Here is a 144,179-nt window from a genome sequence, read left to right as displayed (position 1 = left end):
GAATTCACAGCAGAAATCAAGACTCACCAAACCAGCAACAGTCACTTAAACTTACCTTTCCTCTCCATTCTAAAGATGGGTTTGAACTTCAGCAGGTTATCTTGGCTATGTCTACATGCCTAAATGCTTGGAGCTGCTGCTGTATTATTGGCTGACTTGCATTATCTAACAGTAGAACACCTAATAAAGTGGTTGGTGAGTGCAAATAACAACATAATGGCAATTATTAAGCTGATAGTATTACAGTTTAAAGTTCACAGTAGGCACACTATAACCTCTGTGCCAGTAAATCCAGGCGTGAGTACTTTACTGTGATTAAAGAGTGAAAAATGTGCAGTAAATTACAGTGGGCCTGGGGAGATAAACACAATAGCGAAAAGAAAAACAGCATTTCAGAAAACACGAGAGCATTTTCCCTTTACAGTAAGTGTTGGGAAGTCCCTGGTTTTACCAAGGATGTAGTTTCTGAACTGCTCCCAGAACTGTTTCTGACTCATTTTAAGCTTGTTTAAAAGGATTAAACACAAAACTGGAATCACAAGAGAATATTTCAACAAACAGAAATGTCTACATGTGCCCCAATACACACTGTAGGAGTAACATCTGACCTCCACCTCCTGTTTGATCTTATCATAGTCAGTTTTGCTAAAAGATTTGACTGGAAACACAGAAGAATGATGTTGGAAACAGGTTGGTGGAAAATGACTGTGTGGAAAGTTTTCGGTGGAGGTGGAAGAATGTCTGCCCACATCTGCCGTTAGGTCTGATAACTACGGCATGACTTGTCAAAGTCACTCTCGTCCACCCGCCGTAACCTTTACATTATTTTTCAGAGACTGTGCGCTGCCACGTTTGAACAGTGCGACCTTGTCTTAAGCAGAATTGAAGTCATTGTTGGGAGATCATGATGAAGTGCATGGAAACGAATCAGAGACCTCCACTGTGATGAGCTATTATCACTCTCGCCACTCACCCTATTTCATTTCTACCTTGTCACTGACCTTCCTTGAACAATGAATCCTGCTGACTTAAAGGTTTCTCTGTCCTCTCTGCATGGGTGATGGACACCCCACCTGTCCTCTTTCACCCACCACAACAGCACTGAGGCAAGTGTCTCTGTCGCGGTGTGGAGACCTACACCACCGCCAATAAGGACCGTCACTGGCACTGTATTCCTCCTCTCTTCCGGAAATTGACTGCAGGCTTTTCAATTATTCACACTGTTGAATAATGTCGGTCTCCGTCTTTATCTGAGCTTATCCTGACTAGTGATCCTTATCTGAAGGTTGAGTAATGGCAGAGTCAATGGGAGGTGGCAGGATTTCAATAGGAAGTCTTTGTCATTGTTCTTGGATGTTTAAGCTGAATAACACTACAATTTAGGGCAAGAGTAGAGATGAGACGCTGGATAATGTGCTATCATGTAATGAGCTAAACAGGCAGGGTGACATTGAGACTTCCACACATCTAAACATGTGTGTGCGAGGCAGCTCAAGTCCCATAAATGGCTGAAATCATCACTGTTTGCAGTGATCCTATCTTAACCACTTCGACCCCAACCGTCAGCGTACCCGCCCTCGATGACCTCAGTAGCTCACATGAAGATTGGTTGATGACCGAGTGATGATAATGACCGACACCTTTTTTCATTCCTTGGCTCATGTGACAACTCACATGATTAACAATGGACCACCTCCAAAGGGGCGTGGCTTCTCATCTGTAGAGACCTCTCATCGTAGAGCTGTTTCAGTTGTAGACACAAATGTAACACTGACTACCTCTCTGCCTGAGCCTTTGTACCTTAAACATTGTTTCCGGTTTGTGTCACATTTTTCACAGTTTCAATGTCTTTTAATGATCTTCCGTGCAAGCTACAGGTGACAGTGGTAATCTGCTGGTAACCAAAGCAACTGCAAGTTTGTAAACACAGCAGTGAATACCTCTGTGCAACTAATATCAGATAATGATTGGCACCAATCTCCAGCAACCACTCACCGACCAGTTGGGCAAAAACATTTTTCTCTAGCAACCTGTAGTTGCCTAATGGTTGCTTGCTGGGCCTGTGTGACTTTTGGTATTGGGTTAAAATCTCGACCCATGTTTTGATGGATTGTTTACCCGGGCAAATTTTGCTTTTGGCTTCTCCCTTTAGACATCACCACTGCAGGTCATCTACCTCCATCTCACCTTATCCCAAGCACCTTCCTCTGTCACACCATCACTTCATCCATTCATATTCTCTGTTGTCTTCCTCATTTTCTTTTCCCCGGCACCTCTGTCTTCAACATCCTTTGTCCAGTATATCCACCATCCCTCCTCTGTAACCCTTACCAGTCATACTCACTACATTTAAGTCCCTTTTCTATCAGTACCTACTCAGATCAACTTAACGCCACGACCTAACTCAGATCGACTGGGTTTCTATTAGAACCCCGTACTTGTCGTCATAGCAACATGTCTGCACCTCCTGTGACATAATTAATTAACGCTAAAGCAAAGGTGGATGTTGAGGCAACCAACCAAAGGGCTTTAAATTCCATTCTCCCCCCCTCTTCACGCTTGCCTTTCCTTCTCTCTTATTGCCTCCAAATATGTCTTCACCCTCTCCTACTGTCTTCAGTCAACAGTAGCATAGTTTCCAAAACATAATCAAATCAAATCAGATTGAAAAAATAAATATTGGGAGATCTAAACCTGATCTGAAAATATCTCAGTCGGATCCAGATATCCTTCTGCATCCAGGGACTCAGTAAATGCTTTGCATGGAGAAACTTTTCAGCCCTGGGGAAAATAATCGCAGACTGCTCTTTTTATATATTATTTATTATAATTATTTTGACATATGAAGGCCACAAGAATGTTTTAAATGAGTTTTCAGATCCAAGAAAATATACATATATGCTATGTACAAAGTAGCTTTCCTTTAAAACTGTGGTTAGTTGCACCTAAATTTACATGTGCATTTTGAAAAGTGCAAAAGTGATCAAGAAATACATTTTTGGGATTATTTTAGGTGGCAGATCATTGATAAAATCACAATATTATTGTTTACATCAGTGCAGGTGCTCAACGAAGGTCTGAAAGTCATTTTTATAAGTGTGTCAGTGAAAGTGTAGGTCTCACTTTCACATAAAGGAGACCTACGTGACTCCGGAGGGATGTGAAAATTCAGTGATTTATAAAGATTTTGAAGGCACATTATCAACTACAAATGAGAGTCATTCTTCAATATGACAAGACAAGAAAGTACTCGTTCTACCTTTCGCCCTATTCCAAAGGAACGTTGACAAAAAAGTGCAATGCCCGTGTCTCATAAAAGACAGCACATTCCCGAGCTGTCATCACACCACAAGCACAGACAAACATAAACAAATCATTATGCTGCGGGGACGGATGCATGAGCGCGCACAATCGAGAGCAAAATCGAATATATTATCCCTACAAAACTTCCATTGTCTGCATGCATATTTTCAAACAAGTCCGTCATGGAAAGCAGTTTTCTTCTCTCATCCCGAGAAGATTAAATCACAGATAAAATTAAAATGTAAACACATTTAATTAAGCTACAGCTATAATAAATAATCTTTGAGTAAGGGAGGGGATGGCAATCAGGCAACAGTGACTCGCCCAAATGGGTGACATGACTCATCGCACAATAATTTAATTTTGAACGGGCATTTATGAGGACAAAAACAATCGAAGACTGAAAGACTTCCCAGAAGCTGGAGCTGGCCTCCATTAGCAGATTCTGCTCTTTGATAGTGGCATTGCCCTGAGGCAGAGAGGGAAGCAGTGAGCCTCGTGACTAATATCTGACAACGATCTGTTCTCTATAAAGACTACACAATGTGCCGTCATTAGTCATGTTGCATGAGCCATATGTTTAGCTCGCTGACAATAATGGCAACAATCAGAATGAACTGGAGAAGCTGTGGAGGGTATCACTCTGACTAGAACAGATGTTGCAGTGCATCTGCAGTTTGTATCTTTTCCTCCTTTAAAAATGATCAAACCTTTAGTTTTTGACTTGAAACTTGAATTCCATGCTCATTCAGGATATTTGACATTAATCTAAAAAGACTCACATGTAGAGTATAAGAAATGCAACATTGAAGGCTTTGCAAAAGATTCAGAATTTTCCCTTACATACGAGGAGCTGATCACAAAGCCTTGTGACTCCACCTATAAAAAGCAAAAGGCGGTTTTGGCCGCTGTCCCCGTAAAAATCATCTTTCTTATGAAAGCGTTCCAGTCTGCTGCTACATTTGGATCACTCCCTGGAGAAAACATCAACATCAGTGTCAAACTGACCTGACTTTATGACAAGGATCACTAGTGATGAGAGCAGGGTCTCTGGCTTTTATCCTGAGAGCCAATAGTAGACTAGAGGAGTCCACAGTGTCTAAGCCTGATGGCGGTGGATCGGGTCAGGGCCATGGCCACGAGGATACTCAGTGAGCTTTTTTAAACACTGCCATGGCTGTGATTTTATCCCCCAGGGTCAGACTGTCAATGCCAAGCTCTACTGTAGCGTCCTAAGAGAAAGCGTTGTGGCCGCAAACGACTTGAACTGTGCCCCTCACAACACTTTGAAAAGACACAAACACGACTTTCGCTCACAACCAACCCTACATGCCACATTTGTCTGCTTCAAGTTCAGCGATCTCCATTTTCTGATCTAATTCAAACAGATGTGAGTGCAAGCGTTCAGAGCGGGACTTTCACAGAGTAGCAGTGCTGGAAGTGTTGCAGCGGTGCCCCAAGAGACAAACTTGAGGAGTGATTTGCCAATTTTTAATCAGACACAGTGTTTGCTTTTTTATAGGGTGTTGAACTTTTTGATTCCACTGCTCGTTTGTCTCACATAAAAGTGCAAATCTGGAGGGCAAGCTGGAGCCGGAAATATTTCAACTAGTCTCTATTTGTTCTTTAGAGTGGACATATTCTACTTTTCCTCATTTTCAGTCGAAAAATAAAAAATGCAGCATTGACAATGAGCATAAAAGCCACCCTTTAACCCTTTACAGCCGATCGGAGCGGGCACGCTCTGTTTTGCGTAACTATTTTTAAATCCCGGTAGCTCTGCAACCAAGTAAGCTAGCGCAATAATATTTTTTGCATATGAAACTGGAGGAGTTGTACTTACATCTTATGCCATCAGCTTGTCCTAGGTCACAGTTTCCTTCCACATATAGCTTTGTAAAAACTGCATAAAAATCACTTGCAGCAACAAAAACATGATATTCCAGAAACACGCTTCGCCGATCCATCAGCTGTTTGTAACACTTCCTACGTCCATCAGCGCGAACTATCACATGACCGCATGACCTGCCCGAAACCGGAAGTGACGTCATTTTGCGGAAATGTAGTTTTTTACGATCGGGGCCTTATGAGCTTGTGTTTTACTTGTTATGTGTTTTAAAAAGTTATGTTTGACTTTATGACTTTCTGTGTCGTTTCTGGGATGCTTAAGACTCATATTGCACTGCTAGAAATAGTTTATTTTGATGCATATGCTGTTATTTTGCAAATTTGCACTATAATATTTATTTTCGTTTTTCCTGCAGTATATAAAAATTGGTGTATTTCAAAAATAAAACTATGAAGACACTCAAAATAAATTTCCTGTGGTGGGAAACTAGTTTGTGTAACTTTTTTGTATTTACAGTTTTGAGGGATAAGCCTCTTAAATTTCTCTAACTAGAAATATATGTTAAAAAAAAAAAACGATTTTCAATTTTTTTGTAGTTTATTGCACTTTTTTGCAATTTATGTAATTACTATGCACCTAATGCAGACATATTATTAAAGTTTGGGCTATAATGGTTGTATTGATGTATAGCAACTTGAAATGCTCCCAAAAATGGCTCCACAGCATGTAAAAATATAATATAAGCTCTGGCGAACTTGGTTCTATGGTAGGTCTTAAAGGGTTAAACATCATCTTCAATGTTTATTAACATAGAAACACCAGAATTTCCCATAATCATTATTTCATAAAACTGTGTTTTTGGTTACTGTGGGGAAAAACGAGCCTGGGGCATTAATCAAAGACAGCAGATTAAATAGCTTAGAATTTTCTAAACAAAACACAGCACTGTAGCCACAGCATTTATCCTGAAATTAAATTGAATCCATCCATCTTTTCCTACTCTGGAGTTCAGGGGCACCAGGGATCACTCATACCAGCTAACTCCTGTAGGTCTTCACAGGAATGCCAGGCCAAGAGATGTAATACATGTCCAGTGTGTCCTGGGTTTACTCCAAGGCTTCCTCCGAGTTGGACACGCACAAAAGGCCTCATACGCCAGAATCACCCCCAAGCCGAGCCAGTTCAACTTAGGTTAAGTGCTAGCTTTCTAGGTAACTTATAGATCCAACCTACATTTTTCCTGTTTATTTTAGGAAATCTTTGACTTTTTCGAAGACTTCTTTCAAGTTTCTTTCTTTCAAGTTAACTATGGGAAACTACTTTCCTACAAATAAGCAGGTGTGTGACTTTCTTTCCTACTAAATCCGTAGTGGTTAATGTCCATGTGGTTCTGACATAGTAAGACATAGTAAATGTTTAATTTTTGTATCATCAAAAAGAAAATGCCTAATGAGGAGGTTTTAATGCAAGACTGTTTTTGAATGTGTTTGGGAGGTACCTCATATCAGAGCCAGTGATTTCCTGTTTGCTTTCTGTGCTCTTCCTGTTTTCTGTCTTCTGTCCAAAACCAGCTGATGGAGATTGCTGCCCTTGCCTGAGGATGGTTCTGCTGGAGGTTTCTAATATTGCAGGGTCTTTATATTAAATCATGAAACTCCTTGACAACAACAACTGTTGCAAGCTGGTGCTGTTTTTCTATGTGATTAAACACAACACAACTTTTAGTTTATTTATAATCTGTTTAATGTCAACAGTTTCAACCTCACAAGGATTTTATTTACAGAAAAAAAGAGACAGAACACTGAACTTTTCCTGTGAAAGTCTACCAGAGGGGCTTTGTGATTAGCACTAAACATCAAAACAGCGTGTTTTTACCCGTGTAGGAAAATAAACATCAACATTGTCTCGGAGCATATCTCAGAACCAAGATCTGAGGATGCAGCATTAAAAAGTGAAGGGGAAATTTGAATGATGGAGGTAAAAACTAATCGGGGCAGATGTAACTTTCCCTGAGGAAAATGCCTCCCGTCTTCCCATCATCCCTCACCATGCACAGATGAATGTTTCCGAGGCTGCTGGTTGGAACACACCATGCTATCTGTTTTGATCATCAGATTTCTGACAGCACTACTGATTGTAGATCACATACCATGTTTGCAGCCTCACTACCTCCTCCGCTGCCTCGACTCTTGATTTGCCTCGCTTGCAGATTTTTCCTCCATATGCAGCACTTTGTTGGATGGCATGCATCGCCTGATGAATGGGGGGGAAGACCTTTGGCCCCTGCAGCAGTGTTTGAATACGAGTGGAAGCAATGAAAGTCGAGTGAAGCTGCAGGCTATAACTGGTATGCAATCATTCACCGCTGACATCAAATACACCCCCCTGGAACAAAAGAGGGTAAAAAATTGTTGCCTTACAAAAAAATAATAAATGTGTTAATTATCAAAATTCAAACAAAATTATCTGCATTGTCAGTGTTCACTTGATAATTAAAAAAAACACAAACATGACAAAATAAAAATAAATACAGTTGCTCGCCTCATGTTGCCAGTTTTTGCACCGAGGCTATAAAAATCAATCTGGGCCTGTTTTCTCTTTGCATTGTTCCAAGCTAGGAACACTTTGCCAGATTCACTCAACCTGAACAATTAGAGCTGACCCGTAGTCAGTCGTAGCAGAGCATTATACTGGTGGTTTGGCCCCGTGCTTCAGCCTGGCTTTGGCACAGCGGGTAAAAACGAGAGAGTGCTGGTACTGCCCGGCTTTCCATCACCTCAGCTTGTTACAGCACACAGAATCACCCATATGGAATCCATATGCATGGCCGGCATTACTCTCAATGGGTTTATGCTGGTCATGGCCAGGTTGTCATACTTCAGAGGCAAAGAGGCTTTGATGGAGCAGCTTTTGGCTTAACAGCACAGCCGCCGGGAATCCGTCAGACAAACCCTTTCCTGGAACATCTGAGGTATGTTCAGAGCTTCAAGCTGTGATCTTGGAGGCATTGTGTTTCTTTTATGTTCTTGGCTTTGAGAGGAAATCTCCCCGCACACTAAAGGCCAAAGATAACTGCCTAAAGTTTTTTTTTATTTTGGAGGTTGTTGAGATGTTTTGGTCTTTAAGTTTTGATCTTACAAGCATTTTTGTAGTTTTTTTTCCCATTCTTGTAGTTTTTCTCTTTGTCTCTGCATGGCTTTTTCTGTTTTTTCATGTCTCTGTTTTAGTCACTTTACTTTCACGTTTCAGATGTTTTTGTCTGTTCACCTACACTGAGAGTGACTGTGGTTGAATAGTCAATTTTGCTTAGGACAGTTCCTAACTGAGTGACGTCACCCAGAACTTTCTTTGTGGACAAAATAAAGGACAAATCAAATCCTCTAAATACTTTGGAAAGGTGCTTCACTATTTCCTGTCTTTCTTCCAGTTAAGAAAACTGGAACACCCTTTACAAGTAAATTAGTTAATGACATCCCACAATTCAAAGAACCAAAAAAAAAAAAACACTCAACATAACTGACAAACGACACAGATCATCTTGTAAGTTACTGCTGCTTTTTTCATCTCATAACTATCTTATTTTCAGCAATCTCCACATTAACATTACACAGCTTTATTAAAGATCTTTTTTAATGGAGTTGTTCCCCTGGTGAAGCACTCTGTGACAGTTTTTATGCTCTGTAAATAAAGATAATTGGCTATAATTAAATAAAAAAATATATAAGTAAACCGAAGGCTGTAGTGTAGCTCACTTTGCACTGACTATGTTCTGATTTGGGGCATTGATGTATTGCCAGCTTTTGGGATTATCATAAAATTATTCAATTCCGAAGTCCTTCATAAATCCAGGAGTTAAAGTGAAGTCGTTTCTTAAACGTCATTTTTTCAGCGGGAACAAAACTACAAGCGGACAACACTCGCTTTGTTCCTGGGAAATAAGTTGCGTTATTCTTTGGGTTTTTCACATTTATACCACCTGCATAAAACAAGCCAGGGAAAGCACTTGGGGTGAAATATCTAAAATGACACCATTAAGTAGCCTCATGGTTCCTTGAACAGCTCTTCTCCTTATTCTCTCTCTCAACTAGTCTATATTATATTATATATATATATATATATATATATATATATATATATATATATATATATATATATATATATATATATATATATATAATTTTTTTTTTTTTTTTTTTTTTTTTTTTTACATTTCTTCCATTTAGGAAAAATAGAAGTGTCAAGAAAAAGAAATAGGAGCTCTTTTTTTCTTTCTTCACAGCATTTTTTGTTTTTCTATTGTTAGTCCTCCACTGGACTTTCTTTCTTTCTTTCTTTCTTTCTTTCTTTCTTTCTTTCTTTCTTTCTTTCTTTCTTTCTTTATTTCACACACATGGTTCAACAGTGTTTCATTTCCTACATTCAAATCCTCTTTCTCATTAATATAACACTGCACCCATGGGTGAAAAGGAGCAGGAAGAAGAATTAATTCTTATTACCACTTCCTGCCCCCTATCTGCAATCTAATTATTCTTACAAGAGGGCACCAACAACCCAAAAATACCCTCTAACATGTATCAATATGTAACAATGCAAAACTAAACAACAAATCAGTATGATCAACAATATACAGCACTACTACATGGCAATGAAAATTATTCCTTCCACATTTAGCCCAAATTACTTTCATGTTCTTCATATTGATTTATCCTTTTAAGTATGTAACACATTTTAAAACGGTGCATATTTGTACAACTCTTGAGATTATTTTGAAGAGAATTCCATATTCTTATACCTTTAACTGTCGGACACATTGGCCTTTGTGTGGTCTTAGCAAACTGATGCTTAAAGTCAAACTTCCTTCTACTGTGCCCACTTCCTGAACACAATACAAACAAACTTTGTAACTTAAGAGGTAATGCATTACTTCTTGCCTTGAACATGAATAATAATGTCTGTAATTTCACTAAGTCTTCAAATTTCAACAATTTCGATTTTATAAACAGATTATTTGTATGTTCTCTGTATTTAACATTATGAACCATTCGTACCACTTTCTTCTGTAACAAGTATAAAGGATTTATATTAGTCGCATATGTATTCCCCCACACTTCAGCACAATAACTGAGATAGGAGAAAATTAGTGAGAAATATAAAATACGCATTGCCTTATAATCTAGTATATCTCTGACATTACCCAAAATATAAATATTTTTAACCATCTTTTTTCTAACATGTTTAATATTAGATTTCCATGTTAATTTATCATCCAATACTACCCCAAAAAAACGGAGTTCAGTAACTCTCTCAATCGGAATTCCATCAATGGACAGAGTTACTTCATCCTCTGTTACCCGATTTCCAAAAATCATAAATTTTGTTTTTGTCAAGTTCAAAGATAATTTGTTTACATCAAACCATTTTTTTTAGTTTTTCCATTTCAGAAACCATTAATTCAGCCAATTCTTTCAATTTTTCCCCAGCACAATAAAAAATTGTATCATCTGCAAAGAAAATGAAATTTAACATTTTGGACACATCATAAATATTATTTATATATTTGTTGCGCATGCTTCCTGCTTCCCTTTAAGTAATCACCAGCTTAAAACTACAGCTCGCTTTTTGGTTCATTTTGCTCCACAGTCCTGTGTTTGTTTCCTCAATCTGACTGTAATGCAAAGTGCAGTGTGTGTATTGCACTTTGCTATATTGTACATTTGGGGCCTTACAAATAGCGTTTATGTTGGTGTGATGCTCCTCCGTGGCCATTAGTTTTGCATGGAAAAACCACTCTGCTTTCCACACCGCAGTCTCGTTGCCCTTATAACTCTTCAAAAGAGTTCATGCGCAGCAGAATGGGCTAATTGGGTGGAAATGTGTTGACATTTCACCAACACGTCTCTCCAGTCCTACGGCAGTATGAGATGTATCCAATCAATTATTCAGATGATCTAAGCATGAAGAAGACAAGTATGCACCCGGGCTCTGCTGGACATCCACTGGCCCCCGCTTCAAAAACTAATGGTTCATTTAGAGAACGTCTGCTGCACCAGCCTGGTATGCTGCATGAAAACTCTCTCACCTGGAACATGGAGTTTAAACTCAGTAACTGCTCTCTTTCCATCTGGCCTGCTGCCTGTAGTTCACTGTTAATCCTGATCTCTTTATGTTGACATACTTGTCACGTTAGCTTCGCAGTACAGTTGAGACTAAGGCTAAAAATATCTTTGTATTACCATGGCACATGTGCATCTGTAGGTGGGGGTATAGTTGTTTACAAAATGTAATTAATAGAGGACGTCCAATTGGAGTAACAGGTAAATACAGGAAAAGCTTATCAGGATCTCGAGTACAAAAGAAATATGTGTAACTACTCCTCAAACTTCCTGTTTGCCAAATTCAAAGCAGAAAGACGATGGAGCCACAAGGCCATCACACAGTCTAGGAAGGACATGCATGCTGGCTGTTAAGCTTTATAGTGCTGTGTTGTATTCCAGCTCTAAAAGGTAACATTGTTGTTTGCAGGTATACGTGCAACCACAAGCATGTGTGCTTGAATATCTGGAATGCCTTGCCATCATGAGGGAAATTGATTTTATGCTGCACTTTTAGCTAATAAATGTTGAACAAGAGTTACTTTCAGTGCAATATAAGAATGAAAACAGACTTAAGAATCAACACTGATCCATACAGAGACTGTCAGAGCTTTGAAAATTGATCTTTTGAATGTTTTGCAAAAATGGAGCATGTCAGCACTGCTAAAACACAAGCTAATGCATAGCATAATGACTAAATCAATTATATCTTACTTATCTGCAGTATTACTGATCAATATACACTGGTTTTTACTGCCAAAAAAGTAGTAATAAAGATCAACAAAAAGGCAACGGGTTTTTACATTTGTGGCAGGAAGCCTGTAGTCTGAGGCATACAGCATAAAGCTACACTGTAGCCTAGCTCACAGATTTAACATAATGCTATTAATCATTACAATGTAAAAGACTTTGGCGCAGACGGTACATATCAGTCCTATTGTGGGGATCAAGAGAAAGGGTTTTAAAACTATCAATATCAACGAGCAGAACAAGGTTGGTTGTAGCAATGCCAAATGTGGTATGAGCCAGATGTGGCCCAGAAATCATTAACTGGACTTGACATGGGTTTGGCCCAAATTCCACAACACACCTGACATTCAGCCTGTATAATACGGACCTTCAGCGTCAGTCGCAGCCAAATGAGACCCAAGCAAAACTGATTGTGCACATTTGTGCCAGAGAGTGATTGAGGTCTGTGTACGCTGAAAGGATGCTCACACAGGAACAAAATGCAACTCTTTTAAAAGCTCTTCAGCTCCTCATTGTCTTTTCAGTTAAATACTGCATGTCTGTCCTTTTTAACGCTCCTGTCTAAAAGGCTTCTTCTTGTAGGCACGATCTAAAACATGACTGGCCAAGATTTCAACTTTCCCCGTGCTTCTGAGTGGGATTCACACCTCGCCTGAATGAGGAAGCTTGTTTAGTATTTTTTTAGTCCTGGTCCTGCACTGGTGTCTGTCAGCTTAACAATTTGCAGAGAGAGGGACTGTGGAAACTCAGCCTGTTCAGAGGCTATGGAGTCCTCCAAAAAGCCAGCAGCACATAGCCCGATGGCGACGATACTTGCTGTAGGTAAGGTGTTGATTTTTGTTTTTAAATTGTTTTTAACCAGATAAATTCTTTATTAGCTCTGACTTCTATCCTTTCCATCAAAGTAATAAAGCTAAAGGATCAGCAGCAGCACAAACATAAACATGAACAGCCCACATTACCAGGTCTTCCGCATATTTTTGACACTGCCCTCTGGTAACAGTTCACAGCTAAAACATGTAGATGTCCATCTGTAAAGCTCCGTATAGAGCCAGTGGATGCAGGGTGGGTCCAGAAAGGAGCTTTTTTGGAATTCCCCTTTTCACATTAGGTTAGCTGGTGATTCTTAAGTGTAAGTCAACGTGAGTGTGAGTTGTTGTGTGTGTCTGTGTCTGTGTATTAGCCCTGAGATGGACAAGGTATACAGGGAGTCCTTCGCCCAGTGACAGCAGGACAAGCAGTGGATGGATGGATGGACAAACGGACCTTTAAGCCTAGATGGTACAAAGGACCCTAGTATGGAGGTAAGAGTTAGCATCCCAGGCTAAACCTACTGGTCCCTGGCCTTCATGTCTTAAAATACTGATTCTGGTTCTCTTTAGTTTATTTTTGGCCACAAGATGTGTTACTGCAGTAGTCTAATGGGCCTTTTGGAAGTGTAACAGCACTACTTGTGCACACCAGATGGGCAAAAATTCATTCATCATCAACTTTTGACAAGGTTCATTTGCTAATTGAAAACTGTAAAGTTTCACAGCTGCATCACAGCTTTGTCTTGAGACAGCAGTGGCATTATTATTTGTTTTGGGTTTTGTTTTTTTTCCAAATGTGTATTTGCATAGTTCTAAGTTCTCTTAGATGTAGCTATTTAGCTTTTATATTTTATGTATTTTACTTACTGAACTGTCAACACTGTTTGTAAACACGGTTACAGTTCTTTCCACCAACAGGGGGATAATGATGCTGCTGCAGATGTGTGTTTTTGCACCCGATGCTCATATTTATAGCTTGTTAGATATCATGTAAACACGGCAACAAAGATTAAAGAAAATTCTTTTTTTTTCAACCACTGACTCCACTGCATAAATCTGCAAGATGACCTGGATGGTGGAGCCCTTCGTGCCTCTCAGAAGCATTTTCAGCACCTAAAAGTACCTCAGATTTCAAAGGCTGATATGAGTCCCAGATTTCTGCTCACATTTCTCTTTGAGCAGCAGTTGCACGCCACCACATCGCCACTCTGTCCCACATCTGTTCCTGTCCCTTCCTGTTTTACAGCACACTGTCCTTGGATAGCCTGATAGGTTCTTAAAGTCCAATTTATCATTGTTATGCATTTCTGCGAACAGCCTCCAGCAATTATTCAAATGAGGACGGCGAAGAACAGACTCCTCGTGTGGGTTCAGACTCACTCTGATGGAGTCAGTGGAGAAACCGAATCTGATCCTCTTAAAAAGTGATTGTTTCCAAATGTAACTGCGATTAAAAGGAAATACTGTATATTTGTGCATGTGTGTGTGTGTTAGGTGGAGAAGGGGTGGGGGTGCTGCTCATGGTGTGGTCATAAACAGGATGCAGTGTGGCTGGGGGAACGGAGGAGGGGAATTGGGCTGATGGTGACGTTCATTACACGCACTGGTGCACACGCATAACCCTGGCTGAGACACACAGCCATCATTCACACACACACACACACACACACACACACACACACACACACACACACACACACACACACACACACACACGAATACAAACTGGCCACACACACACACACATTACAGATATTCCTGCAGGCAGACACGACAAACTTCCTGTCACACTCACCTCACAGAGACAAACAGGAATTCAACCCTGCCTTACCTTCTTTCTTTCATGGAACTGCAAATGTGCAGCTTCATCCATTCCTTTTCTTCTCTGACCCTCTCCTTCTTCAGAAACAGTCACATGAGTCCTGAGGTAAAACATCAGTCAAAATTAATGATTTCTCTTGGACCCCCCCCCAAAAAAAAAAAAAAAATGCTGTGAGTGCAATTATTTAATTTGCAGTGAGCAGCTTGTAAAAACAAAAGTTTTGTGAAAAGCACACCAGACCTGTATGACTCCTTCTTTGGTTTTACAGAGCGAGTGGGCCCGTTGGGTTTCTCTTAGACATTAAATGCTCCAAAAACAAGTAAAAGTAATGCAATTAATGGACTCAGCTACTGTGACTTCAGGGTCTTTATCTGAAAACTCTACGTCCAGATAAACAGCAATTTTGGGATTTCCATACCATTGACAGAATATTATAATATCAAAAACACCAAGAATAGATCTCAAAAACAGCTGTTAAGTTAAAAAAATGAAATACAAAAACTGGATTGCAGCGCCAACAATAAAAGAAAAACATGTCTCAAAAGTTAAGAAAGAAAGAAAGAAAGACTCTAATATATATATATATACTGGAGAAGAAAAAAAGAAAGAGTTTTTGAGTTTTAGATTCTGGTGAATCACTGTTGAGTTCCTGTTTTGATTTCATTCTTTTATAATCACGTTAAGCTTCAGTTCTTCTGATATCCTTCATCTCAGCTTCCTGTTTGGATTTCACTGTTTTTGTGTTTTGCTTTCTGTGTTGATTTTACTATTCTAGTCTCTCGTCTTTGCTCCCTCTGTCCCATTTATGAGTAGGTGCCTGAGAACTTGTTCAGTCGTCTGAGTGTTAGTTGAATTTTGGTTGTTTTCTGTTTTATTTTTGGAGTTGTCTTTTTCATCTTTTGGTTTTACCTCTTACTTTGAGATAATTGTCTTCACCTGAGTTAACTGTTTCCACCTGCTGACCCTCAGGTGTGTTTTGTCGTCTGTGTGCATAAATCTCTCTGCTGTCTGTTCTGCTTCTCCGTTTGTGTTACTTTTTACTCCTCGTGCTGTGTTGATCTTCCGTGTGTCTGAGCTGGATTCAGTTTTATGTTGGACTGTGTTCACTGTGCAGTTTCAGCCAGATAGAGGAGACACCTTTTGTACTTCACTTCTTTACGTAACTCCAGAAACATCAAATCAATTCTAAAACAAATGACCAGCCAGTGCTGAATGTTCTCACTCTTCCTGGTTCTCATACAAACTGATGCATTTTGAACAATTTAAAGTCTGTTGATTGATTTCTTAATGCCTGCTAAAAGACCACTGCAGCCATCTAACAGAGAGGACATAAAAGCATGAATGACCATTTGAGTCTTGGTAAAACTCAGTATTGATCGTGTCCTGGCAATATTCCTCAGATGATAGTAGCAGAGCTGGACAACCTTGTTTATGTGTTTTTCTGAAAAGTGAAGCTCATATCAAATAGCCCACGCAGCTTCCTGACAATTGATTTAACATTAACTGACAGCGGACCAAGGGAGGGCTGGATGATAGGATGGAGTTTATTGTAACTAATGATATGTGGTCGAAAGGAGAAACATCTCCCCCCAGTTTTTCCACTCAGCTGCAGATAAATTTCTTAGTTTAATCTGAGTTTATTTTAGAAAAAATCAGCAAACATTTTTTTAATATAAAACTATTTATAAAATGGGTTTTGTTAACGTGTCCGCTCTTTGCATGTGACATTAGCTTTTGACTCACTAAAAGCCTGTTTAGTTGTGGGAAAGTGTTTGGTTTGAATTATAGTATGCTGCTACACATTAACCCTGCACAGTGGAAAAAACAAAGCTTTCCAGCATGTTTAAATAGAGCATCTGGCCCATTCCAGTACTGCCTTATTCCCAATGTCGCTAACTAATATTAATAAAACTGCAGTTTTTCAAGAAAAATGTACTCTATGCAATGTAAAGAACTGCAACAATGTGTCCTTTACTAAAGATAAACAGCTAATTGTTTGATGTTTTATACATTTTAAACAATTCAGATTGTGCTATGGAAATCTAAGTGGGCTATTTATTAAGGATTTTCTGGTGGTTTGTATCATTTTTGTGACCATGGTGCATACTCATCAGCTCAGTATTATTAAAGTCCTTAAGGGGACTTCAACATTTTAAACAAAGATCTTTTTATTTGAAAGCTGGTCAAACCAGACTGCTGTGATCATTAAGATAATCTATCTCATACACGCCTGGAGCTCGCTGCCTTCTTGAATCTATTGACCGTGGAAGGGGCCGGGAATTTTGTTGGTTTCCATCACTGCTCTGCTCCAACCCATTACAACAGATTCAGGTCAAGGAACATGACAAATGATTGGCTGTGTTTTGGTGACCCTCCAGGCCAATCAGCGCAGCACATGTGGATGAAATTGCAGGGCAGATAATGTTGCTGGCAGACTAATCATTAATTACTGCCCTTCTATCAATATCTAATTATACTGGCTGTCTGGCTGTGCAGTAAGGAAGATGAACTTCATACTGGAAGTCTGTATTGGCAATATAGCCAGCAATCTGTGATGCTGTCTGTCTGAAAGCAGCTGTTACCCAGCCAGGTCATCACTGCCCAGAGCTCTGCCGGATTTCATTTTAGCTGTTTAATCACAGACTATTTTACTCTTGGGATGCCAAGTGAATGCAATTAATTTCCATTAACCACCTTGCAGGACAGATAAAAAAAAGCAGCGGTGATGGATTGAGAAATGCCGCTTTAAAACACGCCCTTTCGCTCACAGCTCGTGTGTGTGTGTGTGTGTGTGTGTGTGTGTTGGGTTGGCTCCTGTTCATTTTCACCCTATATTTGTAACAGCATGACAAGTTTGAACTGGGAAAAAAGATTTTCGCACGGATGCTATCCTGCCATACGCTGCAAAAGATAGCAGCCAGAGTTTAATAAAAACAAGATGCTCTTTTAATATACTGCTTAGAAGATCATCCAAGTCAGAAAATAAAGCAAAGATTCCTGCTGAAAGAGGCCCATAGACTGGATTTTATGAATATTTAGGTCACACTTCCCTTTAGAAGAAACCTAAGAATATCTTTTGACTAGTAAGTAACCAAACTGTGTACATTATGTTGGGGATCTAACCACAAAAATGCACAAAAAACTATATAAAACCATTTTTTTTGGTTGCCAGTGGACACAAGATGCATAAGTAACCCTCTTTTATATATTTATAGATATTTTCCACACCGCCATATCAATCACTGATGTTCTCTGCTTCAGCTGCCCTGAAGTTGAGAATTTTTTCAACTCAGTACTTCTCTCTTCATATCACTGTTATTTTGCCTGTCATCAGTACATGGAGCTGCGTTTCACTGAGATTGCATGGTCTCTTGTAGCTATATCACTGAGAGTCTCTTTCAAACAGCAACCTCTGGAACTAAAAATAAAGCCACCGTGGACGTGCCACAATTCAGTGATAGTTTGCCTCTTCATAACAGCTGTGACAGCTGGTTTATTATTGTTCATTTTCATCCATTTGGACACTTGTAAGGTTAGGGGCTTGGAGACTTTAATTGGTGGGTGTGCCCGCACAGGCAGCTGTAGCTGATTGATAGCTGTCTGCTAAGTCTCACCTCCACCAACTGGAGTCATTAAACTGGAACCCTCCAATCATGTTTGTGGTTTTGGAAAATTTTGGAAAATTTTTAAAAGAAGAACCTGAAGAATAATATGATGTGGTGAGTGGTGTAGGCTGACAATGAAGACTTTAGTTTTCAGAAGTTCTAGTTTGTTTGTTTTTATTAGTCTTAGTTCTAATAGGCAATCAGGCGACACGGCTTTAATCAAAATGCTGACATTGAGGACTCAAACCAAAACCAAAGTCTGTTGCTGTTACAGTCTGTTGACTTTCTAAACCTAACCAGATACTGCAAGAAAAATATCTAAGTTCAAAACAGCTTAGAAACAGAACATGCTGACAAACGTCTGAGTTGCTCCACAGCTGCCGATCCACCATCCAAAGGCAGACTTTGACACTCTTTATCTCTCCTTGTATACAATACTGCAGCTGCACAGACAACAAAGGACACCCTGTGCATATCTCTGCAATGCCAGCAGCATCGCACAGAACTGTACTTCACACACTCAGATGACACTGCGCTGTATTGTTTTTCACAGAGAACAGATGAACAGAATCAACTTTTGGAGATTTACTTACCTGGATGATTGAGAATGCATCAAGACCTAATAAATCTAGATCCCCAGACTTTTTAAACAATATAATATTGTTAAATAACAAACTGAAAATATTCCTATAGATTTTTTGAGGGGGTGGAATTTAGGATGCGAAAGGTATCGATTTAAGATCTGGAAATTTGGAAAGAAAATGAAACCCCCTCTCACAAATGGTGCCATAAAGTCTTGAGGAGTTATAGCAGTGATAAACCTTAGCTATTTATTTTTATCAAAATAGATGTTTATGTGGTGTATAATTTCTCAGAAATACAGTTCTTTGTATATTACATCAATAAAAACCGTTGAGAAGAAAGGTACTGCCAGATGAAAGTTTGGACCTGCAACAAAAACACCATTAAGGTTTTAATCAGCGTGCAGTGGGCAGAGACACAGTGCATTAACTGAGCTACGTAGCACAGAGCAGGCCAGTTATTTTGGCAGTTAGATCATTGTTTCATTAATGTGTTTTCCTCAAGAGGACAGTGCAGCTGTCCTTGAGTAAAGCACTTAAATGCTATTGCTTCAATAAGCACTCGGCTACTGAGCATTCAAACAAGGGAAAAGACTACAGATGGACGGCCCTGCTGTTGTGCTATACACGAGAGTCGGGTTAAAGAACGAGAGCAGGATTTAATAATGTGCAATATATTTAAATCCAGATTTTATGAGTGAGCAAACGTGGTTAAACCTCATAGTTTCCACCAGAGATTGTCTGAATAAAATAAGCTTGAATAAATAAAAACATGCAGGGTGCCGCTTAACTGTTAGTACAAACAAACACCAGATTCTCACAATATGGTGTTATGGTATAGAGTCAAATTAAACTAGCTGGCGAAACTATGTTAATCTTATCAAAAGAATATGGTCTTCACAACATGACATGCTGACAACAGGTTGGAAAATACAGCAGTAGTAGGGTCAGCCTAAGACAATGCAAAGTTTCTCATTTTCTGTTGTTTTTTTTATTATTATTATTAATGCATTTAATCTAAATGTTTTTTTAAAAAGCATGAATAGGGCCTCTATAGATAATTTTCTCCTTTATGACGACTGTACAACAGTCATTTGTCATATATTTCACCTCTTTAAATGTTTTGAACAACAGCAGACTAAGTTGACACTAGTGCCTTCGTTAAGTGAATAATTTTGTGGGCTTGATTTCCTTTGATGCATTTTTAGTTCAGCTATCTGACTTAAAGATTAGTGAATTTCTTTTTATATATTTATTTAAAAAAAAATACTAGACAAACCCAAGGCTTAAGATGCCAAACCCAAGGCTTAAAAAGGCGACAAACTACTGAATGTGTCAAGGTGGCTGTGTCTATCCTTTATATCAGTGACCTTGCATCGGGGGAAACGAGGCAATCGATGCTTACCCTTTAAAATCTGTGGATCTGCAATTTTAGGTGGTTGTGCTTTTATATGAATGTATTATCGTGTTGGTTTTTGATCACCATTTTTATGGATATGTCAGGGCAGGAACTCAGAGCTTTTAAGATTATGCAGAATTCGTGTTGGCAAAGCCTAAAAAGATGCATTGTCCTCAGCACTAATATAAATTATGATTCAGTTTTGGTGGCATCACAGATGACTCGTTACACGACCAATTCAACGACCACATTGGGCATTTTGCATCTAAAACAGCACTCTTGTCCTCTGAAGCTTCTCCTGTTGCCTGTTGGTAAATTACTGCCATCTTGTGGCTGCAGTTGGATCTTGTCTCTGGAAGCAGGTTTAACTCTGCTGTTCAACTGGGATCTTCAGTTTCGAATTTGTTAACAAAGTCTGGATTTGCACAAGCTGAGAGGCCAGCACCTTTTCCTGATTCGTTGGACATGTGCAGTGCAGGTAAACCTCTCATACATGAGACTGACAGAAGACCAGCGTACAATACAAGCTGCTTTTGGCTCTGCATTCATTCAACTTCTTCAGCTCTTTAGCATTGAAATCTAGAGAGGAGGACATCCATTTCCACAGTTTTCAATTTAATAAAATAAAAAATCTTCCACATCATTTGTCTGCTAATTCAAGTTAGTTGAACTGTATTTATTTATACAGCGCCAAATCATAACAACAATCGTCTCAAGGTGCATTACTGTATATTGTAAGGCAAAGACCAGACCCTACAATAATGCAGAGAGAACCCCGACAACTTCTGCCAAAAAGTGTGTGAGTAGCCAGCAGCACCATGTGAATCAGATCTAGTTGTCACATTTTTGTTGCCTTCCTTTCCTGCAGATTTTAAAGTATGGCTTCAGTAAGCCAATGAGATTCTTTCACGAACAACTTGTGAGTGATAATCAGCGTTGCTGGCTGTCAGCAGGAGTTACTTCAAAATTATTAACAAGACCAGAACAAGTTGAGGAGTACTTATTTTTTTTAAGAAAATTCTTTTAATTTATTTCTTTGTTCAGACACTCCTTATTATGCTTTCACACCAAATTATTCTCTCTCCTGTGTTCACTTGGCTTTAGATCTTTTAGGGAGGCTCAGCCTTACTGAACCAATAGTAAGGTGCTTGGTTACGAGATACGTCTTTCTGTCTTGGTTAGCTGCACGTATAATGTATGGATGTAACACATATAACTGCCGATTTACATACTAGTAAAATAATAGAATTTCATTTACTAAAACTGAAGCAATTAGCGTCTCACAATGAACCATAATATGTGTCAGATGATTTGATCTGTCAGTCACAGTAGTCATATCCCTTTAAGCCTTAACAGTATCTAAATAGCTGAGTTATTTAAAAAATAAACACAGATGCTTTTAAATGCTGTAAAGTCATCAAGTTTCAAGTAGGTTTTCATTAACGTTTAACAATTGGAGATGTTTTTTATTTATTTATTAAACCACTTTGTGGCTGTAAACAAGTTATGAAGACAAAGCTAGCATATTATCAATTTTTAAATGAATAATGTTGTTATAAAGCAATTTCTCGTTTGCACATCCAGCAGTTGTTGTGTAGCGATAGTGTAAATACCAGCATTCTAACACATATTGGTCTCACCAATATTTGCTGTTTAAGAGATCTAAAGAACAGGACCTGAGGAGGTCAGAGGGGTGACGGTGGAATAACCTACAGGTTTATGAATCAGGTGACCCGATCATGCGTTCAGTCTTCTTTGTCTTCTTTGTGTTTTGCTTTTTCTTTTTTAGTCATTTTGTTTTGCTTGTACTTTCTCTGGCTGGGTTATGTTCATGCTACAAAATGCCACCTTACAGCAGTAACCCTACCAGCTGAAAAATGACAAGTTGGGAGATACGCAGCTACATGCTGTGTAGTGCGTCACACATCGCTGCCAAAGGACACCTTGTGTGTCGGTGTGACACTCCACCAACTTTGAAGAAAAAAATGCATAATTTTACACCTCAGGGAGGAGGACAGGCTGAATATTGACTCTTCTTTTAGCTCTGTTTCTGCAGAACATCTGATGCTATAGCTGCTAAATCTCCCATTACGTTCACCATGGAGTTGCTTTTGCTGTCTTTCTGCTATTTGGTGCTGAGCTGGCAACGTAGACTTGATTTATCATTTCATTTATCTTTCTTTTTTTTTTTTGCTGAAAGGAGCTACTTTTCTTAGTGCAGTGACCAGTACAGTAAACTCACAGTATAGTGGGTTAAATCTTGCAATAAAGTTGAATAAATCCTGGACGCAGCTCAAAAACTTTCAAATTCTCATAATAATTAAACAGTGCATGGATTAACTCATATGATGTTGCTGTTATTATAAAACATATTTTAAAAGCAAATAAACTATGGCTAAGGTTAAGGTTAGAGGAAGATAATGATTCAGAATCAGAATCAGAATCAGAATACTTTATTGATCCCTGGGGGAAATTATTTTTTGTTACAGTGCTCCATTTTAAACCAACATTAAGACAAGACAGACAATACGCTAACTAAGAATAGTACAATATATACATACATATATATATATACATACATACATACATACATAAGTCACTCATAAATAAATAGTTGGAAAAGAAACATGTGTAGTTGTAGCAGCAAACAGTGTGTTAAGTGGATGCGTTGTACAGGGAGATGGCCACAGGCAGGAATGATTTCCTGTGTCGTTCAGTGGTGCTTTTCGGTAATCTCAGTCTCTCACTGAACGTGCTCCTGTGACTGACCAGCATGTCATGGAGTGGGTGGGAGGTGTTATCCAACATTGTCTTTATCTTGGACAGCATCCGCCTCTCCGACACCACCTTGAGGGAGTCCAGCTCCATCCCCACAACATTGCTGGCCTTACGGATTAGTTTATTAAGTCTGTTGGCATCTGCGACCCTCAGCCTGCTCCCCCAGCATGCAACAGCATAGAGGATCGCACTGGCCACAACAGACTCATAGAAAATCCTCAGCATTTTCTGGCAGATGTTGAAGGACCTCAGTCGCCTCAAAAAATAGAGACGACTCTGGCCCTTCCTGTAAAGTGCTGTGGTGTTTTTAGCCCAGTCCAGTTTATTGTCAATGTGTACTCCAAGGTATTTATAGTCCTCCACAATGTCAACACTGACCCCCTGGATTGAAACAGGGGTCAAGTGTTTCCTGGTCTTCCTGAAGTCCACGATCAGTTCCTTGGTCTTTGCCACGTTGAGCTGCAGATGATTCTGCTCACACCACGTGACAAAGGAGTCGACCACAGCCCGGTACTCTGTCTCATCATCCCTGCTGATGCATCCAACCACCGCAGAGTCATCAGAAAACTTCTGAAGATGCAGGTCTCTGTGCAGTGGCTGAAGTCTGTGGTGTAGAGGGTGAAGAGGAAGGGGGAGAGGACAGTCCCCTGTGGTGCCCCTGTGTTGCTAATCACCTTGTCAGACACACACTGTGGGAGACGTACATATTGTGGTCTTCCTGTCAGGTAATCAACAATCCAGGACACCAGAGAAGCATCCACCTGCATCGCTGCTAACTTATCACCCAGGAGGGTCGGCCTGATGGTGTTGAAAGCACTGGAAAAGTCAAAAAACATGACCCTCACAGTGCTCGCCGGCTGGTCCAGATGGGTGTAGACACGATTGAGCAGGTAGATGATGGCGTCCTCTGTTCCGAGACGAGGCTGATAAGTGAACTGAAGGGGATCCAGGTGTGGTCTTACTATGGGTCGCAGCTGGTCCAGGATGAGCCTTTCCAGGGTCTTCATGATGTGGGAGGTCAGTGCCACGGGCCTGTAATCCTGGGGGCCACTGGGACGAGGCGTCTTTGGTACAGGGACGAGGCATGATGTCTTCCACATCACCGGGACCCTCTGCAGACTCAGACTCAGCATAAACAGTTTATGAAAGACTCCACACAGCTGGGGGGCACAGGTCTTGAGGACAAGGGGACTCACTCCGTCTGGTCCAGCAGACTTGCCTGAGTGAAGTCTCCTCATTTGCATCTCAACCTGGTATTGAGTGAAGGTGATGGGTGGGGGAGGGGTGTCAGGAATCTCACAGGAGGCAACATGTGAAGAGAGAGGCTGGCACAGTGGTGTGGCTCTGGATTCCAGGCTGACTGCAGGTGAGGTTGTGGGGGTGGGAGCAGACACTGTGGTGTCGAATCTATTGAAAATTACAACTAAAACGATAAAAAGTCAAATGCTAATTTGATGTCTGTGACAAGACAGCAGCTATTCGGCTGAAGGTTGAAGTAACTACGTAAAGGGCACACCACTTCCTGTGTTGGCCAATATGGAAATGATTCCCAGGACACTTGGGCTGAAAATGTCAGAAAGGGAAAAACGCCCAAAGTGGCAGCAGTTTAATGTGGAAGTTTTGACCAATCAGCAGTAAGGAGCCAGAAGTTTCCGGCTTGTTGGAACATTTTCGCCCTTCAAAGCTGTCCTCTTACATGTGATTCAAAAACATTTGAATTTGCGTGCTTTTGAAATGTGTAGCTTTAATCCCACAAACATCTGATGCAAAATCATTGCACAACTAAATGTTCAACAGATGTTTCAAAAAAAAAAAAACATTCCCAAAATACCGCTGGTAAATTTATTATAGCGCTTGGTTCATTTGACCTCTATAATGTGGAAGGGCATCATTATTTAATGTATGTTTGCTGATATAGAGACAGGGTATCTGTGAATTTAATTCTACTAAAATTTCTCCACTTTCTTACTTGCCAGTAATCAATGCTGCTGATTTTTTTTTTTTTTTTTTTTTTTGTCCGAGTATCAAAATGGCAGAATGTGAAGGAGGGAAATTGAGAGCTGTAGCTGCAGGCGACTGAGCAGAGGATTAAGGTTCATTCTATTCCACTCGCTGTATAGAGAAAAATGTGAGAAATGAGAATCAGCAGAGCGGCGTTTCCTTGTCTGCAGGATTATCTCAGCCGGCCGTGTTGTATGAGGCACTCAGACGTGGTGTTCCTCGTTCTTCCTGCAGACACTTGACCTTAGGGGAAAAGACACACTTGACACCTCAAAATCCATGTCTTTGTCAGTCACACTACCAATCTGAAAGGAATTAAAGCAGCTCCGTATATATGACACATCTCTGTCTCATGAATTCTGGCTCCAGTGAGGATTGCCAGTTTGTGAGCAAATCACTGTAATTAGTGCCTGTGGGATGTAAATATAATAAGTCTTTTCTCAGCAGAGCACCAATGCCTCACTCAATTTAAGGTACAGTTTACCTTAAATAAATGCAGCCATCATAACTAGATTTTTTTCATTTTTAATCACACAATTTGCCAGCAGTCATTGAAAACTTCACGTTTCATGACCTGTTTTTAATATTTGCTGCCGTGATTATGTGTTATAATAACATTTTATTCCAAGAGGAGCAGAAAAACAATTTGAAATAAATTAAAACTTTTATCCGTGTTGGACCGAGTTATACACGTCACGTTTATCAGGGCAGAGATAATCACTGCATGAATTCAAGTTCACTGCATGTTGTTTTCACAAATCAGACTTGCGTTCTACATTATTGTACCGCACAATATTTATGAGCCTTGCATTTGCATCATTACGTAAAAGTCTCATGTAAATAAGAATATCATCTGTGTTACGCAATAATAATAATCGCTCTTGGGCTTCACTTGCCAGTGGAAAGAAATTACCTCAGCAGTAAGATCAGTCCTCAAGATAACATTTTAATGTTTATACAATGCAATTTTATTCTTAAATAAACTGTAAAAGCAGACGGGCTTGCTCACATGTATTGTTAAGAAAAACACTCAAAGCATGAGATGTGTAAGTACAAAATTTCCAGCATGATTCTGCAGCCAAAATCAGCATCTGTGCCTTTCCTTTCAGCAGCCACGATCTCAGACTGAACTCCAACCAGCATTAGCCTGCAGTCATTTCCGATGTTCAGATTTTCCTCTTGCAAGATAAGAGGGGAATGAGACGAGGCAATTTTATTTCCAAAGCGTGTTTCCTACACAGAGGTAGGTTCAAGGTACAGAGAAAAGAAAACAGAAAAGCTAAATCTGTAGTATGAAAAAAGGATAAAAGAATGAAAATTAATTAAAATTGTCAGGAATGCAAAATGTTACCTTAAAACCTTCTAAGTTAGTTAAAGGCATTTGAGAGATGTCTGGCTATAAAGGTGGACTTAAACTCCAGGGCATAGTAGCAACACATGTTTCAGAATAATTCATATATCTGTGTTATATTTTGTAATATATAATTTCTCATTTAAATTACAGTAAGCAGCATGTACAGTAGCTGTTATTTCCCAGTTTAGTTTCTGTAATCTACAAAATCTGTCAAACTGTAAATAGTAAAAACTATTATCCCCGTCAGCTGTACAGAATAGGACGTTTCTGTTTTTGTTTTATTGCCATATGCGTTCTGTTTGCCAATCAGAGACCAGCTATTTATTTTTCTTTGACCATTTATTCAATTTAGTGTCTTGGAGGAAGCTGGAGCAGTTTTCCCCAGGCGTGAGGAGGGTACACCCTGGAGAGGTCTCAGTCTGTGTGGCACACACCGGTTACCAGATTGTCTTGTTACTTTCTGCAATCAAACAGTCAAGCGATTTCTACAAATATTGTTTTTCCTTAACTGCCATCATTTCCCTGTAGTTCCTCTCGTGTATGACATTTTACCTGGTTTATAGATCATGCTTTGTTGCCCCTTAATGAAAGTGTTTGCTAACTGAACGCCTGTCATAGACCTCATTATGTTAAAGATTCTAATAAAAATAATTTATCTATTGATGCAGCTTCTCTGTGGTACCTTATCATGCCATATTCTGCCACTAGAGAGCTTCACTTTTAGATTTGTGAGTCCAAGAGTCTCCAAATTAAAGGCAAAGCTTCCAGGTCTCAGACACCCTCCCTAACTTTAAGATTAGATTTTAAACTTTCCTTTCAATAAATCTTATATTTAGAGCTGGATCATTCCTAACTATAGCATCCCTTAATTATACTGCTATAGCCTCATAGTGCTGGGGGACTTCCGATGATGCACTGAGCATTTCTTATCTGCTCGCCTCCTTTTTTTCACTCAACTAACAAATGCCATTATCTTTGTCTTATCTCTGCTATAGTTAAGATTAGGTCCCTGTCTCCCTTTGCTTCCCCCCACCCTCCCCCCTGTGTCTCATGTCAGATGGCTGCCCCTCCCGGAGCCTAGTTCTGCATAAGGTCTCTTCCTGTTAAAAGTGAGTTCTTCCTTCCCACCTTTGACAAGTGTTGCCAACAAGGGATTGTCTGATTGTTCAGAGTTTCACTCTAATATTGTAGGTATTGTATTACTTCGCAGTATAAAGCACCCTAGGATGACTGTTTTTGTGAATTGTTGTCACATAAATGAAATTCTATGGGCTCAAATTGTGGTCATAAATATTTTGTACTTGTAAATTAAATGCATAGTTGTGAACTGAGTTTTCAGGACCTGAAGCTCAGTAAAGCGCCCCACCGACAGCCAAACCCATCTGTTCTCTGACTGGATTGTGAAATTTGTGATTGACATTACATTGACCAGTCAGCTGAAGGAAGAAAAATTTGGTTAAAATTCGTACTTGTAAGTTGAAACTCACACACAGTCAGGGAACTTGAGCGCAGAGTTTTGCACATAACAAAAGAAAATTGTAACTTGTGTAAAAACATTTTTTTTTATCAAACACACAAATTCTCATCTATAGATGCACAAACATAAAATTTTCAGACATTTTGGTTTACAAGGTTACAAAACTTAGTTCTCAGCTACACTTTTGATTTACAAGTACAAAACATTTATGACCACAATTTGAGCCCCGTAAAATTCTATTTAATTTAGCCGAACTGAACTGACTTGCTCCCTCCAATTGCAAGGAGTGCATGTTTTAATACCATAAAGATGAACACTTGTTCTCAGTACCAAAAACACTAGAAACTCCGCATACTGTATATTAACAACAATCAAAGTGTAAACCCAGCATCTCTCACTGCTAAATTAATATTTTTAACTGCAAACATTCCGTTTGAGTCTTTGTTTTCGACAGCAGGAAAATGTTTAATGATCAGAGCGACTGCCCACCCCCAGGTTGCTACGATATGTTGCGTTTCTTTACATTTACTCTACACCAAATGATGGAGTTTTATATAAAATGATTTTGGTCAGATGCTGAATTTTGGTTGGATTCAAGCGACAGAGCAAGACTCAAGTCTGGTTTAATTGAAAACAAATGCTGCTTTATAGCAAGATTGCTATACAGTAGCTTGCTTTTCCTCGAAGGCATCAAAGTTTACGATATCCAGCTGTATTCACAAAGAACGGCACATTGCAGTACAAAAAGTACCATATTTTTACAGTAATTTGTAACAGTAAACTGTTGGAACATTTCAAAGACCATCCAGCAGTTCATTCAAGCATTGCGCTGCATCATGACTAAGAGCTGCTGCTCCTTCCTTTGATTTTGCTCAAGCAAAGCAACAGCATCAACAGTCCTCTCACACTTGAGAGGACTGTCAGGGCTATATTGTTCAAAGACACTGATAATGTCTTACAGTCATAGCTTGTCCCAGAGTCACCTTCTTTCCATTTCAGTAATACAGCAAAACCTTTATTACAGTGCTCACTGATAGGCAAGGCAAGGCAAGGCAAGTTTATTTGTATAGCACAATTCAACAACAAGGTGATTCAAAGTGCTTTACAGAGACATTAGAAACAAGAACAAATAAAAAGCATGATTTAAAATTGAATAAAACAAGCAAATAAACTAACTAACTAATTAACAAACAAACAAACAAACAAACAACAGTATATAAAATCAAAACAGATAAAATCAGAACAGTAGATAAAATCAGTAGTTAAATGTAAGTTTTGAAATTTAAGCTTAAAGTGTGGATTTGGTGCTTTATTCAAATGCAGCTGAGAACAGGTGAGTCTTCAACCTGGATTTAAATAAACTGAGTGTTTCAGCTGATCTGAGGCTTTCTGGGAGTTTGTTCCAGATATAAGGAGCATAAAAGCTGAATGCAGCTTCTCCGTGTCTGGTTCTGACTCTGGGAACTGATAAAAGACCGGATCCAGATGACCTGAGGGATCTGGATGGTTCATACTGGGTCAGGAGGTCATTGATGTATTTTGGTCCTAAACCATTCAGAGCTTTATAGGCCAGCATCAGAACTTTAAAGTCTATCCTCTGACGGACAGGCAGCCAGTGTAAGGACCTCAGAGCTGGACTGATGTGGTCCACTTTTTTGGTCTTAGTGAGGACTCGAGCAGCAGAGTTCTGAATGAGCTGTAGTTGTCTGACTGATTTTTTAGGTAGACCTGTAAAGATGCTGTTACAGTAATCAAGCCTACTAAAGATGAATGCATGGACTAGTTTTTCCAGGTCCTGTTGAGACATCAGATCTTTTATCCTTGATATATTCTTGAGGTGATAGTAAGCTGACTTTGTTATTGTCTTAATGTGTTTTTCTAAGTTTAGGTCTGCATCCATCACTACACCCAAATTTCTCGCCTGGTTTGTGGTTTTTAGATGTATAGATTGAAGTTCTCTGGTGACCTGTAATCGTTTTTCTTTGGCGCCAAAGACTATTACCTCAGTTTTGTTTTTGTTTAGCTGGAGAAAATTGTGGCACAACCAGTCATTGATTTCCTCAATGCATTTACCAAGAGCCTGTACAGGGCCTCGGTCTCCTGGTGACATTGTGATATATATTTGTGTGTCATCTGCATAGCTGTGATAGTTTATTTTGTTGTTGTTTATAATCTGTGCCAGTGGGAGCATGTAGATGTTAAACAGAAGGGGTCCCAAGATGGAACCTTGGGGAACTCCACATGTGATACTTGTCTGCTCAGATGTGAAGTTACCTATCGATACAAAGTATTTCCTGTTTTCTACGTATGTTTTGAACCAGTTTAGTACAGTTCCTGAAAGACCTGTCCAGTTCTCCAGTCGTTTGAGTAATATGTTGTGGTCAACTGTATCAAATGCTGCACTGAGATCCAGTAAAACTAGGACTGACATTTTTCCACTGTCTGTATTCAGACATATGTCATTAAACACTTTGGTCAGAGCGGTTTCAGTGCTGTGGTTCTGTCTAAAACCTGACTGGAAGGCATCGTAGCAATTATTCTGTTTTAAGAAGTAACTGAGCTGCTGAGAAACTGCTTTTTCAATGATCTTACTTAAAAACGGGAGATTTGAGATCGGCCTGTAGTTGTTCATTTGTGTCTTGTCAAGATTGTCCTTTTTCAGTATAGGTTTGATTACAGCAGTTTTTAGTGATTCTGGAAACACACCTGATAATAAAGAAAAGTTGACGATCTGTAACAGGTCTGACTCTAAACTCTTTGAGACCTTTTTGAAAAAACTTGTTGGTAGGACATCTAAACAGCAGGAGGAGGAGTTCAGTTTACCTAAGATGTCCTCCAGGTCTTTGCTGTTAATAGGTTGAAACTGTTTCATGGTGTTTAAACAGTTTTTTGGTGGACACAGTACATATCCTGGATCTGCTGTTGATGTACCAATTGCTTGTCTAATTTTTTGGATTTTTTCAGTGAAGAATTTGGCAAAGTCATTGCAGGCCATGGTCGAATGAAGTTCAGCTGCCACTGACACAGGAGGGTTTGTTAGCCTGTCAACTGTAGAAAATAAGACCCGAGCATTATGGCTGTTTTTAGTGATGATGTCAGAGAAGTAGGACCTCCTTGCATTCCTCAGTTGTAAATTATAATTGTGAACAGAAAAAATAACCCTGAGTGAGTCTAGGTTAGCTCTTGGGGTTTGGTTTTTTCTGCAGCTCCTGGCCAGTTATTTAAATTGTAACCTACAATTGAATAAAAATCTTTATACAGACAATGTAGATAACACAGGCTGAGTAATACTCCAGTGGAATCACTGCACGTCCGACAAACATTATAACTCAAAATTGGATTCAAAACACAAAACACAGCAGCTATTAAAAAAGACAAAATCTGTTTCTCATAATGGCACAAAACATGGAATAAATAATTTACTGTTTCAAATCATATTAACCACATGCTGGGAGAACAAACTCAAAAAATAAGCTTGAACTATTACTGTCGGCCCACTTTTGCCATTTCCAAGCTGAAGATCACACTACGACGAGTTCTAGCTTGCTATTCAGTTTTATCCTTATTTTATTCTGCATTATTGTGAATAAACTCTATGTTATTGCTGTTATATGAGAGTTTATTTACTGTTACATTTAAACACTCATTGCTTCCCTTTCTGCATGACTTCACCTCCATTAACAGTTCTTGACAGACGCTGCAGCGGCTTTTAATGCAATCATTTGTTTCTGTTACTAAAGAAAAGTTTGGTCGCGTCAGTCCTCTGAATGTAAAGGCGCTCGGGAAGTCTGATGTACGGCCGTGTGTGTCACCAGCAGCACGGTCTCTCAATGTCCCGATTCAACAGGCCCTCAAGGACAAACCACGCAAGACACATAAAGCCCGGAGCATTAATTATTCAGAAAGGAGACGGTTGTCGGAGGCAGATAAATGTGTTTTACAATTCCACTCTTGCTTTTCACTGCAATTTAAGCTGGAGGGAGGGGAAAACGGGGCTGTAGTTGTCCATTATCATGCACTTTATCTCCTGAAATGAACAAACCCTTCAAAACAAATGCAATTCAGTAAATTGAATGGCAGCAAATCCAGACAGCCATGAGATGGGAGGGCTTGGGAAAGTTAGCATGCACATGGGAACATTTCATGATCAGGAGAAAACACCTTGAAACTTTTACTCATGCGTGTTGATGTGAGAATTTTGGTAAACGTAGGTTTTTCTGAGCAAAACCTGATATTTTGAAAAGGTCCTTCCAGAGTAAAGATATTCAGAAAAGGCTCTGTTATTTCTGCATTTAAACGTGGACAAGGAAAACAAATTTGCTTCCGACTGTCAATAATGTGTAATGTGATTTTATTTGTAGGCTTCTGATTGGCCTACATTTCTTGAGAGAGGGTCATGTCAAACTCGTTGCTTTTATGTGTACTTGAGAGCTGCACAATGTTGTTTTTTGGGTGGATGTTTGTGTAGACAGAGCAGATCTACATGTAGATTTGTTAAGACTTGAATTTGTAAAACCAAAAAATCTCAAAAGGCAGAAAATTCCTGCAAAGGCACAACCCTATACCATTATTATGGGCGAAACTCATGTTCCCCACACTGAAGCACCCTCGCCCTTTCCCCACCACTTGAGATTCACATCATACTGTGTTGTTGCTACTGACCTGGAATATGAGAAAATGTGTTTGCAGTCTTTGAGGTTTCTCTTTCTACCTGCAGTCAAAGAAAACTACCAGTCAATTAAGCATAAAGTTTGAATAGTCTCCACAAATGAATGAGAGAAAACTGATGCCAAAGAGAGGGGATATCATTCATATTCTCTGGCTATCAGCTCAGAAGGCCCATCCACGTGCTGATCTTCTAATTGGGAGGGGCAGCCAATCACAAGAAAGTTGGTTTACAAGGGATGTGACCTGAAAGACAAAGGAGCAGGCTTGTTGCAGGCAGCAGATGAACGGGTGGAGTGCAGAAAGCCCCAGTATAAGGCAAAAATTATAATGAACTTGCAAAGCTACTCTAGTGCAGACCAATCATAAAGATACGGAGCTTTAAATGAGCACAGGCCCCCTTTGATGTTGCAGGTCATACAGGTGGAGGTAATTTTCTCTGTATACTGCTGGCTGTCTAACATGGACGTACTGAAAGATGTAACTACTCTAGAAAAGCTCAAGTATCTGAAAGGTGTACTGACATTTAGCACTTGAGTGTTTTTGCACTTTCCTGAAAACATGTGAAGCATGAGGCTTTGAAGTTGTTAAAAGCCACTTTAGTGTAACGTTAATTATGCCTCTGCTTTTGAGTGCTTTAGCCTGCTCTTGTTACCCTGATATTTGCTGTTTTGTGTGACTCCTCATTTCCTACAATCTCTAGAACAGAATCAGAAAGTGCTAAGCAACCCTGGCCTTGACCCACACAGCCACAATAGCCTGATTAATGAGCAATACACCAGGAAGTAGACAAGGATTATCCTCCAAGCTGTGCCAGGTCCTTTATTTTCTGTCATTTTCATGCGACCACTTGTGGGTTCTCACTGTATCGTAATTCAGCTGCCTGGCAGTATTAAAAGAAGGGTTTGAGTAATCTTTTCTCCACTTTTATAAGTTCTTATAAATTTTAGCCCAAAACTAAGATCACTTTGCATAGTAAAACTCAGCGGTATTGAGAGCAGGCTGTGTACTAATCCCAGGGTTAGAGGTTTAAACCACAGCCACTCTGCATGCTGAGGTGTTGTTTCAGTCTTTGTGCCTTCTGTTTGAGCTCGAGCTGCTGAGTTTAAAGCTGCAGTTCAACCCAAAAGAAATCGTAATGCTTTTTCTTGCTTCTATGATGATATGCATCTCGATTATTTTGCTTCATAGTGACAAAAAAAAAAACATCCGCAGGCTTTGATGCGAGTAGTTTCACGTAAGAACTATTTTCTATTTTACTGAACTGCACTCATTAATCCTATCACTCTGCAGATGCTTGTGACAACATGCCAGGAAGTAAATACCGATAACATCACTCCCTAACGCCAAAGTCATTCAGGCCTAGAGGACATTGGGAAAGCTCTGTAAGGGGAAAATGTTGATGGGGAAAATGTGTGTTCCCCAAACGGTTGGTCAGTGGTTGCTGGAGGTTGATGGCTGGTGCATGGTAAAATCACTTGTAAAGTGGATGTTACAACAAAAATCTCCTTTGGGTTGCTATGGTCACCCTCAGCTTGTTTGGAAGATGCTGACTTGTAAAGAGATGTTGCTGCTGAGTGTTTTTAAAGTATTTTTGGATTCTTGCGTTTGTACAGCTAATTATATTTATTCATTGTTTAGTTCTTTGATACAGCTGTGGTGTGTTGTAGACATTAGTATCAACTAAACATTTTTAAATATTGCCGTTAAACAGCTGGTGTGAAATAATAATATTAATAATAATATCCTCACTGTTTAAAAAAACAGCCTAATATATACCAACGCAAACCTCCATCAGCTGAACCTACATATTTTAAACATAAACACTCAAATCTAGAACATCTTAAACTTAAAGGGGTGAATAATTATTTTAGGAATTATTTTGGGGTGCATTTTTCCAACATCACCATCAATCATACGGCAGCATACATATAACCCTTCAAACAGCATGCCTGCCACGTAAAAGCCTTCCTTTACAGATCCTGATGAATTCCGACTCAAGCCACAGGAGACGATTCACTCTAAAAGTAGCACTTCCCATTACTGGTTAACTGGCTTTGACATGGAAAATTGATGGAGGTCTCCCTTATAAATACCACAATTCCACAATCAGAGTTAGGCTGTGAATGAATTCATTATTTAATGCCCAAGAATCAGAACAACTGTATGCCTACCTCTTTTAAGCCTTTCCCTCCTGACAGCAGTCATGTGTAGATTATGCCGTTGTCTGAATATGCACGGAAGAGTGTCTAAATGTTTATACGCTTTCTGATTAGCGCTGCATCTGCGAGCTGTTTCAGTTGTTGCGTGGGCAGTAAGATCTCAGCATCTCTGCATGCTCTGTCACAAAGTGCTCCACCTAAATGCCTCTACTACTTATCTTCCTCTGGGGATTACAAAGCATTGCAAATAAATGCCGAGTGGCGTAACTGACAACAGTCACATTATTGCAGCATGCCTGGCGATAAGGCCCACTGTGCACTGCGGGGCTCTCTGTGTGGCCTTTCTGCAGCTATTTAAAAGTGGAACACACACACACAAATAAACGAGAATCTTTGCAGTACGAAATAGTTTTGATGTGATGATTAATGTTCCTCTCACAGCCGACTCACCAGAAGCCAGAGACGAAGAGCACAAGTGTCACTGGACCTACTCATTATTTTGCCTGACAAATAAAGCAAACAGGTTTCTCTGCCAGATGCCCCTCTCTACATATAATACAATTAACTCACATCTCTTCCACTTAATTTCCCCACCATCACCTCATCATTTTCTTCCTCCGCCCGTCGCTGCCTGGCCACGGCTCCGCCTCTGGCCACAACACTGGAGAATGCCCTCAGTAAAGGTTATTACAGAAGGAGACAAACTTACACTGTGATCTTTAGCAGCAGGAGGCTTATCCACACAGGATTTTACACAATGTTAAATCTAACACATGGGCGTCTATTTAGGTTATGATTAGCATTCTCGCACAGCCGAGGGCGCACGATTCTCTCTGTGGGAGGTGTTTTAAAGGCAGCTGAGGTTTTCAACAAAAAAATCACAGAACTTGTCTCTCTTTCCTGAATACTTTCAAGTAATAAAACATGGCTTCATCAGATGGCTTCCACTTCAGCCAGCCCAATAAAAGTAAACTAAAGTGGGTGATGTGTGTGACCTCTGGCTTTTAAAAGGCCCCCTTAAAAACCTCTTACACTCGGCAAATAAAGTACCTTGTTGTACAGCTTGTCACTGTGGTACTATCCTTTGTGGTATAGCCGTTATCCCTTTGACAGGGTGCACTTATGTGTATTAGTTTGTGCCTTCTGTGATACAAAAACCGACCTGGTGTAGTGCTGTCAGCGTTAATCTCGTTAAAATGACGTTAACGCCTTAACTGCATTAACGAGCTAACTGTGCTAATGCGTTAACACCATGCAGCCCCACGCACTGGGTGATCTGCGCTAACTCGCTAACGGAGATTTGCGGCGTTAATGCGGTTATGCCGTTAATGTCATTTTAACTAGATTAACACACTAGAATAAATATAAAATATTGTATTGTTATTATGCATATTTGTTATCATTCAGCTGCTCAGAAATAACACATTTCTAGCCTTACTGACCGCTCAAAGCCTTATCTGTCTCACATCTGCACCTACAGCTACCTTAGAAACACCAGTTATATTTATATTGCTCATTTGGGGCCATCTGACTGTCGGGGCTTTAGCTGAGGCAACTGTTGTTGTGATTCAGCACTATAGAAATGAAACTGAATTAAAATTTGAAGTGAATTGAAAATTTGCACATCTGGGAAGAAAACAGAGCAACCAGAGAGAGCTCACCAGGCACAGGAGTACATTTAAATCTACAGCCTAGTTGATGTGACAGATTCATAGTTATTCATTCAATTTAATAAAATAAAAGAACATCCATTTATTAGTTTTCTTCAGTTCTTATGAAATTCAAAGGTACCTCAGCTGTCGCTGGTGCACCTTGGACAGATCACAGAATAACAAGACAGTAAAACTGTACTTTTATCTTATTTTATTTCCTGTTTGCTTAAACACAGTCTACCTTGTCAAGCACTTAAAAAGAAGAAGAAGAAGAAGAAACATGCACAAATGTTCACTTTTTAATGCTTGGGAACACTTATGTACCATTTTGGGCCTCAAAAAGGTCCAATTGGGCTAATCAATTAAACTTCCAGTTGTAAAAACATACATTTCTGTAGATTGTACCCTTAAGGAGAGGAATGGCCTTTACCCCTACTTCTAAGAGTGTAGCTGTAAATTGAACTGCTGTAAGTAATCTTTTTGTCTGCTGAGTTACCTTACATGGCTGCTGCTGTTGCCGTGGAGAGAGGAAAATAACAGCCAGCTGCTCCAGAGGTGGAGCCGGTACGCATGAATGTAAGGCAGGCTGTCACTGGAAAACAACATGCACGCTCAGCATAAGTCCTGGCCGGGTGAGGTAAGGTTAATAAAACCTCACAGCTTCCCAGAGCAAAGTCATGAAGGAACCTTGTTCTGTGCCGGAGGTTTCTACCAATTATATCAGATTATCTGCACTTGAATGCATTGCTCTGTGAGCAAAATCGCAGAAAACTCCCCAGTATCCCAGTTACTTGATGCAAACCTCTGTTTTTCCCTTTGTTTCTCCCCCTTTTGAGCCAATGAACCTGTCAGAAAACATCTCCATGAGCTTGTACACAGAGAACAGAGAGGACCTAATTTTACATGTCGCTGTTTTAAACCCAAGGGGGAAGTCAGCAATTTCACTGCTTTCCTGCAGCGGAGAAAAACACAGCTGGAGTCTGGTGAGAACAGCAACAGTCAGGGGGGTTAGTTGCTCCCTTCAGCATTTCAAATCTCAAAAGACATCAATGGGGTTACGCAGAGCAGTGAACGAAATGTCGTCTATTTTGATTGAGATGGATTTTTCCCCCCTTTGTACTTTTCCCAGATCTGCTGTAAATTTGTTTTTCATGGTGACGTTCATTCTGACAAAAACCTCGGTGCTGCAGGTTCAACAAAAAGGGCACAGAAGAAAGCACAGAGCACTAAGCTGGCTGAAACACCGCTGGTTTCTGGAAACAGCTTGCACCAAAGCTAATCAAAGTTTTGTTTGTGGAAGTCTGGAAATGAGCTAAAAACTGGCCTGTTGAATTTTCATCACATTACAATAAAGATGATTCGGTTCTCCTTATTCTTCACGGTGCACGTGTTTGCATTATAAATATGCTACTGCTGTCACCTGCAGGGCAAACATAGCACTGCATGTCATCCTCTCTGGGTGTCGATTTGTTTTCCTGTACCAGAAAAAAGTCAAATTCATTAAAAATAGATGGGGCTGGAAAAGAGCAAACATCTTCTCCTCTGTCACGAATTATGTTTGCACAGATTTCTCTCCGCAAATAACATCCAGCGGCTTGTTAATGACAAGTCAGCAACAAATTCAAGTTTCCCTGATGGGTTCCCAGAAAACAAATTTACTGCAAAGAACAGGATGTACGGCTTTAGTAATGCAAAATGCAGCAGAAGGCAGACTTTAGATGTTAATCAGGAAAATTAAGACGCACGAATATCCTCACTGATCCCAGTTAATCAGGACGAAGGTAAAATAAATTTAGATCCAGGTGGATTGTGGCATTTTGACTTTGGGCTGCTCCACTTGTGTTACAGTCTTTGAGTTTGTTTGTTTTGTTAAGCAGCTCTAACATTTAAATATCTGTAACTGACTGGATTAGACAGCTGCTGCTGAGGCTGCTGATGATGATGAAACACATCTGAATCCACCTTCTGACAGAAACACGTTTGCTTGACAGTGAACGCAAACACCAGATTGTTTAGTGTGCAGATATCGCTGCCATTACTCGATAAGACGATCTGTCAGGCAGCGCGGCTGAGAAACTCGCAAGCACCTGATTGTATCGCCCTGTTTTATTTCAAACTTTTATCCAAACAAGTTGCGGTGTTTCTTCTCCGTGAATATAAAGCAGATTGCGATTATAACTTATCATCTTCTTCTGGGTCTTTGCTTCCAATTAAACGATGTTTTGATGATGAAAAAATAATTTCCTTTTGAAATACGGACTGATGAATTTTAGATTGTAGAAATTAAACCTTTCCCTTTTCCAAACACATTTATTCACTGATCTGCTCTTTCATTACGCAGATAAGCCAAATAATTAGCATGTAAAGCTACATCAAGACCGTTCTCTCAGTCATCTTTTTTTCATTCATCGCCTCTTTCAACAACTGATACCAATTATGTTCGAATTCAAAAGGGGATTATGATCATGTTGTTGGGCTTCAAAGGTTGATGTCACTCTGTCCTCGGGGGCTAATGTGCAAACTAACCAGCTTTCAGCAATGAATAAACAAACATTTCCACATCTTCTCCTGCCAGACATTTTGCTTGGTTTCAAAAATAACATCATTTGAAATGATACTGAACAGCTTCTGCTCACCTACCAGGCTCTCCCAAAGAGACCAGCGGAGCAGAGTCTGGAGCAGGATTTGGAAGGGGGGGGGGGCTCAAGACAGCCCCACAGTCATGAAACTTTATTTTCAGTGCCATATCCCAAAAATAGCACAGCTGAATATGATTTATTATCCACACGTTTTGAAAGTAAATACTTTCATGTGGCTCAGTTTGTTTTATTGCCAACCAAATAATTTTTGCTATAATCCAAAAATATAATAATGGGACAGAAATCTCTGTGAAAACTGCTTCCCAGAACCACCTTCCCCATGACGGTGCTCCATTTCTGAAACTACCGCTCTAACATTTATATCCACCTCAGATGGTGACCGGCCATCTAGTGAAGGCGAGGCCGGAGCTCCGGGCTCTACTGGCTGTTTTATTTATCACTCAGCTATCTGTTTCTCTTTAAACATAGATTGCATATAAAAGATGGATGTAGGCATCATTAAGACCTCACGTGGGTACTTTTGGGGGTATTTCCTGTTGTCAACTCAAGTTTTTTTCTATCCAGACGAGACCACAGTTGGACGAGAGGACAGAGACATAAAAGAGGATAAGATAAAATACAGTTTATTTATCCCAAAAGACCAGAAATTATTCACACAGCGCACAACAGTTAAAACATTGAATACACCCTATAACAAATAAAGCTTAGACACATTAAATAAGCTCAATAAAAAATAAATACAATATAGATATAATACAATAAAAAACACAATAAATATCATCAATCAAAAACACTGGTATTCCCAGTGGATGTATGTTGAGCCCAACGCACCATCTGCACCTCTGATTCCATAATTAATCATTGGCTTAATTTCTTTTTAGGATGAAAACAGCTACAGTCTGGCAGTGGACCATCTGACTGAGTGCTGTAGAGACAATGATCTGGCCCTAAACACCTCAAAAACAAAAGAGATGATTATTGACTTCAAGGGATCTGGGGTCAGGAAACAAAATCTCCCACTCCACATTCATGGTGAAATAGTGGAGACTGTAGAGAGCCTTAAGTACCTGGGAGTCACCCTCACAGTGCAGCTGACATGGTCCACTAACATCTCCCAGCTGGTCAAGAAGGCACAACAAAGACTCTTTATCCTCAGAAAGTTAAAACAAGCCAAACCTTTACAGAAAGTGTGCAGGAGTGCAGTGAAATCCATCCTGACAAATAGCAACAGTGTGGTATGCCAGCTGTGCTGCTGCAGAGAGGAAAGAGCTGCACCGAGTGGTGAGAGCATCAAAGAGCATTGTTGGGACGGAGCTCGCACATCTGGACTCCATCTCTGCCATCAGTTTGACGAAGGCAGACAGTATCAGCAAGGACAGTACACCCCGATCAGTCTCGAACAGTTCTGAACAATCAAGACAGAAACAGGAACAGTTTTTACTCTAAAATGACAACTTCCACCACACTACACACTTTACTGTAAACATGGCACTGAAATACACACTTCAATACAAACACATATAATATGTGCATAATGCTGCTGTTTCCCTCCTCTTTTGGTTGTTTTTATTCATTCTATTTACTTATTGTTTTTATAATAAAGCCTTTTTACTATGTTTATTGATAATAAATATTCATTCAATCATCCGTATGCAGTTAAAATATTAAAAAAAACTTCAAATGCTGTCTTTTTCCAAATAACCACTTGAATTCCTTTATTCTTATCTCTTTAAATTTAGCCTAAAAAAACAAGCACAGAAGCCTTCATCAGGGAACGAAAGTGGGACTCCGTGGGAGTCCATATTCACCACAGCTGCAGTTGTTTTGATGACCTCAGTGTCAGACTCAGATTATCATCCCTGTCTCCCTAAAAGTCCCAAAGCCAGATGCTGTAGCCTACAAAGTGCAGCATCATCTCTGTGAAACACACTGTACTGCATACTGTAATATAATGCATAATATAAAACCACATAATAACTATATGCAGTTTTTGTGCTAGAGAAAATGAAAATTGACAAGCAAAAAAAAAAAACTTTTGGAAAACTGATGACGGTTGACGGTTGGAAGGTCGGGTAGTCGGGTATAGTGCTGCACCAAAAGTCTCCCTGTGACTGTTTAGTTGTAAGCAGGTTGCTGCAGTCGCCAGTAGTTTGCATGGAAGACGCCGACTTGTCTGCAAACACTGATGAACAACATCCAGCAATGGCTCACCAACCAGTCCAGGAGTATTCAGTACCCCACCCCTTTCCAGGCCTGCACGACTGAGGCCCAACATTCAAATTTGGGTTGGGATCAAGCACGATTTTGTCACGGCACACTGAGAGGACTCAAACTCAGAACTTACCACGATCAGTTTTACAAGATTTAACAAGGAAACTCAAGAATATTTTATGATCCCAATGGATCCGGCTGCAGACAGGCTAAATACACAAACAGTGGTTTCCAACTTTCTTTATTCAGCTTCAGCTCTGAATAAAGAAATGCCAGGGTTTTTTTATATTTAAAATCTCTTTATCGCGTCCTCGTCAAGTCTTCCCAGCTCCCAGCAGCAGAGTCAGGGGCTGAACAGCTCTGAAAATGTGAGAAGAGAAATTCAGTCAGAGTTCACATTTTCAGTTCCTCCCCTGAGGGACTAGCTTCTGTGCTCTTCATCACCTGCTGATTATCGCAGTCCAACAGTCTGCTCAGTTCGTCACCCAAATGTCCAGAGGTCAGAAGCTAAACACACAAATGAAAGAAAAATAACTGTAATGTGAACATAAACTCTAATTTTATGACCCATGTAAACGGTAAATCACATTTACACAACTTCCTCCTCCCTGCCACTTTATCTTTCATAATATGTCCTGCATGTATCACCATCACAACACTGTGATAAACAGCATGCAGGGAATGCAAACAAACCATTAATCTCCTTCTGCCAACAGAAAAACAACCCACACCGCAAACATTTCCTAAATAACCAACTCCTGCTTATTTACACTGCACTATTAAGGCTGCGAGGATGATGCAAACAATGAGACAGCGGTGTGTTTGCTTTAAAAAGGAACTGGAAGCAAAACCGTTTATGAATATTTTACTGTGGAGAGCGGAGAGCGACAAAGAGGACGTCTGGAGTCAGCTTTTGATAGTTTTTAAACGGCCCTGTGTGTGTGTTTGTGCGGCGTATGAGTAAATAACTGGAAGTAGCTGCGGCACTTTGTCTCCCTCGCTCTCTCTGAATACCTGCTGCCAAAGTACACAAGAGGAAATAATAAATAGAAATGCAAAAAGAGAACATCTGGTGGGAACAGTTAAAAAAAAAAACACATGAAAAATTGTGATTATACTCAGGGAAAATACACAGGGGCCTTACAATAAACGCATGTGTTTTCCTTTGTTAAAATGCATTGGATATTTCTCTCCGAGTTATGACGCTGAAATCTGTCTCCCACACACAGAGCGAGCATTTTTTTTTTTTTGGAAAGTGACCAATGCAGACATGAAAAGCAATCAGATGTGATTGTGTTTGTAATTGGAGAGGAGTTCTGTGCGGCTCCGTAGCAAAACATGGTTGATTGTGTTTGAATAGTTGCTGATTGACTGTAGCTCTGCTGCAGCCAAGCTGTGCACACTATGTGTCCAATAGTTTTCTTTTTCTTTTAAAAAAAAAAGGAACTTGAAAATTGCTTCGTAAACTAAGGAGTTAACCATTTATTCCCCGTGCAATCATATTGCTCCTTAGGTCACAAATTCAGCCTGACTGCTGGACTGAAATAACTCTGGTGAAGAGTCGCCACTGGAAAGAAATGTGCAAGGATGGGTTTTGTAATGAAAAATTAACAAGCTGGGTGAAGCAAAGCGCCGTGCTGTGTGGGAAATAACACAGAAGTATTCAAAAGTGCTACTCTTGTGGAGAGGTAATAATTGTCTTTCATAAAAATAATATTCTTAGAAATACGAGTCATTTTTGGGATTGTACATGCCACATTTCTGGAAGTTTCCTGAACAATAAATAATCTCACATGCAATAATATCACATAATCTCAATCAAATTGTAGCTCCACGGTTTAGCAGTCAGATTAAAAGAGTTTAGACTGGGTATGTCTGAAGACAACTACACAAAAGAGGAGTGTAAAGGCAGGTAAACACTGTGAAATTTCAGATTAAAGACAACCACGATGGAAGAATCACAGTAAAATTTCGGTCACAGTTACAGAGACACAAAGTGGGTGTTATAATAATATTGTAACCAATGAAAGCCTGGGACAAAATTATGTTGTACCAGAAATTTTGTGTGACTCACAACACTTCATCCTACATCTGCATCATCATCACATCGAGAAAGAATAAATAAAGTGGAAAAAAAGTGGAGGAATTGTAGATCTGCCTTCAAGTCCAGCAGAAACCTCTGGTGAACTCAAGCTGTCTCAATAAAAAATGAGAGCCCTCACAGACTGTATATAAAAGATGGGCAGAGCTTCCAGAGGCCTGCGCTATGAAGCACGATTGAGTCTTATCCAGATAACTTCATGGTTAGGCTACAAACCTATGCTGCAAAGCTAAGATATCTAAGATATCAGCATGTATGAAATCTGCTCTTCAGAAAAAATCATCACCATTCCTGGAAGAGCCCTCAGACCTCTGTGTGCAGGTAGTGGGAGGTTTATCAGTAATAAAGAGATTCTGAGGTGCAACTTTATTCCTTGAATTTTTCCCTGCTGATACAAACAATTTTACTAAAACTATTTTTCTATAAGCAAACATGACATCTATGCTGCTGACCTTATATCAAATTTGCACATAGACTAACCTTAGGTTTGAATTCTGTTCAAACGATCGTGGCTCAAGAGTTGGGAGTTTGCCTTGTAATCGGAAGGTTGCCGGTTTGAGCCCCGGCTTGGACAGTCTCAGTCGTTGTGTCCTTGGGCAAGACACTTCACCCGTTGCCTACTGGTGGTGGTCAGAGAGCCCAGTGGCGCCAGTGTCCGGCAGCCTCACCTCTGTCAGTGCGTCCCAGGGTGGCTGTGACTACAATGTAGCTGCCATCACCAGTGTGTGAATGTGTGTGTGGATGACTGGATATGTAAAGCACTTTGGGGTCCTTAGGGACTAGTAAAGCGCTATATAAATACAGGCCATTTACCATTTTACCATTTCTGTTGTTACATGTGAAACATCACTGAGGCTGTTAAATATTAATTTAATGGAATACTCAATGATAACCCATCCATTCATTTCATTAAATGATACAGTTGTAATACTGTTAACTCGTAACCAGCTTTGTGCGTCCTCTTATTCTGACCAATGTTGGGGTAAGTGAATCCAGATAACAGGAAGACTTATTTCATAGTATGGGCAAAGGTCTTAAAAGTGCAATCAATGTTGTCTTAAACATGCATTCTTAATAACAGCCAGCAGGTGGCAGCAATTCTGGTTGCAAAATAAAACAGACATTTTGTTCAATGGCTGGAAATTGTACAAAGTATCTTGTAGAGGAGATCAAAATGGCAAATGTTTCTTTCGTTGAAAGAGATCCTTCCGTTGTTTCTGACATCAGTTTCAAACAGCTCGTTCAGTTGTAACCTCACCAGTTGCTGTTTGGTTGGTTTTGGTAAAATGTTAGATAAATGGAGTGGAGACGGTTAATTTACCTCAGTAAAGAAACATAACTAAAAAATTATGCATCATAATAAAATCATGTGTTCAATTTGAAATAACTTTTTTCTGAAATTAAATCCACTGAAGTCTATTTTCAGTATCCCAAAAACAATTTATGTTTATTTTTCATAGACTGTTACAAATATCTCCTTTATGGTTGTAACTGTACCCAGCAAGACAAAGGTCTGTGTTTACAGCACAGCAGGGCATCGCTGTGGTCTCCTTTCCCTTTCAGTGATGATCTGCCCTCTATCTTTTTTCTCCTCTCCCCGTTTCTGCTATTGTCTGTGTTCCCTCCATGGAGCCATGACTGTGACTGGTCTCACCTGGCTCGCTGGTTTGCACACCTGCACTCAATCTTTAATCAGTCTCCCTCTGCATTTAATCCCTCGCCCATCCATCCAATTTTGCCAGATTGCTCTGCTGGCTAAGTAGAGGTACCATGCAGGGTTGCTAGTATTTGCACTGTAATCTTTCTGGAGAGTTTAACTAAGACCAGAGCTTTTCCCTCTGGACATAACTCTGGGTTTTCTGCCTTTACTCTGACCTTCTCATGTATGCCACCAGCCACCCTGCCTCCGTTCCCTCTGCCTGCTCCCTGTCCTCACTATCTCTCTGCTTTAGTCATTTCATGTTTCTATACTTCTCTGCTTCAGTTCGCCACTCCAGACCTGTAACGTTAACAGAAATGGCCACGGTGACAGCACCCGTTAGTTGCTATGCTCCTTATTTTGAAACATCAGTGATTGTGTTTTAGACTCAGCTGTTGTTGCTGATGTTTCCATATTTGGCAGGATGGAGCAGTAACTTATCTTTTAGAGTTAGCAAGCCTGGTTAGCAACCTGCATTGTGCAACACGTGGCAAAAACAACAGATTTATTTGCACAGCCTGTACCTGTAACATTCCTAACTAAAGCAGGCACATCCCTAGCCTCAGGCTTCAACCAAACCAAATGGTTTTGTAATTTGTCAGTTGTTATGAATCAGCTACAGAGACGGATCAGGCTATTAAAAAAAATCTTAATTTCATGCCAAGAATTGGACGCTTTAATGTGGGACTCTGAGGAAATACTTAAAATGCTTTTCAAGCCACCCTCAAACTAGAGAAGCTGCAGTTGTTTGACTTCATTTTTCAGCCAAGAAGATTGCCACTTGGTTTACAAGAAAACCGATGTCATCGACCACTTTGGGGAGGTGACGGTCTAGACATCTGTGGACTTTTCTTTGAAATAACTGAAAGATAAGTAGTTTTGATTGGAGCAGGAATCTTCAGGAGGGCTCTCATCGGAGTCATATTTGGGGTCTGCCTCTTCAGCATGACACCAAAGAGGAGGTAGTCCAGTAACTGATAAAAAGACCACTGAATGGTAAATGGTCTGTATTTGTATAGCACTTTACTTGGTCCTAAGGACCCCAAAGCACTTTACACTATATACAATCATCCACCCACACATTGGTGATGGAAAGCTACATTGTAGCCACAGCCGCCCTAACAGAGGCGAGGCTGCCGGACACTGACGCCACTGGGCCCTCTGACCACCACTAGTAGGCAACAGGTGAAGTGTCTTGCCCAAGGACACAACGACCGAGACTGTCCAAGCCGGGGCTTGAACCGGCAACTTTCCGATTACAAGACGAACGCCCAACTCTTGAGCCACGATCATCCCTGCACGCAGTGAAGAGCTGGTTTAAAATAAGTGAAGGACGGTATAAAGGGTTCAGTCAGGCAGCTCTGAGGGTTGTGGTAGTTCTTTCTAGATTAAGTTTTACTGGGCTTTTGAAATATTTTCATATTCTTGAGGCTAAAGTCAAAGAGACTTTATTTATCCCCAAGGGGCAATTCAGATAGATGACACCTTGCCGACCATACATACAATACACAAACATCACATTGGGGAGACAGGTCAGGCTAGGTAGCACTGGCCGGTCGACCACATGAGCAGCGACCCCGAACCGAAACCATAGAAAATGCACAGCATGAGGAAAGACGAGGAGAAAAAAAAGAACTCCCCCCAGACTGAGCTTCAGCAGGGAGATCAGTTTGAGAACAGGAAAAAACCACCTCAGCACATGAATCATCACATCTCACAACATAGAAGACATAAGCTTCGAAGGCGTTTGGAGGGGTCAGTGTACATGCGTATGTGTGCGTGTGCGTGTTAAATTGCTGTGATGTGACACAACAGATGTGGGACATCAAAGGGAGGGTCACTGGTTTGCATCCAAAGCCCAGCTGCTCTCAGGAAAGACACAGACTGGCTTCCAGGGCTGAGGAACACCCAGGTGTGCTTATATGCTGAGCACATAAATGAAAATCATTTTCTATTGTGTGCAACATAAACCTGCTCACTAAATACATATAGGTAAACAATGTGTTGTTCAATGATGTTAAAACAAACCTCATGCTCATTTTTTGCAGCAAAGTCTTCAGCTCTGACTCAGACTGGAATGCATCCAGCTCTGCTTGAAAATAGACTTGCACGGGACTGATCCTCAAACAGAACAAGACAGCAATAAAGACCTCCCCTGCAGCCTTGAATTTGATTTGTTTTGGTGCTGTTGTGGGGAAAAGTCAGCTTCATAGCATTATGTGAGTACTTTATTCTGAAGAGAGAAATCAACATCATCATCTCTGTTTTGAACTCACAAATATCAGAATGGAAGTCACGCAGGCAGACTAGACTCAATTTTCCAACCTCCAGCTCAGTGAGATTTCTTTTTTTCTGCTGACACAAGGTTTTCATTTCACAGTAAAGACATGCTTCTTGCTTCAGCTATTACCTGAGAGGTGTACCTTTTCTTCTCTTCCAGCTAAAATCCACTTTCATACCAACTTATAGCTGGTTTTAAGGACTCAATCCTATCAAAGAAACGCTATAAAAGTCCATTAGGACCAAATGCCTTTCTGTGACATTTCAGGAGGATGATTACACCTGGTAAAACAATTTAAAGCCTCAAAGGATCATTGAGCATCAAACGATTCTGGACCAGGAGTTCATTTTTCCATGCTTATGGGACTATAAGGAAAGCTTTTAAAGAACCTATCCTTCCCATGCTCCGCTGCCGAGCGGCTCTCACTTCTGAAAAAGAGAGATGATAGCTTTGAATGACCTTGACACGCTTTGCTTTGTCTCATCACTGAGCTGCAATTCCAAGCAAATCAAGCACTGCCATGCCTGAGCAAGAGAGAGAAAACAAGACCCTCAGGAATACACACACGCACATGCACACACACAATCTCCCAACCCGGTCACACCTTCTTCACTTCACCACCGTGACATTAAGATGACAGCAGCACCAAGAGGAAATGAGAAACATGAGAGTGGGAGGTCGGGTGATTAGTGCAGGTCTCACAGCCCCACCTTGTGTTCAAAGGCAGGAAGTGACACACATACAGACACATAATAGGGATGAAATAAAGATTATTCAGTTGCTGAACACATTAAAATAGAGTCCTCATAAGCAGATGGACATAAAGACAGTGGAGCTACAGTTTGCTGTAGAGAACTGGAATCAGGTTAGGCTGTGCTGGAATTGCTACACTGTTGTCACTGACGCACTGGTGCACGTGTTATGCTGCTGCAACCTGTTTTATACAATAATTCTCATTTTTGGCTCAAGAAATGGACTCATCATCCTTACAGTGCACATAAAAAATGAAATAAACATTGCAAACAATCTGAAAATAAAGAATCCCTTTCATTTTACCTCTGCTGAATCATGAGGTCTGAATGAAACTAACTAGTAACTAATCGAGGGATAACCATCCAGTTCTGTTTCTCACAAGCTGATTTGCAATTACTTGAAGGTACATATTTTATTTCACTGTTAATCAACCTATATGTAAAGTGCTTTTCAAGTTATATTTTATTATTTATTCATCAGAAAAATATTTCCAGTGGCATAAGCTTAATTTTATTTGACCACATGGCTAATTTAATCCTTCAACATGGAGACAGAAATTAAGTCAGACAGAGCAGTAAAAGCAGGACCTCGAAGAACAACTTAAGGGAAGCTAGAGGAGCTTAAACAGGGCACCGTGTATGACAATCAATGGAAATTCTGGGATTGTGGACAGAAACTAACTGGTTGTCTGCTTGATCTAATGTTCATGTTTGAAAATCCAAGACTAACAGTGCCATAAAGACCAGTTACTTAATGGATCGAGACTTCATCCGTAAAGATTTGCAACAGTATCTTTCATCTCAAAAATGGGCAATCAAAACTACCTTCATGGTTGTTCCTCTTGCAGAAAGTCGGCGCTTTCCCACAAGAACTTTCACACAGACTCACAAAATACTAGCAATAGAGAAAACAGACTTTTAAATTGGATCCACTATAAGAATACTGTGCATGTGATCAGTACAATCAATCAATAATAGCCTAATATGAAGTAACAGAAATCAATAGTGCAAATCAGCCTGTTACCAGTAATTCAGAAACACCCCAGGGTTGTTGTTTTTTTAGAAATCTCTCTTTTTAAAAGCAGCATACATTAAATATATGTTGTAGTACGCCTCAGAGCCAGCATGTAAAATATGTGCAGTTCCCATTTTGCATGCTTATTAGCCACATTAGCATTCAGTTAAAAGCACCGCTATGGCTAAGTGAAGCCTCACAGAGCTGATAGTCTCTTGTTTTCTGCTGCCCGTTTCTGAAGCAGATCATATCCCAGTTTTCAAACGTGTCATTAAACAGTAAACTGTCACTTTTACAGACACGCAGCCTGAATCTCTGATTGAATGCTGATTGCAGAACAGAGAAGAAGATCACGATGAAGCAGCAGAACGACACAACAGATGAATCCTGCTTGTTGGCATGAAAAATATTAAAGGCAGTCAACTGACATGGAGCAGATTAGCGTTTAGATGAATAATGAGAACGTACGGAGCTGGTAGATGGGCATATTCAGCATTGATGGTATGATTTCTCTCTCTCTCTGCACTATAAAAGACGTGGCTACTAGCTGAGCTCACGTAGGCTGAACCAGCATTAATCTCATAATTTAATATTCAGTCTAAGCACAGCTCTCAGAAAAGGGGAATGAGAAGAAAAGCAGCTTGGCCTAAGGGGGACGATGTGATTCCGAAATGTTGACAGTGGCCTCTTGCCATCAAAACCACTGAATCTTATCAGTTTTACAGACTTGTTTTTTGATTGTCGACTTATTTCTGCAGATGAATGCAGATTATTACAGATGGATTTCGTTCCCCCTCTGTTCCTCCACCCCCGTGCCTTTTTCGCTCACAGCAACATCTGTGACAAATATAAAGAATACAATGAAAACCCACTTAAGCTCACTTAACACTCATGCATCCAATCTGCAGGAGGGTCCGATAACAAGGCTCTGCCACAGGACTTGCAGCCTACTGCTTCTGGATTGGAGCACGAGGGGTGAACGAGGGAAGCTAGTGAACATGCAGGACCAGGTTTTGGATTGTTCTAGGGGTTAAACTTTATCCACTGGATTTCCATCACAAAAGCCTCCTCAGCAGTGAGCAGACGTGACCTTGGGGCCTGCCAGGGACAAACTGAGGAAGTGAATTCAATGAAGCGTCCTCCATTCACGTGTAGGCCTAATAGGTCGCTGTCTATCACACCAAGTACCCGACCCTAGGCACACCTCCTCCTCTTACACTGGTCAGAGTCCCTTTATTATGCTGATCTAATGACTGTGGAGGGTAATCCCAAAGACCTTCATTTGAATCAGGGTGATGTGTTACGCACTCAGCCAGATTTGAACTGACACTGGGCCCCATACCTGCCAACTTGGGTGAGCGTTAAAGTCAGCCGTTGCAGTACCAAAACAAATTTATCCTTCTACAATTTGTGCATTCGTTTATTCTGATCTCATAGTAAAATCTCTTGATGCAAAAAAACAAATACCTGCACACAAAGAAAGCAGTGGTAGAACGTGTGCTGCAGAGATATGATATTGCTGGAAGGATCTGTCTTGTTTGAACAGTAATAGAAAATATCTCAGTGAGTCCAGTTTGACAACAAAATACAAATTATTTATAGAAATATTTGTCTTGATACTGACCCTAATGATTTAGTTTCAAGAATATCGACTTCACCAGCTCACCCCTGTGATCCCTATAACTTTCTTATCATGATAAATAGCCGACTGTATGGTTACACTTTTAGCTACACTTCGCACTTTTGCTCTGGAAAGCTCCTGCCCTTCCCCTTCCTCATGGTCGGGGATTCCTGGAACTCAAGATTGGGGTTATCGAATTTTTAATACACAATTATCATGGGCAAAAGAATCTCTAATAATGATATTATTGTCATAGCTATAGCAGGAATGCGTAGTTGTAATACTCCGTATTGTGACCAAAATCACAAGAACTAATTTTGGAGAATAATCCAGTACGATCATAGAGTGCATATATTTAATTAACGTAGAACAACAATTCTGAAGTCTTGAACTTCACTGTCATCATTGTGGGGTTTTTTTTTTCCTTTTTTGGACCATAGTTGTATTAGTGGAGACAAGACATTAAACATATTGCTAAGCTGGGCGAGCAAGAAAACAGGCTAAACAGAACAAACTTAAAACTATCAGACAGATGGAACAACTGCCACCTATGTGTAAACCTTTAAATGTTTTTTGCCTTTTAATACACTGAAGAAGACCAGACAGAACCTGCCTGTCACTCGAATTGATCACATCTCTAATAATGCAAAACTTTAACCCTTAATACAAATTAGAGGAGTTATACACATTAAAAGAATACGCAAAGTAGAACAGCCATGAATGAGGTATCAGCCACAGGAATTAAAACGCCTTTATTTCTTCTGTAAAGTTGGGTACTTTAATATGGGAGTATATAGCCGACCTCAAGTGGCCACTTAAGGAACTGCAGTTTTTTTTTACATTTGCACACTGTGGTTTTGAATTTTATTACTTATAACTCATTTTACTGAGAAGGTGCCAAACAACCAGAAATGATACCAAAAAATAAAAAGAAACAAATATTTTTTTCCATAACTGAGTCACAGTGTAGACCTTTTATTTCCTGCTTTAAGGGAGTAGAATATGTGTTTCACAGTTACATGTTCAACAAATAGACAAAGTGCTAAAGACGAAACTACTATTAACCACTCTGGTGTTTTGGAGAGGGGAAAAGACGGTACTGGATGCGATGTTTGCCATTACCATGATTGCTGACATGGTCAAAATAAATTGATGAGATTTAAATTTGTGACGTACAACCTGTTTACCTTTTGGTATTCAGTCAAATACATCGCTAACTTTATTCATTGTGTGCTCATTTTTGGCTCTTGAAGTGCAGGGAAAATAAAAGTATTTGAAATTCTGGTGAAGATTAACCACAATGCACAAAAAATATAAAAAATGTACAAGTTTTTACAAGTTATGAACATCTTTCAGTTTGTAAACGATCATCAGTGCTGCTGTACCACAAGGTCATTGGTCTAAGTGAAGGTGTTGATCCGATTTACTCATTAAGTAAAAACAAAACTGTTTTTATTTCAGATTTATATTTTTCACTCATGAGAATTTATAACTCAGAGAGATGCTGAGAGAGATGCAGACTCCCAGTCTTCTTTAATTAATGCTCAGCACAGTGAACTTCATAAATAAGTATTTTCTCAGACTTGGAGCCAACCCTCTTCAGCCCAGCAGACGATTTGGTGTGTCCCTGCCTGCAAACTCGTGTGAGATTATTCAAACCCAGAGCACAATTTTTAATTCTAGCCTAGATCCCAGAGTTTCCCAGGACACCAAATATGTTAAAGTGAATTACAGGGTAATGCAGTGAAAACAGTGCAGCAGAAGCCTAAAAAGAATCCACGTAATGAAATGCTGCAGTCATAAAAATATTCCCTCAAATTACACAGAAGTTTAATACAGCTTCATTAAATGATGCAAAATCTAAATATATATATATATATATATATATATATATATATATATATATATATATATATATGTGTGTGTGCTGTTTTCTAACTGTGGAGAGTGTTTTTCTTTTTTCAAGTCAAAGAGACATGGGAATAAAAGATGCAATAAAGCCTAATGTGTTGCCTTACCAACAAGGTTACAGCCTCAGGGCTCCAGCTCCCCCGGGCCCCATATTCACTCTGTGTCAGTCGCTTTATGAAAAATGCACCATTATATTCCATAAACCAACTGACCATTAAATTATAGTGTCAGCTCAAATGATAAAGCTCTCTGATAAGGCATCTTTATTTCCACACAGCCATTTTACCTTTGCTCTGATGTGCACGTTGCATATTCCCAAATGAATTTATGTTTCAACAAATTACCATAAATAGCGGGTAATCAGGGACTGCAAAGAAACTGTTCGCCCCGGGGCCCCTTTTCAGGGTTCATGTTTATGGGTCAAACAAATGAGTCATTCTCTGGTTTAAAAAAAAAATCGGAGCTTAAGCAAATAAAACGCTGTTTTTTTTGTCCTTCCCTACAAGCAAAGAATGTAAAGCATCTACACAGTGTGATTTTTATGAGGATTGGAGACAAACTGGTGTAAGAAGTCGATTTAAACGTCCTCTTTAAGATCCTTTAAAGCAACAGGAAGCCATCAACACCATAAAAACACTCCAGAGAAAGTTGCAAACACAGGCAGAATGTTTGGTGCTGGCAGTAAATTCAAAATAATCACTTTTCTTTGTTTTGTCCATCATCTCAGTACAGTTATGGTTAAATGCAGGCTTCCATGATTAGTAAACCATTTAATTTATTTATATTTCATACAGCTTCCCAAGTTGTTGAATTTGATCCTACATGGAAAATCTAATATTTTTATAATAATGGATTGCATTTACATAGCGCTTTTCGGGACCCCTCAAAACGCTTTACAATACCACTATTCATTCACTCTCACATTCACACACTGGTGAAGGCAAGCTACAGTTGTAGCCACAACTGCCCTGGGGCAGGCTGATAGAGCCGAGGCTGCCATATTGCACCATCGGCCCCTCCGGCCAACACCAGTAGGCGGTAGGTGAAGTGTCTTGCCCAAGGACACAACGACCGAGACTGTCTGAGCCGGGGCTCGAACCGGCAACCTTCCGATTACAAGACGAACTGCCAACTCTTGAGCCACGATCGTTCCTTCCTTGTAAAAGTTCATATTCTAGTTTGTTTAATTATTGCACACCTTTTACAACCGAATAATATAAAAGCTATTATGCCAGTACACACCTTCAGTGCACGTGGCAAATTCTCAGGCTATACATTTTCCAGTGAAAGTAAACAATCTGAATCTGATAAATCTCTGTGTAAACAAAACATGAAAAGCCTGCTGCAATCACAGACTGAGCCTTTACGTGTTTTATTGATTCTTGAACAGTCATCCCACGGGGATATGAGTCTGCAAAGCATATTGGATAAATCATGATTTATTATTTTTCTGCATGTGAAGAAATGCTGCCAAAATATGCATAAATGTAATTAACTGACATTTCACTCAGTGAGTTCCCATCAGGCACTGGTTATCAAACAATTTATTTCTCGTAGTTTACGACCGAGCTTGCCCTCAGGCGTGCCCACAGATCACTGTGGATTGACTCTTGGGGAGGCAGAAGAAAAGAACAGTGCTTCCAAGTAAGCCATTACCTCTGCCTATGGGGTTATTAATCCACACAATAAAGGTTTTAGCTCTCAGCAATCCAGAGAGAGAGTTACAGTGATTATGGCCAAACCAAACAACTTTACAGCAGTGAGAATGAGGCTGAGTTTAAGTACTGCCTGCTATGTGCTAAATATTCCTTAAAGAGATTAAGACCTTTGTTCATATCATATTCATATCAACTGTCTAACTCGAAGTTGCACATATTATTAAATCAATAAGTAATATAAAATACACCATGCTGAAATAGGTCATTCTACACAGTGTGTGCTATAATTGTATAGTAAGTTTGCATTTATATGCACTGTGTCGTTACTGCCGTCAATTAAATCTCATAAAACACCTGCATATAAAATGTCACTCAATTGAAAAGGAAAGAAAATTGTCACCTTTTGTTTTCTTATTATGTCCTCTAATAAGGCTATCGCTACTGATGAATTAATCGTTAATAAGCACTTACTTTCTAAAGCTGGTTTAAAACGACATCTGTCTTCCAGATTTTATAAGCATGTGTTTGTGTTCAATTTGAAAAATAGTAGAATGCTGTAATATAAATATAATGGCTTTTAGAGCAGAATATTTCTCTCTAAATTGTTGCATATAAACTGGTATTACATGAAAATACTAGTGCAAGTTCAGGCATTAAAGACTCTTTAGAAATGTAAGTTTGACTTTCATTTCCAGCGATCACTATTCTTACATAAGGCACCGCATTCTCCGGGTTTACCTTTTATCCTCTATGAAACTATATAATAGTACTTTACTACAGACAACGTTTATGTTCACTCACCCTAACACATGGACGACTTAATCTGACTTGGCAGTCATATGGTTGCAGTTACCTTGCTTAAGCTGTTTTGTGTTAAGCATAATGAGAGCCATCAAACTCCGGTAAATGCGAGACACTCCTCAAAGACCCTCCGCTGAGGACTTTTCAAATGTGCCACGGTAACAATTACATGTAAATCAGACCAGCAGGCTGGAATTTTAAAAAGTTGAAACAAAAGAGATGGATGAGAGCAGATGAAACTTTAATGGATGTTGGGAAGGAGTTTGGTTATTTTAGCAGCATTTGAGCCAGAAAGAAGAAAAGATGTTAAATCAGATAAATAACTAAACCTGATGAAGTAAGGCAAATATTTTTCTTATGATTTTCTGTTCCTACTTCATATCAAGCTTTAATCCAGTTTTTAAAAGGTGATTTAATATCCTTTTAGTTATTTTCTGTAATTTGCGTACAGATACTATTACAATGGCTGTCTGTGAAGGTTCTCAGTCATCCAGGTCGTCGTAGTCTAAAGAGCCTCGAAAGAAAAGCGTTTGAACTTCTTTAAGGCTACGTTCACACTGCAGGCGAAAGCGCATCAAATCCGATTTTTTGACCCTATGCGACCCATATCCGATCATGCTATGACAGTGTGAACGGCGCAAATCCGATATTTTCAAATCCGATCTGGGTCACTTTCGTATGTGGTACTGAATCCGATACATATCCGATGTTTTAGAAAGCGACTGCTGTTTGAACGGTCAAGTCGCATTAAATCCGCCTTTTACGTCACCGACACAAGACTGAAGCCAATTATCAGCGCCCGAGAAGACATCGCGAACGCTTCCTAGCCATCCAGTGTAGATGTCAGTGAAACTGTTGGGAAGACAACGTAAACATTTTATTTGTACTGTATAATCTGCAGATTCTGACAGAAATCTACAGCTATCCTTTGAAGCACCGCTCCTCTCTTAAACAGCAATAAGGATCATTATTAGGTTATTTACATTATTATGTAAATAACAAAATAACTTAAAGCAAAAATTGGGAAACGTAAAGTCCGAAGTCTTTATATTAACGGCCATCAGTCAAACAATACTGTTTGTTCTTGGTCTAAACAGAGCGCGTTGTGTGTGACATCTTCTTTTGCGCATGCGGGCCGCTTTGAGCGTTCACACTAGAGCGCGTTTGCTGTCGCATTTTATTTGTAGTGTGAACGAGGAGACAAAAAAATCGGATTTGATCAAAAAATCGGAATTGAGCATTAAGACCTGCAGTGTGAACGTAGCCTAAGTTGCTTAAAGACGTTTCACCTCTCATCCGAGAAGCTTCTTCAGTTCTAGGATCAAATGGCGCAGAGTCTCGGATTTAAGCCCTGTGGGAGGGTCCCCCAAAGAGGGACAATGGACCCCCTAATGATCCTCTACAAAATCACATGAGCCAAGGTGTGAAAACAGGTCACAATCAGCCAGGGTTTCGGGTGAGCTCATTGTGAAACCTGGCCCCACCCTATCATGTGATTTTGTGAGGTCAGATGGCCCAGGATGTGAGTGGGCGTTAAGGCGTCTGGGAAGGGATCTCAAAACTGGATTATAGATGGCAGACAGTTGGTGTGGTAAACCACCGCCTCTGTTCAAAGATGGCCGTTCACAGAGAGTGGACTCTTTCAAACCGTCTGTTTATTACAATGGTTGGTACTCATATTAAACACGGATACAGTTTTAAATAATGAGGTCAGAGTATGTACAAGTAATCCCCGTGAGACTGCTTTAAAAAACTCAGTTTCAGACAGTTTTTTTCTGCACTTGACTCTTTATAGATATTTCTAACTGGGTCATCTTCCCACTAAAAGCCTCAGTCATATAGACCTAGAGACCAGTCCACCACACCCTGGCAACATTCAGCCACTTGGGGGAAAAAAATCTGTATTCCCCAACCAAGTTCCGAGCAGTTGCTGGATGCTGCTGGCTATATGTAAATAAAATCAATCACAAAGGGGATGAGAAAAAATAATAATTACATAAGTATAAGAAATAACAATCATACCAGCAGTGTAAGGATTCACAAATGCCAACAAACTCTTGGAGATTTCTGAAACTATCGTAACGGATTTGAGGGGATGTGGAAAAATATGTTTACACCTGAAAAAAACACGACCACAACAAAGACTGAGGAGGGAAAAAAGTGCCAGTATTTTATTTGTTTCTGTCGTTTGGCCGGTGTATAAAACGCTGGGACACGACCACATGGTAATTGCCTATGCTGTGCCAGCACAGCATAGGCATAAGTGCTGGCCACAACATCAGCCACCTACATAGGTTACATCCTAGACTCCACAAAGATCTCCCACAGAAGCCTAAATCAGGCATTTAGCCTGGCTTTAGCAATACATTTCACAGCAACTGCCAATAACCTCTAGAAATCCCCTTTTAACCTGTCAGGGAATACTAACTTTTTCCCCATGAGCAGTGGTTACCAGGTGGTTGCCAAGAGGTCTGTAGACCTGTGTGGCCCGAATGCTGCTCAAACCCTCTGCTTATGTGGGACAGACAATTAAGAGAAAATTGGTTTAAAAGGTGAGGTAGAACTGCTTGTGTAAAACAGAAGATGAGCAGGGATGAGAGTGCATGAATAAAAATGTGGAAATATTCATACGAGGTCCCTTTTAATAACTTAATGTTCCAATGAAACTACTATTTTACCCCAGCCTTCAGCACAAGCAGTGTGTAAGTGCCTTAATGCAGCCATAAAATTCTTTAATCATGCTTCAGCTGCTAAGCTGAGGGTTTTACCATGTGTGGCTATAACAAGCAGTTAACACTATCTAGTAGCACCAAAGCTGTGATTTTAATAATGATAAATATGCCCGCTAATTCAGTAGTCAATTATTGTGTGGAGGTGTGTTCATATTTACACTATGAGACGCAGATCTTGTGAAGACTGCAATTATCTACCATCTATATGGAATTAAGGCTATTTAAAGATGGCAAATAGCAAGAGTAGTGTCTGCAAAATGAATTCATTCTTATTTTATCTGACCAGTTGGCAGTTATTTAACCTGAAGTGAAATGGGGATTGGAACTGCTGTTTGAGACTGAAGAAGTGCTTTAGTGCTTCACGGATGCTCAGCTGTGTGGATGGGAGAGTTTGCACGGTTTCACAGCGAGTGCACCACACTTACTTTCAATATTTCATGAAAGTGCTGCACGAGCACAGTGTTGTTTGAACGGAGTGAATCACTGAACAAAGTATTTAATTCATGCATTGACTTTTCCACTACAGTTAAAACATCACAGAGCTATTTCTTTGGGGTGTGGTTGTTCAGCTCAGCAGCGTTGGGTTTAGTCGATATTATCGTGCTGCCTGATGCAGAGCCTCGGGTCCTGTCCGCATTTGTTTCACCAAAAACGGTGATGTCACAGCTCCAGATATTGATGGATATCACGGGTTAATGGAGTGCAATGAGAGTGTCACAAAGAACTCTATCCAAAAAGATGCCACTAAATGTCATCCGCCACCACCGGAGTCAGTGCGTGGTTAAATTTAGGTGGGTGAAAGCTTCATGTAAGCGATTCCCCGTGGCTACGTCATGATTCACACGCTGCCTCAAAATGATGCTTTTTTTGGTTGATTTTCCAACTTCTTGCAACAGCTGTGAGGGCGATAATTCCAGCGTTACACGGGCACTGTGAGGAAATTAATTTCTCCACAGCCTATAAAAAGAATGAAAAATCACCTCTCTGTTTCAGTTACTTATCTTAAGGCGATACTGTACCAGCTGGAGTCTAATGAGCACGGTCACGCTGTAATTTTGGAAGTTCACACTGACCATTCACAGCCCAGCTTTTTGTACAAATTAAATTTGAATTCCCTCTTTTTTCCCCTTCAGTTTGTGTTTATAAGACACACAACATTTCAGGCTGCACTGACAATCATTCGGGCAGTGGGGCTCTTTTAAATTAACGCTTCTCACAGTTTCTTGTAGACAGACTCACAACAATGAGAGACCCACAGCAATATTTGTTAAACATGAAACAAACTTGTTGCTCTTACATTGTCCTCTCTGACTCCAGTGAAGCGTAATCTGCCTTTTGTGCAGACTCTGTTTGTGTGATTCCTTCACTGTGCTGCGGTGACTGATGGATGCTTGTACACAGACTAAGAAAGAGCGAGAGAGACCTCTCAGCTGAAATGCGAACAGGGAAAAAGCATCTTGGACAAAGGTCTTAATCTCTTTGGAAATTAGACAGTTATTATGTATGTTGCAGGCCAACGAGGCCTACTTTGACTTTGCTGTGTGGGCGTGTTGTGTTGCTGTCTTCCCAGCCTTAGGTGCCACCCATTTTCCTGTATAACCAGGAAATGTCTTAGTAATTAACCCTGAGAGTGCTTAATCTATGTGTTTATTCTTGCTTGAGGGAGAGTGCGCGTTAATTCTCATCATTGTTTCCCAGTTTTATTTCAGCATTTTTGCTCTGTTTTTTTTTTTTTGTTGAAAACAGGTGCTCGGCTGTCCCTCTAAGCTAAATTATCAATTAAACCCTTTTTTAACTCCCTGCCTCCTTTTCCTCGTATACGTTTATTGTTCCTTCTCCACATCTGAAGCGTGGACTCTCTGGAGAGCGTAACAAATGAACACTCATCTGGGATTCAGACCCAGGACTTCTTAAACGTGTTATTTTTGCTTAGATTTCTTAGTTTTTGCTTAGTTTTCTAGTAAGCTAAACAATTCACAAGGACTACCAAAGTAATGCATAGTCATAAACATGTGCATAGCTATCTGTTATCGCAACTGCACACGTTTAAACGTGTGCTGGCTTGCAAGTGACACGTCAGTCCTGTTAGGTCCAACATTTAAAGATTTCTGTTTCTGCTGTTTTACAGAAATTGACCAGGGTACTCAATCAGACATGCAGCAAACATAGAACAGAGGAACAGAGATGTTTCTGGATTAATGGAGAGGAGTGCACATTTGAAAGCAGCTTTAGACAAAAGATGTGACATTTACTGATGTAAGTGGCTCTCTTCTCTTCTCACGGAGGGGGGGTATGTGTGTTAGATCTTTGGGTACAGCATTTGTAACTCTTTAATCTCAAATACCCACTTACTATCTATTTGGATAGGCAATTTCATTGTGGAAATCACCATTGAATCATGTAGTTGAAAGCTCCATTAAAAATGCTGGTAGGTGAATGTATGAGCTCAGATTTTGTTGTTACGCTTCAATTCTCTTCTTTTTTTCGTCTTCATTGTCTTTTGCATGTGCCCCTGCTGCTTATGTAAAATCATGATTTTCACATCAATTGGCACAGAGCAGGGCGAATCTGTTATTGTTTGCTTGCATGCATCTTCAAAGCCACAGATTTCCACTCTTAGTTGGATGTGAAAGCACAGTCACGGCTCTGTGTTCAAGCTGAAGCCCAATGTCCCCTCTAAGCTCTAAGCGCTGAATGTTCACAGACTTCAACTGACGTCACCGCTGCTGTCGTGCCACGATCGGTGATGAAACACCAGTTTGCCAGGCTTGAGATTCAATTCGTCACGTTAATTTATTAGGAATTTAACATTCAAAAGCAGATCTTTTTCACTTGAAGGTTTCTGCAAAGTATTCCAATCAGTACTCATGCTTTTAGACTGTGATTAAAAGAAAAATAACAGGCAAACTTGATGCATAAGAGCACTGGATCAGACTGTGCTAACAGGACTACACCATGCACTCAAAAGGTTTACTTTACTTTATTGTTTACTTCCCATATTCCTCTGTTTTCTGGCTCTTACCCAGGTCGAGGTTGCAGGGGCATGCTCTAACCACCTCGCCTACGAGGCGTCAAGGAGGCATCCTGGTCAGAACCCTGCACCACCTCAACAGGTGGATGACAAGCTCCTAACCCAGACACCCTTTTGAGGAACCTCATTTCTGTTGATTGTATCAGCGATCAACAGAAATGAGCTGTCACTTCCCACAGCTCATGGCCATAACACAGGAATGTAGATCGACCAGTAAATCTACCTGCCTTCATGCTTACTTCTCTCTTTACCACAGACTGGTGCAGCATCCCCATCACTCCAATTCATCCATCAATCTGTGGCTCCACTCTCCCCCCACTCATGAATAAGAACCGAGAAACTTGAACTTCTCCACTTGAGACCCCAAATGATTCCCAAACCAAGAGTGGGCCCTCCACAGTTTCAAGAACCATAGCCTCAAACTTTTCATCCCAGCCATTTAACACTTAGCTGCAAACCACCACCATGAAAGCTGGAGGTTTTCACTCAATGAGGCCAACAGGATCTGCAAAAAGCAGAGACGATGATCCTGAGACCACAGACATGCCACCCCCCATCTCTTGGATTCACCTAGAAATTCCTTTCATAAAAGCAATGAACAGAATCGGTAACTAAGGGCAGCAGTAGCGGTTTCTCCCAGAACAAGTCTGACTCGTGTAAGCTGCTGTGTGACTGAGAATCTTATAGCTGTGTCTAAACACGTCAGATTTCTTCAGTGTAAATTTGTGTGGTCACTGGTTGATGACTCGGTTCACGTAAATAAAACCACACGCATGCATGCTGCAGGCTGTTTTACTGAACCAGATAATCCCGTTCGGTGCAAGGCTCATTCAAACCACCATTATGAAACACCTCTCAGTTCTAAAAACAGCAATATCATAAGATTAGTAACACATGTTTTTATTTAACATCAAAACTTCCTCTGTGTGGACTCACACAGTCATCACTGTACAGCGCTAGAGTGCTGTGGGCTACGCATTCTCTCAAGCAGACTAAATGGAAAGCGTATATAAAGGGACAAAAAATTCAATCAGAAAGACCTCGACTACATACTGGTTTCACAGTGGGACGGCGCCGTCCTCTCACACGTGCATGTATCAAAGCCTGTGAGCGCGTAAAGGGAGAGCACTGGAAACAGGCCTCTCAGCCACCGTTACAGCAATCCCTCATTCTGACTGAAACATGTTTACACAGAGTTAACAATGCGAAAGATCGAAACGTCAAACAAAGAGTTTCCATAAAATGTTGTGTAATAATGAACACCTGTCAACTGTGGCTTTCATTTCCACAACATATTAAAATGTGAGGTGCAATTGGATTTTCTTCCACTGCATGGTTTAAAAATAGGTATGTATTTCAGAGGAATGACTGCTTTCAGCAGAGGCAAAACTATCACATCTTCCTAAAGATGAATATATCTGAGTTTTGCATTTAATGATAAAGAAATTCACATCAGCCAAAGCCTATTTTTCAAGACATTTAAATGTGTATGGATTAAAAACAAACCGTCCCCTTTCTGTCCTAAGCGCCACTAAACAGGGAAGTGTATATTTATGCAACTAATTACATTTAAATGTATTTATATAGTGCCAGTTCACAACAACAGGAGTCATTTGTAAGGTAAAGACCCCATGTGCACACAGGCTGTGACTGTAAGCAGCTGCAAACATCCTACAGTGGAGGCTGCAGGACGACAGGACTGTAAGTTGGACGGGTGAGATGCTCAATAATAAATAAATAGACATGTTTTAGCTATTTATTTACTTATTTGTAAATCTCCAGCAAAAAAAGGGAAAAGTATCCATGTGAATGTCAATAACTGGTGATTTTCCACAGATGGGAGGTGGGGGAAATACATACTGTGTAAAAAAGGTCTGAACTATTAATTATGGTCAATGCCACGAATCCTAGCTTAAGTTACAACATCCTGACAAACTGTAGGGTTTTTTTTTTTAGTTTGTTTGGGGGGTTTTGTCCTGAGGAGCCAAAACCCCTGTAGCTTTAAACTGAGTTATCAATGTCCACCATTTCTGAACTACTTTACACTCATAAAAGTGTTGATTATACCAAACAAATGTATAATAAATACTCTGTGTGTGCACAGAGTTGCAGGAGTTGGGGCTTTAAGCTGTGTGCAATTCAATAGGGTAGAGTAGGAAAAATATAAAGGAAAAACATTTCCTGCACACACGGGGCTCGTAATTTGTGGCTCCGCTCCTGAACACACTCAGTAAAATCTGATAAAGACATTTTATATGTTCCTTTACAACATACTGAAACCTTATTCAGATTCTCCCCCCAGAAACACCAAAACATGTTCCCTACTGCAGCTTTAAATCCAGCTTTATTGTGATACACACGATTTCAAACCAACTTTGCAGTCTTACAAGTGTCTACCAGAATAAGCAAACACATCATGCGCTACAATGTGTGTACATATGCTGCAATTGGGCTTAAATACCCGTGAGCTGTGTACATTGCAATAGGGTGGAGTTGGGAGGGGAGGTAGTGGGGCTGCGGGGTATTTCTTGCACACATGGGGCTCATAATTTCTGGCTACGCTCCTGCACAGGCTGATAAAGACATTTTATATGGTGACTTATTGTTACACGACTAACGTATTTTATTCCTCGTATTAAAAAAAGAAAAAACTTACTCATTAGGCCCTTTACTGCTTTGGCCTCGCGTAGGCTACTTCTCTCACCAATGCGGCGCACGTGCACGAGCGGTGTGCGCAGACCGGGAGCGCGCGCGGAGGCGGTCCGGGGCTTCCTCAGTTTTCTGTAATCGCTTTTCTGCTGCTGCTACCTCCAGTTAAATAGCAAGGACACGGGAGCGAGCAGGCGGCCGTGAGAGGATATACTTTTTTCGGTACCTTGGGATTACGACGCGGAATTGCAGCATCGACGGCCAGCTGTCAGGTAAGGTCGACACACGCGTTCAGCCGCCGTAGATCCGCGAAAAGTAACTAAATGTCCCGTAAAAAGTGTCGTTTTCCAGTGAAGAAGAAGGGAGGAGGAGGAGGAAAAGAAGGGGGAGGTGGTGGTGGTGGTGGTGGTGGATGTGTGGGACGAGCCTCCCTTTGTGCCGAGGCAGGGTCACTGCTCTTCACCGCACAATGTGGACACTCCAGAAACGGCGAGGAGCCACACGTTTACCCCCCGCACCGCCACCGCACACCGCTCCGCTGGCACTGCCGCCGCTCACCGTCCTCCATCAGCCTCGCCGTCGGACGAGTCCGGCATTAACGCCTTCTCCTATGCGCATTTTCATTGAGTTTAAAACACCGAGGCCTGCTTCTGCTTCTTTTTTTCCCTTTAAATACCCCCCTCAGCGGTAATATAACGCACCCTTCTCCTCCTCCCCCCGGCCTTTTAACGTTAGCTAGCTCCCAATTATGTTTATGGTCGCTTTTGTTTTAGCCGGCCCCTTTTGTGTGCTTCACCCCCACAAATGTTGACCTCCTTGCTCTGACAAAGCAATGAAGTGATGTCTTATGCCACACACCCCTCTTAACTTGTGTCCGTTGTTATTTTTGAGGGGATATACGGACCCTGGCATCTCGAAACCGGGTACGTTTCAGCCGTTGGTGTCCTTACCGTCACCGTGAAACGCCCCCCCCCCTCGTAGAAAGACGACCTATCCCCCGCTTCAGTTGATCGCTTTTATTCATTTCGTGCCTATCAGAGAGCTTAAATCTATCAGTTTTGCTTTTAAAAAATAAGTTCATGGTATTTATTCAAGCCCAGGGGCGTTTCCAGGATTTAGAAAAACAAAACAAAAAACAGGTAGCATATTGGGGGGGGGGCAGAAAAAATCTGAATCAGAAAAACGTTGAAAAAAACATGTTGGGTACCAATTTCAGGCTCATGGTGTGACATGAAAAATGGTGCTTAACCACAGATTGGGATTTATTTTAAATTTTTTTGTAAAGTGGCAACACAGTCAAAGGGTAGCAACTAACAGCAACCAGACACTGCTGACAATCAGCTGCATTCAGTAACTTCAAGAGGACAGATGCAACTGTGAGGCTTGAGATTGACATTTGAATGTGGTAAATGCATTAGAGGATTACCTTGCTACAAAGCATTTTGCCAAATTGCAGTATTTGCTCATTGTCCGTTGCTTTGTCACTGATGGTTTGTTGCTATTGGACATTCCCATCTCTGGTCAGTCACCTCTACCTTAGAATGTCCACTTCGCACCACCCCGTCTAAATCACTGGATATGGTTTTCATTTGCCATGTTGCTGCCAGTTATGTTCTTTTTTTTTCCCCCTTTCTTTTTTGGGCACCCCCTGGTGCATGCCCGCCAATTTCATAACTTTTAATGCAACATAATTACATGAAAAAGTAAGGGCTTGAATAGAGGTGGATATAGAATAGAAAATTAGCTTCACTGTGCACTGTGAAAACCCATCAGCTGGTATTCTCCTGACATCACTGATGATCAGAAATGGAGGGAAAGTTTACTGAGATCATTTGAAGGCAACTAGCTCGGACTCTTTCTTTGATGCTTTTTAGATGAAGAAAAGAAAAGAAGCATAGGGCCTCTGCAGGACTTCATGTTACTGTAATTTGACTCGCGCTATCGGCCTTACTCCTTATCCTTTTGACTCCTTGGGGTGAACACTCATGGGTTTTTAACGCAAATGTATTCATGCAAGTAATGCAAAACTTACATCACTAGCTTTACTGCGTGTAACTTTTAACATGAATTTAATCTAAAAGGTCATTATTATTATCAGTTTGGGTTTTTTTAAATGGTTTAAAACCTCCCAAGGTGAGCTCAAGTTATCAGCTGAATCATCTGAAGTTCGGCAAGCACTGGGCAGCACTTTCATGAAATACCAGCTATTGCCACTAGATGAAGCATTGTAGGAAATTCTTAATTATAAAGATTTCCTGGCAAAAGCACAGGCAAGTTTCTTGAGGAAATGGAGACTAGAGGTACAAAGAATTGCCAAAAGTAAAAAGAACAAAACATTTTAAGTTGCCCAGAGGTAAAATGATGCCCCCTGGTGGTAAGGTTTTAGATAACTTACAAAACGTAACATAGCATAGGAAAAGTAGATTTATTTGTTTAAAATCTGCAAAAGAATATGTAAATAATTTTCAGTCGGGGCTGAAGCCACCCCACGGTCCCCACTCTGGACACACCCCTGTTCCTGCGTTGTCTTTGTCGTTCGTAAACAAATGAGCAACAGAACCAGGGTAGTGTATTGATATTTATATTTTTCATCCACAAAGAGCTTTCTGTGTCTCAAACTACTACCACATTATCCAGTAAAGAAGAGGAGAGAGTATGACACAGAGCAGTGACAGGACCTCTAGTTTGTTTTAGAAATCTAGGCCAGTGGAGTCTACCTAATGACTGCTCTGTCTGTAACCCCTAGCAGATGATTGGGTGAATGTCTCATTATATTCTTAACAGGGGCCTTATACATGTGTAATCTGCTGCACTGTAAGCTTTGACAAATGTCTTTTCATCAGCTTTCACTCTGCACAATTTTAACCCTCGCCCACACCCAGCTTTTGATTTAGATTAAGTACATTTTGCTGTCCCCAAGTCTACCCAACTATCAGACATTGTGGAAACTTGCAACCTATTAATATTTGCATGTTCATTTATTGCTTTAGGGCCCACGATGTCCAGCGAAGTGCAGAGACCAGACGACAGCCCCAGCACAAGCGGGGGAAGCTCGGATATTGAGCAACGGGAATCGGTACCTGCTGAACAGGAGCGAGAGCAAGCACAGCCCAAAAAGAAGGAGACTAAGATCTCGAGTAAAACCGCTGCTAAACTTTCAACTAGTGCCAAGAGGTAAGAAAAGAAGAGAGGGCTTGAATCTGGCTTTGAGAGCCGAGCGTTTACACAGGAGTTGTTTGTTAAACTGAAGGCCTCTCCCCCTTCTTGTGCCCCAGGGGTGTGAAGTAATATAAAAAGACTGCAGTCCCACAGGCATTGTCATTTCAAACATCCACGCGATTCAGTGTGCCGCTTAACCCACAGAAAGGAAGAAACTCACCCAGCTCTGCGCTGAGGTGTCACTGCTGTCATTTATAAAGAGAGATTCTCGTTCCAGCCTGTTTGTTCGACTGGATGCGCCTCGTGCTCCACAGCCTACACCACCACCAACACTTACCTCCAACCAGTCTTCGCACTTATTCCCAAAAAAGACAGCCGATGAGAGAATTATGCAACCACTTGGCTTAGGCCACTGAGTCTTTTTATAACAGAGACTGACATTATGAACATCTCTGGGGGGGTTTTGTAAGCAGAAAAAGCCAAAACATGGGCGGACTTCAGCGTTGTTTTTGTGCAGCAGTGCCTGAATCCCAATTTTCTGGTTATCTGTAGCAAATGATCAAAGCTGTCTAATTTATCCTCGTGCTTAATAAACAGATAATAGGAGTACTTAATCTGGTTATATTTGCGATCTAACACTTGAAATCTGCACTGTTATAAACTGTAAGTAGTTTTACTTTTACCCAAGCAAGCATGACTGATTTGCATATATTTAAGGCAACTATCAACAATTGTCCAAAACCGCAACTTCTGTTCACTTCTCAGTTTCTTTTTTTCTTGGTGGTGTGGCTGATGTGGAAGCTGCTGGCCAATAATTGACTTGTTTTAAACAGGAGGGTGGAAAGAAATCACACCAACGGACTAGTCTAAAAGTAAGAAAACATTTGGCAATCAAAGCTGAGCACAAGCTAATGGACAAAATTACATGCTCTCCATAGACGTATTGCATTTTTATTATGAGCTATTTGAAACAGTTAATTGTATTCTTAAGAAACCAAATCATATTTTTAATATCACTAAAATGTGTGGCACAAATTAGTAATTACTTCTTTCCTCGCGCGGATGTGCCGAATAAGGCTGCACTTGGCAATAACCAGTAGTATCACTGCAGGAGCGGAAGGAGAGGAGGTTAATGTGCACCTACTATTGTAGCACTGTCCACCCTCCATAATGCACGTGTGGCCCAAGTGGGTGGATGCTGGAAGTTAGACTATTTCTAACTTCCAGCATGAAGAGACTTTTACATGCTGACATACAATTATGGCTGAAAAGAAAAGTGGGTGGATATTAGGTGAAAGTGAAAAGGTGGAATTACATCATGACATATTTTGGCTCTTTGCTTCCTTACCTTCTTCACAGTTCTACTAACTCCTTCAGCCTGTTTTTAGATGTTTAAAATGTTGCACCTGCCTGTCCTCCACTCTTCATCATGCCAAACAACACACAGCAGCTTTCCACTGACAAAGCAAGCGTCTCTCCAAGTACAATCTTATTACTCTGTAACTCAAAAATCAATCAAACTGTCAGAAATATCCTTCTGTTTTCTCCCATGATGCTGATAAATCAGTGTAACCGCTTCCCACACACACACAAGCATGAGCTTGTCATGTCAATGTTGGTTGTTTGTGGAGCTTCTGAATGAAACTATAGTGAAGCATGTTCAGTTTAGTATGACTCTCATGAAAATGATCATATTAAAGCATCAATAATTATATCATCATCAGTGTGGAGAACTGTATTGCAAAGCCACACTGTTATTGCACATATTACATGTCAGCAGGTTAAATATCAGGGCTGACATACAGCCAGTCATTGTCTATATGAACCTATTGCAGAACTTTCCACCTAACTTGAGGGGAAGTTCACATCTTCCCCTGACAGGGAGGGTGAGGAGCACCGCAGCCCCGATTAGTGGTGGGCACGATTGTAAAATCACAGAAAACTGTTCCCTGGTGTTGGCATTTAATAAAATAAAGACAATTAATATAAACAGTTAGTATTTTAGGTGCAGACTATCGAGGGCAGCAATGTCTAATTGCGTAGTCGACCACAGGCGTGGACACTTGATTATGATTTAAGCAGACTCGACATCAGTACTGTAGTATCATATTGAGTTTTTAGAATCTCATTTATAAGCCATTTAATAGGGGAAAAAAAGGTGTTTTCTAGTTGAGTAAACGGAATCCTAATTACAAGAAAAACTTTCTTTTAGGGGAAAGGCCAGAACCTCTTTGGAGGTCGTCTGCATCTCTTTTTCCGTTAGAGATTTGGGTTAAAGGCAACCACACCTCTTTGAAAGCTTTTGTATCACTGAATAAATGCACCAAGGAAATCTCCACTCTTTCAGATGAATTTTAATTTGCAAATCTTTCTTTTGCAGGATTCAAAAAGAGCTTGCGGAAATAACACTAGACCCACCTCCCAACTGCAGGTAAGGAGATGTTACACATTCGGAGCATTGCTGTAATGACTCATAACCCTGAGTGTAGATGGTAAAGCTGATATGGGCAGCAGCAGCAATGTGCTGTTTTCATGGCTTTTCTCTGGGAAAAAAAAAAGGAGATGTAATGCAGTTGTGTTTTTGTAACTCACCGCATACTGCTGCTGTTTGTTTGTATTTTTTGTTTGGTGTATTCGAGTGACTTAAGGCCACTGTGGAGTTGTTGTTGCTGCTGCTGCATAATGCATGCTGCCTTTTTTTTTTCTTTAGATGACAGTATTCTGGTCCTCTGAAATGGTGGAAAACAAGTGTGCGGTGTGACTTTAAAACCTGTTTCGATTCTCGTGTGGGTCCCCCCCCCCCCAGCTCGCTGCGCTGGGGATTCACCACAGACAATGGTTATTATGTGCCACTGTCGCGGCTCTGAGCCCTTTGAGGAAGAGATACGGTCGCGAGCGAGCGGCAGGCCACATGTGCATCGGTCTCTGCGGACATGACAAAAGGCATACCTTTGGGAGGAAGCCAGCTTTTATTAACCCAAACCACACAAAGTGACACTGTCATTGATTGTGCCTGTGTTTATTACTGCACAATAATTACTCTCTGAATCAGCACTCGACTGCAAATTAAGAAAGAAAATGGACGCCAGTGTTTGTTGACACTTGTGGGAGATGCTGATGTTTTCTGACCACTGTGATTGGCTATATCCGTTCAGGCACCTGCTTAAAATGATTAAGGAAAACCGCTTTGTGTGACTCATCTGGCAATTTGAAATTACTACACCCTAGACGGCCTTGTTTATTGCATGAATTAATCACCCCTGCTGGGTCTCATCAGAAGCCCACCATCATTAACGATAAACATTGAGCTAACCTTTTCATTTCAGCTCACGGCTCGGTTTTGTTATTGTACCGGGGGCTAAAAGAGATGTTGTTTTTTTCCTCGAGGTCTCTAATCTATTTCACCCCCACCCCTCTCCGTCTTAAAACTAGGTTGGCTCACATGAAGGATTTAGCTTGAGGACACAGCTAAGTCATTTGAAAGTAAAATAATCGCTAGCGGAAATTTCACAGTCATCGTCTTAGTGGGGGAACTAGTTGCCTGGGAAACAATTAAGCTTCTTCAAGATAATCCTTTGTGTGTGTGTGTGTGTGTGTGTGTGTGTGTGTTGCCTTTCTGTATTTAAGATGACACCAAAAACCTAATAATGTGTTTTTTGTTGTTTTTTTTTCACGTCTGATGTAGTGAACTAGATTAGCCCTGTGTTAACAATGACGGGGGGGTCAGGTGCATCAGAAAAGCAGACGATCACAGCACAGTTTATATTCTCGCACGACTGAGCACCCAGCCGCTGCGTTTATGTCGTCATCATTTGTATGCCACACACTCATCGCTCCTCCTGGCCAGGTTAGCCTGAGAGGTTATTCAATTCATTCCCCCCACGACAAATGGAGGCACAGACTGTTGCCCCCCCTTTCATGAGGCAGATAGAGACTTGTGTCAAAGAGATTCACTTTTGTACTTTCAGTAAATGCAGCGTTGGTGGCCATCAACTCAGGAACCATCCAGATTATTCCTCCATTTGTGTCAACGGTCAGAGAGAATTTCTCTTTTTCTATCGTACAGCTAAAAATCTGCAGTCTCCTTTGTTTCACCGACAGTCTTTTCACCTTCAGGGCAGTGGAAGGGATCCCGCAGCTTTGCTGCCTGCAAAATGGAGAGCCCGTCTTTGCATATTTAGCCTTCCTTTTTTTTTAAACATGCACAGCAGCTTTGAACTTTTTAGGACTTAAGATTAATTAATAGTACCTCATTGAGTAGGGCCTATGCTGTAGTGTATTTGAGGTGGTCTGGGCATCTGATCAGGATGGCCTCCCTTAAAGGGTTTTCCAGGCATGTCTAAGTGAGAGGACACTTCGGGGTAAACCTAGAACTCACTGGACACATTATATCTTTTGCCTGCACTGGAACCACTTCAGGATTCCCCCATGAGGAATTGGAAAGCAGTGCTAGGGAGGGCGAATACCATGGAATTTGGAATACCATGTTTAGTTGGAGTAGAAAATCAACAGATGGATGAAGAGTTTTTTTGCTTTCCATGTTTCTGGTGCTGTGTGTGCAGAAAACTGTGAAAAATATTCCCACCTGATTCTCCTGAAATTATCGAGTTCATGTGTAAAAATGGCTCATCAGTGAAGATGTGTGCTAAGAGTCCAAATTTACCTTTCACATCTTGGGAGGTGTTGAAGATCTAATTTAGTGAAGCATCTATGGCAGGAGGTTCCCACTAGATAAATATAATAAAACACCCACACATTTTCTTCATTCCACGTTCCTGTGAGAACCCTCAAAATGTGTTGTTTAAATGAGCTGCCTGTCTTGATAAATCTCTCTTACTAATGTTTCCTGTCTTTCTCTGGCTGTAGAGAGGCTGCAATATTAATGCTTAAGTTGTTTTAAAACCAAAAAATCAATTCCTATGCAGTGTGAACAAAACTGTCATACCTTCAGTGCAATGTCACCACTTGGAAATCGCAAGCCGATATTTAAATGTGTCTCCAAGCTTTATCTCACCCTCGGCTTTGTGACAGTCTGCTTGTCACCTTGGCAGTTGTCATGCATCAAACGAACAGGAACATGTTGAAAGCCCAAGAGGATTTGACATGGCAATTATTCTCACTGTCATACACTTCAAGTATATTGTACAGGCAGCTTGTGCTTTTACACCTATTGAAGCGTATAAAGCAGCTTTTGCGACGAATTGTTTTTTTGTTTTTTGTTTTTTGGGGGGGGGGGGGAGGGGGTCCCTCTCTTTCCATCAACATGTGCAAATATTGCATTGATCTTACTAGGATGAAGTTTTGATTAGATGGGCTTAAAGCGAAGCATGAAAGGCTTATCACTAATACCAGATTTTCAAAGCCACAGAGATTCAAATGTATGCTGCCATCATCTGAAAGTGTTGCACATCTTCAGACAGTTAATCAGGTTTACAAAGGCTGCTGACCCACTGAAGGCATTTTATTTTTCATAAGCCCTTTACTCTCCAGTAACAATACAGATTATTTTCCCCATTATTTGATTCTTTAAAACGGCAAGAAAAGGTCTCATCATTTCCTAAATCCCCCTGTAGCACACATTTCGTGTGATGTGCAAAAGGTACCACTAATATTCTGGTGCATTTAGTGCTTAATCAGATTTTAATCTCAATTGTGATTCTGGCTTCCAACGATTATGCAAGCAAAATAATTGGTATAAAGTGATTACCGACTTGATTTCACTTTAATTGAGTGAAAAGGTGTGTCATGAATCAAGCGCACACCTCTCCCTTACAGCGGTGTGTTTTTGCTGCTCCCTGAAAGCCCAGATTCATTTGCTGTTTGGCTAAGCTGAAGCCAAGGTGAGTAATGTGGGATTTATACTTCAGCTTTAAACCCTTCAGAAATCCTCCATCGTAGCCAAATAACATCCGTCCGACTGTGATTTGTGATTGGCCTGTTCGGTACCGTAGTGTCCTCCAGCACACTTCTTCTGCAGCTGCCATTTTTTTTCTTTTTTAAATCCGCTAAGAGAATTTATAAACTCAAGGAAAGATATTCCACCCCCAGCTAGTGTTTTGGCACAGAAAATCCAGAACAACACAGGCGTTGTGATGGTTACATCGTAGGCTCTGCATTAGGCTCGAGGCGGGGATTATACTGCGGCGCGAGCGTGGACAGCTGCACCCACCACGGACGAGTAGTCATTTGTGTTGCGCTCCTTCTAAGGCTGTAAGGACGCATGTGGAGTTGGTCAATCGTCGTCGTAGTGTAGACTCCACGGGACTACACTACGACGAGTCATAAAAAATGGGCAGGTGTGCAGACATCTGCAGAAATCACTGCACTTGCCATCTGACAAAATTTACATCATGTGAGCCCAAGCACACACTAGCATACTCATGAACATGGAAATTATAGCCAAGTGAAGCATTTGTCAACAAGATCCAAGTAGTAAAGTTTTTGCAGTTGAACCCTTGGAAGGACTGTCGTCTGCCTGCAGCTGTCTTTGTTTCTGGATCTTTCGGCGTCTCTTACCCAGTCCACTTTTGGTAGTACACGATACTTAGCTTGGCTTCAGCTTGTTGTCACTCTTTTCCCCCAAGGCACTCAAGCCCATTGCTGCCTTAGGCTCTGTTCGCCCTCATCTGCTCCCACAGTGGAGACAGGCTGGCAGGGATCAGCATTTGCCCTTGCAATAGGGGATTTTCTGTGAAAAACACCCACTAGTCAACTCCCTTTTAGGACAAACCTGTGTCCTCCACGCCTGCCTCCTTTTTTTTTTCTTTTTTCTTCAATTGAATTATATTTTAACGTTCAAGGAAACATACAGTAGAAACATGTGTTTTTAACATGAAATAACTGCATGTCTTTTAAGCTAATGAGAAGGTGATCATTATTTTGCTTATGATCAGCAGCTTTACTAGTGAGTGGGTTAGGGCTGCCACGATTTGTCGACTAGTCACGATTACGTCGACTATCAAAATCGTCGACGACTGATTTAATAGTCGACGTGTCGTTTGAAGCTTTGTAAGATCGCAAAAGACGCAGGAATAATAGCAGGATTTAAGAGTGTAATAACGGACTGAAACAGAAGATGGCAGCACAGCATGTACAAGGATGCCAGCTGCCGTTAAACCCCGAAGAAGAAGAAGCAGCTGTGTCCCAGAATTCATAGCGCGGCCCAGCTTAGTTTCCAACAATGGCGGTAGCTAGTTAGTTTTAATATTACTCTTATTATTCTTTCTGGGTCACAAAATAAACGTTTAACATATTTTCAGGCGAGAATGTAGCTGTGTAAACCTCAAATATCGGCTCAGTTTAGCAGGACACCACATATTTTCAAAAGCGCTCCGACGTTTTCGGAGACGTCTGTTACCCACTAGCTCGATAGCTAGCCGGGGGCTAGGTCACTAGCGCCGTGAGAACACCGGACTCCCGGCAAATTGTTTTCAAACCCACCGCCGTCTTTCGCGACTCAGGTTAAATATATATGAGTCACTTAGATAAATTAAAAATGTTGTTGTTTGGCTTTTTTTTTTTTTTTTTTTTTTTTTTTTTGTTCCTGAGTAAATCGGTTTGGCTGAGGTTAAAGTTATAGTTTTTACACAGCTGAATAAACGTCAAGCAGACAGCTGATTATCAGAAGTGTGAGATGCTGGAGAATATACTCCGGTGTCCTGTTATATTTTAGATAGCAAGGAGTTTATTAAACTTTACCGAAACAATCTGCAAATTTCATTAAAATTGAATAAACTATCATCTTGTCTTTATTTTTAGTTAGCACCTTAAAAGCTTAAAGCTGTAAGCTAATGATAGTTATATAAGAGCAGATGCTGCTGGTGCAATAAGCTGTAGTTTTCTTCCAGTGGATGATGATCTGATTAGTCGACTAATCGCATAAATAATCGGTGACTAGTCGACTATCAAAATAATCGTTTGTGGCAGCCCTAGAGTGGGTGTCACGTGTCCTGCCTCCTGCACGCTCAGTCCAGGTAATTACCTCATCCAAACCACAGAGTATTTTCAGCAGTGCAAACTCATCTGAGGCAGGCTATTTCCTGCTTTGTGAAAAAATGGCAAATGTGGAAAATATCCTGACTTAATTCTCCATAAACTGTCCGAAATTCATGTGCGAAAATGGCTTTTGGCACAAAACACAGAAAATATAGGAATCCCCACAATCTTAAGAAGTGAAAACCAATGAATACCTGTCATTTTCAATGGACTGTGTGACTAAGAACTAAAAAGCGTGAATTGTTTTCCATCTCTGCCTGAATATTACAAGTTTGAGCTACAGCTAAAGACGTTAAAACATAATGCCCGTCCAAGGCTGCAGGAACAAAGTGGAATCATTTTTATCAGCTTTATCTGCTAAATCCCTTTTCATCATCATCCCCCATCTTCCTCTTCTGCTCTGTTTCTTTAAAATACTCTGGCCAAAAACACTCTGTTCTGCTTCTCAGCTTATTCCCTGACCGATCCCTTCTTCATTTCTATCAAATCATGAGTTGTTACTACTCAGCACAGCAACATTTCAAAGAAAAATCCAACCGGGGTCCAAAACCTTCTGTTCTGGACACTGTGCCATTTCATCTCACAGTCAGTCAAACAAAAACTTCCATTACACCCTCGGAGGAGTGATAGCCAAATAATGCTCAGCTGCTTGAAACGTTAATATTAAAAGCCAGCTTTTTGTGTTAGCTCATCCACACTCAGAAACAGCTGCTATTGTTCAGCAATCACGGCTGAATAATCCGTTGCTGAAGAGCTAGACATACCAATTTCTCCTCCTGAAGCAAATCGAATAGATTAAAAGCAGGGCAGCCACAACCTACGGTGCACTTTGAGTAACAAGTTCAGCTCTCTTTTCTGTCAGGACGCATTCAGGGAAATGTAGGAAACCACTAACTGAAGTAGGTAAGGTTGAGGGAAGCTTAATTAAAAAGTAGTTTAAAACAGAACAGCTTCTGTGCCGATTTTGCCGATTATAAACTAAGAGCACTTAAACAGTGTAAAAACACCCACAGTTAGTACACATTAGTACTGTTTAGTAATTATTCTTTTAACCAGATTTCTTAAAATGTTCTTGCTGCTTAAGTATCAGTTTAACAGCATGTCTGTGTTTATGCAGTACATCATAAAAGACGTCATAAAAGCAAAATCTAGGAAACCATTTGTTAACCAGACGGCGGGCTAGGTTAGAGACTGAGAGCCACTGCCAGTCCAACAGCTAGAGATTGCTAACCTATTCCTAGAGCTCCTTGCCACCCCTATTGTGATTTACAGTTTCATTATGTATTTAAAATGCTGATGGAGTAGACTAGTCGCACACAACCGACCCCAACGTAGGCCTGGGCATAAAGAACCATACCTGCTATGACCAGGTCCCTCCTATATTTTCAGATCATCTCCCTGCACTTTGCTCTTTCTCATGGTAAACTCTCAAAATTTGTTTGGCCATAAAGCCTTATTAGGAGTATTTTTATGAGTAACTTAACTTACAAAAATAGGTGCACGTGTTTATCTATGAAAGTCACCGCACTACACATAATTACAAATAATCTCTCAGCGCAACCTGGCAATGCACACCCTGATTCAAGGGGTCTGTGTGTGTGTGTCTGTGTGTGTTCTCTACACCGGCAAACACATCAGTTATATGCTCGCTACCTCAGCAGCTGTTGTTGATTCACTACATCAGATGTCTTTACTATTAGAGGAAGACTTTAAAATACACTCAAATGAACGATTAAAATTAATGTCGTCCTTCAGTCTCAACAGAATCTTTCTGTAGAGCCAGCTGTGCAACATAGGAGGTAGGACTGTCTATAAAGATAATAAAAATATATGGTTTACACAGTTTGTTATGTTAAGCAAACAAAGACACTAAAGCAAAGTTTTCCTGGCTTTTCCTGCTTGCTTACTTAAGAAAAGTTTATGTACCGTAATTGTCGGGCTATAAGCCGCTACTTTTTGCACAAGCTTTGAACCCTGCGGCTTTTAGTCAGGTGCGGCTTTTCTATGGATCGTCCATGAGCGGATTTGTTTTGTTTGTTCCGCTGTTGTACGGCACTACGTTGCCTGGCGGAAGGATCGGGGTTCAAGAGTGGTATTTTGGTCACATGTCCATCCGCCAGGCAACGTAGTGCCGTACGAAGTAGCGCGAAAAACAAACTTCAAAGTAGCGCTACGCGTTCAGCTGGAGGCGTGGATGATGAGCGGCGATAAACTTGCGAAAAGCAAGTTATGCTCAACTCTGACAGCGTGGAAAAGTGTGAAAACATCCACGATCACCAACGGATTTCGAAGGGCTGGACTGCTGCATGATGGAGAGGAGGACACCGCCACGGCCCTTCTGAGGGTGTTCGGCTCCGACACTGACAACGAGGATTTCTTTGGTTGGTTTTGAAAGTGACAACGAAGGAGAGAAGCGGAGAGTGGATGACGAAGCCATCCTGAACCTGTTCGTTTCCTGGAGAAGAGGACTTTGGTGGTTTTAGTGCGCAGGAAGAAGAGAAAGATGGTGGTGAATGACTGACTTTTCTTCTTGTTAAAGCTGTGTCACTGCACCTCAGCCTAAAAGGTAGTCTGAATCTATTTTTCTGGTGTGCTGTAGGTTATTGTTATGTACTACATTTGTTACTCATTTATGAAGCACAGTACATGTTTTGTACTTGTAATTACCGGTACTTGTACATATACCTAAAAAGTTATGCAAATATGTACCCATAACTTGTTTTTCAAAATATTAATAAAAGGGGTGTGTCTCCAAACAGCCGTCTCTTTCCTGACAATTCCCTTTGTGCATATTCTTTTACATATGATAAGTCAACATTGAAACACCTGCGGCTTTTAGTCAGGTGCGGCTAATGTATGTACAAAACAGGATTTTCCCCTGATTTTAGCTTGTGCGGCTAATATTCAGGTGCGCTCTGTAGTCCGGGAAATACGGTATGTCCCTCATGTTTCTTCACTTTTTTTTTTTTTTTTTTTTTTGGTTATAAACAAAATGTTAAAAATGAATAAATCCTGATAATTTTCCTTCTGTGAAAGGTGGAATGTCATGGAATGTTAAATTACTCCTTTTATATTCGGATTAATATTCTTGCTGCAGCTTTGTTTCCAATTATACCAACAAGTATAACTGATAATTATAACAAAACATCTGCTATTCTTAAATGTTAAAACTTCAGCTACTTTCTTGTTATGCAGGTTTTACACTGTTTTCTGACACATTCAAGACTAGATTAACGAAAAGGTTATCACTAGGTTAGTAAAAAAAAAAAATCCCGTCTTGCAGGCCTTGTTTGCTGCTTGCTTGGAGCGTCAGCTAGCTGCCTCACGTCTTTCTTCCTTTTGTTTGGGTTTGAATTACAGATGTATTACATGGCTGACCTTTGGAACAAATGGTCTTCTTTGGTCTATGCATTTCCTTTTGTGTTGACATGATTCCAGAACTAAGCTGTCACTGCTTGACGATATCGGGCAAGCTGTTAGAAAAATGTCCCTTTCGCACTGCATCACATGCTTGCTGGCTCACAGCCTTAACACGAGTACGCACCTCCATCATCATCAAGACTCTCACAGAAATGAGGCTGCTGTTCTTGTAGGTTCTGACCTCTAATTCTCTTCTCGTCTTGGTGTCTGAGGTGGCTGTGCATTGGTTTTGTGCCGTGCCCCTCGGGGGATTATGTGTGAGTGACACAGCCAGCATAATTTTTCATGGCGTTAACATTAAGCACAGCAGGGAGGGCTTATCAATATTCATTAAGGGGTGGAGGGACCAGAGGAAAAGAGACCGGGGTGGGCTCCAGGAATACCTCCCGGGTGTTTGAACTGATAAACGTATTGTGTCTGGAAGCATCAGTGAATTATTATTGGTGTGATTTTAGTGCTATGATGTGCAGCAGATAAACAAGCACCTTTTCTGTGCTTCAAGGTGTTTCCACTGCTTACCTTTATGAAGTGTTTCTTCACTGTGTCAGCCGCCCAAATACAGAGACAGGCTGGATGACCGAGGAAAAAAGACATATACACACACACACACACACACCATCTGTCACTGGGGTCGGTCATTCACTCTGTGATGGATTTGTTGTATTTCTGTGCTAATTTTGCATGCAGATTGTTTTGTTTTTTTTATGTAGATACACTTGCGTTATTTGCATCCTCCGGTCAAAAAAAAAATACATCATCCTTTTTGCGGGTTTTCTTTGATGTTCACTTCACTGTGGAAACTGATGCACGTGCTGAATTTCTCACCTTCATCTGCCATTTATACTGGTGTGATGCACGTGAAAATAGGTACACTGAAAATAGGCTTGTCTGTGAAATGGGAGACATCTCGAGCTCAAGTGTCAGTTAAAAGTATCGCGATTGATGGAATTTGTTGTTTAGAAAAATATAGAGCACAGTTTTCCACAGTTCTGTCTTCGGGTGTTTTTCCTTTCTGTCTAACCAGCAGTCTTGAATAAAAGGCTATTTAATGCACAGCAAACTGAAAAAGTTTATTTTTATATGTCACCAAATGTTATCGACTTTATGTCCTCTGGTCATCGTGTTTTCTGTGCGAACACAGCTGTAGATTCTCCACTTCTGCTTTGTTTTTTTTATTCGGTTTCTTTTCCAATAACAGTCACTGACAGTAGTCACAATTTATGTTTTTAATAAAACATTGGCAGTTAAAAAACAAACTTTTCTTTCACTTAACTGAATGTCTAAATAAATCGCTTTCTGAAATGTTGGAGCAATCTCCTTTCATATGTCAGCTCTGTAATTACACCTCCAAAACACTGGTTAGTGGCAGTCTTGGTAGATGTTTCATCTTTTTATTGTTTTCTGTCTGAGAGAATAATCTTCTGTTATCAGTTTCCTAGTGGAAAAGTTCATTGACCGTTAACCATCGAGCACAAGCGTTTTTCATCTCGTACCAGCTCGGGCAGACTCCGGGTCAGTGGTCTTGGAGTACAGCTGGTGATGCCTGCATGGCAGTTCAGTTGTAGGCTGTCTACAGGATGAGAACCTTAACCTGCAGGGATGAGAACCACTTGCCTCATAATCTGTGCGGTTTGATTATTTATTTAAGGGAGTGTGTATGCACCTACATGTACATCATGTTGACACAAACTGAACATCATGTGGTCCAGACTGTATAATCTGTTGCTCATATGCACAAATGAACCAAGTGCTCTCAAAGACTATCAGAAAAATGAAAGATATCTTAAGTGTGCATCCGTTTTCGTGTCCCTACATAAAAGCTCCTGAAACGAATAGTTTTTCCAGCCAAACAAATCTGTCCTGTTTTTTTTTCTCCTCACAAAAAGTTTAATGTGCGAAGGTAATAAGTTGTTTCCTATAGATTGCAGCTAACATATGCTCTCCCTCTGACACAAGCCACAGTTTAATTCATCCTTAATGTTTTCCACTACGGCACTTGTTTGACAGTGAACATGGTCCGCCTTGATTCATGTGTGTCATTGAATTCTCAATGTCCTCATTTGTGAGGTAGTTTTCTGGCAAACATTTGTCCGCAGTGTTATTAATGGGTTTGCGGGGAAGTCGAGCATGAAGCATGGAGTGTGGACATTTTGTGGTGGATTGTTGCCATTACAGCGCCGCTTTCACACAAGCAGTTTAGGTCATTGAGAATGACTGAATGGTAATCTGAGGCTGGCAAGTAAGCAAACAGAAGGAATCTTTTGGCAAGCGAACAAATACTGTAACTCACAAGTAAACAGTTGCTCTTAGATCCCATTACCCTTCTGACTGGGATCTTAAAAAGTAATAGATTTCCCCCTGAAGTCACAAATCACAGCTCCTGCCAAGAAGCTTTAAAGTGTCTTAATGACATATTTGTGGTCTCTGGGATGAAATGTTAACACTCTTAACGTTCTGTTGTAAGTGATGAAAAGAAATGAATAATAACCAGGGAATAAAAACGTGCAGCTTAAAAAAAAAAAAATAAATAAATAAAAAATCTTGATACGTTTCTCTACCTGCAAACCTTGGGGCTAACACGGTGTCCGGGGAATAGACCAGAGAAATATCGGGCTGTGTAGCAGATGTGGCAGCTCAGCTTGTTCTGATCACTGACCTTTTTGGTAATAAGTCCACTCCCTCAGCCAGGAGACTAAATGGCTGCCCAGAGTAGCTTTGTGGAGGGTGCAGAGAGGCTGAAGAGACGGCTCCAATTACAGCTGAACAGACTTTAGTGGATGGCTGTAAAATGAAGAGTATTAACATTGCACACTTGACTAATTTAGTTCATAAATTGCAAGAGGGTGCAGTTTTGTCTCGGAGGCAAATCTGTTTTTTAGGCAGTTTTCTTTCCTGAAGCAGTGTTCCTGCAAGTCCCTGCCCAGGCAACCAGTTTGCATGTCAGCACAAATTCTAGCTTATTTTATTCAAGCAGAGCAAACGTTTATAATTACCCCATGATAGAGTTCCATGCTCATAAAGCAATTATAAAAAGCTTCTGTACACACCAGTTATGATTTAGATCTCGGCATGTTCTTTGAATTTTATTTATTTTTGCCAAATTGTGCACATTTGGTTTGTCGGGCCTCATTTTAGGGAACCGAAGTTTCTCCTTAATAGATCAGTCACCCTTCACTTTAGGTACACAGCATGTTCTTTGTCGACTAAGTGGTATTTTTATGACTCGTATGGCTCTATGCTGTCGTTTATGCAAAGCATGTGTGCGTTATGCTAATGATATATGCTCTGCTTTATACATTTTTAGCTTGAGGCAAACATTTGCACTGCACCAGATGCTGGCAGCAAGCAGCAGGAACATGGAGAGGGAAAATGCTTACCACACTGAATTCTGTGTCGTACCTCAGAAGCATTGTGAAGAGATCAGATCCTCTGTTTATTTACAGCTTTGTGAACATGGGAAGAAAAATGCACATTTATTAAGAACAAAATAAATCTGTTTTTATGACTAGTAAAACCAAAGATAAGATTCTATGCAAGTCCTGCAATCTGCTGTAAATTGCCTTTTTTGTTTTTTTGTTGTTTTGGTTTTTTTTTTACCAATTCCTATCATCACTAAGTGTTTATTCTATTACTTCCAAAGTATATATCCCCAAGGCTTTTACTGTAAAGGAAAAGACAGGAAGAAGCTCTAGCTGCACATGTGTAGAGCAAACGGGCTTTCTAGTCCAGATCTGGCTCATTTCCCTTAAGCAGCCTTGCTTATGATTGGCTGCCGCTCACAAATGGAGGGTTTTATTTCCAGTGGGTGAGGTTTCTCTGCTAGCAATCAGAGCTGTACTTTTAGGAAAAAATAATTTTTAAAAAAAAAATTTGCTCTTGAAAACACGAAATAAAACAATAAGTTAAAGGTTTGATTTCTATGCGAGTGCTGTTTGTGATATATTCTAAATAGCCTTTTTCTTCACAGTAATTGAAATACAGCTGCATGAACATGACAGACTTTTTAAGTAAAAGGCCTCTCTCATAAAGTATACTTCCTCAGTTCAACACTCACAACAGTGTGTATTGATTGAACCGAGCGCACACACAGTCGTCTCCCTGTGGGAATCAAACTGTATTATTCCCTTCGACTTGGAAACGCATGCATCCACCTACTCAACCATTTCCCTTGTTGCTGTATAAACCTTCCGGTCAGTAATTGCAGTATTCATTGTACAGACTAACAAAAAAAGGCTCGATTTAAAAAAAACAAACCATGTCATTTGAGACAATAAAGACGAGAGAACAGAGGAAGGAGGTGTCACCCCGGCTGTCGAGCTGCACAGTAATTGGTCTTGGGGCTCTTTCACGGTTGGGGGGAAAGAAGATTGCTTCATTATAGTTCCTCTTCTGATAACCGCCACAGCCGCTGATAGAAAAGAAGATCTTAACTGAATGGCGGTGCTGTTAGGGGGGGGAAAAGTGCCTGTGGGGAATGAACTGGAATGGCGAATAATACAGATAATAGCTTTATTTGTGCTTAGCGGTATTCACAAGCTCCAAAACATACTGATTCACATTCAATTACGAGTTTACCTCCCTGTTTTATTTATCAGCCCCTTGGTGCAGTTTGTGGCTCAGACAGCTATTTACCTGCCGCTGTAAACAGCTCTGTGTGTGACAGTCTGCTTCTGGAGCTCTCTGTTTTTGCTCTTTGTTTTGCTCACACACAGCATCACGTTTGATTATGTTTGCATGTTTCTGTCGGTGACCTTTTAGATTATGTGCAAGCAATATTGGATCCAACAGCATCTTTTCAGTGTCACACTCCCTCACCCTTTTTACGCTTTAAAGGTGGCGGTGTAGTTTCTCGTTTCGGTGAGAGTGCCAGCTGTGGTTAGCTTGAAGTCATCGGCTTCCTGTAGAGACCAGTTTATACAGTGGTTAGAGGGAAATAAAATCCATAGAAACCTTTAATAAAATTCCTGCAGCTCACAGCTGTACGTCTATATGTTCTGTATATAAACAGTCATATTTTCAGAAAAACATTTCCAGAGTTGTTGAAGATATTAGTGACTGGGGAGCTAAATTCATCCATGTGTTTTTAATATAAAAATCAGCTGCAAATGCTGGGAAAAAATTCTCGAAATATGTTGAAACATCCTTTCATGAGGAAAAAAGCTGAAGACCAGCACTGAGGCCCAGAAATTTCACAGATTGCTCAACTTTTCACATAGTTGGTTAAAGGGGTTCTATTATTATATCTATTTCCAGCTCCATATTTTTATTGTTGTAGTTTTGCATAATTCAGTCAAAAATCATCCCAGATTGTCACATGGTTTATTTTGTAGTGAGCTTTGAAGTTTTGTTCTGTGTGTGTTTTTGTGTGTAAATTTAAACAGCTCCCGTCACCACTGTCCTTTAAAATTTGTAGTAAATAATGTTTACATTAAGAGTAGTGTTAGTGTATAGAAACAAACGTGGACACTACAAAGTAAGATGGCTTTCCATTGCCAGACGCCTTCTTGGATGCATCTTGTGTTGGGATTCTCCTCCTTCTGACGCTCAGTTTACTTCAGCTGCACTCTGTTTTATCAAAATACCAGTATTCGTGTGGGGCTTGGCCCTAAACATGCAGGTGAGGACTCGGTAAAAAGAATAGTTAAAGCTTTGAGCCACTCACCTGCAGCAGTTATGCACTTGCTTAGATAACATCTACCCTTCTCGTTCCACATAATATAGACTCCTAGTGGCAACTGTCATCACCACAGCAGGCAGAAAATAAGCTTTCTGTTGTTGTTGTTAAATTTTGTGCCACAAGAATACCAATGGTGGGTTTTTAACAGAAGAGGCGTTTGCACCGGCGCATACCATTTGTAAATCTGGCCCTGTGTCTCAGCGGCTTGGGAACGCCTCGTTGTTCTCCAGAAGAGCTGCAGGAGGAGTCTCAGCTTAAACTGCTACCCCCACAACCCAGATAAGTGGCAGATGATGAATGTTTAGCATGAACAGTATATATGACAGGATCAAATTAAAGCATAATAGTTCCCCTTTAATCTGATGGCTGTTCACATGCAGATTTATTTGATTATGTTCTGTTGACTGCAGCCTATGCACTGGACAGTCTGGCTTTAACATGGTGAGACCAGTAAAGAAGCCGTCTTTGAAGCCTTAGCGCTGTATTTGTTGGATGTGTTTCAGTGATGGTGAAGAGGGAATTTGTGTATTGTTTGTCTTAAAGTCTGTTTCAGAAAGACTCCATCACCACCACGCAGTCCTTTTGGCACACATGGCGGATGTTCTTGCTGTTTCCCTGCAGCTGCGCTTTTCACTCGTGCATTCTTTAATAGTGGTTGCTTGCAGTGTTTTCTTTGATGTAGAAAAACGTAAGTTTATTCTGGTCTGACATTTCAGTTTGTTCCAGAGCATCCTCAAGTGGTATCTGATGTTTATCAATTCCCTCTTTAAGAGTCTAAGAGAAGCTTTTTTCTGTAAACATGATCAGAGCAGATAATTTTACATCTGCTTAGAAATTCAGAAGCATGTCTCATGACCAACAGTCTTTCATCAACTTAACCTGATCCCTGTTGGCTCTAGGTGACAATAACCATGAGATAGGTCAGCGATGTTGCAAAGATTAGTCCTGCTCTCATGCTTTAAGATAAAGGTTATCTTTTGCCATTGGCACCTATCTGTAGATTGCTCCGTCTATGAGGTGTGGTAGTGTGGGTGATTAAATGTGTGAAGGACTCTCTGGTTGCGCAGGCCGAGCCGTACCATGGGAAAGAAAGGTCATTTAATATATATGGAAATGTTACGGCTGGCTGTGATTATGTGGCGCAGCTTGGATAGTTTTTAGGAACTGAGAGTGAAAGGTAAAAATGACGAGGCAGGCCTGTTGTACAGTGTACTCTTTATACGCCACAAAGAAACTGAAACCTCAAGACGGTTTGCAGAGGAAAAGGAAACTGTCCATTTTTATTTTCTCCCAGCTTTCAGTTCACTTGAGGATTTTCGTTGAGGCAAAATACTGAAGGCCGGTGTGAGGGGTCATTAAGTTGAACATCCTCACAGGCAACGCTGTCATGAATTCGTTGCAGGTTTCATACACGCAGAAGTCGTAAGCTCTTCTACAGATCACCCAGCTGAGGCGAATGTGAGAACACTGAGTTTTCTTACAAGGTCCATGGAAACCTCATTGAGTGTTGAAGCAGACTATTTCCTGCTGTGCTACATCTGAAAACAGACAACTGTGGAAAATATCCTGACCTGAGAAAATGACCAGAGGTTTGTGTGTGTGTGTGAAAACGGCTTTGGTATTGTGCTCATTGTTGAGGTCAGTGTGAGATTTGATTACTCGCTCCTTCTCACAGACACTGCCAGCATAAAAACATGACTGAATCGTGTCAACTACACAGCCTTCTGCTGCTAATATTAGCCATGCTCAACAAATCATCCTGTATGCCTTTTACAGGAGATTTATGTGAAGGTTAAATAAATTTCTTATTTCAACAAACAAATATCTAAAAATGGAGCAAAGAGAAGCAAAAATGATGGCGTGAAGAGGGTTGTTTATTAAGGGGTTAGGGCCAGGGTAGGCTGTGTTTTTGATCATGAGGTCCATGTCAGAGGACATGGGCCTTGGCCAGATGGTGAATTCACAGAAAAGATGCCTCAGAATAACTGTGGGGTAGTGGTATCCGTCATATGTCACCAAAAGAGGTGAAAGGCCCTGAGTAATTAGGACAAAGACAGAAACCTTTTTGGTATATGAATCTCACTGAATAAGGGCTCTGTTTTACTCATTTTGTCTGGAGCTGAACTAAGCAGTAAGTGAGTTTAGGTTTCCTGTAAAGGAAAGAGGTGTGTTTGTTTTGTAACCAAAGCAAAACAAGAGAGCTGTGTCCCAAAAGTGGAAGCGGCCTATATAACACCTCATTTTCAATTCACGTCACTGGAAGACAGAAATTTGATGTAAAATAAAATGTTTTTAATAACACAACACTCATGTATGTATATTTAACCACATCCATTAGATTTTGGTGCTGTTTTTTCTGTTCTGTTTTAATCAACTACTAAATTAGTCACCAGGAAAGTCCCTCATTCATCCCTAAAATAAATGTCCGGAGAAAGAATGAACCAAAAAGCAGAAGCGGGATGAATCTGTGTTGAAACGTCATATTGGGGCTCTGCTGTGTAGGAAGCAGCACAGCTGTCAAAGTGGGTTCCTCCGTGATCATAATCTCTGAGGACAAGGCAGTGGCAAGTTTCTCACAGACACCCGCACACTAATGCATCCCAGACCCCTCAAACAAATGACCCAAATACTACATCGAGGCGTTTGGCTGACAGTGCACTGCAGATGTAGCGTGTTATTGACCACAGATTATTGTTATTTCAGCCTGTAACAAAGCCTTTAAACAGCACTGTTAAGGTGGTGAACCCAGACAGAAGCAGCTCTGCACACTTACATGACGTAAGTGTGCAGAGCTGCTTCTGTCTGCCTGAAGAGAGGATTGTTTTCCCACAGAGGCAGAGAAAGACAGAAGGGACGGAGAATATTTATGACTGTCACTCCCCATTTCAGGGTTGGTTGTAAGATTATTGCGGGTTAGCTTTTTTTCAGTTTCACAATTTCACTTGATTATTTATTTATTTTTATTTTTTTTGCCAAGGCACCAGCCAAGCATGATCACACAGAATCCAAAATCTTAAGTAAATATGTAAAATATTATGTTTTTTCAAAAAAGATTTTAATTACATTTACTTTAAAACAAAAGCCTCACAGCAAGAAGCTCCTGGGTTTGAACCACCATCTGTCCGGGGCCTTTCGTTGTGGAGTTCACATGCTCTCCCTGTGCATGTGTGGGCTCTCTCTGGGCGCTCTGGCTTCCTCCCACAGTCCAAAGACATGCAGTTAGTGGAGTTATGTTAACTGGTAATTCTAAATTGCCCGCATGTGTGATTGTGAATGCCAATGGTTGTCTGTCTCTTTGTTAGTCCTGCGACATGCTGCAAACCTGTCCACGGTATACCCCACCTCTCACCCAGTGGCAGCTGGGATAGGCTCCAGCCCCCACCCCTCTCCATTAGGATAAGAGGAACATGCATGGATGAATGCAAGGAGGGGGAAAAAAACACCCGACTACAACGATTGCACTGAAATTTGTTTGTGATCAAATTATTATGAAGTCCCAGGTTTTTAGACTGGTAACACATAATTCAATCAAACAGATCTTATTTTTTTTAATATATATTTTTTGAAACAAAAGAATTCTTTGAGCTATCAAAATGTTTTTTCTTTTCTTTAATTCTTTTATACATAGAAAGCAAGGATGCATGGAGACCATAAAACACATCTACAAGCATGTGTGCGTATTGAAAAGACTGAGCCCAGGCAGCTTCTGTTTTTCCCAGCAGCAGTGAAGATGACACTGCGGTAAATTATGGTGAAGCTGGAGCCTCTCTGATATGCACACAGCGAGAAGCAAAGCGGAAGCTTCGTGATTGGATGGAGTGAAAGAAAATGGAGTTGCTTTGGAGGCGACAGTGACAGCTCTTGCTGCTGTAATCGCTATCACAATAGAATTTGAAGAAAAAGTGATCGTTTTGAACAAACCCGCATGCACTGTGGGTTAGTTTTCACAGTGACAAAGCTATAGAAGAAGTCTGAATAAAGGCTGCCTGGTTGTACATAAACTGCTAGCTTACTTTATTTAAATTTTTTCCTGTAAATTTTGCTCAAAGCTGGCAGCAGCGAGACCCTCTTTGTTGCGGGGTTTGACTAAAGGCTAGATTAATTGCAGAGCTTATTATTATGCAAACACATTTTTTGACTATTAATTTAAAATGGACTATTAAAATTACTACATAGTCATATTGTGGTGTTGCTGCCACAGTCTGATGTAGTGGGCAGAGGGCGAGCCTTCCTCAGTGTGTCGCACCCTCTCTGTGGTCATTAGGAGTTAGGTATAGGGCTGCCACAAACGATTATTTTGATAGTCGACTAGTCACCGATTATTTATGCGATTAGTCGACTAATCAGATCATCATCCACTGGACGTAAAACTACAGCTTATTGCACCAGCAGCATCTGCTCTTATATAACTATCATTAGCTTACAGCTTTAAGCTTTTAAGGTGCTAACTAAAAATAAAGACAAGATGATAGTTTATTCAATTTTAATGAAATTTGCAGATTGTTTCGGTAAAGTTTAATAAACTCCTTGCTATCTAAAATATAACAAGACACCGGAGTATATTCTCCAGCATCTCACACTTCTGATAATCAGCTGTCTGCTTGACGTTTATTCAGCTGTGTAAAAACTATAACTTTAATCTCAGCCAAACCGATTTACTCAGGAACAAATTAAAAAAAAAAAAAAAAAAAAAAAAAAAAAAAGCCAAACAACAACATTTTTAATTTATCTAAGTGACTCATATATATTTAACCTGAGTCGCGAAAGACGGCGGTGGGTTTGAAAACAATTTGCCGGGAGTCCGGTGTTCTCACGGCGCTAGTGACCTAGCCCCCGGCTAGCTATCGAGCTAGTGGGTAACAGACGTCTCCGAAAACGTCGGAGCGCTTTTGAAAATATGTGGTGTCCTGCTAAACTGAGCCGATATTTGAGGTTTACACAGCTACATTCTCGCCTGAAAATATGTTAAACGTTTATTTTGTGACCCAGAAAGAATAATAAGAGTAATATTAAAACTAACTAGCTACCGCCATTGTTGGAAACTAAGCTGGGCCGCGCTATGAATTCTGGGACACAGCTGCTTCTTCTTCTTCGGGGTTTAACGGCAGCTGGCATCCTTGTACATGCTGTGCTGCCATCTTCTGTTTCAGTCCGTTATTACACTCTTAAATCCTGCTATTATTCCTGCGTCTTTTGCGATCTTACAAAGCTTCAAACGACACGTCGACGATTTTGATAGTCGACGTAATCGTGACTAGTCGACAAATCGTGGCAGCCCTAGTTAGGTATTGTTTATACTTCCTAATAATTCTCTGATGAACAAATCCAGGTGACTTAGTGGTATTTTGATCCTTAGTGGTGTTGCTGCTGTTGTTATGGATAGGGTTGCCAACCGTCCCTTAAAAAACGGAATCGTCCCGTATTTAGAAACAAAAGCACACGTCCCGTGTTGAGCTAATAAGGGACGCACTTTGTCCCGTAATACAGTGAGAATCAAAAGTAGTCTATAAATGTTAATGGAATTAACGCTTTGTTTGAAAGCATAACTCCCAGCCCCTCTCCTGCTTTGTGACCAATGAGCTGACAGCACACTTATGACAATTCAGATTACCGCTCATCTCATTGGTCGAGGAAAGGTCGCTTGCGGAGAAAATACCGGAAGACAACAGATGACCACAACAAGAAGCATGGCCAACAGGGAAACAAACGCCGACACTGCGGTCTCGGACGACAGTACACCTAAAGCTGGGCAGACACTGTGATTTTTTTCAGTCGCGTTATTCAGCTCCTGCTCAAACTGCACGATTGACTCGCAGGGGTTAGAAGTTGGTAGGTCACGATGCAGGTCTCACACTATACCACCCGATGCTCTGATGCGACCCGAGTGCTCACACTGTGCCTCCATAACATGAAGGTTATAACAGAAAATCTGTCGCTCTGTCTTTCACTCACACAGACACACAAACCACCACCATCAACTTTGCTAAATTGCTAATGAAAAACATTGATCAGGCAGCTGTGAATGAGCAGCAGTGTAAATCCAACTATTTTCACGGTTGTTGTGGTCGTGATAATTTTGTGATGCCACATCGAAAAGGCTCGGATGAGCTTTCCAAAGTTCTACAAGTTGTGCCTCCATCGCTTGTGTCCAGATCACACGCTGCACAGCCGTGCTGCTCCGTCTTTTTCACCGACGTTTGCGCGTGAGCAGTGTGAGCGGCTCACGAGCGATTGATGATCGGGAGCTGGAGGTGTTAATCGCTTCTCGTTACCCCACGTATACTACACGATGCACGATGAAGGCCAAAATTGGGCCGATCACCAAATCGGTCGCACGACTCAAAAATCGTCTCAAAATGGGCCAGAAATCGCACAGTGTAAGCCCAGCATTAGAGCAGCAATGTTTGTTCGCTCAGAGAAAGAAAAAAAGGCTGCAAAAGCACAGGGAGGAATGGGAAAAGGGAAACACCTGGCTGGAAAAGGTCACCATAACACCTATAAAGCGCACTGCACTGTGTGCCGGCGCACTTTTTCCATAGGCATGCTTCTAATGGTGGGCACATGAAGAACATGAGGGGCGTGAAAGCTCAGGGAACCCTTAACCAATTTCTTGTCCACCAGGCCACGGCAGAAGCAGATATGGTATGTAAACACTGGTTTGTTTTTTAAACCCTCTGGTTAAGGTTAATATGGGCATGTGCAGTGAATATCAGCGCTATGTGGCCAGAAGTGTGATAATATAATTTATTTTGTGTAATAAACAACTGCAAGGATGGATGATTACAACAAATAGATGACTAATACATAAAAGTAATACATAGATGAATAATGATGATGAGTTATGATGCGTAATCATGGGAACAAGTGGGTTTACAAACAGGAGCAGCTGATTAGCATTAGAAAAGCTGAAATAATACCTCAACTGAAGCCAATTGTACTAAATGCACTAAATGTGCACAGTTACAAGAATATTTTTCGTTCTATTGCTTTCTATTAATTTATATAATTTTAAGTTAAGCAGGGCAGAGTTCTTTTAAAGAAAGATTTACTTTTATTCTCAAAAGTTAAGCATGACAGGCTTCTGTTTAAGAAAGAGACCTGTTTTACTGTGTTAATGTTGTCATTTTGAGCTAAAAATAAATTGCTAAATGATCATTTGTTTCCCATATGGTCATATCACAAAGAATATGCATCTGCTTAAATCAAATTCAAGTCAAATGGTTAAAAAATAATTTCACACACACAAAAAAGAGCTACCACACTGGGAAGGGTGAAGACAACTAGGTTGCCCGGCCCTGGCCACGAGGTGTCCCTTATTTATTTTTCAGGGAGTTGGCAACCCTAGTTATGGAACACTTTTTTAAATATATATAATGTCTCTAAGTCATCGTTGGGGTTTTAACTGACAGTTGCTACATCCGAAGCCAGTGTTGAACTCTAATAAAATAAAAATGGTAAATGGCCTGCATTTGTATAGTGCTTTACTTAGTCCCTAAGGACCCCAAAGTGCTTTACGCTACATTCAGTCAAAATAGAAATATCTTGGTCACTTGAGGTTTTAAAGGTGTATTTGCTGTGTTGTAACTCAAATATTGCCTTGGTTATCTGCTAACTACTCTATAATGTGTGGAACACAGAAAGTCAGGCATTTTAACTGATCACCACAACAGCCTGGTGAAGGAAATCTCTTACAAACACTTAAAATCGTGCATCTGCAGATGAACTGAACCAACTCGAACTTTATGACGGCTGCAGCGCTCAAATCTCCCAAAACTAATAGCCTCTGAGAGAGAGACTGTCAGATCCTGAATGAGCTGGCCTTCAACCAGCTGCAACAAAGCACCATGGGAGCGCCGGAGCCGGTGGGGGGAGGAGGTCTCCAAGCAACAGCCAGTGGTGGCATGCACATTCAGCTATTGACTTAGCCTTTATCCACAGCCCTTGTGCGGTTGTCAGCTCCCCTACAGCAATCTCGCTGCTGAGCGCGCACCTCTGCCGTGCCCTATCATCACTATCTTTCCTTCATGTCTGAGTTATTATCGCCACTACAATCTCATCACCCTCAAAAGAAGTGAGTATCTCCTTCTATTGGGGATGCCAGAGAATGAAATAGTCACCTCTTTTATTCACCGCGGTGACACAGAAGCTTTTGAATAGATGTGATAAAAGTGTTACCTTGATATGTGAGTGTGTCTGTGTGTATGTAGCACAGAAATGTAAGCTAAAGAGTCACAGAAGGAAGATATCCTCAAGCAAGAAAAATAAGCTGTCTTTGTGGTTCTTTCCCAGCAGGAAATGCAGAGTAATGTTGAGCCAGTGAGTGGCTCAGCTCACTCGTCCACATTTGAAAAGAACTAAATCATTTATTTATCAGTCAGATTTACACTAAAAGGCCTGCGTTTGAAAGCCATACCCACTCACAGATAAAGGTGGGTGTATGCTTGGAATAAGCTAGATGTTATAAAGCATCATTTGACAACATCTGAAGGTTGTTTTGAACAGTTGTTCAGACTAAAGGATGAGGTAAAAACCTGCTGTTAACAGCGAATGAGGCACAAAATGAGTTCACATAAAGGCAGGCGTTGACATAACGACTGCGGTGCCAGTTATGACAACATGTCCGGACCAATTTGGACCGAGTCTTTTCCAGGGTGGCTCAGCTTGTGTTCACATTCAGCGGACAAACTAAGTGGTGTGTGATGTATAAAGATTGCAGTTGTTTTTGTTGCTCCAACATCAGCAGCCACGCAAAGAATTTTTCATTTTTTAACTAAATTTTATCATTCTTTTTTGTTTTTAAGTTAATCAAATCATTTGATTACAGATCAAATACATTTTCAAATCCACTTGTGAATAACCCTTTCAAATAGTTTTCCGTGTTTTCAAAAAAGATCCAACCTCCAGTCCATCGTAGTATGTTAGCCTTCCACGTAGTCTCAGGCTACGTGGAGTATTTCAGACATCCTTCTCCCAGCAGAACTTCTGAGTTCCCCCCTCTAGATGAGCGTGCATCCTAACTTGATGGCCAGACCAGCAGTAGCAGTTCAGCTGTTCTCCCTATCTCTACCCTACACTGGAAACTCATTTCAGCTGCTTGTTTTCGCAAACTTGCTCTTTTAGATCTCATGACCACGGGAGGGTTGGAATAGGGATGGTAAAGCCTTTTAGCTCAGCTCTCTCTTCACAACAACAGTCTGGTGCAACGCCTACATTACTGCAGGACTTCCCAGGATACTTGAACTCCCTCGCTTGGGGCAGCCTTTCTTCCCCCAACCCAGAGAACCATAGCCTTCTGCTCCTCAGGCCTGAAACCCGTCCAATTCAGCTACTCGCCGGTGGATTTCACTCATGACTCAATCGAATTAGATTCTCACAGTCTGGACACTCTGCTCAGTCAGCTGTGATTCTCCCTGTTCTGTACAGGCTGCACTGCTGTTTTTTTCACTTATCTGCTCTGGCTCAACATGCTATCCCCGACCACAACTCCTCCCTCTTTATATTTATCTGTTAAAAAAATCAAGCTAGCATTTGGTCATCATATAACATGCATATCAAAATGACAGCATTTAAGTAGCAGGAACTGGAAATGCACAGGAGGAAATGATGGTACCAAACCAGCCAATCACAGCTGTTCTTTCCTACATTGATTTTGAGAGGTGCTCATCAGGTTTCAGTGTAGGATTTTAACTTTTTCCTTCAAAATGCCAGTGGATTCAATTGACCCGCTTGTTCTAGTGTTGCCCATGTTTGACATTTCTTACTCTTATGATTGACATGTTACACTAAACAGATCTGCTGTCCTGAAAGCTCTAGTCCACTAGTTCTCTGCTCTGATTTAACTTCTCTTTAGAAGGGATAGTTGGATGAGAGGAGCAGTTCATAATGTGTGTTTTTCCTCACTGTATATTGTTATGACAGGCCCAAACTGCTGGCTATCAGATGTCAACATCTGTCTCTGTGTGCCTGTAAATCCTTCTTCTTTGTGCTCACTGCCTACAGTGGCTTTAGCTGTTGTGCTCAGTCCGAACGTTTGTTTGGAGGCGAAACGAAGCCTGAAATTTTGGGGTTATTTGGTGTCTTTTCAGCATATTTAGACAGCACTGTTTGTGCCTGCCAAAACAAACTAAACCAGTGTTGTAACACTCCACGGTTTAAATGGACCCTCTTACCACCCGTGTGCTGTTTAACACCACCTGTGTCCTTTATGCGACAATCACTCATCCAGCAGTCACCGTGCACTGTTTTAGATATCACACTTTAAAGTTTACAGATACAAATGACTAAAACCACGATTCTTTTCAAAGTCAGATTGTTTTATTATTATATCAAGTGTATTCTGCTGTAATTCCCCAGAGAATAAGTAGTCATAATGAGCTAATTAAAGAAGGCTTAAGAGACGGGCAGTGTAAAAGTAGATTAGTGGAAATTTGTGTGTGTTGACACTGGAAGGAAGAAGGAAATGTCTCAAGTCTGATTTCTATTTACGGAGAGTGATCTATTGTCAGGGGCATGCTTGGAGCCAGATGCTGCTTTTAACAGTTTAACGTTGGAGGCTGTTGCAGAGTCTCTTCCAGGAAATATCTCTCAAGCTCTTGGTTTAAATAAAAGTGCTCTCACAGCCCTGTGTGCCTGCGCTTCATATGCACACATTTGTTAGCACATCTGCCAGACGCTAAGGTTTGGCATTAAACACCATCCCTGGTAATTACATGAAATAGGAGGGATTGTTCATTGTCCCGGGCTTTGTGATCTGGACATTGTCCTGGTCTCTAAATGGCTCTGTGCCAGATCAGGGTCTTATTGTAGACAATGGTGGTTGGGGGGAAGGAAGCCCTTAATATGGAAATGGTATTAATTACGGCGCCTATACAACAGATGTGACCTTCAATCTCTGCGCGACATAAATACTCCTCTAATGAAGACAAAAACAGCATGAATATTTAATCATTTTGCACCAGTTGGGCTTTTTAAATATCTCATGTAAAAGTCTTTAAGGTCATATTTGTCTTTTTTTTTTTTTTTTTTTTTTTTGTCATTTTTCAACAAAAAATAGAACAAATAAATCCCACAATCATGGCCGTCAGTGGTAAAATGAAATGCGTATGGTGTCGGGACTAAAAGTGAAGGGCACACATTCAACAACGGAAAAGAAAACGTGACAGAAAAAGTGCTGGAATGTGTAAAAAATCTGGACACAAAGTACACCAGATTGTAGTGGAATTAAATGCTTTATATATTAGAATATACACCTAAATATAAGATTTACAGATGCAGAATCAAACACAAATATTTTTGTTCTGTGTACCTCAGTGAGGCAGTTTTCACTTGCTCAAAGTTTAAATCGAATGAATGGTAGAAAACGAACTCTGCTAATATTCATTTATTTATGAGAATATGTTTTATGACCCATGAGCTTTACTCGAGTGGGTGGCCCCACTATCAAGAAAATCTCCACACTCTCATTTTCAAAATTCAGTCTGCTAACCAGTCAGCCCCGGCCCTTCTCTCTCTTCATGTTTCCCTACGGGTGGGCTCATTTCCAGCTCCACCGTCTTGGGCTACTTGTGGTGACGGCACTACTTGTTCTGTTATGGAGATTTGCTGTGAGCTGGTGGTCCGCTCTAACCAGAGCTTACAGCAGGTGGAGAGCTGGCTGAAGTGACCACAAGGCTACAGAGCAGAACGAGGACTACCATCACAAACTGCTGTTCAAGATGTGGAGTACAAGTCTGTCCACAGGAAGAGAAACAAAATGAAGAGAGGCGATAACCTGCTCTTTTTTTTTTTTATTGTCAGAGTGTATATATTATGATTTATTAATGTATTTAAGTGTGGGTGCACCTCCTTTCATGCTCACACACACGCGCTCCCTGCCCAAGCTTCATGTTTTATTGATGATTATAGCGGTGGTTTAGTTTTCCTTTTAGGAGAACTAAACAATCATATTCTGGGCCCGTGTGCGTAACACTCATATCCAGAGATCTGCTCCATTAGTTCTTCCTAAAAAACAAAAAAAAACTAAATAAAACTAAACAATAAAACTAAACCTGCAGAAAAAAATCATTGCATTTCATTTCAGTCGGATACGATATCCAGTGTTTTTCCCAGCTTTCCCCAGATGTGTGTAGTTGTGTAGTCTGAGAGAATATCAATTCTTCCATTTCACACGTTTCCTGAAGTATTTTTATCCATTCAGGGAGAGCTGCAGAGTCTTTATGCAACTGTTTCTTAGTTATTGCTTTATCTGTCTTATTTTTAGAGCCCAGTTGGCACATTTTCCAAAAAAGTGTCACCAAAATGAATCTGTGAGCTGATTATTGAGCTTATCTCTGTTACCACATCAACCAGTGAGAAGAAACCACAGGACAAAACCAAAGAGCACTCTCTCTAACACTGGCCATTACTGTTTTGTTTTTTTGTTTGTTTTGTTTTGTTTTTTGGAGCATTAAAGCCTTTTTGCAGATGAATTATTTCCATGTACACGTGCGTTGCTGGTCTTCTTCTGTTAGCTTTTTGTGTGTCTTTCATTTATTGAGGTCTCATGCTCATGCAGTATCATTAGTGTGTGTCAGTTTTTCAGAAATGCTTCACTTCCTCGACCCCCCAGTGGCAAGAAATCCAATCTTCTGATCAAAATTTTGAAATATGGTGTAAATCCTTCAAAAATAGCCTTGAACTAAAAAACCCTCAACCCTCCATGGCTTCAGCATTCCCCAAATCTCCATCATTAACTTGTCAGAAGCAGGCATTTCACCGCCTCAGCTGCCGCCCCAAATCTCTATCAGCCCGCTGGCAGTATGAACACCAGGATGTCGATTTCAATGCTCCGTGCTGATTAACATATTAACCAATCTTTTGTTTCAATTTTCCAGCGCCGGCCCCAAAGGAGACAACATCTACGAGTGGAGGTCGACCATCCTGGGGCCACCGGGCTCAGTGTACGAGGGAGGGGTCTTCTTCCTGGACATCGCCTTCACACCAGACTACCCTTTCAAACCCCCCAAGGTCAGCAGTCAGAAGACGCAATTGTTTAGTCGTTTGGATTTTTTAGCAGCGGGCCAAATATTAACTACACACTGCACAGACTCTGGACGGACTGTGGGGGTGTGGAGGATATATCTGGCTCATTTCTTAATCTGGAAACCAATGATTAGCCTGCAGCAGTGCACAAAGCATGACCACATATTTCCTTTCATAATAAAAGCGCATTCGTGTGATATTTTCACAGCAGTAAGGTAAAGACCAACATCTGAACCTGCAATTCCCAAATGTAGACACCCACGTCCCATTTTCAAATCTGAAAAGTAAGTTTCCTTTGTTTTGTTTTCGCTGGTTGATTCTCCAGTAAGAGCTTAACTTCTGCTCTATTTGACTTCCTTTGGTGTTCAACATCAAACATGTTGTTTGAGGAATAAGTGCTGCAGTTGAGTTGAATATTTGACCCGTCCTGTTTTCACTGTATAAAGGACTCCCATTCTTGTAATATGTGGCGTTGTCTGCAGAGTACTTTTAGTGATGTCAAGTTGACGGCATTTACTGAACATGCAGACTGTTGGGGACGATCTCCTTTAGTCTGTAGTGCTCCCGATTATACTTTCACTTGGCCTTCATTCCCCCCCACCCCCACACACACTCTCCATGTTAGTTACGTGCACCCCTCCCCGTGCTCCCTCACCCTCTTCTCTCCCTCTTCCTCGCTCTTTGTGCCATGTAACCACCAACTCTGTGTTTGACAGCAGACTCAAACAAACCCAGCTTTCTGTAGCCAGAGGGAGCTCGAGTGTTTCCGCCCCCTTCAATACCGCCAACCCCTCCAACACACTGTGATCTACAGCCAGCCCCCCCCCCCCCCCCCCCCCCCCCACACACACACACACACACGTCTTCGTCCTTTAGCCACCGTACACTCCTCACTGCAGAAACACTTTCACATCCGAGGCTTTACAAGAAAATAAAAAAAGTCAACCTAACAAGTTCACCAGGTGGATGTGTTTGTGTTCCTGAGCCAGGAAAGAGGAGCGCTGTGTCCGCAGAGGCGGTGGGGGTGGGAGGGGTTGGTTATTTATAACGTCCTGCCTTGTGTGTGATTTTCAGCGCTGGCCCCAAAGGAGGGGATAGGTTGGGGGGTTGGGGGGGGGGTGCCAGCGCTCATTAGATGTTTCCTCTGGAGGGTCAGGGTCAGGAGGGCCAGATGTTCATGATTGGAGAAGCAGAGGTGTCAAGTGTCCGGACCATACAGATGTCAAGCTCGAATCTGAGCGAGACGGCAGACATAAACAGCTCTGTGTTTGGAGGCTGTTAGCTGAGAGGGCATGTTATGCAGTCTGTGGTTGCAGGAGCCTGTTTGCTGAGACAGGTAAGCTGATCAACTCTCAATGTGCTCGGTTGTTTTTACACCATGCTGCCCTCTGTTGGCCAGCCAGTTTCAGCAAAAATATAAAAATGTGAAAAATTCCAGAGGATAAAACCAAAAATAATCATGTTCACAATAATAAAAAAACAGCTGTTTTAGATTAACTGTGTATTTATGGCTCAGTATTGATCCAGAAACTGTGACAAATGGTGCAGAATGGCCCTCAGTGAAGCGATCAGGCAGACCCATTATACTAGGCCTGATGCTGATACATCGGTGTTAATGTGAGTAACGGAGAAAAGCTTTTAAGCTGCCCTCCTCTGTCTCACCTGTTATTATCACTGAAAGTATCAGACTACATGGTAACATATTCTTTTTTTAAGATCTTTTATTTTATCCCACTTACAGCTAACATGCTGGTTTTACAGGCTTAATCATTTGTTGCCCTTTTTACTCGTCTTCTGCTGGGTGGTGGCTTTCAGTGTTGGTTGAGTGTTAGTGTTTATGGAATTAAAACGGACTTCCACTTATCTGGATCCAGGTGCCGGGGGGTGGGAGGTTAACAGTGTAGGCAGAGATGTCTTGATGCATGCTCAATCATCCAGGTAAGTAAATCTCCAAAAGTTGATTCTACTCATCTGGACGTAGCATTTTGTGGGAGAAACGTTTCGTCACTCAGCCAAGTGACTTCTTCAGTCCCAGCTGACTGCAGGTTTCCCCAACCTTATAAACAGTACATTTGCATAATGACTGAAACCAGCCCAGTGAAGGAACAATGGGCTGGGAGGTCAGTGCCTTAATCTTAATTGTGTAGGCAGAGATGCCTTCCCAATGCCACTGCTTTTAGTTTCTCTGGAGAAGAGACAGAGGTGTTCCCAGGGAAGCCAAGGTCCTGGTTCTGCCCCAGGGTCTCCTCCCAGTTGGTGTTGCACAAAGCATCTCACCAAGCTGGCATCCAGGAAGCATCCTGATCAGAAGCTGGAACCATTTTAATTGGATCCTTTTGGAGGAGTAGCGGCTCTACTCAGAGTCCCTCTTGCATGACCGAGCTCCTCGTCCTGTCTCTAAGGGGAGCTCTTTCATAGGTAGCTCATTTCCACCCCTTGTACCCGGAGTCTTATTCTTTTCTCCCCAGAGCTCACAGTGATATTTGAGAGTGGTTACATAGAGCAGCCAGTAAATCAACAGCTCTTCCTTGACAATCAGCTCTGGATTCACCTGGTATGATGTCCACAAGGCAAAGGGAAAAAGGGATCTCATGTTTTGTTTAATGCAGAGATCACCAAATAAAAACATAAACAACACTGATGGGAAAATCTCAAATATTTCTCTTATTTTCTTTTTTAAAGCCCTTCTTCTCTAAAGTGCATTTGTCTTTGTGTCTGCAGGTAACTTTCCGTACCAGGATCTATCACTGCAACATCAACAGTCAGGGGGTGATCTGCCTGGACATCCTGAAGGACAACTGGAGCCCCGCCCTCACCATCTCCAAGGTGTTGCTGTCCATCTGCTCCCTGCTCACAGACTGTAACCCAGGTATCTGTTTAATGCTGTTTGTTATGGCCAGAGACTTTTTAATGTAGGTAACTGTTCTGTCTTCATTTCCTTCTTTCTGTCCTTTGAATGCAGTGTTTGTTTTTACTTAACTCTGATGTGAAATGTGGTCTTATGTTTCCAGAATGCTAACTATTCCTGTGTATTAAGGAAACCACAGCCAATTCAAGCCCTCATTGTTTCCCCAAGGCCACGAGATGCTGACAGATATTTGGCACAATTAGAAGCTTAAAGTTGTAAATACCAAAACCACATTTCGCACCAGGAAAGAACAACTGACCCACAGTCTTATAAGAAAAAACACAATGTCATGTTAAAAAGCAAACCAAAAAAAACACTGGGCTGTTATTAGCTTTGTGGCTTCAGAGCAAGATGTTATGTTTGCACAGTGTCTGCAACCATTAAGCAGCTACACTTGAAGAGGTGAGACAGGAAGTAGCAGAAACTCAGGACTTTATGTAGAAAAATGTAAGGTTATCAAATGTTAACGTTATTTACACTAATTTTAAGCTTAATGCTTTGAAATTGAGTCATTGTTGGGTGTATAGTGTATGATGAGACCCTATTAAAGAGTCTTCCTCATAGCTATACTGCAAAAAAGTTATTCGGGTGAGGTTTGGCCAGCTGCTGGTCCAGTGACTTTTTTTTTCCAGCAGCAGCTTGAGTTCACAGGCTAAAGTGAATGTGAACAACAGAGATTTTAGTTTGCTGTTAATACACTCAGAAAAATAATTATTGGCCCTCTTCAGCAGTAGTTTTTAATAAAATCAAATTGATTTTTTTTTTTTAAGCTTTTTATTATTCATTAAGGAAAATATGCTTGGTATAAACTCAATCTATATGAGTCTAGTAAATTTTATTTGACCCAATTCCATTAACTTTAACATTTTACTTGTGTAACAAAATTACAAGGAAAGTCTAAATGTAATTAAAGTACCGAAAGTCAGAGGTTTAGACATCAATATTTTTTCAAGTGTATCCTGTTTTCAAATACAGGAAGTGTTTACGGTTACCAAAATAAGAGACTGTTCTTACTCCTAGTTTATACTTGCCTTTGTTGCCCTGGTGAATGGCAGCACTAGCCAAAGTGCAGGTGCACGCCTTGCTTTGTACGGGCAGCTTGGTCTTTACTGCAGTTTCACTGCTCTCGTACAGAAGCTCAGAGAGTCTCCGCTTCAGCATCTTCAAAAGACGAATCACTCTGGGAAAAACAACTTTAAAATCTGTGTGACTGCTTTCTTGACCGTACCAGTGTTGGGCTGTGTTCTGTTCTTTTTGTTCTTTATGGTGACACCTACAGAGCACCAGGATAAATGGTTTATAGGGCTGTGGTGATGTTACACACAGTAGCAGAGCGTAACAACGATGGCAATGATTCTAAGCACAGCAGGAAGACGTTTGCGGCTAAAAATAGACATGTGCAAAGTGTAAAACAGGAAACCTGTTCATGAACTTGTTCATGAATCAGAGTTATTAAGGTCCAGCCCAGGCAGCCTTAAGTCTTCTCAACAAACAGATTTATAACAGCAGCAGTGAAGCAATCAAAACTTTGCAGGCAAAAAGCCACTGAAGATCTTATCAGTCCACCTTATCAAGAAGCTTAAAAGCTAAAGGAAAAACATCTTTTCAGCTGCTCCCATCCACAGCAGGTTTCTTTTACAAAGCATCTAACTTAAGGTTCTGAGGTCTAAACCATCATCAGTGAGGACCCTGACTGTGAGCTATCAGATAATGTTGCTTTTGTTCTCTGAAGCCAAAGACACACGTCAAAACCCATTTACATTTTTAACCAACAAGTACTTTTTGCTTTTCTCCGAAACATAGGATTAGGATTAAGAACTCGCAGGATTAAAAAGAAAGAAAGTCTGTCGGTGTGTGCAGATAAACAGCTTGTTTAGTTTGCCAAATTTAAAGATTGAGGCAGTTTCCTTGTAAACGTTGCTGCCATCTGACAGCAGCCCTCCAGCATGCAGGGATGTGTCTAAACCGGAGAGCAGAGTGTACTCATCTCAAGAGCTGGAATAAATATTGCTGTTTTTGGTTTTCTTGGCCAGTTAGGGGAAAACGGTTACTTTGGAAACCATTTCTTTAGGACAGTTCGTTTATTTCTTTATTCATTAGGACTCCCAATGGCCGTAACACAAAGCACAGCTAGTCAGCATTAAATACATCCAACAACTTTAACCGTGCACTAAAATTAATGAAAGCAGGCAAAGTTCAGTGATGAAGAAAGATTAATCAGTTACATCAAAATAAAGATCCACAGGTCTTCCTTCAGTGACTGCTTGAATGAGCCTCTGTTTGATATTGTTTGGCAACCAGAGCGCTCAACCATAATGATCTACATTCTTCTGTTATGCTGCATTTCCATTGCTTATTTTATTTGACGTGTTGTTTGTTTTACATCTGGACTTTTGAGTCTGTAATAAAGATTTATTGATCTCCCTCTCTCTGTTTCAGCCGACCCTCTGGTGGGAAGCATCGCCACACAGTACTTGACCAACAGAACAGAGCATGACAGAATAGCCAAACAATGGACGAAGAGATACGCCACATAGACTCCCTGCCGTGACCCGCCCCCTCCTTCACCTCCCTCACCCCTCACTGAACCTCTCTCTACCTCTCTCACCCCTTAGTCTGTCAAAGCACACTCACTAAGTGCAGCGGTAAATCTGCCCTCCTGTCACCCTTCCTCTTCCATCTTCCTCCTCTTTCTCCTCTTCTTCTTCTTCCCTCTTTTATCTACCTTTTCTGTGTAAAAACAAAAAACAAACAAAAGAAAACAAAAAAAAGTCCTTTGTTCCTTGTTGACTTGAAAGCTTCTTTTTTATACAAAGAGTAGATTGGGATTTTTATTTTCCAATATCTGAATGTTGGAAGTATTGTATTGGAGAAAAAAAAAACACAGAATATTATAATTATCATAAGCATTGTCCTTCAGCTATACATTATGTATTCTCATTTTCTTAGTGGCACCTGGAACAAACATGCAGAGTATGCTTTTACTTTGTTTTTCTCGTTTTTATTTTTTTGGTTGTCACCAGTATGATATCTGCATGGAACAGGAAAGTGGCTACTTCATGCTTTTTAACTTTCTCTGATTTTGTTTGTACTGTATGTATTTTTTCAAAGGCTTTTGAGGCAGACCGCAAAAGTATAGGTCTGCCTGTGAAAGAGGCAGGACTTGTATATTTACTGGCTACCCGCCACCTCTGCAATTGCAGAGTGGTTTGTTGTGCACTTGTATTACTGAAGCACCCAATAAAACACACTGTGGTTGGCTTGTGAGAAAACGCTCTGCTCTCTGTGTGTAACTGCAATCTCTTCACCCTTAAATATTTACACTTGTTCATTCAGTCGCGCACCCTCCTGACTGCTGATGTTGCATGTTTCACATACGCGAACACGCCTGATTATGAAACATTACAGTCATAAACATTACAGCACTTCTTGGCACACACTGGGTGAGGGGTAGATTTTATTACCCACATGAATGTGATGTGAAGTTTTTAAGTTAGCTAGTCTTACACCTCAGAAACTCAAAATGGGCCTTCAGTTTGTGGACAGAAAGACAAACCTTTTGAAGATATTGCAGAGACTGTATACAAAAGATGGATGTAGTCCCCGATTGGTTTTCATTTTATGTCATTGAAGCCATTAGAATTTTGTCTCCTGCTGTGCTGACTTTGTTTTGTTTTTTTTTTTTTGTTTTTTTTTGTTTTTTTGGGGGGGGGGGGTGCTTGTAGGCTAATAAAATCTGAGCTCTTGACCCATCAAAACTGAAAAAGACAAAGATCTTAGAATGTCTTTGTCTCATAACAGGTTGTGTTACTTATCAAATATTTCCATTAGACTAGTTCAATAACTCTGAATATATTGCTGTTATCCAGATGGATGAGTATAAAAACATAAACAAATAAATTACCCCCTCACTCCCTCGGATGTGTGATCAAGGGGAAAGTTAACTATAGAGACCCAAGCCCTTTTAGTCCAGACTGTAAAAATATTTATTTCTGCTGTTTTGGAACCAGCCTCAAGTGGCCACTAATGGAACTGCAGTTTTTCTGGCACACTGGCTTCTTCTTTTTCCTTTTTCTTTTTTTAGCTCCAGAGGACGTGACTTAATTAATTTAGTCAACTGAACTAAAAACAACTTTAGAATTTATTTTAAAAAATAAAGTTTGCTTTTATTGAGTTACCTGTGCTTTTAGCCTGTTTACGACGACCAAAACTATTACACCATCATTTAACCATAGGAATTCACATGGACATATTCATATGGAGACCAAAGGTTGAATAACCATAATAAACATGAGCTCATCTTTAACTTGATTTATTATGAGGTTTGTCACTTGTTCAGCAAAAGAAAATAAAGTGCATGAAGGTGGAGAGACGAACCAGAAATGTTCAAAATGTCATTATGTTTCCTTCCTTTCATGCCAGGAAAAAAAGAACATAAAATATAACAAAATATTCCTGGAAAATGGTGCGAGTTGAAAATGTCTTTTTTTTTTTTTTTTCCGGATATATATTTTTTAAGAATAGAGGTGGCCATGTAGGGGGGGGGGGGTCACTAAAAACAGAACAGTACAGGGAGGGGGAGGGGTGGCGACAGGAAATCGTGAGGGGAAGTTGTATATGCAGAAATAAATGACTTAATGTTTCAGCTCATTGTAGGATGTCTCCTCTCTCTTGTGCTCACATTTATTTAACATATTACCAACATAGGACCGTCTTGCCAGGGAGCCGCTGGGGGGACCAGCAAATGGTGGCGTGTACTGTCATTTCAAAGGAAGATTACTGTTTTAAAACACAAACGCATCACGGTGGCTCTTTGGCGTAACCACCTGAGTAGAAAAGTTATAAAGCTGCAATGACCCATTCAGAAAAAAAAGCTCTCCTGATGCGAAATACAGCCAAAAGTTGCCCTTTGTAATTTCTGCACTCTGAAAAGGCCTCCAGTGGGCCCGATTGGACCTTTCAGTGTGCCATTATGGCCTGGGGACCTTATATTTGATACCCCTGGTTTATACCGTTCTAATAAAAAGGTTAATGTACTTTTTTTTTCTCTCCATTAAACGGTCAGTACATCCCTTCTGCTTATTGGTAGAATTGATGATGTTTTCCAAGAAAATAAATATCCAGTCCTTAAAAAGGATTTTTTATGTATGTGAACTGGGGTCCACAGTGAGTCCAGAACTATTAAAATATTCAAAACAAAAGAATGGACCTGAAGGGGGATTAAAAAAAACACAAACTAAACTTTGTAGTACTTCACACAATATATTTTGGCGGTGTGCCATGTTTGAATCATAAATGAGTCATAGAGCAAAAAGCTTTTAAGCCTTTTCAACAGAACAAGAGCTGACTGATCCCTTGTTTCTTACAGATTTTGGTATTTCGCTTGCTCTCCTGATTAATGCTCCAATTGGCTGGTGCTTTGCATAAGTAATAATGTGGCCATTAGACTGTAAGACTGGCCAGAAGGCTGCTCGCCAAACGAGATAAAGTCTCCATCTCAGACTAAATTGGTGCTTAAAACAACTGCATTTTTTTACCACACATTAGATTACAGGATTAGGTTGATGTGTTGCTTTTAAAACAGCAATCTAACCTTTGCTGGCTCCCATGCTGTTCTTATTGCCCGCGTACAGTACATGTTTTTTTCCAAGATAATAAAGGAGAATTGTATTCCAATTTCAGTCCATTACAGCATTTTAGGCTAAATTTTTCCACTCGATGTACTTTATAACTTCACTGAAGTGCCTAAACAGATAGTCAAAAACCTTGAAAACAACACTTGAAATTGGTTAAAGAAAATAGTATTCCACTGTCAAAGCACAGCAGTAGTCACCGTTTGACTAAATTACCCCATTAACCTCTTAAACCTGCGCACCCTCCACGGGTAACTGCATCATGATGTACTTCGTGGGTCATTTAACAGCTGCAAGGCACGTTTCCCTTACAAATCTATTAATATGTAATTTATCAGTAATTGAGCCACGGTCAGCCCAAATAACAAGGGCCTGAATTTTTTGTTTGTTTTGTTTTTTGCACATAATGGCAGGCACAAGCGCAGAGAATTGATGCGCCTTTAACACAGAAATACAAACTATTCGCCATTAACCTTTCAAAACTGTGAAAATGTGCTTTCGTGCCAATTTTGGTTGCAATACTTTCAACTCGTGGTCCTGCAATAACACGTTGTGAGTAATTATTGGATGAGTCCACAGACATGTGGTCAGTTTAAGTGGGTTTTTTGTCAGTTTCTGTGGCCGATGAGGCAGCAGCTTAGTCATAGCTAAAGATCTGTTAAATAAGACCTCCTGAATACAGCAGACAGAACATCACACTTTTCAGATTATCTGCTTTAGGTATTGCAAATGTGACCAGTGTGTAATAATCACCTCACATACTGTTTGGTAAATCTAGCCCATGCACTTTAGCTGCCTTCTGTGATCCTCCAGGTCACATAATGTGCTAGATTGTTGATTTGGCTACTGCTATTTTTTTTTTTTTTTTTTTGCTCTTATTGCTTTATTGATTATTTTTCTTCTTCGGCCTCCTTCAGCTGTTGGGTCTAATATTTATATCCTAAGAGACGTCTTTGAGATCTTTCATGGAATAATAAGGGAAAGGCCCATGTATGAAACGGCTTCTTGGTCAACTGCTTTTAAGCCTCTAAAGCGGTGGTATGTATGAGACACTTACTTCAATACTTTCGTTAAACCCCTTCAAATCAACCTGGAAGCCTGCACTTCACTGCACAGTTACTGGTGTGCAGGAGAAAAGACAAAAGCAGTGTCATTGTCCAAATATGCACGGCCCTGACTGTGTAATGCTGCGTTCGGGATTTTGCTCAAGCTTAAAATGCTTTAATGAATGTGCTGATTAATTAAAGGTGCAGTAATGATAGCTGCAACTGAGCCAACTTTAAGATATTCCTCCTGTTTCTAGAAACACAGAATCAACTACCTGTTTGTTTTCTAATCATTACTCTTTCTTCTTGTGTACTGAATTGGACTGCAGCGCCCGAAATAAACTTTTTTAAAAATTATTATTAATATTATGTAACCTGCGTGAAGCACTCGCTGCAGGCCTGTACTGTTTCCAGAGTACGACCGGTGCAGTTCAGCCCACTGCAGCCGCGGTAGGCTACTTCCGTTCCGCAGAGGGCGACAAGCACCAGCCAGCTAGCCTCTACTGTGGCGGAGGTCCAGACACAATAGAGTGGGTAAGTTTTATTAGCGAATAAAAAATGGCTTAATGGCATTTATTTATCAGACTCGTGTGAACTGTCTGCGTCTCTGCGTGTGTTTTTTCAGTCGAAGTCGATGGTTTAAAAAGAGAGGAGCACACGAACGAGAAGGTCGCGGTTATCACTTAGTCGCACGGAAAACGGGCTCCGACTATGTGCTGGAGCGCAGCTGTTGCTCCCGGCTAGTACCTAACGCGTTTAATGTTTCACTCTCAAACTGACACCCTTCATACGACAAGTTTGATATACGAGAATACGATGCAACCATGTGTGGTGCTACACAACCCGACATTTAAATATATATTACTGCAGAAGGCCAGAGTCTTTGCTAGTTGAAGTTGGGGTAAGAGTGGGGAGATCTGAGGGGACAAGGGGGGCGTTAGCCGGTAGCATTAGCTTTGGTGGAGGGTGTCACCACAGGGATAAACTTAAAATCATCTGAATTTTTTAGCATTGACCCCTCGTCAGGCACACTGAGCTTCTTGGCTGTGAAATTATTCGTTTTAGTGTACATAGCGCTAGCTAGCTAGCTTGTTCGTTAGCTAACGTTTTCCGTGACGCTAACGTTAAATCAGCATTCGCGAACGGCTTTGTTTGCGCTACCTCCTCTCCCACACGCGTACCCCCACAACCTGAACAGACAGTCGCTAAATATTGCTCACATTTACGTGTTGTCTTTGTTGACTTATTACGTAACCTAAATTACTTCAACTGCATCCAGTTAATCGAGTCGAAGCGACGTTTTCGCGAAATCGAGTTCGCTTAAATCGAAAGATTTCAGCCGCAGCGAAACGTTCGCATCGCCGCGTCTCGAAAACCGATCAGCTGGTGCTCTTCTGAGGCCACCGTCGATCAGAGGCGGAAGACCAGCTTAATTACGCCCTCTGAGGGCAGCTGGAGCTGAACGGTTCGTTTTCGCTTCGGATTTGGTGAAAAAAACTCCACGGGGCTGCTGTTAAATAAACACTTTCACCTCGTTTTGCTGATCACCTTTCCTACACCCCCCCCCCCCCCCCGGGATATTGCTGAAGTCGACCTTCTGTGGCGAAACTGCAATGTCCAGGAGATGGACTTTAAAATGCATAAATAGCCCCTGAAGTGAAACCAATTCCCATCAGTGATCCAGGACAACTCTGACCTTTATAAAGACAAAGGGTCTGCGTTAACTTGCTTGACAGAGCTCGGTGACTCTGTTAATTCTGATCATTTAAAAAACAATTTTAAGTTTGAGTATATTGAAACAGACTTTAAAAAATGCCAGGAAACCCCTGTTTAAGACACTTTTATACTTCAGTAAATAAAACACATATATATTTTATCACCATCTAGGTGATCTTTTTTTCTAATTTTATTTTCTATAAGTTGTATTGGTCAATTAAATATGAACAAATTCTTTGGACCGCAATGAGATTTTGTGGTACAATATCAAACATCAAATATGCTTTGGATCATTTTGAGGTTGAAGAAAAGCTCAAACAGAAAATGTTGGAGGCTGTAGCTCAGGGGGTAGAAGAGGTCAGAAGATATTAACACAAGTTCACATTCTGTTAGATAGAAAGCACTTAAGCATAGAAAAAAGTGCTGGTGTGAATAGGTGAACGAGGCATGTTGTATAAAGTGCTTTGAATGCTTCAGTAGAGTAGAAAAGTGCTCTATAAGAACCAGTCTATTTACCAGAACTAGTAATACTTTTATGTATAGTCTCGGTTCAGACTTGGTTATGAGCTTCTTTCTTTCATAAAGGATGTTCTGGCGTCTCCTCTGCTTCAGTATTTGGAGAATTCAGCCAGTTCTTGTTAAGTCTGCCATACATTCACATAAAAAACCTTCAGCTGCAAATGAAGGTGGTTTAAAGCTCTATTTTTCTTCCTCAACCCTCCGCTGTGCTTCTAAACATTCACAACATGGAAGTGGCTTATTAAATGGCTGCTTGGAGGTCAAATTAACAAAAGCCCCATTTAGAAATGACTCTGAATCTTTTTGGCTTTCCACCTTTTAGGTTCCGGCTCTTCTCCAAACCAAACCGGTATGTCGGATGAAGACTCCCGTGCCAGCACCAGCTCTTCGTCATCGCCGCCTTCCTCCAGCCAGACCAGACAGAAGGACACTTTCTGCAAGAAGAAACGGGAGAGCAAAGCCAGCATGAGCAAGAACTCCAAGCTGCTTTCCACCAGCGCTAAACGGTAAAAAACCTAAACCATAAATCAGAAGTATCTCAAGGACATCCCCGTAATTCTCTTTAATCTCAAGAATTTGATTGTTGGGGGGTTTCTGTGTTAACAAAAATTCTGTGGGTTTATTTTTAGGGGTAAATTTTAACATAATTTATAAGAAGAAGTCCATTAGAGACATGTGTTTCAGCACACCACAAGATTGTCTTTTAGCACTTCCCTTTTCTCTTCTGTGTGTGTGTGTGTGTGTGTGTGTGTGTGTGTGTGTGTCTGTCTATATCTATATATTTGCACTTTCAGTCTCACTTTCACCAACACTTGTTCTTTTACACAAGGAATTGTAGCAGAAATTACATTAATTAATCCCTAAGTGAATATGTAAATTTCACATTTAAATAAGAGGGTCTGAGTCGTAAATTCTGTGATTTCTGGAGTAATTATTACTGTAACTGACTATTTCTTTGATGTGCAGGATTCAAAAAGAGCTGGCTGACATTACACTGGACCCTCCACCAAACTGCAGGTGGGTTTCACTCTGTACCACATGTCAATTATCTACCTAGCTGCACTGGTAATAAAACCCATCACTGTATTTTTCCTCAGATACCAGCCGCTGTAATATACAATACAGAGCAATACTGTGGTCAAATCCAGATCATAATTACAATGGTTAACATTTTTTCAGAATTTGTCCGCTGTGGAGATAAAATATGTTTGTTTTTTTTAATCTAAAACTAATAATTGGCTGCTGTTTCCAAGATATTCCTTATATTTAACACCTGTGTACATTCTTAGAAAGCATTGCAGGGTTATTTCTCCAGAATTCACAAAGTTGCTGCATTGAGTTTATTTAGAGCTCAGCTTGTAAGGTCAGGTCAAGATGCTGGGGCTAGTTGGGAAACATCATTTTCATCATTTACTTAGAATATTATGAAATGTAGATATGTGGGTTTTTGCTGCATGTCATGCATGTCTCCATAACCAAACGTATTTATTCACCGACTTAGAGCACCAATAGGGGAAATGCAAAGTTAGACAAATTAGTGCATATTTAATGAACTAGGGCCTCTAATGCAAAAAAGTCTTTATGTAAGTAATCAACTGGTGAAGTTTGATATTTATTACTTTTTTAAGCAGTGAATACTAGTGTCCAGTTAAAATGAATTCCATCATGTGCACATTTTAAGGCTGTTTTCACAAATTGTCTCATGCTCTGATCCTGAAATCTTCTATTCAGCAGCTCTTAGGTCCACCAGGCTTAGCAGTAGTATTCCTGCCTATACACTCAGAGCTTTGGCTGAAAAGCGTGTTCTTTTAACACCTTCAACTTGATTTATTGAGCATTTTATTCCTGAAAAAAGTGAAATGGTTTTTTTCTGACTGATGACCGACGTCAGATTTATGCAGAGATGGGATATCCAGAGTTATTTTTATTTATTTTTATTTTTTTAAACACTTTACGATGCGATATCTGAACATTACCCAGTGTTCACACATCTCTATTTAATGCATACTTGCATGCATTTCCGTATTTGCATATTTAAACACAAACATTTCAGAGAGCTTGTAATGATTAGTGTAATTATGTCAAATGTTTGTAATTACTAAATACTAGTTTCTAACTAAAAACTTCTAAACATATACGATACATAAGGACTCTTTTTTTTTTTCTTTTTTTTTTTTTTTTTTTTCTTATACTTTTAACTAGAAATCTTCACTTTAGACACTTTACAAACTGCACACACACAAATCCAATTTTAATCTTTTTATTCTGCGGTATTTTACATTAACAGTCAGTATACTAAATATACCACTTCAGATTCTCGGGGAAAAGTAGTGATTATTTAATAATTATTTTAATTATTTAATTGTCCTTAAATGTTAAAAGTAGCAATGCACCACTGTGATCGGAAAGACTGTGCTTAAAACTGACATGTTTGAGTTTAGCCTTTGCCTGCAGTGTCCTCAGGCAAATCACTGAGCCCCGCCACACTCCAGGTGGCTGTTCGGCAGCTGCGTCTGACCTTTGACCTCTCTCTGAAAGGAGGGAGAGAGGGAGAGGAATCTGTCCCACTGTGGCTCAGCAGATCAGACAAACAACCTCAGGCTACAGACCATCACACAAATGAACGCTGTCTGGATGTTTGCAGATAAATGAAAGAAACAGGAATTGGTGTCAGTTCACAGCCACAGTCCTAAAAGAAACGGCGGTTTCTGCTTTGACTTCAGTTGTTACTGCTGCCACTTTTCAGAAAACAGCAGCTTCTCGGGCTCCTTCAGGCATCAGACAGAAACTGGCCACTTTCATGTTGTTGCCTCTACCTGATTCTCGCTTTTGTAGATGTCCAGCTGTTTTCAGACATTTTATAGACAGGAGAATGAGGTCAGGATATTTCCCACAGATGCTCCTTTCTCACATGTGGCAAACAGCCGAAAATGGTCCCCTTCAGGCATGTTCACATTACTCGACGTGCCATGTGTTTAGAAAAGTTTCAGCCTGTTTACTAAATCAGACTGTTGGCTACAGGGATGCACACAGCACAACGTTTATCTAATAGTCACCCTACGGTGTGTTGTTTTTGTTTTTTGTTTTCTCTTTTAATTGTTGTTCAGTAGTTTAACAAGTTTAGAAGCCACTGCAGATGTTGTCTATGTTGTGAAGGCAGGAAGCATTATAAGAGCTGTATGTTTGTTTCAATCCTGGCACAGAATCATCAAATGAAGATAATCTAGCTGTTGTCTTAACTCGTGACTTTTACATAGTGAAGAAAAGTCTTTTTTTTTTTTTTTTTGAAACAGGTGACTTAAGGCAAGGTGCAGCCTGCTGAATTGTTGGTTGATTGATTTTTGGCCTGTACAATCTGAGTCAATAACAATAATTCAGTATTATCTGCCTGCTACAGGTGACAGGTTTACATCTTATTCTACAAATCATGTTTTCAGGCCAAATCCACCTCATTAAAAAAATCAGAATATTTAAAATCATTTAAAAGGTTAATGTAGTTTAGAGCTCATGATAGAGTAGCTGGCCCTGTCACTTCCTGTCCTATAAGGTCATTCTAGTTTAAACAGTACTGCGACTGTTTCAAAGGTCCTTTTTGAAGACACTTTATAGTGCAAACATGATAGCCATCCTGCTGTTTTCAAACTATGCACCACCTTGTTTTAACCCATAAAAGAGGTAGGTGGAGTCCAGTTATCTTAGACCAATATAGCTCAAGTAAGTCATATCCTATATGACGGCAACATTAATGTCTCATAAGGGTGCTACTTTAAGCTGATTAGCAGTGTGGAAAGAGTCTTATAATTAGAATTCATCCACTTGAAAGTCAGAGCCTTTCATCTATCACATTTGCTGCTATATCTTTTAACATCCAGATAATTAGTCCAGATGGTTCTCCCTGGATCGATATTCCATGTTGTCGTTGGCAGTGAAGCTCTGTGCTAACCTTGATTAAAAGCGAACAGAAGAGCGCAATATCTAACCCTACCCAGCGTCCCTGCTGCACCACAGGAGCTTTCAATCAATACTGATATTATGGCTCATAGCAATGAACCCTGAGGGGTTCACAGCCGCATGTTCTACATGTCAGAGGGATAAAGGCTGGGCTGCTTTGAGGAAAAATCAATACAGATTACAGATCATGAGGCATAGATGCATCACTGGGGATTTGCTTTCAACTCTGGCATCTTCTGAATGATGCTCAAGGGAAAAAGCTTCGACTCTCTATGTTTGAAGGAAAATATGCTACAAGTACAGTGCTTCTCTTTTTTTTGTCCAGTGTTTGTTAATGGAATTTACAGATGTTTCCCACACGTGTCACATGTAGGGAAGTCGTGAAGTTGCAGTTTTCAAGACAGAACAGCCAAACGGATACATTTGCTGAATGTGTGTTCGATACTTTGGTGTCACGGTTCGATATTTTTTCGATACAAAAAAAATGTTCATGCCTTTTTAATTTGTCATTTATTAAAATTATAAATATATATTTGAACTCAAAAGTACAGTTTTTAAATTTAATGTTGCTGAAACAACAAAGTAATAAAAAACTATCTGATCGAGAAATCACTCATCTTTGGAAAAGAGAGTTTATTACAGAGAAATGGCTCTTTCCAAAATAAAAGCTATACTATACGCTTCTTCTGGGCTATATTCTCAGCAGCATATTAAACATATCAGGTCCCCATAATGAGAATCATGTAACGGCTGTCTAAATGACTCGGGTAAAGTTTGTAGCATGTGTGCTTGTTGTTTTTGTCTTTGCACTAGGATGATGTCGGAGTAAATGTGCAGTCATATTCGTTGTCTTCCCACTAGTGCTGTCAGCGTTAATCTCGTTGAAATTACGTTAACGCCACAACACGGCAAATCTCCGTTAATGAGCTACCGCGGATCGCCCCGTGCGTGCGGCTGGACGGCGTCAACACGTTAACAAGCTAACTGCGCTAACGCACTAGTTCCCACCAATGTAATTGAGCATTGCGTGGCACATCCGACATACTGTTTTACATTTGTCCATGACGCGCTTACCTTCAGGGTCATACTTCACATGAAAACCAAAATAGTTCCAAACGCCTGAATGAGGGTGGGGGAGGTTCAATTTGCCATGTTGCAACGAGCTTAGCTTCTGTCTCGCTAGCTTGCGCTGCGCTCAGTGGATCTGCGCTCGACAGTGCAGCCTAGGCAGATAAGTCGAACGCAGATCCACTGAGCTCTCAACACAGACAGCATCGTCAGAAGAAAAGTTGATAAAATAAATTAAAAATTTTGTATTGTTCGATACATATGCGTACCAAACCAAAAGCACTGTATCGAATGGTTCAATATTGATACGAGTATCGTTGCACCCCAAAATACAAAAAGTTTTGTTTTCCTCTTTCCCATTTTCTCCTTCTCTGTAACAGAGTGTTTCAGCTACACATTTTTCAAATTGGACAATGTAAATTAGCGTCAACAATGACGAATTAAATATTTATTTTCCAGGTTCATGTGCATGTAGTTTTTTTTTCTCTCCTTCTGTCTGGGCAGCAGATGGAAAGTTGTAAGTAAGATGACCATTAGTAAGACAAAAAATTTGCTTTTAAAATGGTTAGGAGTGACTCTTGAAGCTCTTTTCTGAACTGAGAGGTTTCTGTCATATTTCAGGTCTGCTTATAGAACAGAATGATTGGCTGTGCATCAGACATTAGCGAGGGAGGTCGCTGCCTGTGCAGCAACCTTTAGAAAAATCCGGATACTATTCTAATGGCTATTAAAACCAGATCTTTACTGAGATGTTAGAACTAATCGCTAAGGTTACAGGAGGTGTTGTCAAATGTCGTTTTTACGGGGGGGGCGTTACTTTGGGTGGGATTTCCCTTTAACAGCCCACTGAATTCATCTGTCGAATTACAAACGCGGCATTTATCATCAGCTTTAGCTCCTTTTTGACGCCTTCTTCGGCGTGCTGCCAGTAAACGTGAATTTTATTGTGATTCATTGTGTTTTATACACACAGTATGTGAATGAATGTGACTTTCATACTGTAGTACACACTGCTTTGATCACTGCCGCTGATGCACATCCACTGTGCAGCTTGTAATCTACAGTCTGTGTGTGGGTGTCTTTTTTTTTTTCTTCTTTGTTTCTTTCCTCCCTTTCTGACTTCATTTGCGTCGGTGTGTCTGCTCTGTGGATGTTGTCTGTTTGCAGATGAGATTTGTATCGGCAAAGCTTTTTCCCCCTCCTTCGTTATTATTGATGTAGTATGATAAACACCAGAGATGACCGACAAAGATTAGAACTTTCATTCTTTAAAATGTGACTCATGGCACAGCAGCAAATAAATATTGTATTTTAGGCTTATGTGGGTGGTGCAATAAACTAAGTGTACCTTGATGTTTTCAGAATATTTTTGTGGCTTCACCAGAACATAAATCCAGTTTAAATGAATTTAATCCTTCTGATTGCAGTGCTGGTCCAAAAGGAGACAATATCTATGAGTGGAGGTCGACCATCCTGGGACCGCCGGGCTCTGTGTACGAGGGAGGCGTCTTCTTCCTAGATATCGCCTTCACACCCGACTACCCCTTTAAACCCCCCAAGGTACTGATACACAATACTAGAACCTCATGTCTGTTAACTGTACCTCAGAAGCAGGCAGCAGGTGTTTAGACTGAAACTGTTTCAGCTGCAGGGTTTTAGATAACAACATCAAATCGAGTTCAAGGACTATATTTGATTTAAAAGACAAGGTGTACTATGTTTAACCCAAAAGTTGGAAGGTTGGGTTATTAAATGAAGCAAAACAAACAGATGTCACCTGATATAAAAGTAGCTCTGCATAACGGTGTAAAGTTTGACAGTGCAGGGTTGGGGGGAAAAAAAAAAAAAAACCCGTCTGTTTTCTCAAGTCAGTACATCTGTTAACTTGAGAAAACAGATGTGTTACTTTATGAAGAATCAGTTTTATCAGATACCAAGATGGAGCTTTATTAGCTACACATTTGCTCGCTTCTTATCAAGAATATTTTTATTTCAAACAGCAGGAAAAGTAGAAATATACAGTGTGCTCCTTTTAATAAACACACATATCCCAAAGGGATTTTTTGTCATAAATAATTTCCAGAAAAATGGGAAACAAACAATTAAGAAAAAACTGTTCACACTGACTTCCAGTTAAATCTCCATCCCCACACTGTTCCAAAAACACGTTGGTGTTTATTTATGTTTTCAGTTCAGTTTCAGATTGCTTCCAGTGTGGGCTTGGTTCTTTCACTTTATTTTTTCCTGTGGTTTTACTTTAGTTTTTAGTTTTTACAAGGCAAAACTGAGCATGTTCAGAAATATATTGGACATAGTATAATTTAAATTTTTATTTTGTCTAATTAAAATGTTTTTCACATCGAGTTTTAGTTACCTTTGCTAACCTCTCACTGAGACACTGTACAGTTTCATAATACCAGGATACAGGACTTTACACAAAATATGTTGTCTCATTTTAAAAAAAAAAATCTTGACACAGATAAGCACTGTGGTTTTCAGTCATTACTCAAACAAGAGTACCGTATTAATCATCTGTTGGTCTGTTTTTTTTAAGCTGTAGATTTTGTGCTTCATTGCATGTTGCTGAGAGGTTTTAACATTGTGAAGCTCTGTAGTACACACGATTTTCTGACAACCAGTCCTGTGAATGTGAAAATCACCAGATCATTTTATTTTTAAAACAAAATGATGCTCCAAGCTTCAGTAAAACTTAGCTTTATTCTTTATTAGCGACGGTGACTATAAACATGGATCTCTTATGAGAAAACACGCCCTCTCTAGGCACACTGTATTAAATATGCTATAGAATACATGTTCAAATAGCACAAAAAAGCCTCCAGCTCCACTCCCACACACAAAACAAACACATTGTACAACCTTTTGTTTGCCAGATTGCTTTTACTGAGACCCTGCTCCTCTTGCTTTTGTAACAACACAGCAGCTCATGATGGTCACATTTAACCTCTAAAATTACAGCCTAATTATCCCAAACACAGTTTAAAAAAAAAAAAAAAGTGGATTCAGTCCAGATTTCTGGGAAATCGGTGCTTCTACTTTCCAATTCAAGCATTTATGCATTATTCTTTTTATTTTGTGCTAATGCTAATGTTTGCAATTTCATGTTAATAATAATGAATTGGATTTATATAGCGCTTTTCAAGGCACCCAAAGCGCTTTACAATGCCACTATTCATTCACTCTCACATTCACACACTGGTGGAGGCAGCTACGGTTGTAGCCACATCTGCCCTGGGGCAGACTGACAGAAGCGAGGCTGCCATATCGCGCCATCGGCCCCTCTGGCCAACACCAGTAGGCGGTAGGGTAAAGTGTCTTGCCCAAGGACACAACGACCAGGACAGAGAGCCCGGGGATCGAACCGGCGACCTTCCGGTTACAGATACGCTTCCCAACCCCCTGAGCCATGGTCGCCCCTTTTGTTTCCTAAATGGAAGCGTTTTCTTTTTCCATCATATAACTGCTTCAGCTGCTTACTCTGGATCAGCATCACACATTTACAGAGTTTACAAATGACTGGACGAGTGTTTCATTTGTTTTTCCCCAGAGGATTATTTGAATGATTTAAGCAGCATTTTTTTTAAACATACAGAGTCACAGCGGTGACAGTGAAAACTCTCATCCCAGTGGATGTGTATAGTTTCATCAAGTCCGTTTCCCAGTGGAATGAAACAAAACAAATACATGGTAAAAAGCCCAAACAGCAGTGGGAAACAACCTGTTCTGATGGGATTACAAATTAAGTAATAAACCACCACAAAATATTAAATGATGCTAAAAATGGACTAATTTAAACCCGAAGCATAGCCCTTTATACTTAATTGGCCCATTCATTACATTTAGTTTTAATAAAATAAACATCTGGTCTCTATGTTTGAGTAAAATTTATTTTGTTATGTAAATATCAACAAGAAATCTGCTCTGTTAAACAAAAGCAAAACTGAAGATTAAATGTAAGCACATTTCTGATAATCACAGCGTTTACTATTCATGTCTGTGTAGGTGGTTTTTGTTTGGGGTTTGTGGTTAGGGACACTTGACGCAATCAGATTTTAATTTCGTGCTTTTGCTGCTTCAGTTCATGATGGAAATATAAATTCATGTAAAAAGAAAACACATATACTGGCTGTTTTCATAAGTAAGTTATTTGAGGAGAAAATTTTATGACCATGCGAGTCATTCAGTAAAAATTGGTCATCGTCTTTTATCTGAACCCTCAGACTCCCAGATTTTATTTTATTTTTATTTTTTTTTAAATAACAATTTCAAAATCATGCAATATTTTATTTTCATACTATGAAAAAACTGAAGTTACAGGCCCTCAAAGTACACAAATAATTACTTTCTTTATGGTTATATGATGAGCCTGGTGTCAAATGTAGATCAAAATGAGACATCTCAGAAGTTCTGTTCTGAGCAGTCACCTGTTCATCGTGGTGACATGACCTGTGAAAGCTTTCCAGTGAATTATAATAGAAAAGAAGTGCTGGTTTCTACTCCTCCACGCTACACACATTGAGTTATTGCAGTTTTGCTACTGAACAAAAGTAATCATGAAAAAAAGCAACATTAAGGGTTTAGATTGTGGCACTTCAGGTGGGTGTAAAATTGATTTGGGGGAACCCCACCATCACCCTGGTGGGGTTCTCTGTGTGTTTCCTGTAATTTATTTTTTAGTCTTAGATTATATTTAATGTCTGTGAGAAGTGATACAGCATGATAAATACCAGAGATGACCAACTGAGACAAAAACCGATTATCATTCTTGGAAATCTTGAGTCACGCTACAGTAGCGCATAAACTGAGTGTTTTTGTCTCTTTGGGGGGGGAAATGAGTATTAGACATTGTACGCTGAGATGAAAAGGACTCAAATTTCCTCCAAATGTTTTCCACACTTCACTTGTTCCACAATAATTTTGCATTCAGTTTTGACACGGAACATTTACTGTAAATGACTCACTGTTTATGGCTGATTGTTGTACTGATAAGGAAAAGTGAGGTTTCCTTCCAAGACAGTTAAGATGACGTACTTCTTTTCAGCCACTAGGGGGCTTTTGTCTACTGAAGAGGTTTCATTGCAGTCCAACACTGACTGAAATTCTCTACACAGAACAAATATTTTGTCATATTTTGAGCTGTGTGAGTGCTTAATTTTGTTTTTAATAACACATGTGAAAGTGATCAATACAGGAGTGTTTGAAGAGAAATGCAGAACACAGTACAGACTTTTTTTTTTTTTTTAAGTGTTTTTCATGCAGGATCTTTGTGTCTGCAGGTAACTTTCCGTACCAGGATCTATCACTGCAACATCAACAGTCAGGGGGTGATCTGTCTGGACATCCTGAAGGACAACTGGAGCCCCGCGCTCACCATCTCCAAGGTGCTGCTGTCCATCTGCTCCCTGCTCACTGACTGTAACCCAGGTAAGACATGCACGCTGATGAAAGCTGCATCATTTGAGTACTCAGAAAGCAAAGATGTATTTTTGTAACAGCTGTAACATCTGACAATTACTCATTAAGAAACATGGATTTATTTCAATGTAATCTGGTGCCCATGAAAAACAAACGCAGTGAAGGGAAAACTGGGTCATCCAGGCTTGGGCCAGCTGGTGTTTTTTATTGAAAAACTTTATTCATTGTTTATGGTGTAGATTTAATGTAAAAGTATAACTCCTATATGTAGCGTCTTCATGTAAGGTACAGCAGTGGTCCCCAACCCCTGGGCCACAGACCGGTACCGGGCTGTGAGAGTTGAGGCTCGGTCGTGAAATTTATGATTTTCAGGGTTTTTATCGTTAACTCTGTTTCCCTGGGTCTTTTCCTGTGTTGTAGTTGTTTGTCTTATTTTGAAAGAATTAATTATGCATTACCATAGCGACCAGAGAGCATTAAGGGGCAGAGAGGAGGATGTTACTCTCGATGTGGTTAGTGCAATTCAGGAGGACGCTGCTAATAAAGTTACACAATTACACAATACTTTTTTTTTTTTTTTTTTTTTTTTTTTTTTTTTTTGTAATTTTGGTCCTGTCATTTTATTTTGTTGTATTTATCCGCGACACCTTAAAGGCCTGTCCGTGAAAATATTGTCTGACATTAAACCAGTCCATGGGACAAAAAAGGTTGGGGACCGCTGGTGTAGAGTAATGGAAGAAGCTGCGTTACAGACAGACTGGTCCTCAAAACACTGTCCCGCTGAGCTGTAATGAAAATGAGAAGTGCGATACAAACAGGAGGAGGGAAGATAAAATGTTGCCCCTTTTTGAAAACATGTTGGCTGAGAGCTGAACTTTTTCCATTTCCAGTTTGTAAAACTTCAGGTTTTACCACCACTCGGCTAATCATTAGCAAGTATTTGCAGACAAACTTGAAAAACTAAAGGTAACCATGGCAATTCGCCACCAACTGTCACATTCAATATGGCGGACAACTCTTGAGCAATGCCTGCATCACGTCATGTGACAAACCTCATTGCTGCCAAAAGCAGAGAGGTGAGAGACCCTCAGATGTCAAGTCGTTAATGATCTTTTTACAGGTTTACAATTGTGAAACGCGCACTCTTTCCAGTGCATCATCAAATCAACTGCATCATTTCTCTTTACAGCAGTGGGTTTTTGTACCTCCAAAAAGGGCAGACTCACTGGACAGAAGTAAAAGCCGTGAAAGTTTTTCAGATTGAGCCTGTTAATCGTGGCATTGTCAGGATCGCCGCTGTCAGCTCTCTGTCACTTGTCCCGTCACCAATGTGCAGGTCTCCTGAGGCAGTAAAAAAAAAAAAAAAAAGTTCATCGTCATTGGAAGCCAAAGGAGTGATTAAAATAAAAATAAAAATTTGATGAATGGCCCTTCCCTAATGCATGTCACACTGGTTTTATTGGTATCTTACTTAGTGTGAGACTGAAGAGTCTTTGGTGAATAGCAGCACTGTTGCCAGTTGGCTGCTTCAGGTCAGGGATTCTAAAAATGAGGCGCTGCAAAGTTTTCCTCTTTTCCTCACCCTGCTCAGTCACTGACATGCGCTGTTACTGTCACACTGTGGGAAACTGATACAAATTTAATAGCCTGCTGCTCCACATTTACTGCAGGTGTGCGCGTCGCACCGCTGCTTTGACAACCATTCGAATTGATGACCCCGTATTTTTACCACATACCTTCCACAGCTGTGAACTCTGATCTCATGACCCCAAAGCTGCACATTGTAAACGCGGTCAGATTTTATGTGCTCAGCATGCTGCTGCAGGCAGCTAGCATAAAAGTTTTACTCTGATTCATTCACCAGTGAGGAGAACCTGTCTGAAAGACAAGACAGCAGCCGTGTTGTAAAAGAGAGGGTGTAATTTAGCTTTTATGCAGCATGAAGCATTAAGAAAGAAGGCAGAGTTCAAAGTGAGGTGCAGTTTTAGAAATGTGATGTGAATTCCAGCTGACGGTCCACCTAAACATTTACATGATTTCATAAAATGGAAACATGTGACTCAAGTTTGTGTAAACCATCAATTTTATCATTTTATTTTTTCCAAAAAAGTAAATTGCAGTTGTATGAGAATGACTAATCTTTCAAAATAAGAGCATGAGGACTGTACAGTAGTCAGTGTCACTGAGAAACTGCTCAGATCCAAATGTTCAATAATTAAAAAAAACAAAAAACTTCTTAAACAATTGAAACCTTTTAATTTGCTTCAGTTTTTTGTTTTTGTAGCATTCATGCACAGAGATCATGAAAAAGTGGTGTCGAAATGAATGTTTTCCAAGTCTTAAATTGTTGCCGACCAGCCTACGAGCTTTTTTTTATTTGAAGTTTTTAATCTGTATTAAAGAGACTATCGAACCTTTTCACCCTGCCATGAAGACGCTTCCGGGAGCTCTGAATTTTAATTCCAAACATGGTGGAATGTTAATTTATAACTTAAACTGTCATTTGGAGGTTTTAGATGGCAAATCGGAAGAACAGATTTGAATGTACTGCACATGCATTCCAGACGAAATGTTTCTAAAGTAATTTATTCCAATTTATTCTGATTATTCCCGTTTCTTCTGTTCACCCAGCCGATCCCCTGGTGGGAAGCATCGCCACCCAATACACGACTAACAGAGCAGAACATGACCGAACAGCCAAACAGTGGACAAAGCGATACGCCACATAAACCCACAGAGGACGGCAGCAGCAGGAAAAGGAGGAGGAGGGTCGAAGGGTCGCTGGGTTGCTTGTTTTGGGGGGAGGGGGTGTTATTTCTATCTCAGATTTTTAGTACTTTATTGTCTGGTATATTTTTTGCTTCCTGATTAAGTTATCTCCAGAAACGTGGTAATAAAGGAACACAATGGAAAGGAAGTGATGAGTCTGCCTCTTTTCTTTTTAAAAAAAAAAAACATTGTTAATTGAAAACTGAATTCCACATACAACTCTGTGCATGTTGAAACTTCCGCTGCAAGCATTGTAAAAATATTTGTGAAGGCACAAGAATGCACCGTGAAGCATGCCACACACCCATCGGCATTTATAGCCTAAGAAAAGCTGCCAAAATAAATGAGATGTACAGTAAACAAAAGCACTAGTACAAAGCATAAACTGTAGTAAAGAGAAGCTGTATACACGACTGCAGTGCCGACCCTCTTTAAAAACTGAAAACGTACATTAGGGGACTGATAGTCAGGCACCCCTGTTTAGCTTTTATGGAGTCATTTAGTTGAAAGTAGATGCATTTAGTGTTTATATATGCTAAATAAGTGTTTAGCTTATCCATAAAAATGCACATTTTTCTTTTTGTTTATACCTGTCATGTTTACCTTTACAACTGTAAGAAGAGCACCTGCTAACATGCAGGATTAACCATGTGTCAGAGAAAAGTAGTGTCCTAAGAGAAAACATGCCTTCCATACCTGAGGGAACATGCTTAATTTTAGTGTTTGTCAGTTGACAACCCAACCTGTCCAACAAGGCTTTGATGGACATGTGTGACATTATGGACGTTTACATGACTGTGAGCCAGCAGCCTTCACAAATTGTTGTCTTTGTATTGTAACACCTGTTCTGAAACTCTTACATCTTGCTCTTGAAGCAAACACGAAAACAGATGGAAACTAAACTGAAGTGAGCAGACATGCTTGGGGAAACTACCGAAACTGAATTCAAAACAAAAAGTCAGAATAGAAGAAAAACTGATCTGAAAATACGAAACTACATTAACTCAGTGAGTAATTCAGTTGAAGCCTGTATGTGCTGTTACAGGCCTGTATTAAATCATATCATTAGCTGCTTTAGTACATTTCTATGAAGTAGTATTTTTTTTTTTTAAACAGACACATAAGTTTAAATGAAACTTATCATAAAGGGTTATATTCAGCCTATGAATCCTGAATAGACTCAGAAAGTTGTGATATTTTTGAAGTGGTTATTCAATTTAGCTTAACAAGTGCATCGGGTAGTTTTAACTCCCAGGACACGATAATTGCTCTTTGTGACCTCTCTCACTTAGAGCTGGTGTTGGATTAAACACAGAAGTCTGCAGACTGAAATTAGAATCTACAGTGCAAAAGTCTTGATTACCACTTATCCTTTATATTTTGCTTCCAAGGTGCCAGATTTTGTTGTAGTTTTTAAAGCGGTCTGGAGTAGTAATTCTCCAGGCTGTCTGAAGGTCTTTCAAAGTTGTTGCTTTTAGACATTGGCTGCTTTTTCACTCGTTTTCAAACCAGTCTTTAAACCTGACTATTTTCAGTTGAATGAGTTTTGCATATCCAGTCTCTTACCACTGACCTATGAATCATATGTCAAGCATAAAAAAAGCACCTAACTCAAATGAACCATGTTGTGTCAGACAACAAAGAATTAGCTTTAGAACCTTTGTTAGCAGCCTGTCTCAAAAACACGATTTTTCCCCCATTTATTTAGTTGAATCTATGAAAAATCCCAAAGAAGACAGACATAAAATGGTATTAAAGTCATTAGCTGAAAACTTCAGCATGATGTGCAGTGTGTCTTTAAAAAAAGTCACTGGAAACTGAACAAGTGGGGGACAAAAGAAGTGGAAGTCCTAAAAACCTTAAAACAGTCTATACCAGATGAACAATGATTTAAAGTCCTTCAAATAACAGGAAGACATCCAAAAAATACCTGATGCAGAACTGAAAGATGCATTTAGCCCTTCAGATGATTCATCTAGCCCACATTTTCGGCTGCATTTCAGCCTGTGGTGTTGGGATTTTGTCAAATGAACACAGAAAAGTACCATCAGATTTTGATCTGCCATGGATCTGATTGGCAACAGCTTAATTTTTAATGCCTTAATTTTTCCAGCATGACAGTGATCCCAAACATCCAGAGAGGTCCTTCAAGAACTATTCCTGAAGACTACTTAAAGTATGAGAACACTTCCTCAGAGAGTTCAGGCAGTCTTTAAAAATAAAGGCAGTCATATGAAATATTGATTTTCAAGCTCACTAGAAACTCTGCTTTTGCTTTATATATTGTATGTTTGGATGTTTTTCAACAAATCACTGAATCTATTTCCCATTTTCCTAGTAAAATATAAAGAAAATGAGTGGCTGAAGACTTCTGCACAGCACTGAAAGGTAAAAGTGGTTTGTTCTGCCAACGTGCAGAAGCTTTGACAGTTAACTAAAGATGAAACTGCTGCTGGCTTTTACCAAATATAGGAGGTCTCTGATGTGGGTTTTAGGTGAGTGTCAAGTATGTAGATCACAGAGGTCAGGTCAAACCCAGGTCACCACCGGGGATGCCATGTTCCAGATTTTTCTGCACTGGGTCAGCATCACTTTGGAAAAAAAGAACAGTGCTGATCATCATGGTTGCAGTATGAGCAGGAAAAAAAAGATTAAATACATGCATGAGTAACAAGAGGGCGAGCTGTCAATTGTTTAAATGTTGTAAATGCACTAAATCAAAGCAGGGAACTTATAAGAAACTGGAAATCCAATATGTGTTCAGCATTTATTATTTAATTTTATTATGATTTTATTTAAGTCATTTGTAGTTTTAGGCTCTTGTTATGCACTCAGCTGTTAACAAAATGTGTGTCAGTCTTCTTAAAATACTGGGGTGATGGGGTGTGGAGCATTGGCGACCTGCAGAGTGAGAATCATTCCAAGGATGCCTGAACGCTGGGCAGAAAGACAAATCTGGTCAATGAGCACTTAGTCACACAGTCACTGTGCATGTGTTTGCACGAAAAATTTTAAATCATGACAACTTCATATAAACTGGCTTTTTGTCAAGAAACCAGTGAATCAAAGTTATAATTTCCAAAACAGCTGGATTTGTACATGCTCAAACAACAAATTCCAAATTCAGGCAACACTAAATCCATTGAGCTAGCTATAAATGTTACTGTATAGTATAAATGTTAATCATTCATCTCACTCAATCTCATTGTAGATATCGTGTCAGTGTAGCATTCAATGCTACAAGTCATTTATGATATGGTAAGCATATTAAACATGGTTTTATTGCATGCCGTTGAAATGAATAATGAATATCAAGGACACAGTCCTCGAAGGGTTTTGTTAATAGTTGCCAAATATGCAAAAACTGATCAGTTCGATTACAATGTTGAGTTTGTGTTATTAGAAGTTTGTAAATTACTGAAGCACATATATGATTGAGTTCAGTTTGAATGTAAGTAAACATTGCTCATTGATTTGACCACCTGTCTTCACAATATTATAATAAATCTTGTTCAGGGGTTGCCACTATCATCTGCCCCCCTCTCTCTCAACAACTCTCTCCAAGTCCTCCTTCACTCCATCATCTCTTTTTTCACCCACCATCAGGTCCATCTTCAACATCATTTGTCTAATTTCCTCTGCAGTTATTTTTTCTCTGCACAAATACGCATGTCAATTTAAAAAAGTTACATATAATTTCAAAACCATTTCCATCTAAAAAGTTATTTCACACTTTACTAAAAATTAAAAGGAAAAATAATCCTGGTTCATAGCGAGCATTTTCCCCAGGTAATTTGCAATAGCTACTCCAAGACTACTGCAAAAAAACCCCACAGAGACCAGCTGGGTTCACTGACAAGTAGATTGGTGCAAGAACACAGTGATTGAATTACAGGCGTTTACAAAGTGAGCATGAGTCCAGCGCCATAATCAGAGGTATTTCCAGGGTGCTTTACATGGGGACGTGGCAAAGGGAGGATCAAGAAGTGGTCAGCCCTGCTCTGAATCCCCACTGCTGTTGACGATGTCACTTTTTGCATATATGCTTCTGTGTGGGCCTCATCATAAGAAATGCTGAGCTAAATATATGGTGGACTTGGAGCTCATGAAAGGTTTACTCGATAGAGAAAAGTCTTCAGAACAACTGAGTGTATACACACCATCAGAGCTATGAAAGCAGCACATATACACACTGACAGTGTATCAGCTAATGCATTACTAGTGCATTAGCATAATGAACAAATGAGATACAATTACAGCATAACACACTGCCTCATGGGGCCATTATCCTTGTGCTAATCGATATACTGTGTTTACACTCCACATTACTACCATAGCTCCATATTTTAGTGGTTTACACAGTTACTTTGCAAAAAATTTGCTAGTTCAGCTGCACGTTGTGTCAGGAAGAAAATGTAGAGTTAAAAAAAAAAATCAAAACATGAAGAGCTATCTGCCTGAGACTCCTTGTGACAAGGAAGCAGCTCAAATTAGCTTTCTATTACTAACCACCATATTCTTTTAGCAATCTTTTGCAAACAGGGATTGGGCTGCCAGGGCCTCCTTCAATGACAACCAATCAATCCAACCTCTACAGGCCTGTTCAGGGTGGTGGGCTGGCTTAGCTCTGTGGGCTTAGGCCTGAACAGCAGACGCTCACCCTTGAACCCCAGGACAGGTTAATTTTGTCCCTTGCTTTCCTCATTGACAAGGTTGCAGCACACCTCTCAGGGCAAGCAGAAGGTACAATCCACTAGACACCAGTCCAAGATGGAGACAGTCATACATTCACTTCACAAGGTTCTGCAGTAGTGATAAATTTGAGAACCTGACCGATGCAGATAGAGGGCGAAGAGCAAACTCCAACAAGGAAGCTTAAATAAAGAACCTTCTCACTGTGAGGTGACAACACAAACCTGCACCTGTGCTTGCTTAAGCCATGTTTTACAAAAATATACATTTCTAAAAAGATTACCTTCTTTCTGAGTGTTAAACAACTGAACTATGCAAAAATATTAACATTTAGAGACAGTTAAGGAAACTTCTTTCCTTTTACAGTTTTTTTCCTTATAGAACCTCCTGTACATACTTTTATTGTGACCTTTTTTTGTCTAATTGTAGTTAAATTGTAACTAACATTTGTTTATTTCTATCAATTACACTTTACAACTACAGCTTTAAAGTTTAAACCTCAGCCCAGGTTTAAACAGTTAGCGAAACAGTTATAAAAGAAAAAAAAAGTATTCCACATTTATAAACTGCAGATATCACAGCTGGAATCATGCGAGGGACAGATGTTTACACTTATAGTTGTCTTATTTTAAATACATCGTTAATTATTAGCGTTAGGACGCAACAGTGGCCACTTTTTTCCAAAGCTTGTTTTGTTGGTTTTCATGGTGACGCCTGTCCACGGAATGGTCTAGAAAACACGCTGGCGACAGGAAGCAATTTCAAAGTCGTGGTGACTGACTAGAAAAACTCGGCAGTTGGCGTCCGTGGACAGAACACGGGGCCGTGCATGTCTGGTGGGCTGTGAGGGGAAGGAGAGGCGTTATTCAATCAAACCTGAATAACTCAACGGTTCGCCTGCAGCCGCAGCGTGAACTGCAGAGCTTTTTGGGGCTTCTCCACTTCACGTTGTGCTTTGCAACGTGACCGCTGTTATCCAGTCCTCTGTTACGTCGACGGGGCGCTTGGCTCCGCCCTCACCAGTGTCCTGAAAGTGTGTCACTGGGTTAAAGTGGCTCGAGCAGCCCTGGCGGAGGGGCGTGGCTGACAAATGGGTCACATGGGCGAGCCCACTATTGAGAACATTTAGTTCTCTCCACGAACCCGCAGTCACAAACACGGCGAAATAAAGGGGGGGAGTTCCTCCCGATTCAGCTGCCTATACTCGACCTGCTCTTTCTCAGACGCGCCTTCATGACTCACCGAGTTGGACCTGCAGAATTTTTCCGAAATAGAAGCTCGATGTGAGCTCGTGTACCGTCTTTGACTATCAGAGTTCAGTACCATTCGTTGATCTGTGAAGTGGCAGAATAAATCCTGATAGACTGTGCGAGTTAGTCAGATATCTGTTGGACATTTTTTTTTTAAATTTTCTTAATTCATTGATCAGAGATGCCTGAGGACATTGGGACAGCCAAGCCTGGTAAGTTTGTTTTTCTTTAATAGTTAAAGTAATAGATATTTAAGCCTGTCACAACCATTGCATGCACTGTGCAGAGACGCTACTACTACTACTACTGCTGCTGCTGTGTTTTTTGATTAACGGTGTCAGCTGCTTTTAATATATTTATTACAAAAAAGTTTATTTATATGGGCTTTTGACGGTTGTGGATGGGCTTCCCATTAAAGGTATGCGTGACATTGACTTGTACTTGTGTGTACCTGTGTGTCATGCACTTATTTAGTGAATAATAAGGAATTTAAAGTGTTTTAAACAGCAGGAGGTGAATGAATGGCGTCCTAGCGAGTGGACAGTATTTTAACGCAATAATCAGACTTAACGTTTGAACACCATCGTGTTTTTTCTATAGACTTGTGTTACGTTAAGTTGTCGCAGGTTTTAAAGTGTGCTAATAGACGTATTTTCGCTGTATTACCGTGTTTTAAAACGAGGTTAGGAGTGCCACTGAGGCGCTGCGTCGTTTACATTTGACACAACAACAGTGTTCCACTTCCCCGAGCCCTCTCACATGGACAGCGTATCCTGGCCATGTGCCTCTGTGTACACGCTCCCAGGGAACACTGCTCTGATTGGTCGAGGGGCGTTCCCTTCTTGGGCGCACGCTTCGGCGGTGCTCTACTCCGATTGGTCGGGACGAAGCCCGTGACGTAGGGTGTTGCACAATCCACTCCGAATGCGGCTCTCCTGGCGCGAGGCTCTCTTGCTGGGTACACGTGAGCCGGGGAGAAACAGCAGCGAGCTGACCTAGATTTTTTTTCCTGTCTTCTTGGCGTTTCGCTTTCACAGAAATTCATGACAGGTCCACGTGTGGGAGGGCCGTGAAAGAGAGCAGTCATGGCTCGGGTTAGGTAATCGTCTGCCGCGGCCTCTGGCACTAAGGGGCTTTTTAAAGAAAGGGTTAATGAAGAAAAACAGTTTAGCTTTCACGCAGGTATTCCAGTAAACCCCGACTCTTCACACGTACACGTTATATTCGTGGAAATTTCCCAAGTATGTTTGGCAGGGGCGTTTCGAGGAGTTTATAGACGGGATGGCACTGGTGTGACCCAGAATGACTTAGCGCAGACGGTGCTGTGTGAGAAGTAGCACAACACACAAGTTTTTTTTAGTTGTTTTTTTTTTGTAAACGTTTTGAATATCTGCCACCAGTCATACTCAGTACTACAACACACAGCTTCAAAGTATATTTATAAGGTACATGAAGTAAGAAGTAGAAGTTACACAGAATTATACAATATTGGCTCTTAACTAGCGACTAGTTTTATACTTTAAAACTTTTAAAGTTAGTGGCATAAAAAGGCCATGGGCTTCCAAACTGAAGGGTCTCTAGAGCTTTTACAGAAGACCCGCAGATGCAGTTTTCTCAGTAAACCGTGTTTTTGAACTTTATCTTACAAAGCATGTTTGGCATTTAACATCCGCATCACCCTACTTCCCATTCATTCACTTCAACAAACTGGCGTTTGCCCTGAGGGAATTAACAGGTTATTTGAAATTTGAAAGACTTTACTGAACACTTTAAGCAGACCTGTCTGTGGATCTGTTGGCATAAAAACTGCGGGGCTAAAACACGGGGCCAGCCCGCTGAGATTTTCTTGCTGAACATGTCATTACGTAACACACGGTGGATGTTTTCCCTTTGTGTTACTTGCCTCCTACACGTGTTGCCTTGCTCTGGTGCTTCACTGACCGTCTAGTCGTTAAGTCATTGGAGCACGCTCCCATGGCACAGAGACCCAGGCTTGTTATGTAACAGTGTTATCCAACCAGCAAGCATTGGAGGTGATAAAACAGGTCATCACAGTGTTGAATAAGCCAACCGGGAACAGCACATGCTAGACTGCTGTGCTGCCTGGGTGTGTCAGAGGCACCTGTTTCTACTGTAGATGTTTGTGTTATTGTTTTATTCCCGTTACCGTTTCTGTTTCACAATAAGAGTTGGCACGCTTGATGTTTTGTATGTCAGAAAGACAAATATCTGGATCTGCTGATATGGCTGCAATGCACCATAATTCTTGGTATCAGGTTTACATGGAAACGGGCTATCACAGGTCCACAGATAGCAGTGTTTACCTTGTGTGTTTGCACTGGTTCACTTTTGTGTTAGAATTAGGGTGGACCACCACCGCCCAAAGGCTATTCTGACAGGCAACGTAAGCAAAAGTTGTAGGTTACAGTGAAAATAATGCTGAAAGCAAAATCCACCTCAAATGCCGTATGAACATTTACATTAGCCAGTTTTTTTTATATGCATCTCTGCACAGGCCAGTGAAGAAAGCCATTGTATTGGAATGAATTTAAACAGCAGTACATTAAAGCCATTTTGCCTCGAGAATCCTAAGGATAATGTTGCTTCTTGTTGATTTTTCCAGGCCATATTTTGCCCATGTGTGTATTAGAACAACAGCAGTAAGTTGCGTCTGAATTTCTATGTTGAGAAAGACTAAATTCATGGTTTTCGGATGGAGCAAGTATATAAGTAAAGAGCCTTTCCCTGATTTTAAAGTGACCCTCTTGTCCTCTTTCTTTCTGTCTGCAGGAGGTGTAATTGCCTATATTTCCTCCGGGTCTGCCCCCAGCCCAGAGTCCTGCATGAGCAGCAGCTCCAGCAGCGGCTACCTGTCGATGTCACCAACTCCTTCCCGCCCCTCGCTGCCTAGCAGGGCCGTAGGCATGGTAGTGGATATTGCTCCACCAGCCAAGAACGGCAGCCCGCGGGGACACGGCGGTGAAAAGGCCGGCCGCTCATCTGCGTCTTCAAAGAGCAGCATCACAAGTAAGCACTAAAGCCTTCATTTTATGATCAGCACGCTTATTTATGTGTCACATGTGGTGAACCCCTGTTCATCTTTTTCTTTAAAGAAATCAACGGCATGGTGCTGCTCTGCAAAGTGTGCGGGGATGTGGCGTCAGGCTTCCACTACGGTGTCCACGCTTGCGAAGGATGCAAGGTGAGACGCATCCCTAGAAGGATTCATTTAAAATTAAATTCACATCCTCTTGTGCACATGGCTCATGCTCAACACTGGGGGATCTTGGGAAATTGTTTTTAGGGCTTCTTCAGGAGGAGCATCCAGCAGAACATCCAATATAAGAAGTGTCTAAAGATGGAGAACTGCACCATCATGAGGATAAACCGCAACCGCTGTCAACAGTGTCGCTTTAAGAAGTGCCTGGCTGTTGGGATGTCTAGAGATGGTGAGAGTTAAGATTTATTTACATTCAGAAAGCAAAAAACACCCTGTGATTTATGTTTACGCTAAAAGCTTAGTAAACTTAATGACTGGTTCTCTCTCAGCTGTTAGATTTGGCCGTATCCCAAAAAGAGAAAAACAGAGGATGCTGCTTGAGATGCAGAACGCCATGAACAACATGATGAGCAACAACAGCCAGTTGCACAGCATGCTCCAAGGACACCAGAGCCCCCCGCTGCCAATGGAGGCCATGACAAGTGACTCCAACTCCTTTCCATCCTCTTCCTCCTCTGCTTCCGATTCGCCATCGTGTTCCAATCCGTCCTCCCCGCAGTGCCCTCAGGACTCAGAGTCAGTGGTTTCTATGGACACCACCTCAAGCTCATCCTGCTCATCGGACAGCGGTGAGGACGAGGCACTTGTCACACTGAACAGGCAGCACCAAGATGCCTTAGCGTTCACCCAGCAGAGATCACCAATGCAAGGTCAGACCTCACCAGCCACAGTCTCCGTGGAGATGGGGTGTGAAAGACGATTGGAGGAGCAGCAGGATAGGTGGAACTGCTGGAACAACAGCGTGGCGGTGAGAGATTACCAGAACTGTCCTTACAGCAGCGGCCAACACGTCACCAACCCGGCCTACAGGGAGGAGAGGGGAGGTTGCCAGCAGCAGCTCAACAGCACCCCTAGCTGTGAACAGTCAGAAGACAGCCAAAGACAACAGACAGAGCTCCACACACAACCTGCCTCACATGGTTATAATGGACCAAACAGCTGTGTGAATAACAGGGCACACTTGGTGAGTGATTTCATTTCTCCCTCTTTGAAAATCTTCAGAGTCCAATGAAAAGAAAAGCTGGATTAATTTTCATCACACTGACATCTTTCTTGTTTGTTTTTCCAGCTGTGCCCGATGAACACCTCACCTTACGTGGACCCCAGCAAGCCCAGCCAGGAGGTTTGGGAGGAGTTCTCCATGAGCTTCACACCAGCCGTGCGAGAAGTGGTCGAGTTTGCCAAAGTGATCCCGGGCTTCCGCGACCTACCCGAGCACGATCAAGTCGGCCTGCTGAAGGCTGGAACCTTTGAGGTAAGAAGGCAAACAGACTGAACACAAACACTCGTGTTATTTTGTCCTCGCTTTGAAGTCAGACACTGCAGGCTCGTTAATACCAGGAATACAGGAGCCACAATACAGGTGCACACAGGCAAATATTTGTTCTGATAACAGTTGGGATAGAAATGAAAGAGGCTTATCGAATCTTCTGTTTCAACTGTGTACCAGTAAATTCTTGTCAGATTCTTCGAGGAGCTGAACCTCAGTTAATTTAAAGAAAAAATTGATACAGTGCAAAGTTGCAGATTCTTGGTCATATACCAACTACAGTATGCAGTGAAATGACCCTGCTCTTAAGTATGGTGCCAAAGGTTTAAAGTGGGATGAGACTATGAGGCATTTATTACATTATAAAGTGAGAAGTGCAGTTATTCGTATATTTCTGTTGGCTTGATCAAAGTCTTTGTCATGGTCTAAATAATTCCCGTCTTTGCTTCCAGGTGCTGATGGTTCGATTTGCCTCTCTGTTCAACATCGCCGAGCGGACGGTGACCTTCCTGAGTGGCAAACGCTACAGCCTTGACACACTACGCTCATTGGGTGCCGGCGAGCTCCTCAACTCCATGTGCGAGTTCAGCGAGAAGTTGGCGGCGCTGCGGCTCAGTGCAGACGAAATGAGCCTCTTCACCGCTGTGGTGCTTGTCTCAGCTGGTGAGTAACATACACCATACATATATGGACAACAGTTTAACAGCACAACTAGCAGTATTATCACAACGGAAGGAGTTCTCCAGTAATAATGCCCTCTCTCTCTTTGTCGTCTTTGTTCCGGCTCAGACCGCTCAGGGATCCAGGACCTAATATCAGTGGAGGCTCTGCAGGACAAACTTATCCGAGCACTGAGGAACCTGGTGATGCAGAACCACGGCGACCAGTCGGCCACCACATTCACCAAGCTGCTGCTCAAACTTCCTGAACTGCGCTCGCTCAACAACATGCACTCAGAGGAACTACTCTCGTTCAAAGTGCACCCTTAAAAAGCTTCCTGAGCGGGTACTCGTGTAACTTCCACTTCCTCCACACACACCTTCACCTGGACCTGCCTCTTACCGTGCCCTCTCAGCCCCCCCCTTTCCCTGCAAACTGACCAACCCAGTTGTGTGTTTGTTTCTAGAATGTATGAAACTGTTTTGTTTTTTTATTCTATTTTTGTGGAAAAGAGAACAATTAAAAATGTACTGTATTTATAGACGACGTAGCTTACGCTTGTTGCACACAAACACACGCAAGTGCTCGTGTGTCAGAGGTTTATAGTTTTGCAGTTCGATGCAGTTTTCTATTTTTAAAAGCACGAAGAGTATTTAACTGGCTTAATGAGAATATAGAATAGAAACGAATTAGTCCATGATATTGATTATTTTTTAACATGTTTCCTCCAAAAGCCATTTAATTCCAAAGTGTATTCTCTAATGAGCGGGTGAATGTGAGAGATTTTATATATATATCTATATGACATATACTGTACCTTACACACATTTTGACTGCTACATGTTTGTTGAAGAAAACAAGCTATCAGAAAAATATTGAAAATTGTGTGAAGATTGCTGCTAATGCATGGCTGTATTAATGCAAAACTACTATTATCCCCCCCCCAAAAGCATCTGTTCAGTTAATTGACTCGCTAAATCTACAGTTATATGCTTTGTGTTTAAATTTGGTTGTCATACTCATGTCCATGCCAACTGCTGGTTCACCTTCCAGTGATTTCTGGGCAAAGTCAAGACTATTTGAAGCAAAAACACTACATTTGCACTTTTGGGAGAGAGGAATTTTTTTTTATTTTTATTTTTTTTAAATGTATGTATGCTTTCAGCACACAAATGTTTTTGCCTTTTTCCACCAAACTGTTTTCAGCCCAGCACTCAATTTGAATTTGTTTTTGTCAGCCGTTTTGTTAAAATGTTTCTTCTACTGGCAGCACTGCCACCTGTAAATAAATATAAATATCTGAGGAATATAGAATATAAATATGATATAGTATAAATAAAAACAATGGAAGAATAATTTGTGTGTTTTTTTTTTTTTTTTATACTGTACATGTCCAGAAATTTTGGGGATGTAATGGTTGTTATCTACCACTAGATGGAGCAATGTGCACATGGTGTCTCTATTTAAACATGGAAACATCACTCTTGAAAAACAAAATGTTATTTATCCTAAAAGGAACTGCTGCCAAAGTGCCTCAGGTAGGAACGGAGACAGTAATTAAGCAATGAAATATTGTAGACTTCACCCCTGACTGAAAAAGTCTGGCCTGAAGGGCAGCTTCAGAACTCAAGCACTAGATTCATAAAGGTAAGGGTCCATAAAGTAGCAGAGAATGTTGCAAAGAAAAAAATAACATTGTAATTTTTTAATTAAACCCCACATCGACTCATAACTTAAACTTCACATTAGAGCCACAAGGGGGCGAACCACTACATCAAGACGACATAGGACCTTAGAGATGCCCTTTAATTGATCTACAGTCCACTGAATCCTCATCAAAAATGGAGTCTATGGAAGTGTGGCTGTCAAGAACCCATGTTTTAAGAGGCAGTTTTTCATGATTTTGTTGGATAACACACAGTGAAGATTAGACAGGAAAGCATGGAGTCAGGGATAGCACACAGCAAAGGGCCTTGGGTCAGACTCAAATCCAGGCTGGTACATCGCCTGATCAACCTAGTGAGATAAACTGGCACCCAAGAATCCATTCTTAAAGAAGGAAAAGACAGTGGAGGCTCTGTCATGGCCTGGGCTTCATTTCAGCCTGTGGCTTCTAATGAATGCAGAAAAGTACAGTCAGATTTTCATCTACCAGACAAAAACAACTAGAAAGCACCAGACTGGCAGCAACTTCATTTTTCAGCATGACAATGATCCAAAACACAATGCTAAAAGAATACCTGGATAGAAAACAATTACCATGGATCACCATTACTAGCCTCCCAAGAGCCTGGACCTCAACATTATTAAAGCAGTGTGGGGTGGAGAAAAGAACTAAAGACATCCAACATTCAAAGAAAAACTTTGAATGTCCTTCAAGAAGCCTGGGGAACTATTCCTGAAGACTACTTAAAGAAAATTCAAGAAAACTGGCAAAGAGAGTTCAGGCTGCCAAATTTGGATTTTTAAGCTTGAGTAGTTTCAAATCTGAAACTTAAAGTTTTAAAAATAAATAACCTTGAACACAAAGTACGATACTTTAATTCAAAATACAGTTGAATAGAAGTAGAAAGCAGCATGACAGAAATATACATGAGGTGCAATCAACCTGTACTTTAGCAAAATAACTGAGTGGGTTTTTAGGTATAATTTAAAGATTAAATTGTTTTATTGTATCAATATGTTGTTTATTATGAGGTATTGTGTAGACATTTACAATAATTTAATATATGTAACGAGATAACGCAGTGTGTCAGGGCCAGACAGTTTGATCGTGCAGCTGATTATCCTAAACTACCAGGATTTTTCTTATTCTTACATTCAACCACTGACGTTTTGTGGTCCAAACATTTGAATGAATCATTAATGGAGGTTTGAAGCTTTCGAGTTGCTTGAATGTTTTGTCAGTGCTCAGGTACCTGTGTAATGACAATCACAAACAATGAAATATCTACCATGTTTTAGGAATGAGGAAAACTCAATGTAAGCGCACATTTTTACAAGGAAACTCCAGCTTTAATCTATATAGTACAGTAATTGCACAACACCTAAATTCTTGAGAGAGAAATATGCTTAAGAGAGCTTAGATATATGGCGATTTTATGTTGAAGCTAATTTGAATGTTGTAGCTTTCTTTTTTCTTACGTCTGAGCTGGCATTGTGCAACCCTTTGGATTTGAATGATACCTCAAGGGAGCTTTGAATGCAAACACACACAGAAAAAAGCTCAACCAAGCAAACAAACAATTAAAAAACCAATTAAGAAAAAACAAACAAGCTCCACACTCATTTTTACTCATTTTATTAATGATGTTATGTCCTCAGGCTCATTCATTGATATGCATTTATTCAAAAGTAAAAATTTCCATCACACTTTTGCAAGTCTAAGATTTTCTGTGTTCATTCATAACTTTTCTTGCTGTGAGGTATTTGTTAAATTCTAGTTCATCAAGTAATAATTCAGTGCTCTTTCCCACCTTGAACTTTCAAGGGATACGATAACTGACCAATAAGACCACAACACTGCAGAATTTTCCTTTAAATGACATTTGAGGACATCTCCAAATCATCATAGTATTTACTATCATTTAATAGACGAAGCATAATCAGTACTGTGGGGATAATTGTACATCTCTAGTTGTATTGCAGAGTACTAGTTGACTGAAAAGTTCATTATGTTTAGTATATGGAAGCAATATTTTAAAAAATTACATAAATACCTTTGACAAATTAATTCAGATCAAGCACAGAAATATTACTGTGAAATATTACTGAGCTTCAGTCTGTTTTCAGAGGTCACAGTTAGTTCAGTTCTTTAGTTCAGTGTGGAGAGGTTGGCATACACTCATAATCGGCCTAAAACATTCCCCCAAATCTATCCTTAAAGTGTCTGTAGAAAACCTGGGATTCATTAACACGTTCAGTCATACAAATTTAGAATTGACTTGGATCATTACTCCAGCAGGAAGGAAAAACGTGCATTAACCGATGAACTGCTTATCTCATACTGACAGGGTACTATGCTCCTTTATTACAACCTTAATTAAAAGATCTGTGGTTTCATCTGTGGTTTTCTTTTATAACCCACACGCAACAACATGATATATACACAAAGTATCTACATAAGCTTTTTGTGGCTTTTTGTCATGATGTTGTTTCAGTGCAGTAGACCCACGACAGCAACATCCTCCATTGCATTATTGAAGAGCCTTCTCTAACTGCAGTCACAAGCTCCTGTCCCGAGTGCTTATGAAAGTCTTTTCCACACAGTTTCTGGATGTCATGATGTTTTTTATTGAAATTAAGTGATTAGGAAAAGGAAGCCTTTCATGATCAAAATGTCAACATTTATACTGAGCGCTGTGAAATTTTGGCTTTACATATAAAACACTTTAGCATACATTCTTTTGAAAAATGGTCTTTCAGCCCACTTTAAAGCCATTGTTTCCACACAAACCATGTTTGAAAATTAATATTTCACAAACTAAATGTAAGCGCCTAAAATTTTCCCTGATCTTTCTTGCCATCAAAATAAATCAAGAGCTGTTTTGGGACCATTACATTAAAAATGTTCAATAGTTTAACAGTTTAAATTGATAAAAAATATTTAGATGATATATAGTTACATTTTACAAAATTGCTAAATAAAGCACAAAATACTTTATAGCATGAAATCAATAATCCCAAAAATGAAAAAAAAAAAGTCATTCAACTTTCATGCTGCACTGCTCAAATATGAAAAATTGTATTAAAAAATTGTACTTAAAAACAATATTGGTAGATTGTGCTATCCAAATAGATCAAAATTCTGGAGTTTCCAGTTTGTACTTTCATGATAATTGAGAAAATAATTTCGTTAAATAATTCTCATGACCTACAATTAAGTAAAAAATTAAGTGCAATCATGGTCCTATCACATTAGTCTTATTTTTATTCTTGTGAGCCTCTTTTATGACAAATATGATCAAAAAATGTTATTCTTTTATTTGTTTAAGGGAAATATAACTGTCACTCAATAACAATACTAATGTTTAGCAGCTATGAGCTTATGTAATATTTACATGTTCATAATCATAGTTATTATTATAATAACTTGTTTAAACTACAACAAATTCTTAGTTGTTAGTTCTTAGTTTTACGTGTATGTGTAAACAATGGACGGATGCTACTTATGTTAACTAAAAAACTCGGTTGTGACCCCCAAATAATTTTAAAAAACAAACAAACAAATAATAGCAATAATTGTTGAAGTTGATTCAATTTAAAATCCTAATGAAGAAAAAATAATGATGCAAACTCTATTTACAAACCAATTTAATTTAATTTCCTCCAAAATTCCTCACACATCAGGTGATGCTTCTGAAGACTTTTCATATTGTTACATTTCAGCTATCGTATTTGGTAATGTAAAATGGATTTTGTAATAGATTTTTACATTATGTGGTCTGAACATTTGAATGAATCAGTGGAGGTTTGCATGCACAGCCGCACAAGCTTGCAACATTCCTAAAAGTTTTTTCAGTGCTCAATTTCAATAAAATTTTCACGTTATTAAATAGATACAATGTGGAGTTTTACCACTGATGTAATTTACTTTGGTAAAACTCAGTTCAAACAAAAATGTGACTTATGTCGGCGTCACATCTTGCTGTGAATACTTATATTAATCAACTATAACCAATGTGAAAAAGAGAATTCTTTCATAAGAAATCATGGAAGTTGTAAATCTCTAAAGAGAGCACAGTTTATATGGGAGGGTCACGAGAAAGCCTCACAGTGTCATCAAGGGTGTGTCACAAGTGAAATTTAAACTTTCCACTTATTTGCATTATATTATAACAGCAACCTCAGAGAGAAAGGAACACACAGTGACGAGCAGCTGTTCATGTTTGGTAACTCAAGAAGTGTGGTAAGTTTTTAATCTATCTATCTACATATATACAACTTTCTTTTTGAATTTGCTGTAGTAATAGATTTTTATATTAAGGTATAAACATTAACACGAGGCCCTTAACTAAATGCAAAAATATAGAGGAGATTTTTATATTATATATTTAAAGCTAGTTAGTTAGTGTCAGGTTAAACATTCAAGAAAACAAGACACAAAACATTTTGTGGTATGTTTAAATACCTGTAAGAATTTCGGTCCTTTCTAATCGCTTTGTTTTTTAACCACTCTCATTCTAACAGTGAATGTTGTATATTTATTATAGCTTTCAATTTATAAATTCTACTGAACTTCTTTTCTCCACAGTTAATCAAAGTGAACATGGATGTGTTTGTAGTCCTTCTCATGCTTTCAGGTAATATTTCAGGAGTGTGCTGTTTGTTAAATTCTTGTTCAGTATGTAATTATAATTATAATTCACAGTTCTTTTCCAAATAGAAATTGTTTCTACCTTGATTTTTTTTTAAAGAGAGGTAATAACTGACCAAATATTGCATAGAGTTTTATGAAATGATATTTGAAGACCGCTGTTGCTCCAACATTATGACTATAATTAAATGAATAAAAAGTAAGGAATTAACTAAATGTAAAAATAAATAAATAATAATACAACACAGGGACAGAAAAGTTGTAGACTGAAATTTTGGCTTAATATATTTATTATTCATATATCTACAACTGCAGTACTGTCCTGCATTTTTTCATAGTGTTGTATGTTTTTCTTGCTTAACTTCACTTCTTTCTCAATGAAAAGCTAATTGTGTTTTCTAATTTGAGAAATCATGGTTTGATAGAATGCTGACTCCACATACCGCAGGAGCGCGTATCAACTTAGAAATGTTCAGATTCACTAACATAAGTACAATTTAAAAAGTGTCTTCTATCCACACCACAAGTTGAACCATCACTGACATATTTCTCCTATTATAGGATCTACTGAGGAAATTATTTACTGTACTGCAGTACCAAGTATACAAACATTCTGAATAAATATAAACAGTATTTCTTCGTAAAACGTCAAATAAAAATCTATTTTATTCTTCAGGTTTCTGTGTCTCCACTGCTTCCTTTCCAAACATCTATTACTTTATCAGTGAGAATAAGACCTGGGATGAGGCCAACGCTTACTGCATCATGGAGTACACTGGACTTGCCCAAATTACTAACCCAGAGAACAACACTGCACTGATGAACACCTCAGCTGGGGGATACACAGGCAAAGCCTGGATAGGACTCGTGGGCCCTTTAGGGTGGGTCTGGCTGGATGGAACACAAGCCACATATTTCATGTGGGCCCGAGAACCACGGGCTTCTGACACTGAGTACTGTGGGCTCACAACTTACCATGGGTGGTATAGTGTAATATGTGAATACGAGTTATATTTCATTTGTTTTAATGGTAGGTATCAATCAAGATTATTTGTTGTAAGATTTCACTCCACTATATTAAATTGACCTTGGTACTTATTTTTCAGAAAGAGGCTCAAAACATAAAAATCCAACTTTTTTTATACTCTAGTTAGAGACTGGAAAAAAGCTCACGGTGAAACTCAAACCTGATGGATATTCATTAAAATAATAATGAAGTATATATGCAGTACTGACATATGATTTATATGGTGTATTTAAATCACAGCTTTTTTCTGCATAGCCTATTTTTAAAAACATAAATGAAATCATTAATATATGTATAATGTTACTAATGGAATCTATAACTTCTGTTTCTTTAACAGGCAGTGATTACATTGTTAATAAGACATATGTGACTTGGAATGACGCCAAAATCAGCTGTGAAAACAAAAATTCAACTCTGGCACAAATCCTTGATGTGGAAACATTTGATAAAGTCAGGCGTGCATTTCGAAATAATAATCTTAAAGAAGATGTACCACTGTGGATTGGCCTTAGTTTTTCTCCAGTCTGGTTTTGGTCAGAAACCAAACAAATCAGCACATTCGTGAACTGGAAAACTGGACAACCTAACAATAAGAATAATTGTGCTGCTGTACTGGTGGGAAATGGAACCTGGACCACTGAACCATGTAGTGAGCAACATCCTTTCTTCTGCTATGCAGGTATGAATGATATTTCCCTAGTTTTAATATTCAAGTCAGTTACCACAGATGGTACGACCAGAAAATATTTAAAGCAAGACGTAATGAAAATAATACACTTCTTTGTTTCATTTAATTCTTGAAATCGTAAGCTTCATATTTCAAATATCTAAATTTAGCACAAAGACTAACAAAAAATTGACAAATTTATACGAAAAGAAATTCCAATAATAAAAGCTATGAGGTTCATTCAGGTCAAAGGAGTGCACTGAATTTGTTTTTGTTCTGGAAATTTTAACAAGGTTTTGGTATATGCTGAAGACATTCTATTTTAGTCTAAGAACATCTAATAATATGCTAAAATAGTATTAATAACTTCCTCTAAACCAAGTATTTGTCAAATTTGATCCGATTTATTCTGAAATGATTTGTTTTTGTGTAGTTCACAAATCAAAGAAGACAGTGTTGAGCATGAATATCCAAACTGATGTTGACCTGGAAACTCCAGATAACCAGGCTGCGCTGATGGAGCAGGTATACCGTGTGTGTGTGCCATAAACAACAAAACACGTTAGTCCTGCTTGATCATAAGATTTTGTTACATTCATTTTTGTACTTTGCGCAAATAATTCAGTCAAATTAACTTTGAGAATGGAGACACAACAGTGTTGTGTTTATCTGTCTGTGTTTTTATTCTTGTTTTCTTTTTGACACACACACACACACACACACACACACACACACACACACACACACACACACACACACACACACACACAAAATGTTTCATCTATGTTTATAAGTCTTAAGTCTTCCTGTTATTCACCATTTACTCAGCTAAAAGCTTAATGGAATTAGTGGAAAGGTGAATACAATCACTCACTTGATGAAAGATGGATTAAGGGAAATTTAATTCAATTCCATTTTATTTAATACCACTAGATAACTAAAGCATCAATCTCACTGTGATTTACACTGTAAACTAAAGGCTAAGGGTGCAGCTTTAAAGTGTTTTAGTAATCGAGTAATCTATCGATTAGGTCATTGCTTAATCAAGTAATTCGATAAGAAATAGTTTTGTCCTATTTATGATCAGCAACAAATATTCAAAAGAGAAAAAATAGAGGTCTTTCAAAATGTACAAAAACCCCCCCAAATCCTTTGTATTTATGTGTCATAATGAATTTAAGTTTTAAAGAAAATGTGAAAAATGTTCTCACCTCTGTTTGCTTCCATGTAAAATAGGACAGCTACCATCACACTTCAGAAAGCTGTATAATTTAAACATGTTTCAACAGTAAGAAAGGATCCAAGCTGAAACACCAAGATTCAGCTTGGATCCTTTCTTACTGTTAATGACCGATAAAAAATAGCATTATATGGGGAATTTCTCCACTCCTGAAATCATGTATTTTAGAGGTGGCACGAATTATAGTAAGGGTACTGATAAGAAAACAATGTGAGTGTCAAACACAAATATGACAGGCGTAAAAGTGCCCCCTCCAAAAAAGCTACGAAATAAAAAGTAACACAATTTATCTTCTTTCCTCTTATTTAGCTGCAAGCAGCACTCGCTAAGCAGGGTGTGACTGACTTCAAACTGAGATGGACGAAACAGCCTGTGCAGAAGAGCAGGAAGAAAACTGATGGTACACACACACACACACACACACACACACACACACACACACACACACACACACACACACACACACACACACACACACACACCAAGAATTTCTCTGAATATTTAAATGGGTTTGTCTCATTTCAGATGCTTGTTTGAACGTGTGAGATCAAGTCCCAGAAGACTGTGCTACAACACTGTTCAATCAAAGAGGGATCACTTTAAATTGTTCACTCTTCAAGTTGTTATTAGTTAATTATATTAGTCCAGGTATGAAACTGCATGATTTGTGTGCATAAAGTCTGAATTGTAAACATTTAACTCTTTACCATTTTAGTTTTGCATTTAAAGTTAGTATGTTTGACACCACATGTGTAACTTTGAAGTAATACATCAGGGATCAATTTTCATTCCCCCAAGGCATCAAATAATGCTGTTTTGTTAAAGCTGTTGGGGTATCTCAGTTGTTCACAAAGTGCCCTTTTAGAGAAATGTGACACGCCTGATTAGTGGATTACTGAGACTTGGTTATCAGTCCCAACCTTTCAGCATGTATGGTTCCATACAGTTGTGAGGGTAGAAATTTAGATCATCAGGTAAACTGACAGCTTTGTTTTCACATTATTCTCTCCTCATAGCAACAGAGTCCACATCACTATAGATGCAGCACCAGTACATCTGTCAATTTCCAGCTCCACTCTCCCCGCAGTTGTTAAAAACCCCAGTGCTCCATTTAAATTCTCCAGTCACACTGAATATTGATGTCATTATTTTTTCCATAGTTAACAACGTTGTTACTTATCCTCATGAAAACATAAATAGGTTATCAGGTCTGCATGGCATGTTTGCTACACGGTAGCAAACATGCCATATGCTAACTTTTTTGAGATGTGTCATAATTTTTCATGAAAGAGTGACGTGTCTCAGTTTAAACATTTGATGTGTTTCTATGTTCTGTTGTGAATAAAATATGAGTTTATTACACTGCAAATAATTGAATTTTGTTTTTATTTACCTATTTTAAATTGGGGGTACTTCAATACATGCAAATTGAAGTGAAATGTTTGATGAAAAGGCTACAAGTGAAGGTTTGCCACTGATTAAATTTATTTTGGTAAAAGTAAATGTTTACAGGTTAAACTTATATATTATATCAGCACCAGGTACAAATGACTGCGTACCTTTTCCAGCCCCGAACTGGATAAGCAGTTAATTCAATGGATGGATGGATGGATGGATGTGAGTTACATAAACTAAAACATTCATTTATGATCCAAAATGTTTTACTCACATTTGGAAAAATATCAATCAATCAGGCCCCAGGAGTCTGTTATTTTTAAAAGACTTGAGTAACCTTTAAGAGCTATTCATGCTGAGGATTAATACTTAGATTTTTACCTTTACTGTTTCACAAGGGTTAAAAAGGGAATGTCGACAATCTAGACTTTATTGCAGGATATTTTAATAAAGAACTTTAACAGGAGCAGAGCAAAAGCAGTACGAACTGATATTAATCACAAAATAATAATCAAATCACCTGAAACTATACTTATCTAATCTAACCTCATGCTGACCTTGTTGTGATCTTTTGCAAGAGGGCTTGAGAAGAGAATGAGCATGTCTTGCTCAACAATATTCTTATATCTTTCATGTAGGTCACCACCGCCAGGCCCTGTCATGGCCTGGGCTTCATTTTGGTCTGTGGCTTCTAATGAATCCAG

General features: G+C 40.2%; 4 protein-coding genes and 1 long non-coding RNA gene across 8 annotated transcripts; 4 read left to right on the top strand and 1 right to left on the bottom strand.

The window, feature by feature from the left end:
- Positions 1 to 63,496: 63,496 nt before the first annotated feature.
- LOC146699339 (ubiquitin-conjugating enzyme E2 E2) lies at positions 63,497 to 102,818 on the top strand. Its single transcript, XM_085472217.1, has 6 exons — positions 63,497 to 63,636; positions 66,355 to 66,538; positions 68,904 to 68,954; positions 96,488 to 96,620; positions 99,357 to 99,504; positions 101,983 to 102,818. The coding sequence occupies exons 2-6, from the start codon at positions 66,363 to 66,365 to the stop codon at positions 102,078 to 102,080; spliced, it is 606 nt and encodes a 201-aa protein (XP_085328343.1). The 5' UTR covers positions 63,497 to 63,636; positions 66,355 to 66,362; the 3' UTR covers positions 102,081 to 102,818.
- A 3,812-nt stretch (positions 102,819 to 106,630) lies between these two features.
- Positions 106,631 to 121,826, top strand: LOC146699338 (ubiquitin-conjugating enzyme E2 E1). 2 transcript variants are annotated; one of them, XM_085472211.1, is made up of 6 exons: positions 106,631 to 106,752; positions 108,780 to 108,963; positions 109,424 to 109,474; positions 114,904 to 115,036; positions 118,771 to 118,918; positions 121,541 to 121,826. In XM_085472211.1, the coding sequence occupies exons 2-6, from the start codon at positions 108,809 to 108,811 to the stop codon at positions 121,636 to 121,638; spliced, it is 585 nt and encodes a 194-aa protein (XP_085328337.1). In that variant the 5' UTR covers positions 106,631 to 106,752; positions 108,780 to 108,808; the 3' UTR covers positions 121,639 to 121,826. The 2 variants fall into 2 exon arrangements, with proteins under 2 accessions (XP_085328337.1, XP_085328336.1); XM_085472210.1 differs by having other exon boundaries at positions 106,632 to 106,756.
- Positions 120,038 to 124,263, bottom strand: LOC146699337 (uncharacterized). Of its 2 annotated transcripts, none has more exons than XR_014922811.1 (2): positions 124,142 to 124,263; positions 120,038 to 120,250 (listed from the first exon to the last, which is right to left on the bottom strand). It is a non-coding gene; the product is annotated as an uncharacterized LOC146699337 (long non-coding RNA). The 2 variants fall into 2 exon arrangements; XR_014922812.1 differs by lacking the exon at positions 124,142 to 124,263 and adding an exon at positions 120,381 to 121,021.
- Positions 124,264 to 127,495: 3,232 nt separating this feature from the next.
- On the top strand, positions 127,496 to 134,186 carry nr1d2a (nuclear receptor subfamily 1, group D, member 2a). 2 transcript variants are annotated; one of them, XM_085472208.1, is made up of 8 exons: positions 127,496 to 127,832; positions 130,411 to 130,647; positions 130,734 to 130,822; positions 130,925 to 131,069; positions 131,170 to 131,864; positions 131,970 to 132,155; positions 132,623 to 132,833; positions 132,960 to 134,186. In XM_085472208.1, exons 1-8 carry the CDS (start codon positions 127,802 to 127,804, stop codon positions 133,157 to 133,159), a joined length of 1,794 nt encoding a protein of 597 aa, XP_085328334.1. In that variant the 5' UTR covers positions 127,496 to 127,801; the 3' UTR covers positions 133,160 to 134,186. The 2 variants fall into 2 exon arrangements, with proteins under 2 accessions (XP_085328334.1, XP_085328335.1); XM_085472209.1 differs by lacking the exon at positions 127,496 to 127,832 and adding an exon at positions 130,257 to 130,280.
- Positions 134,187 to 138,680: 4,494 nt separating this feature from the next.
- On the top strand, positions 138,681 to 143,442 carry LOC146699335 (macrophage mannose receptor 1-like). The gene is made up of 7 exons (XM_085472742.1): positions 138,681 to 138,738; positions 139,084 to 139,132; positions 139,823 to 140,176; positions 140,511 to 140,852; positions 141,274 to 141,365; positions 142,390 to 142,480; positions 142,606 to 143,442. The coding sequence occupies exons 1-7, from the start codon at positions 138,715 to 138,717 to the stop codon at positions 142,623 to 142,625; spliced, it is 972 nt and encodes a 323-aa protein (XP_085328868.1). The 5' UTR covers positions 138,681 to 138,714; the 3' UTR covers positions 142,626 to 143,442.
- Positions 143,443 to 144,179: the final 737 nt, after the last annotated feature.

Source organism: Copadichromis virginalis, linkage group LG11, assembly GCF_057382275.1.
Source record: "Copadichromis virginalis isolate Kocher_CV1m ecotype Utaka linkage group LG11, C_Virginalis_male_GT1.1, whole genome shotgun sequence".
NCBI lineage: Eukaryota > Metazoa > Chordata > Actinopteri > Cichliformes > Cichlidae > Copadichromis > Copadichromis virginalis.
This window is presented reverse-complemented; position numbering and strand designations above follow the sequence as displayed.

Excerpts from the sequence above, each read along its gene's own strand:
- LOC146699338 (XM_085472211.1), top strand. The coding sequence starts at position 108,809 with ATGTCGGATGAAGACTCCCGTGCCAGCACCAGCTCTTCGTCATCGCCG. Across the intron at positions 108,964-109,423 it reads CTTTCCACCAGCGCTAAACG|GATTCAAAAAGAGCTGGCTG; the intron begins GTAAAAAACCTA and ends TTTGATGTGCAG. Across the intron at positions 109,475-114,903 it reads GACCCTCCACCAAACTGCAG|TGCTGGTCCAAAAGGAGACA; the intron begins GTGGGTTTCACT and ends TTCTGATTGCAG.
- LOC146699335 (XM_085472742.1), top strand. The coding sequence starts at position 138,715 with ATGTTTGGTAACTCAAGAAGTGTG. Across the intron at positions 141,366-142,389 it reads AGGCTGCGCTGATGGAGCAG|CTGCAAGCAGCACTCGCTAA; the intron begins GTATACCGTGTG and ends CCTCTTATTTAG. Across the intron at positions 142,481-142,605 it reads GAGCAGGAAGAAAACTGATG|ATGCTTGTTTGAACGTGTGA; the intron begins GTACACACACAC and ends GTCTCATTTCAG.
- LOC146699339 (XM_085472217.1), top strand. The coding sequence starts at position 66,363 with ATGTCCAGCGAAGTGCAGAGACCAGACGACAGCCCCAGCACAAGCGGG. Across the intron at positions 66,539-68,903 it reads CTTTCAACTAGTGCCAAGAG|GATTCAAAAAGAGCTTGCGG; the intron begins GTAAGAAAAGAA and ends TTTCTTTTGCAG. Across the intron at positions 99,505-101,982 it reads GCTCACAGACTGTAACCCAG|CCGACCCTCTGGTGGGAAGC; the intron begins GTATCTGTTTAA and ends TCTCTGTTTCAG.
- nr1d2a (XM_085472208.1), top strand. The coding sequence starts at position 127,802 with ATGCCTGAGGACATTGGGACAGCCAAGCCTG. Across the intron at positions 130,823-130,924 it reads ACGCTTGCGAAGGATGCAAG|GGCTTCTTCAGGAGGAGCAT; the intron begins GTGAGACGCATC and ends AATTGTTTTTAG. Across the intron at positions 131,865-131,969 it reads TGAATAACAGGGCACACTTG|CTGTGCCCGATGAACACCTC; the intron begins GTGAGTGATTTC and ends TTGTTTTTCCAG.